General features: G+C 36.9%; 3 protein-coding genes and 1 long non-coding RNA gene across 11 annotated transcripts; 1 reads left to right on the plus strand and 3 right to left on the minus strand.

The window, feature by feature from the left end:
• The first annotated feature begins 16,486 nt into the window (after positions 1 to 16,486).
• On the plus strand, positions 16,487 to 69,029 carry LOC121382613 (DENN domain-containing protein 1A-like). Of its 8 annotated transcripts, XM_041512134.1 has the most exons (25): positions 16,487 to 16,639; positions 27,362 to 27,423; positions 29,044 to 29,087; positions 30,264 to 30,313; positions 32,416 to 32,523; positions 34,770 to 34,929; positions 37,279 to 37,332; positions 38,198 to 38,259; positions 38,572 to 38,670; positions 39,599 to 39,649; positions 40,403 to 40,448; positions 41,026 to 41,127; positions 42,376 to 42,484; positions 43,138 to 43,271; positions 44,147 to 44,278; positions 44,788 to 44,847; positions 45,689 to 45,721; positions 50,347 to 50,400; positions 53,228 to 53,344; positions 55,173 to 55,237; positions 55,777 to 55,960; positions 56,813 to 56,830; positions 62,203 to 63,346; positions 63,828 to 63,861; positions 68,833 to 69,029. In XM_041512134.1, the coding sequence occupies exons 1-23, from the start codon at positions 16,611 to 16,613 to the stop codon at positions 63,337 to 63,339; spliced, it is 2,910 nt and encodes a 969-aa protein (XP_041368068.1). In that variant the 5' UTR covers positions 16,487 to 16,610; the 3' UTR covers positions 63,340 to 63,346; positions 63,828 to 63,861; positions 68,833 to 69,029. The 8 variants fall into 8 exon arrangements, 7 of the variants coding, with proteins under 7 accessions (XP_041368068.1, XP_041368069.1, XP_041368072.1 ...); XR_005959190.1 differs by lacking the exon at positions 63,828 to 63,861 and having other exon boundaries at positions 62,203 to 63,728; XM_041512135.1 differs by lacking the exon at positions 63,828 to 63,861.
• Positions 69,030 to 71,341: 2,312 nt separating this feature from the next.
• LOC121383268 lies at positions 71,342 to 74,739 on the minus strand. The gene is made up of 2 exons (XR_005959275.1): positions 74,319 to 74,739; positions 71,342 to 74,247 (listed from the first exon to the last, which is right to left on the minus strand). It is a non-coding gene; the product is annotated as an uncharacterized LOC121383268 (long non-coding RNA).
• Positions 74,740 to 78,232: 3,493 nt separating this feature from the next.
• Positions 78,233 to 91,277, minus strand: LOC121384450 (histone H3.3-like). Its single transcript, XM_041514850.1, has 4 exons — positions 91,110 to 91,277; positions 83,723 to 83,871; positions 81,093 to 81,170; positions 78,233 to 79,293 (listed from the first exon to the last, which is right to left on the minus strand). Exons 1-4 carry the CDS (start codon positions 91,210 to 91,212, stop codon positions 79,165 to 79,167), a joined length of 459 nt encoding a protein of 152 aa, XP_041370784.1. The 5' UTR covers positions 91,213 to 91,277; the 3' UTR covers positions 78,233 to 79,164.
• A 32,531-nt stretch (positions 91,278 to 123,808) lies between these two features.
• On the minus strand, positions 123,809 to 126,200 carry LOC121382922. The gene is made up of 2 exons (XM_041512601.1): positions 126,109 to 126,200; positions 123,809 to 124,409 (listed from the first exon to the last, which is right to left on the minus strand). The coding sequence occupies exons 1-2, from the start codon at positions 126,198 to 126,200 to the stop codon at positions 123,809 to 123,811; spliced, it is 693 nt and encodes a 230-aa protein (XP_041368535.1).
• Positions 126,201 to 144,179: the final 17,979 nt, after the last annotated feature.

Genomic DNA, 144,179 nt, shown 5'->3' on the forward strand with positions numbered 1-144,179 from the left:
CTTTATTAAATAATACTTGTAAATTTTTAGATAACATTATGAGAACATTTATGCCCCCACGTTAATCTTGTATTATTATATTATATATGTAGAACCGCTGTATTATTATATTGCACATACTGTAACTATGTGCTCATATATCACTTGTTATGTCATCTGAGTGTAAATAAAGATGTGTTCTGTTCTGTTCAGGTTTCATAATTGACTTCGCCTTCATTGTCTAGAACTTTTAAAGGTTTAATGACGAGTGGACCTTTAAAGGGACATTCCTGAGTTTGCTGCACTTTTTAAGATGTTATCGACTAACAATTGTAATTACATATCAAATAATTTTTCTGCTTAAAATATTAGTGGCTGTATATTAAACGTGTTTCTGATCCTTCTACTATTTGTACTAGGTTTAATTTCATTTTATTTCCTAAAATATATTTTATAATTATTTGAAGACAAAAATCCAGTTTGGGCTACTTACAAATATTAAGACGACCAGAAACACATTGAATATACAGACACTGATAGTCTAAACAAGAAAATATGTTTAATATGTAAGTTTAATAGTAGAAATATTTTATTTTTCGGAAACATCTTACAATGCAGCAAACTCAGGAATGTCCCTTTAATTTATAATCTGTAAATACAGGGTTACTTTATTATTTTTGTACATTGTTAAACATTTTTGTTTTGTTTTATTAAATCTCAGTTTGCGATTTCAGATCTTAGAATTTCAGCAAATACGTAATTAATTCACACAACTCCCTAGTTTCTGTTATGCAAGCAAATAGTTTCACAATTTAAATTTTAAATTTCAAAAGTCTTGGTTTGCATAAAACAGTTTGAAACGAGTGATGTTCAGGAATGGCATATAACTTGTCATGTATTTTATAAAATGTTGAAATTGTATATACTAGCATATTATTGTAAATATATTTATAATATACAATATTTGTCCAGTCGTTGTTCCTATGTTGAAACGGATGATCAGACAGAATATGTATGTGTATATGTGTATATATATATATACACATGTGTGTGTGTGTATATATATATATATATATATATATATATATATATATATATATATATATGTGTGTGTGTCAGTGTGTGTGTGTGTGTGTGTGTGTGTGTGTGTGTATTCACACACACACACACACGCACACACGCACACACATATATGTATATATAAATCATTCGACACGGTATAGACTATAATGTTTATGCAAATGAACTTTGCAGTTAAGTCATAAAACATATACCTTTCTCTGCTTGACTGAAGAACTAGGTCAGATAGATAGATAGATAACTATTTTAACGTGCCCATATACCACTAGGGTTTCGAACACGCCCATCCAGAGTCCGACCTCCGATAAGATCGGTGGCCTGACTCGGGACGGGGATGGGGGGGGGGGGGGGGGGGGGGTAGAGTTGAAAATAGGCAGAATTTTGAAAATAGCAATTAGTGAAGAAAAAGAAAAAAAGTTAATAGAATTAAAAATAAATAAATAAAAAGTTACAAGCCAAAAATAAAAAGAATTGACTGCTCGGTCGAATATTTATATAATTTGGAGCATTTTAGGACAGTCTAAAAATAAATAAGAGAAAGAAGAGAGGATCGGACTATTTAATAATATTTGTAAAAAAAAAAAAAATTCGACATAAAATTTTGAACGAAGGTCTAAAAGTTTAAAGTCCGATCTATATGTCCACGTGAGTGGCCTCGTTAAGGCCGTTTTGTTCTTGAGGAGGTTGGCGCCTACGGAGACGAGATGAGCTGCTTGCCGTTGAAGTGTGGCACAAGTTTCCTCCACCTGTGACCTAGTAGGGTTTTTGCTAGCTCGACGTAATGGACGCCGGCGATGATCTTGAGTACTCTGTGGACGGTGTCGTTGTCCATATCCCTGAAAAGGATTCCTTGTCTGTACAGACCCTCCCGGCGCGTCATCACCACTAGGCAGAGCGTCCCATCTCGTAAGTCCGTATCGTGGATGGCCACCTCACTGCCGTCGGGGAAGCGCTTGAAACTTCCCTCGTGTATACCTCCAGGCAGTGAGCCCACGTGTGGTGTATCACCAACCAACTAGGTCAGAAGGTAATCAAATATAAATCATAAGTTACTGATATAAGTTCCTGATGTATGATTTCTCGCAAACAACAGCCCAAATTACCCAGAGGTGTGACTAGACCAAACAAGCATGTAATGTGTTGTAAGGAATGTCGTCTTCATTGTACATGATATGATGGTGTAAATGTGGTCTCCATTGTAAAGGACGTGGTGGTGTAGATTTTTAGTCTTTCAATGAAATGTTTACTCGTATCTAACGATGAAGTGGAGTGTAATAAGTTTGATAACACTCACAACTTTTTAAACACATTTTATTAGGAAGTTTAGACCATAATCATTTCAGTATACATTGTGGTCTGTATTCAAGTCTGGAATGTGTGATGGGCTATAGATATTGCGGGCCAAATTTACGCAGGTGTTTGAGCCTTGTTAATGTATGTATGCATGTGCAAGACTAAAGCAAACTTTGTAAATTTTTCCCGGGGATTTTTTTTTATTCACAAGCCGTTCATAATTATCCACACTTGAAGCGAAGGGAGATGGTTAATGGCCACATACGCTTTTAAAACCGAAAACAATGTCGATTAAAATATCCCTGTTAAAATCATCATATATTTTTATTATCGCTTAAAGGGTAGGGAGGCATAGCAAAAAGGCATACGTTTTATACGATTGTGAAAATGTTGGTATATGTGAACGATCCATAGGCGTCGAAATCGGTTGGTGGTGGTGGTGGTTTTCCAGGATGACACTTCTCTCCACTGCTGAAGATAATACATCACCCTCTTCCGCCGACCCCGTCCGAATACGAAGTAATATATTACATATCTTCCAGATCCATAAGTTGATAATAAATATACAATACAAGTGAACAGGTAGTACACACGAGTGTGTTCGGACCTACGTTTAGTTCAAGAAATATATCACTGAATTCACAGAGGAAAATAATTTTAATATCAATCGATACAGACGCAAGCAGTGATATTTCTGTCTACTTTAATCTATCCTCGAATGTCTAATGTGAGAATAAAACCTCCTTTTTGTATTAACATCAAAGGTGTTTCTTGATAGACGAATGCTGGGTACTGACTCAGGGTTAAAAATTAACATGAAAACCAAGGTCGCCAGCAGGGCCAGTTGAAGAAAAATCTTACTGGCACTTCTTAAAGTCAACTAGCCCTCCAATTATCACATTGCGTTGTAATTTCCCCCAACTCACGACTTACGACGGGTGGGCTCACATTAACAAATAATCGGTCGGAGGAGTCGTCTAAGACGAGAAGCGCTCAGACTAGCAACTAGACAGTCGTAGAAAGTAAAAGTCGTGAGCAGAAAGTTGGACAACTTTGTCATAGCAATTGGTAGTCTGAAACCTAGCATAAAAAGGGAGGCGGTGAGAGGACGTATCAATATATATAACTCGCGGAAAAGGTTCCTGTGCACCAAATGATTGCATATCGAATATAGTTCACATGAAATCTGGTTATAAAAATTTCAGTAACTGAACGTGTAATCACTCCCGTCGATATTCTAGCGGTGTCCTGTCAATTGCACGAACTATTCATACTTTGTGATCACACGTTGCATTACTAGCGTTCTTGGTCACGTGCTCCTGTTTGACGTCATTTTTCTTATCATTGGACTTTAAAACTATTGTATGGATTCTCAGCACTCAGAAAAATATTTTTGTTGGTATCTGATCGTCGTCAGTGTGATGCCACGCCTCCCAGAAAATGGACACCTTCGAACGATGGGTATGATTGAGGTTAGAACGGCACAAACGCTGTTGCTAGTAATTTTGGTATTCATTGGTGTTCATCAGAACACTATGCAATATCTGCGGAGATGTTCTCGACAGTTTAGGGGTAAAAAACTAGGGATCTTCCATGTTTAGGGAGTCGACACGTGACGCCACGTCAGCAAATCGTCAGTATTAAGCGGCTGCACATATGGAATCATTTAGAAATGATACGTTTAACATCCTAATGCATTTCTAAGTTAAGGTCAATCAGTGGAAGAACTGAACGCAACCGATTAGGTGATAACAAAGTACGACCATGACCGTACATCAGTACGTTGTTCTGTTACATCATCACCGACGGCGCACCACGCATTGTGTAGACAGTACTTCAGGTTCAGAAGGCAGGAGAGGATAACCGTACTTTTAACAGATAAATAGTACATCTATGTAAATCACAATATTTTTAAATTTTAAAAATATAAGTCATACTGAACTTTTAATTATGCACAGGAACTTTTTTCCGTGAGTATATATAATTAGTGTTAACGAGAGCTGAGTTCCGACTACACAATTGCAATGCACCCGGGGGAAGATGAACAAAAGAATATCGGCCTCCCCCACCCAAACCCCCAATACTTGCTGCTGGTAATAACTTGGTACTTGGTGATGCCTCGACCAGAAGCGGTCAGGCCCTTTATAAGGGCCCTATGGGCAACCTAGGGAGACACCACAGCATCGTAAAGGTCTAAAATTAACGAGCTACTCTCGATTCACTAATATCAAAACCTATATTAGCTCGGCCATTTACCTTTCGACCGACCGTTCAAAATTGCGCCAAATTCCCTCAATCAAAATTGCGCACCCTTTTCTCTTTGGCATTTAACTGCTCCATTCAAATTCCACAGCACCACCACCACCCCCACCCGCCTGCTACCGATTTGATCGGGCTGCTGGTGCTCCCTTGCACCTGCCAGTGCAGGCGGTCCCTCCTCTCCCCCCCCCCTCCCCCACCTTTCCTGTCTTGTGCCCACGACAGGCGTGCGCTACAACAGCTTGTTCTGAATGTGCACGTAAAACCCTATGACATGACATGATATGAGAGCTGTGATTGAAAAAAATAACACGAAGCAAGTCCTGACTAGCTCTCACGCTAGGTCTTTATTTTTACTTAAATTATAATTGTCAATATATACACATAAGATATTTATAAAGAATCACATTTTAGTTCTTTGAATACCGTAGTCTCCCGCCAATACAACTTGGTATTTGTCTAAGTCATGCATTACGGTCTTTTATTATTTCGGACCCTTGAAACCAGTTCACTGGATCTGGAACCTTTTGTTGTTATGGGGATCTCTGACGATTGCCAATCCCACGTAGAGCCCTTCGTGAAGCGATAGGAAGTCGCCTTCAGGCGCCAGTTACACGCACAACACTTGGAGCGAAACACCTGCAATAGTAACATTGGGTTCTTCTATATTATACGAGAATCACAACTATACGTTTTCATTATGAACAGTTTAAACAACCAGTACGTCACAGAATATAGGCTTTCATATAATTATCTAATACTATAATTACTACTACTACTTCTACTTCTACTTCTACTACTATTTCTACTACTACTACTACTACTACCACTACCACTACCACTACCACTACCACTACTACCACTACTACCACTACTACCACTACTACCACTACCACTACCACTACCACTACTACTACTACCACTACTACCACCTCTACTACTACTACTACTACTACTACTACTACGGCTACTGCTGCTGCTGCTGTTCAGGGTTTTTAAAAGCTGTCGTTCGCGAAATCGCTAAATTCGAATTCATGTTGACTTTGTCCAATATATTTCATTACTACTTTACAAAAACAAAAAGAAACAAAAAAGAAAAAACAGAAGTTAAATCGGAAATCGTATTCCCCCACCACTTTTGTTTTAAAGATTTACCGTCGTTACTATTACTACTACTATTATTACTACTACTAGTACTACTTAGTAACTACTACTACTGCTGCTGCTGCTGCTGCTGATACTACTACTACTACTGCTGCTGCTACTGCTGCTACTACTACTACTACTACTACTACTACTACTACTACTACTACTACTACTACTACTACTACTACTACTACTACGACTATTACGACTACCACTACAACCACCACCACTACCATCAATGACAATACCGAAGCCAGTGTGTTGAAGAAAGATCTGGGATTCCCGCGCCATCTCCTTGCTGGACGAGTGTTCCCTTGTGGGTAGTGAAACGTCACTTCCTCGTATGTTGGATCAGAGTCATTGGGCGAATTCCTGTCTTCGGAGGCTGGCACTTCGTACCCAGCATCATCCAGCTTGCTGTCTGTCTCCACTGTCAGCTGACTCTTCTCGCTGAGAGAATCATCTCCCCTCTTCTTGGTAGATCGCCTCTCCTTGCGAGCCTGCAGAGCCGCGTGAATGGCCTCCACGCCCCCCTGCAGAAGAATCAGATGGCCAAAGTCTGGTTCGTACGAATCGTCGTTCAGCAGGCTGATGTCATTGGTGTCGTCTGCCAGCTGCTTGGACACGGAACTCTTTTGAGAATTGAAGCGAGAGTTGCTGCCCAGAGAGCTGGACGCACCAGTCAAGGACGGGAGGTTATGGTTCATGGTTGACAAGTCGAAAATCCTGCTGCTGGCAGACGTAGTAAAACAATCGGGTTGTTTTTGTCCGAGTACTGCACGTTCTGACTTCCTCGGTATGGGTGGAACCCCCCTGCGTGGGGGTGGGAGACTACGGTTTTCGGGCGGTAACAGAGGTCTGGGAGGGGATGGTTTTGGTAGTGTGTTGAGGTGGTTGACCAGGGTTAAGTTGTGTGGTTTCGATTCTTCAATAGCGTCTAAGAGCAGCCTCTTTGGAAGTGAAGTGCAACATTGTTTAGAGTCTTTGCTTGGAGTCACTTTGACAAATTCCGGTCCAGATGGTTTAATTTCCTCATATATAGAAACAGCAATTTCGTTGTTCTCTCTTAATGAAATTGTCTGTGGTGGTTCTGTAAACAAACAAAAATTCCAAAATGCATTATTATAAACAAACAAAAAAACAAACAACTATTTATTTAAACTATATTTATTAACGTTTGTATTAACGTTGGTGACTGACCAACAGGCGATGCCTATATTAAGGTCTCTCCCTACATTTTACAATTACAGATTTTACATGGCGGACAGAATAATAAGATTGGTTAAAACATCAAGTAGAGAAAACAGCTATCAAACATGTAGCAATCATCAAATAACGTACTGTCAAACCTGTTATAAGGGGCCACCTTTATAACACCTTTTTGTGTATATAAAAGCCACCTTTATGGATATATTTTGGCATACGCCCTAGCTATCTAGACTATATCCAGGCTAGGGATTAGTAAGAGAGAAAAAGAATCGGTACTGGGTTGTGAATCCAGCATCTAATAACTTAAAAATCTGGCATTAAAATAACTAATTTAAACGAAATTATTCAACACACACCTTTTTTGTCCAACGGATTTAGTATTCCACTGTTCAAGTTAGATGTTTCTTTCTTCTCCTTTGGGGGTAATCTGGGCAGTGTCTTAACAGGTAGGTTTGGAATTCGTTCAATGTTCAGATTAGCAAGTCTTTGCGCTGAAAGGTGTAGGGCTCCCCTTTTGGCTGGTAATCTTGGAATGGTCGCGGGAGTGGTTGGCGGCTTGGGCGTTCTGACAGGCTGGTGAACGACTGGATTCGGTGGAAGACCCTTCAGTCGAGTCCGCTCCAGTGACACAGTCTTGAGTTTGTCGTTGTAGTTGTTAGACGACAGCCACGTTGTAGCTGTTTCGCTGATGGAGCGGTTGACACGTCGTGGGTGAGTGCTGACCCATACAGCCAGGCTCGAAGGCGTCGGTGTGTTGATGGTGGCAGAAGATGACGATGATGACGTTGATGCAGTTGATGATGTTGGCGACGTGGGTGTTATTTGTGACGTCAGTGATGATGATGACGATGATGATGATTGTGACGAGTCTTTATTTCTACATCTCCTAGGGGGCGCCACCGGTCTCTTTCCAGAAAGTTTCGATATGCTCGATGACTGAACGGACATAACCATCTAAGTTACAAAAGTTCCGAAATCTGGAAAAAAGCAGTAGAAAAATAATAAAAACGCTATGTTTGACACTTTATTCCAAGACTTTCTGATTAACGTTTCCAACCGTCCTCCCCCCAAAAAAAACACACAAAAAAACAACCAACAAAAAACAAAACAAAAACAAAACAACAACAAAAAAACACAACAAAAACAACAAACAAAAACAAAAACAAAAACAAAAACAAAACCCCACCAAAAAACCCCCACAAACAATGAAACAAACACACACACACACACACAAGACAAACATACAACAAAAAAAAAACTAAACAAAAAACACACCCCAACAGCAACTACAAAACTAGAAGAAAAAACCCATCCAAATCCACCAAACTACTAAACAAAAAACAAATAAACAAAAACTATAAGATAGATTTTTTAAATTTAAAAAAAAGAGTTCTCATAATTAAAAAAACACACAAACACACAAACAAACAAACTAACAAAGAAACAAAAAACAAACAAAATCATTGGTATATTAACACATCATGTATTCGAATTAGACCTGAAAATTTGCAAATAAGTTTATATATAGGTGATTATGTAATCCAGGATGAAGTAATTACCCTAATTAATAATTATGTCAGCACCAATACTTCAGAAGTAAATAACTCGTTTGTCACTGTATCGAGTATGCGCGGTATGAATGTTGATATCATTAGAAGTTGAACGCCGTGCCAGTTAAATTGCTCTCTCTCTCTCTCTCTCTCTCTCTCTCTCTCTCTCTCTCTCTCTCTCTCTCTCTCTCTCTCTCTCTCTCTCTCTCTCTCTCTCTTCACCCCATACAATTCTGTGTAAATAGTCTGAACCACAGCTTTGACCACAATACCACGTCATGTTTTTTTCTAGGAAGGCTGTTGCTGAGTCATGCACGGTTGAATATCTCATGCTGATGTCAGCAAAAATGTGTCATAACTAGATCAGGGAAGAATCAGAGTTGGGGTGGGGGGTGGCAGTGAAAGCTGCGGGAAACGTTATCAACACCCTCATCCACAGTATCAGGAAGTTAACGGGTTACGGGGCGGGATTTAGCTCACTCGGCTGAGTGCTCGCTTGAAGTGCTTGCGTCGCAGGGTCGAACCACCTTGGTGGGTCCATTCAGCTGAATGGGGTTTTCACGTTTCAGCCAGTGCACCATAACTGGACAAAGGCCGTGGCATGTGCTTTCCTGTATGTGGGATAGTGCATATAAAAGATCCCTTGCTGCATTAGGAAAAATGTAGGGGTTTCCTCTGATGACTACAAGTCATAATTACCAAATATTTGACATCCAATAGCCGATGATTAATTAATCTATGTGCTCCAGTGGTGTCGTTAAACAAAACAAACTTCTTCTTAACGGGTTACTGGCAGTCAATCCCACACTGCATCTCTGTGTTGTATACAGGATTATTTACTCCCGTAGTGGTTTAATGTGGTCCCAAATACAAGTGTTCCTTTATTTCGCTCCATAAGTATATCTTCTTTGTACTGCCATTTTGGCTCTCAAGTCTCGCATAATGAGAGTTAACAAAACTACGACTTCAGTCCATCTACATTTAACTAAAGGTTCAGAAATGACCACATTTTCTTTCTTTTTTTTCTTTCTTTTTTTTGGTGGTGGTGATGGTGTGTGGGGGGGGGGGGGGGGGGGGCTACAAACATCATTCTGATACATGTTGGTTATATTTTTTTTTAATGCACAGAATTATATCAAAACGTAATTTAGACTGATGTTTGGTTCCAGGTTTGGTTAAAGTTTCTCTAATTACCGTAAACTCTTGTTCCTGCTCTTTAAAACATAATAATAATAATTTGTTTAAATTTCCTAAACTGTTTAGCAGTTTTATTAATTGATTTATTAATTTACTATTCAAAATGTAACTTGCGAGCCATCGTGGCTTTTGCCATTCTAATTAAAACTAATTTAGTCTTATCCGCGAAACGCAAACTCCCTATAATTAACTCAAACTGTCCCTACATCAACTATCAAGCAACACGTGTTTCTAAACTCATTTACATTTAGTGCTGCGCATCACGTCCTTCCATGATTAGTTACAACACTGCGACTAACTAGCCCCCTACGGCGGATTAACATTTTTATTTGACTTAACTGTTGGGTGTTAAGGATGCACTCGTTGAAATCATTTTGTCAATACGTTCTAACTCGCGCATTGTTTTATTTAGAGTACTGAGTGTGTGTTTAAAATTTAGCAAAAGTTTTTAGAACTGAAATTTTGAACATTTTTATTTACTGAAGCCTATCAAATTGTTTAGTGTTGGTACCGGCAGTTAAAACGGCCTGTCGGTTCGAAAACTTATCTACCTATTTACTTATCATGTGTGCTCTATTTCGTGAGACCGGCCTCGGTGGCACCGTGGTTAGGCCATCGGTCTACAGGCTGGTAGGTACTGGGTTCGGATGCCAGTCGAGGCATGGGATTTTTAATCCAGATACTGACTCCAAACCCTGAGTGAGTGCTCCACAAGCCTCAATGGGTAGGTGTAAACCACTTGCATCGACCAGTGATCCATAACTGGTTCAACAAAGGCAATGGTTTGTGCTATCCTGCCTGTGGGAAGCGCAAATAAAAGATCCCTTGCTGCCTGTCGTAAAAGAGTAGCCTATGTGGCGACAGCGGGTTTCCTCTATAAAAAAAACAGTGTCAGAATGACCATATGTTTGACGTCCAACAGCCGATGATAAGATAAAAAAAATCAATGTGCTCTAGTGGCGTCGTTAAATAAAAGAAACTTTACTATTTCGTGCGTGCATTCGCGACTTCTCGTTTGTAGGTTCCCTTGTGCACGTGTGTATGCATGTTTTATTATTAGAATACATGCACACACAAAACGCCTTAGAATTTAAAAACCAAAAACTCCACAAACAAACACAAGTCTAACATGTTTGTGTCTGTTTACCAAAAACAACATACTAATCGAGAAAAAGTGTTAATGCCATACAGATCTAGTCATATATCGTAATAACGTACTGTATCTTACAAATAGGTAGCGTACAGTATTAATAATAATTTAGTTTAGCTTACAAGTATATAGATCTAGTAATATAACTTAATAATAACTTACTTTGTCTCATAAATAGATCTAGTAATACACCTTAATAAAATATTTATCTTACAAATAGATCTAGTAATATAACCTAATATTAGTTTACATATTCTTATAAAGATACATATCTATATATGTCTTTATAATAACTTACTTTATCGTACAAATACATCTAGTAAACTAACTTAATTGCATCTTAAGTACAACTTACCGTCTTCTGCTATCGAAAGAAAGAATAACTATGTTTTCCCATCTTGTTTACGAGAATCTGAATTTTCACAAATATTGCGTACATGTGAAGTACAGGATGTATGAAACGCTTGACGTTACATCGTCGTTATGGGCTGCTCATTTCACCAAACTGAGATTGAGCCCGGATTGTGTGTGACCCATGCAGTGAGACTGCAGGTGGTAAGATGGTCTGAAATGTCCAGGTAAAACTTCAGCGTTTGCCCACCGTAATTACGTTTCCTCGTACTAACTGGCAATGCAGCAGTTAACATGATTACATTCATGAGTACATTCATTCATTCATTCATTCATACATTCATTCATTCATTTATGTACCCATTCATTCATTGATTTTTCCGTTCGTCCGTTCGTCCATCCGTCCATCAATCAATCAATCGATCAGTCGATCGATCGATCGGTCGGTCCGTCCGTCCGTCTATCCATCCATCCATCTAGTAGTATTACTGATTCATTTGTCCGTTCGTCCGTTCGTTCGTTCGTTGGTTCATCCATCCATAAGTTCAATCATTCCGTGCGTCAGTCCATCCATTAATTCATTCATTCATTCACTCACTCACTAACTCACTCACTCACTCACTCACTCACTCATTCATTTTTTTCTTCTTATATCTAGGGTCAGGCCCGTAGCCAGCATTTCGAGTGGGAGGGTTCGACTAGGTATTTGCCGGGGCCTTTTGAATATGAAGTTGATTGGAAAAAAAAAACGTTGTATGGGGTTCCAGGGGCATGCCTCCCCGGAAATTTTCAAATCTCTAAAAGCCAAAAACGCGTTTTCCTAGCATCTGGAACTTAAAAATTGATATATTAAAACAACTATTTTCGACTATTTTGTAGACTGTATTTCGTTATTATTAAAAAAAATGTCTTCAAAATAATGAAATTCTAGCAAATAACATGAGTTAAAGGTACTGACCTGGGGTGTTGACTAGAGGTATACGTGAAAAGGTACGTGTACCTAGAACTATGATAAATTCCTTTAATAATGAACATATTTATGAAAAATGAAACACATTAGGTTCATAACAATTGTATCACCACCAATCACCATGTTAAGAGTACAGGTGTAGTCCTCAAATGTTTTCAGCATAAGGTATTGCATCCCATTTCATTTTTGTCACTGATGCGTCATATCATCAAAATGACATCTACATGTTGGCCATAAAATATTTTGAAATACTTGGAAATTACATTCAAGAAAGTATACACCATTTTCTAATTGGCCTTAATCCTACGGGACATTTTAAAATTCAATAGCACCAAAAACGAACCCTCGCTCGCTACCGACCCTGGTCCAATCCAAACCTTGTCCTGGACGGAGGAGCCGCCGAATGTCGACATCTGCGCCCATTTCAGGCGTGTGCTACATCAGCTTGTTCTGAATGTGCACGTTAAAACCTGTGACATGACCTGACCTCACAGGATTACTTTCTGTTGTTAACCTTTTATTTCTAACTTTGGTTGATAAATCAATGGAAGATGAACTGCTGTCATTGTCATGTAATAATCGAATGCTACGAGGTCATCAATATAGTAGAAAATACAATTATAAATTGATATATGTAGATTCCTTTTTTTCTTTTGTTTTCTTGCCAGAATAATAATAAATTCTGAATCATGTACACTGCAGCTTTGGTAAGGTGATTGCTAAATGATGAAGATAAGCAAAACCCCCGAACCCGCTAAATACGGGCCTGAGGGTGTGACAGCTCAGAGGTAAATCGTTCGCCTGGTGCGTGGTCGGGTTCATTGGTCTATTTCTTGTTTTTCCCAGTGCACCTCAGCTTGTATAACAAAGGTCGTGGTATGTATTATCCTGTCTGTTGGATGGTATATATAAAAAAAATCCCATGCTGCTAATTTCTGTGTGGTATTTAACCATCTGTCCGACGCCACGTGACACCCAGTAGCCGATGTGTATTTGTGTGCTGGGGTGTCATTCATTTTCTCGTTCCAGCCAGTGCTTCACAACTGGTATAACAAAGGCTTTGGTATGTATTATCCTGTTTATGGGATGGTGCATATATAAGATCCCATGCAGCTAATCGAAAACAGTAACCCATGAATTGGCAAAAGCGGGTTTCCTCTCTCAATATCTGTATGGTCTTTAACCATATGTCCGACGCTATATAAACGTTAATAAAATGTGTTGAGTACGTCGTTAAATAAAACATTAATTTGATCTTTCTTATATGTATTGAAGGTTCAAGCCGGCTGTCCTAGGTACAAACCTCGGTTATCGCGGCTTTTTTAACAGGGCAGACTAATAATTAGGGTCAGGTTACTTGTTGATCGCCATACATACAATGAATAAATTTAAAATCAACATTAAAAAGATGATGTACCATACATACATACATCCAATTACGGTAACAACACGGCCATCATGGCGTCCAACTTCAAACATCCTCAGCTGCTAGATCCGGGGAAATGGGGTGGTGGTAGGGGGTGGGAGTGGTAAATTTGAAGTGGGCGGAATTTCAAATAAAGATTAGTGAGTATAATAACATTCATTCTGCACAGACGAATGAAACTAAACGTTAAAACAGGCTGACAGATCAAGAGCGCAAAGCAAAGTTTCTAGGGGGTTTCGGGGGTATGCTCCAACGTAAACTTTTGGAAACTAGATGTCCTGAAATGCAATTTCCAACATTCTACAAGTAAAATTCATCTCTGCCTTAAGATTTAGGCCTACTACCAATAATATTTTTGGATCAGAAGTATTGGAGGGGCTACAGCCACCAGGCGTGCCTGTCAAAAAAAAAAAAAAAAAAAAAAAAAAAAAAAAAAAAAAAAAAAAAAAAAAAAAAAAAGGTTAGGGTTGAGTTAGCTGGGTTTTTCTCTCTTTTTGTTTTGTCTTTTTGCTTAATTGTTTGTTTGTTTGTTGTTATTGTTATTGTTGTTGTTTTTGCTGATGTCGTTGTTGTTGTTTTTTCAAAGAAGCAAACATGGAGCATTGTTCTACATTATTTTATATTTTATATATTGGTACCTTAAAATCGCATTTAAAGTATGTGCCGTAGAATTATGTATAGGTACTTTTCCCTTCCTAATGTCTGTGGGAATATCCGAGTATGAAGCCGCTGATGTATTTTCGTTTGCTCTATTATTTCGAATTATATGTACTGGGGTGTCTTTAAACTAGTGTTCGGTATTCGATCTGAAAATGGTATTCGAATATTCGATGGAAATGACGAGCGAATATTCGAATATTCGAATACCAACTAAACAACAACAAACTCATCAAACTAACGGGTTTTGTTTTAATAATTTGAATTGTGCCCCCCCCCCCCCAAAAAAAAAAAAAAAAAAAAAAATAATAATAATAATAATAATAAAGAAAAGAAAAAAAAAAAAAAAAAGAGAAAAGAAGAAGCAAGTTAAGACAGAAAATAAATTAAACTCATAATGCAGTAGTAACTGGTAGCTAACTTAGCTATATATTTTACTTTTTCAAAATTATAAATACTGAATTATAAATATCAAAATATTAAAAACATTAAAACAGTATGACCAAAACAAATATGCGCCGGGAACTCATGTAAGAAACCACTAAATCAATTAACATTTGGGTTTTTTGTGGGGGTTTTCGTTGTTTTTTGTTGTTATTTTTGTTGTCTTTCTTTTCTTTTGCTAGAAAATGTAGCATTCTGACAGTGCTCAGCTCTAAATGTTTCGATATTCGATATCAGTTTTCAACTGCCGACTGAACGAATTCGAATGGATTTACTCGGATTTACTCGGACTCATTAAATATGTAACAAGAGGACAGCGCAAATACATAGTTAGCCTACAATATATGACCAGAACAGGCATGGACACAGTATAATATATAGTTAACAGTGAACACCGGATACATAATCACCCGGTTTACAACACAGTATAATATATAGTTAACAGTGAAAACCGGGTACATAATCGCCGGGTTCACAACACAGTATAATCTATAGTTAACAGTGAACACCTAGTACATAATCACCGGGTTCACAACACAGTATAATATATAGTTAACAGTGAACACCGGGTACATAATCGCCGGGTTCACAACACAGTATAATATATAGTTAACAGTGAACACCGGGTACATAATCGCCGGGTTCACAACACAGTATAATATATAGTTAACAGTGAACACCGGGTACATAATCGCCGGGTTCACAACACAGTATAATATATAGTTAACAGTGAACACCGGGTACATAATCACCGGGTTCACAACACAGTATAATATATAGTTAACAGTGAACACCGGGTACATAATCACCGTGTTCACAAGTTCACAAGACTAGATTATTTTTAAATAAATAAAACTTCTTTTTTGTCAATAATGGTGCATTACACAAAAACAGCATACCTTTCATTTTAAACACGTTAGGATTAGTTCTATATTTTTCATCTTCTGTCTTCAGTATTTTGATTGTTTACATTTGAAACCATATACCTGTCTCTAGGCAATTTAGTTATACAGTATTTATTTTTCGTATGGTAATCTCGTCAAATACGTTAGAAATAAAATTTCGTTTTGAATAATGTATAAAATTAGCCCTTAGAAAAGTGTATGATATTCAAAAAACTACTGTTGTATGGACTGATCGCAGAGATGTGTTTGAATTCTTGTTTATAGGATTTGAAACCGACATATTGGTTAGTGTAGATGAACCCCATTCCCGTCTTTTTGAAAGTACATTTTATGAATTTTGGCCCCCATGACGTCACTACTAACAATATACTGACATTCGAGATATGCTTTATATTCTCGATTGAATGCACGATTCAAAGCTTCAAAGAAACAGCATTATTCATCTCATTTAGAGTGATTTTCCCCATCCGACCTAAAAGGTCCAAATATTACAATACGTGAAAATACTTTTCGAATATTTTGAATACCAAATTAGCGGGCGAATATTCGAATATTCGGACCAAACACTAGGCTACTTTAAACATTCATTACTTCATTCGAATTATCTAGCATTTAAAACTCAGCTTTTGACTGTGATCAATATAATGACCTTTCTTTCTTTTTAAATATGAAATATGCTATACATGATACTGTATTTACATTTGGAAAAGAATAATGTTTTTACTGTCTCAATAAGTTGTTTGTATACTGACGTTATGCCAATTATTGATATTGACAGCAATGAAAAATAGTTAGGTATTGTGCAACCTGTGTTATTTATCAGTCCAAGGGACATAATCCATGATGCTGTCATCTGTCACGTGACCTTAATGGTGGACTGGGGAGTTCTTCCATTTACTCATGGAAAAGATTTACGATGACTGAACACTACAAGCAACGGGCTCAAAGATCGGGTTGCATACTGTTTTTCTGCACATAGCTAGACTGGCAACGAATGGTAACAAGCATGGGATCTCGACTGAGGTTAATACTTGTTCTTATTTTTGGCTTAGTATCTGTCAATGTCACCATATCGCAGCGTTTTACTTGGACTTGGTCCTTGTAGGTTTTCAACATTGTTGTCATTCATCAGTTACGAAAGGCGTACTATGTCCTTTTTTAATACCTCCATATGTAACATGCTAAGACCAGCTGGTCAAAAACTAGTCAGCACCCCACCCCCACAGAATTATTTGCACCCATACCCCTGTGTTTCAAATTTTTTTACTCCTTGCTGGAAGGGATTTGAACCCATAACCGATGGCAGCCCAAGACATAAGCAGTAGTCAGCGTAAACAATTGGTAGGTTGTGTAATATTTCTGAGTCATAACCGATTCAATTACTGCTCTAGTTTTAAAATTTCAACAGGCAAAATACATGATGATGTTCATGTATGTTGCAGTCAGAATCGATTTAAACAATCTCTACAGCAATCTCAAAACATGACTTTTGAAATGACATAGATGTCAGAAAAATTATATAAAAAAATGTACAGATGAATGAATTGTACTTAGCACAAAAATTATTTGTTGGTAAATTTCAGTGTATTTGGATGTTTTTTTGGGACCCATTTAATTTCCACGAGATAAAATATTGTGAGAGGCTAAATTAATGCAGTTAATATGGTCAGGGTTTTGTCATCTACATGTATGTTTTCTAACTCTGATTAGCCAGAGTACGCTGCCGTTCGAGAGAAAGACGGACATTTGGACAGTTATGGTAGCGCTTTGCTGCCAGAGTAACTGAGAGTTAACTGTGTAGAGAAAACATGGAATGGCTGTCTACCACCAAGTAGATTCCTGCTCCATTACAACAATAACCCTATGTTTGATGTTAAATACAATAACATTGATAATTTTTGAGTTCGCCAATTACAAATAGTTTACATATTAACCAATAATACACACTACAGGAAGAAACCTGACAGTACCCACTTTTAATAATGTTCCGGTTAAATATGTAGTTGCTAACAGGTTTTTTCCTGTAGACTATTAATTTAGTCAGTGTTCTCGCTGCTCCATTTAAGCGGACGGCCCGCCCTGCTATTGCATTTTGCCGCCCTCCATTATTTTTCTGCGCCCCTCTTTATTTTACAGCACCATACTATATTTTCCAGCACCTATCTCCGCTATTTCCAAATGCACACTTTTTTCCACACATAAAAAAACCACAACGATCAAGTCTGCCCACTGGACATCAAAGGGTTGAGTGCGTCGTTAAATAAAACACTTCTTTCTTGGACATCAAAGGAAACAAGCCGCGTTGTGTACGAAAAAGCAACTGACGAAACATTTATGACGGTTACCTTAACATAATTTCATAGTATTTTTAACAGACTCTATTTTGTCCTATACCTGTATCCATTTGTACGTTTAATACAAACAATAAAAGTTATATTTTATTTGAGCAATGAAAACATTAAAAAAAAATATGGATTCGGCAAACCCCCACTTATTTGGCGCCAAATTTGTCACGTGATCAGAACGGTCACTCTATCTTTTGTTTCCACTAACTGTCGTCTGATATTTTGTCCTCAGTTACAGATATAATTGATTGTAACTGACGATTTTTACTTTCTGTCATTTCTGTCATTCTGTTTATTCAGCAATTCTTATAACATATTGTAAACTTTTCATTTTGGGGGGATATCACCGCTTATAAAATCAACGGAAGTAGTAGTGTTTGGCATTAAAATCATTCATCTTGGGTGCCAAATAATATATACACCGCCACTACAAAAATTAAACTACTTTTTATCAGTTGGCGATAATATTTTATCACAGCGATCGATTCATTCGATGAAGATGGGAATAAAAAAAAAAAAAATCGACATTAGGGGATCACACAAATGTCTTTTTTGTTTTTCGTATATCTTGAAATCTTTATTAAAATAGTAATATTAAAACTTTGATCGGTTCAGCAAAACCGGAACTGCCAGTGAATATCAGACCGATAACATCTTCGGTTCAGTTAAAAGACGAGTCTGCTTGTATTTCGTATAAACTTTTTGTAATCAAAATAAGGAGTATGTCTTTCCACAAAGTCTATCAACGCACAACATGGTAACCACCAAGCTCCCCATTTTTTTTTTTTTTTGCTTTTATTTTTTTTTTGAAGGGTGTGGTGCTGCGCAGCCACCCTCCTTTAATTTTTACCCAGCGAGAACACTGTTTAGTGATTAATATGTCAAATATTTGTTATCAGTGAAACCAAAAATGATCAATATGATGGTATTTAACGTCAAACAGGTTTATTCACATAACTTATTGTTGTATTAGAACGATAATCTTTGACTATCCGGTGGTAGGTAGCCATTCTGTGTTTTCGCTGTTCCTATTATCTCTGATGGCAAAGAGCGATGATAACCGGCCAAATGTCCGTGTAGGCTCTCAACCAGCAAAGTACTCTGGCTAGACTGATAATCGGGTCCATGCCCCACTATTCTTCAAGTGCTAGTCTGAATGTAATTAATTCCCATTTTTATATAAAAATCTATTTTTAAAATGCTGCATAACACTTGACAAATGCCCCTAGCTTTCCCCATAACGTTTCATAATACAAAATAAATACATATTAATTTTACTAAATTTATACAAGTATATGTCAGTATAGTATTACCCTTTTAAATTCTAACTTAGCTCAATAAGAGTGTTTTTTAATGAAACTGAAAATGTCAAAACTTTTAGTAAAACATTAAAATTCCCATCGTCAGAGGCATGGGTGTCGAGTCAAGAGTGCTTCCCCGTATGGTTTTGAAAACTATATGTCCTGACATGCAATTTCTTGCATTCTACAAGTAAAATTCATCTCTGCCTTAATATTTAATACCAATAATATTCTGTTCCGTTATGGCAAAACACCAAGATTTAACTGACTAATCAGTCATTTGCGACTTATTTTGAGGACTGCTTTGGCATTGTGCATCGTTTGTGATAATGCCACTACTTGTGTATTTTAAGCTGTGGTTCCAGTAACTCTGCTGCTTGGGTCTGTTTTCTTTATAAATACTTTAAAATAATATTTGTTTGACAAAATAATGTGAATGTTTATACATGTATATATCTATATTATAATTTCCAATAGTATAAATTTCATTTGCCTAGGTAGTATTACTTCATCAAGAACCACAAAACTGAAAGGAAGTAACCCATATTATCTTTAGTTGTATTCCAGCATGAAAATATCTTCTCCTTCTCCTCCTAGTGGCTTCAATCATTTAGTACCGTGAAGAAGCAAAAAGACATTATTTCATTGACTAATTGACATTCACTGATTCAGCAGATGTATGATAATTACTGGTCAACACAATTTTTCTTGCATAAGGTATTCCAACGGATTCTAGCTAACTTTTGTGTGCTGAATCCAAATCTGTCATTAGTTTTTGCCTATCACATCAGATTTTTAAATTATGTTGCATTAAAGGATTGATAGATGCAGAAATGTTCACAGTAAAAGGTACCTAATTCAAGTACAATATTTAATCATTTATTGCACATCATTTTCTCACATATTCATACACATGAGTTTTGAGACTTTTCACAACATTCAAAATGCAGCAAGTATCCATATCCGGTAATTGAAAGGCACGGGTGTAATCGTATTACAACATAGTAAACTTCCTCTTTGTGGACGTTCTTTTATAAACAGCATCTGGGACATCCCTCATCAAACTCCAGCAGTAATCTGCCATCATATGTGAGTCCCAACGACCTTGATAGCGTTCTTCCATCACTTTAAGGCCTTGATGGAACCGTTTGCCCTGTTCGTCGCTTACATCTCCAAGGTTATCTGGAAACTCGCTCAAGTGACTATGCAGGTAGTGTACCTTGATGCTCATTCTGCACCCCAATGCTTGCAGACTAAGGAGCAGTTCCTCCACAATCTCTTGGTAGTTGTCATCTTTCTTGTTCCCAAGAAAATTCTGCACCACATTAGTGAATGCATTCCACGCTCGAGCTTCGACTGCAGTCATTGTCATAACGAAGTGTGTGTCCTTGAGTAATGTTCTGATGTGAGATCCGTCAAATATGCCTGCTTTTTTCTTTTCGGTGCTAAGACTCGGAAAGGTAGAACATATGTAGCTAAAGCAGTCTCCAGTGTGATCAAGAGCTTTCACAAACTGCTTCATTAGACCGAGCTTAATATGCAGTGGTGGAAGGATGATATTTTTCCGATCAACCAGTGGTTCATTAATGATGTTCTTGTCACCAGGTATCAGACTATTCCTTGCTGGCCATTCCTTTCTCACCCAGTGCTCATCATTAGCCCTACTGTCCAAGTAGCATAGGAAACAAGGATATTTGGTGTATCCTCCTTGTTGCCCCAAAAGGAAGTTAATCATTTTCAAATCCACACAGATCAACCATTCATGATCGTGGTACTTCAATCGATCAAGTACAACTTTGATGTTTGCATACTCTTCCTTCAGGGTCACTGAGTATCCTATAAGGATGGATCCATAGATGTTCCTGTTGTGAAGTAAAACAAATTTCAAACTTCTTTTTGAACTGTCAATAAAGAGTCTCCACTCACGTGAATGATACGCAGGCAATCCCATAGCGAGAAGAAGCCCTTCAACATCATTGCAGTATACAAGCTGACCATCAGAATGGAAGTACTTCCTCATTTCTGCCTCTCTGTTGCGATAAAATGCAAGGTTCGAGAAGGTTTTTCTCTTTCAATCTGGAAGCCAATAACTCAGCAGATTGTTTTGGCAAATTCAAATCTCGGATCAGATCATTCAATTCAGGCTGACTAAACAGAGAAGGTTGATCAAGAGACAAATTCGATGGCTTGTACTCGCATCTGCTTTTCCATCATCATCATCGGATAAAGATGTGGATGAAGTAGGTGCTTCCTCGTCAATCTCTGTGAGCTCGGTAAAAACAGGTACAGGTATTTCGTCACAATGAGGAACTGGCCTTATAGCAGATGGTATGCTAGGGTATTTCATGTATTGCTTGTTTTTCTTATTGAATCCTTTGACATTTACAAGGCAGAAGTAGCAGTCATCTAGATGGTTTTTTGGTTCTCTCCAAACCATCGGCACACCAAATTTGAGCTTAGCATTCTTTCCTTGAGACCATGCTCTCAGAGTTTCGACACAAGTCGTGCATACTTTATGAGGGGCCCAGTTTTTGTCCTGGTCGCCAAGCGGTACTTTAAAGTAGGCACGGTACACTCTCTTGACGAATGTAGTGATGTTACGCCTTTGAGGTGCTAAAGTGAAGCATCCACAGATATAGCAGAAAATATCTGGGTCGTTACAACACTTTCTTCTCTGTGTAGACATAGCTAGCTTCCAGTGTAAGGTACCAGGTACTGGTATAAACAACTACACTGAGTCAGCTGTGCCGCCCAGTGAGAATCGTAGTCCCAGAAAGGTAGTCTTAACAGCTAATTAGGTAATCTTCACATCTGTAAATCATATAATAAAAACAAAAGAAAACAACATTAGAACACTATAACAAATAAGTAAATACTTAAATAAATAAATAATAAAAACAACTTCACCACATGAACAAAGACTTAGAACATTGGTGAACAAAATATAATAAGGCCATAAATGAAGTAGTTTTGGGTAGAATAATCAAGCTTTTGCTGTTTTATCCCCCCAAAACTGCCGGACTGGATGGTCAACTTTCGTAAAACTCCATGAATATAGAGCATACAGATAGCACAAAAACTTGATGTGATAGAGCAAATCTGAGCTCAGATTTGGATTCAGCAGCTCAAAATTAGCCTAAACCAGTTTACAAAGTCCATGCAAGAAAAAACTAAAATATTTTTGTAGATGCATATCCCTTGCTCCAGACACCTAGGTAAAACTGGTGTAACATAAGACCTTGCTATGCACTATTCTGTGGGATGTTGTCTATAAAAGATGCCTTGCTGCTAATTGGAAAGTCCTGTCCTGGGTGGAGGAACTGGCCGAGGCCGGTACTTGTGCCCAGGACAGGCATGCGCTACAACAGCTTGCTCTGAATGTACACGTTAAACCATTTTTCATTCCATTCCAGTTGGATAGAGCTAGTAGCCAGTGTTGTGTGGCGGCAGCGGTTTTCTTCTTTCATCTGTCCATATATCTGATGCCATATAACCATAATTAAGTGACTGACACTTAATTTCTTTACGCATATATATATATACTACCGACAAAAAATAAGGGAACGACTGATGTGAATGTAACTATCGTTGACATGCACTGTTACAATACAGTGGTGTTGCATCTGAACGCTTCATCTGATCAAAATGAAATTTCACATCATGCATGAACAGCATGTGATGCACGTGCACACAGAAGATCACGTATATGTGCTTATCGTGGAACTCGCAATCACCAATGCAAGTGAGGTAATCACATGTGTGAAAATGGTCCCAAGACAATACCTTAATGAAGAGACGAAATGGTGAATTGTCGGTACAATAGAGGGAGGTACGTCAATATGCCAAGTTGCCCGAATGTTTGGTAAATCAAAAAGTGTAATTTCTAGATTGTGGGGTAAGTACCGTCAAACTGGCAGGGTTGCAACGAGACCTGCGTGTGGCAGGCCTAAAAAGACGACACCTCGACAAAATCGCACCATAACATTAATTGCTCTACGCAATAGATTCAAATCAGCTGCTGCTATCAACAGTGAATTCCGTACAATAACAGGAAGGCGAATTTCAACATCGACCGTCAAGAACAGACTCTACAAAGCCCGCCTGAAAGCGAGGCGTCCTCTGAAGGGTGTGACCATAACAGCTCACCATAGGCGGCAACGATTACGGTGGGCTAGGCAACACCATGGACGGACTGTGAGACAATGGCATTACACCATGTTTACAGACGAATCGAGGTTCTGCCTCAGATTCACAGATGGCAGAAAACGTTGTTGACGATGTAGTGGCGAGAGATATGCCCGGGCTACAATTCTAGACCATGATCGGTATGGGGGTGGTAGTGTCATGGCGTGGGGAGGGATCACACATGACAGGCAAACAGATTTGATTATTGTTAATGGAAATTTGACTGGTCAGAGATATCTGGACCAAATTTTGCGTCCTGTCGTTGTTCCAGTGGCGAGAAATATTGGCAGAAATGTTGAATTTCAAGACCACAATGCCAGACCACATCGCGCTCGGATAGTCACCGATTACCTACGACAACAAGGCATATCGACAATCGACTGGCCCGCTAAGTCCCCCGATATGTCCCCTATAGAGGGACCCAGCACCCGCCAATGTGGCCCAGCTTGCGGTAGCCCTTCAGAATGAATGGCGGGCAATACCCAGGGCAACCATACGTACATTAATCAACAGTATGCCATCAAGGTGTCGAGCATGCGTCACCCAAAATGGTGGACACACCAGATATTGATATACACGCCCCAAATTGGTTTTCCAGACGTTAATCAAAATAAAACATTCACTATCATTTCACCCATTCCCTTATTTTTTGTCGGTAGTATATATAAGATAAATTCACCAAAAATTACATTTTCATTGTGTACATTTTCTGTCGTGTCAGGGAAGATCCAGGAAATATAGGGAGAGGGAGGCACATGGATCAACTTGTGAAAAAGGCAACCTAATAAAAATAAAGTATGATTTAAACCCCCCCCCCCCCCAAAAAAAAAAAATAGAAAAAAAATAGAGGTACTTGAATATATTTTGGGGGGAGGGGGGGGGACAGACCCGTTGGTCACCCCCTGGATCTGCTGCATGTACTCGTACATGTATTTACTGCACATGTACAGTGTCACACTTGACTTGGTAAATCCTCTTACTCATTCACACACATACAGAATGTATATATATATATATATACACACAGTGATGTGTTGCTGAAACATCTCCTTAATTCACCTAGCCTATGGTGGTGACCTATTCTTATCACTAATGGCTAGATACACACAGTGATAACCTGGGGCTGTTAACTTCTGTGTCTGTTCCAATTGATCACACCGTTACAATGATGGCTGTAATTGGTATGCTACTCCACATGTCAGCGTGTGATTCATATCACGCCTGGCCCTGGCTGCTGCTGCCGTGTTAGGTACTAAACGTACAGGTCAATTAAGACATGTGTAGCAATGATTGACCTGTCATGTATTCACAGGAATGTTGTGAGATGAACATATAATCTATACTGAGTGACTGTCAAATATTTGGTGATTTTCACATAGCCTTAGAGAGGAAACCCGCTACATGTTTCCATTAGTAACAAGGTATCTTTTAAATGCAACATCCCACAGACAGGATAGCACATACCACAGCCTTTGATATATCAGTTGTGGTGCACTGGCTGGAATGGGCCCACCGATGGGGATTGATCCCAGACCGACTGTACATGTATTTGGTAATTTTGACATAGCCCAGTGGTAAAGCGCTAACTTGATGCATGGTCGGTCTGAGATCGATCCCCGTCGGTGGGCCTATTGGGTTATTTCTCGTTCCATCCAGTGCACCACAACTGGTATATTAAAGGCTGTGGTATGTGCTATCCTGTGTGGGATGGTGCATATAAAATATACTGTGCTACTAATGGAAAAATATAGAAAGTTTCCTCTCTTAAGACTATGTCGAAATTACCGAATGTTTGACATTCAATAGCCAATGATTAATAAATCAATGTGCTCTAGTCGTGTTGTTAAACAAAAAAACCTGTTTTTATTATATTTCTTCCTATCAGTACATTTTCATATATCTGGTCACCCACAGTTCAAGCATACATTCCTGGGCATGTACCTTTAATGAGTTATGTGTCCAGGACACAGGTTAATGAGTTGGCATTTCGACTACTCAAGGACCAGAAATATCATAGCTATCACAGGGTGTTTAAAAATCAATCAGGTTTCTTTTTGACCATCTGGAAGTAAAAGACCACCAAGTGGTCATCTGAAATTTGCAGTGAAAAAGTGACTGATTTTCACAGAAATATGTACCTATCTGTGCTGCAGGGATGTCCTCGGGATCTTCAACACATGTAGGTGCTAATTGAAATTAATTTAAGCGGTCTGACCGTCATAATATTAATTAACAGGAGAGTAATTAACTTACTGATATTACTTTTTATAATTTTAACTTTTAGTCCTGATGTACAGTAAAGTAAATACTTTCATTTCAGTAATTACTATAAAGTAAATAATTTCATTTCAGTAATTACTATAAAGTAAATAATTTCATTTCAGTAATTACTATATAGTAAATACTTTCATTTCAGTAATTACTATAAAGTATATAATTTCATTTCAGTAATAATAATATTCAATAAAGTAAATACTTTCATTTCAGTAATTACTATAAAGTAAATAATTTCATTTCAGTAATTACTATAAAGTAAATAATTTCATTTCAGTAATTACTATAAAGTATATAATTTCATTTCAGTAATTACTATAAAGTGAATAATTTCATTTCAGTAATTACTATAAAGTAAATAATTTCATTTCAGTAATTACTATAAAGTATATAATTTCATTTCAGTAATTACTATAAAGTAAATAATTTCATTTCAGTAATTACTATAAAGTAAATACTTTCATTTCAGTAATTACTATAAAGTGAATAATTTCGTTAATAACTCTGCTGCAAGAGGTGCATAGAGTGATTTTTATAAGAGTAGAACATTAGGTTTAGTTTATGCACATCGTTAGTGTGGAATCTCTTGACTTGTATATAAAGTGCATGCAAGGCTCCACAAAAATGGACTTTATATTTTATAATAATGTTCTTCTTCTGCGTTCAAGCTATAGTTGATCATGCTTTAGATTTGGAGTCCGGTTGTGATGATAAAAAACGCTGTCTCTGTCAAGTCTTCTTTGGAACCCCAAAGCTTGACAGCCAGTGCTTTATCCTGGCTTCATTGTAGAGGGGACAGAATTGCAGGATGTGCTCTGGGGACTGTAGTCCTGTTTGACATGGACATTCATCAGTGTCTGCCAGTTTCAGGTGGATTTTATAATCAGATGACCTAAATAATAAACAGAATTGAAATTTGTGTGTGTAAATATAGTGAAACCTGTCTAAATTGGATCACACTGGGAATGTAATATTTTGTCTGATTTAGACAGGATCTGGTGTTTAAAGGTTTGCATTTTAGAATTTAGAAAATTCGAGACCATGGAACTTGACTGGTTTTGATAAGATTTTGTTGTTGTTCAAGGTTCAGTTTAAACAGGATTCGCTGTATATATAAGAAATGTACATTGTAGACAGGTGTTTGTTGTGTGCAGTGTCCAAATATCAAGTTTATTCTCAAGGCCTAAAACAAATATATGTGTGATTCTGGTTTCATCCAAAAAAGGGTAGGTTGGTAGGAATTTTTTAATATTTTTTTTATTATTATTATTATTTTTTAAATGGAATCAAATCAAGAACTCATAATCTAGTTTGCTGATTGCAAAAAATCAGAAATCATTATTATTATTATTTTTAATGATTTTTTTTTTTTGCTTAAAAAAATTTCAGGGTCGCTACATAAACTTAGGGTAGGTCGGGAAACTGGAAAAGCTGCTATGAAGTTGAATATCAGGAAGCATTTTAATTGGCATGTCCTACTTACTATCTGTCAATTTTGAGCCTTGAGTAAATTAAGCAAGTGATGTAGGAGTCATGCATACACAAACACACACACATTATTTATTTTTTATCATATATGATGTGGATGCACATGTAAATGTATATATCTTTACTCCGTTCTTTTGTGTGTGTGTTTTCAGAGAAAATCCCGACAAGTTGTTTGAAGTATTTGTTGAAGTAGCAAAACCAGAGGGAGACCAAGGTAATAAAGTATACACTGTGTGTTTTGATGTTTTGATGTTTTGATGTTTTGATAGGCCATAAAGTCAAAAGAAATTGAGATAAAGAAATAATTTATTTTGTGATTTATTAACACATTTCATAATGAAATATATATGTACTAATGTTGTGTTTTGGTGAATATCTAACAGGTGATATTTTGTGAATATTACGGCAATTAAAAAACATTTATAATATTTTGTATAATTATACATGTATTGGTACATGTATTAATTAAATATATCATTACCAGCCCTTGATTAAAAAGTTCTCATCAGCTGAATTAAATATATCATTATCAGCCCTTGATTAAAAAGTTCTCATCAGCTGAATTAAATATATCATTACCAGCCCTTGATTAAAAAGTTCTCATCAGCTGAATTAAATATATCATTATCAGCCCTTGATTAAAAAGTTCTCATCAGCTGAATTAAATATATCATTACCAGCCCTGGATTAAAAAGTTCTCATTAGCTGAATTTAACAGTAAACTTATTATCATAACAAAATATCTAAGGGATAAAAATGTATATAGAACAATGTCCAAACACTTCTTTAACATTTGGGCCATAGGCCTTTATACAAAAAGCCAAATGGGTTGGCCACTTATTCAATAAGTACTGCTTGACAAACTGAATTAATTGGAGTGTCACTGGTTTGATGTGTAAGTTTACACCTTGACCTTTACTGGTAAATCATACATTTACTTAAATTATTTATTAAATGACTGGTGAGACACATTTTTCACCTGTGCTCTTGTTAAGAAATTCTTGGCATATAACTAAATATCCATGCAAATGAATAAATGTAAATGTATATACATGTACTATGTACCTGTATCTGTACAATTATCTGTATTGTATGTCTGAAAAAAAACAAATGAAAATATTCAACACACATATTTACACGTGTACATGTACCGTTTTGATGTTTTCATGCTTAGCCCCACTTCACACAAACTTTGTTATACACCTGTTGAACACTAGTGTTGGTGAGAACATCATTCGTTATTTTTGATAACACATGCTAATAACACATATATGTGACATATACATGTGATACCAATTTAAAGATGTATGACTGGCTGCTCCCAGTCCTACGAAAAAGCACAGTCGAAATCAATTACTCTGATGTATAAGTTAATCTGAAACGGATTTATCTCTGAAGCATATATATATGTTAAAATATGTTTTTGTTAGAAAAGATATTTGAATTTTTGTTTTAAATGTTTTTTAAAGATCTGTAAGAAATAAAATGTTTACTACATTCGTGTCCATTAGATACCATTGATTAATTAATCAATGTGATCTAGTGGTGTCATTAAACAAAACAAACTTTTTGTTTTATTTAACAAGTTCATGTTTAAAAACGTATCCAACTCATTTTTGCTCATTAGTTACATTTTTAAACAACTCGTTGTAAGATAATGGTATATAATGGCCACTCATGTAGTCTTCTCTTAATTAATGAAATTAGGATCAATTGCATACATGTGGATCTTCATTTGATATGGTTTTTTAAAATTATTATTATAATTAAACACCAAGTCAGTTTATGGTAGACTTGACATTTAATTCCATACACTTCTTTTGTATTCTTTCAGATCCCTTCATCGTGGAAAAGTTTCCACCAGAATATGACAATGAGGTAGGATATACTTAATAATTATTTTATTTATTTGGCTTTTTTTCGTTTTCACTTTTATTTTTTATTTTATGTATTAGTTTTATTTTGTGGACTTTGTCCGGTTTTTGTAACTTTACATGTAAGTGAGTACTGAAGAATCCTACATGATACCAGTAATGAGATTTTAATTGCACACAATTTTCTCATATTTATATTCATAAATATTAATTACGATTGCTGATGATGATGGAACCGGACGTAGCCCAGTGGTAAAGCGCTCGTCTGATGTGTGGTTGGTCTAGGATCGATCCTTGTCGGTGGGCCCATTGGGCTATTTCTTGTTCCAGCCAGTCCACCATGACTGGTATATCAAAGGCTGTGGTATGTGCTGTCCTGTCTGTGGGATGGTGCATATAGAAGATCCCTTGCTACTTACTAATTGAAAAATGTGGGTTTCATCTCTGTGACTGTCAAAATAACCATATGTTAGACATCCAGTAGCCGATGATTAATAAATAAATGTGCTCTAGTTGTGTCATTAAACAAAACAAACTTTAACTGTAACTTTTGAACAGCTGATGTTAGACTGTTAATGTTATAGTTTCAGTATTTCATATTCACAGTTACATTCAGATTATGTCTGTTCCACGGGTTCAGGCGTTGCACTGGAAACGAAATTTGTTTTAGCTTGTTTTCATACATGTAGGCTATTTGTTTAAAAATTATTAAGTGTGACTAATTTAAACAATATTTTATCAGCCAAATACTAAATGTTGTAGCCATGTTGTATAAAAGTTAACAGTTGACAATTTGCAGGGTGAGCCCTGTTGTTTTACTGAATACCGGTAACTACTTTGCAGCTTTTTAAAAATTTACATTTAAGACAGTGTCTCTGTAACATTAAAATAATTTGAGTGTTATTATTTTGTTTGAAAGACAGTCAGACATTAATGGTCTGTCTGTCTGTCCATCCATGTCTGTCCCAGATGTTACAATGCCATGAGCTGAATTTTTTTGTATAACTTTATCATGTACTGTTACAGATCTAGTTTGACTTCTATAGCAATGTACCCATTTTTGACAGAGTTATGGCCCTTGAATTTAGATCTGAAAATGTGTTGCGCCCAGCAGGGGACATGTATTGCTTTAGCCGAATTCCCAGAATGCTTGTTTTCATTGTGTTCTTTATTATTGCAGGAGGTTTTAAAGACAATCCCCAAGTTTGTGTACCCGTGTCAGATGGAATGGTAAGTACATGAATGATGAAGTACTTTTCCTTTGTTAGTAACAGTGAAGGAAGGAACTATTTTATTTAATAACGCACTCAACACATTTTATTTATGGTTATATGGCGTCAGACAAATGGTTATGGACCACACAGATATTGAGAGAGGAAACCCGCTGTACACACTTCATGGGCTACTCTTTTTGATTAGCAGAAAGGGATATTTTATTTGCACCATCCCACAGACAGGATAGTACATACCACAGCCTTTGTTACACCAGTTGTGGAGCACTTGTTGGAATGAGAAATACCCAAATGGGTCCACCGACGGGGATCGATCCTAAACCAACCATGCATCAAGCGAACGCTTTACCACTGGGCTAGGTCCCGCCCCTAGTAACGGTGAAGTAAGGCCCACAACACACTGGGCTAGGTCCCGCCCCTAGTAACGGTGAAGTAAGGCCCACAGCACACTGGGCTAGGTCCCGCCCCTAGTAACGGTGAAGTAAGGCCCACAGCACACTGGGCTAGGTCCCGCCCCTAGTAACGGTGAAGTAAGGCCCACAACACACTGGGCTAGGTCCCGCCCCTAGTAACGGTGAAGTAAGGCCCACAACACACTGGGCTAGGTCCCGCCCCTAGTAACGGTGAAGTAAGGCCCACAACACACTGGGCTAGGTCCCGCCCCTAGTAACGGTGAAGTAAGGCCCACAACACACTGGGCTAGGTCCCGCCCCTAGTAACGGTGAAGTAAGGCCCACAACACACTGGGCTAGGTCTCGCCCCTAGTAACGGTGAAGTAAGGCCCACAACACACTGGGCTAGGTCCCGCCCCTAGTAACGGTGAAGTAAGGCCCACAACACACTGGGCTAGGTCCCGCCCCTAGTAACGGTGAAGTAAGGCCCACAACACACTGGGCTAGGTCCCGCCCCTAGTAACGGTGAAGTAAGGCCCACAACACACTGGGCTAGGTCTCGCCCCTAGTAACGGTGAAGTAAGGCCCACAACACACTGGGCTAGGTCCCGCCCCTAGTAACGGTGAAGTAAGGCCCACAACACACTGGGCTAGGTCCCGCCCCTAGTAACGGTGAAGTAAGGCCCACAACACACTGGGCTAGGTCCCGCCCCTAGTAACGGTGAAGTAAGGCCCACAACACACTGGAACTGAAACTGGATCTGGGTCTGACGAGTATGGCAAAAACACCATGTCTGGTTATTTTGACGTCATAGTCTGTAACTGTTACATGTTTTCAAAATATATTAACTGCGTTCATATCTTTAGATATATTTTGTTCTACAAACATTGACAATAATTATGAGATTTCTACTTTGATTGATTGATCTTTCCTGTTGATTATTAAGGAAAAACAGCTACGTCTGACAGTGTGAAAACATCTTCTACATGTATATCGTCTGTTGCCAGATCTGTAGTTCATGCCAGCACAGACATGGTGTGTTTTGTCACATTTGATACAGTGCGTTTGATTTTTGACAGGGACCAATTTCAGAACACATTGTAAGTTTACGTCTGCAACTAGCAGTTGTACTGGTTATGCGTTTACATGTGTTTGGCATCTATTTTATGCAGAAAATTACATCATTGTGGAAGATGGTGTATTTTAAGGACAAAAGAAAATGAATATGTGTACATCAAACTATATTAGTTATACTGTTTGCAGTAATGAGAATTGTAGTTTAGTCGTAGATTTACGTTTATGTACAGACTAGACCTAGTTTCGGTGTGTGTTTTGGGCCTAAGGCTGACTAGAGTTCACACCTCTTTATGCACTTGTGATTGCAGGATGGGACACCTTAACCCATGTAATCAAATAACTCTGACATTCTGGTAAAGTGATTGGAGTATCCTAGGATGTTAGACTTGTTAAAAAACATTATAGTTGTTTGTAGTAGTGTCCTCACAATAACAGTGAAATCTTATGGTTTATTTTTTCACAATGTGGAATTGTATGTACAGCTGTTACAATACTAGATGTAATACTATTTTACATACAGGTATCTGTATTAATGGCTTTAGAATGCTTTGAGCAGATGTATATATATTTTATGTGTGTGTTGTTTGAAACATTGTCTCAGCTTTGTTTTTTCTTTTGGTTTTTTTACAGCTCAATTGTTGAACACTTCACCTTCACCATGACTGATTTAGAAAGCATGTTTTCATTCGGCTTCTGTCGTTATGCTTCTGGCACCCAGACCTGTCTTTGTATTATCAGGTATGTCATTATATTTGTGTATAAATCAACTTATTAGACACTACAAGAATCCTTCATATGTGTCCATGTGGGATAGGGCTATTCCACCCGAGGGTACATAATTTGTTGTCAGGGACGAGGCTTTTGGGAAAACGTGAAAAACCTACAATTTTTATTTTTTATCTTACAATAAAATAATCGTAACCATTGAAAAGATCGTACCCAAAAATGGTTTATACTTACAGTATAAACCGAAAATGATAGTATAATTTCATTATGACAGCAGGTATCCTTGTTTTTATGATATATAAAAAGCATTTTTTGCGTTATTTTGCCGTTTATATGACATCACCCAATGTTAATATCAGCTCAAACAACAGAAGTCATATGGAATATGCCTGTCTTTCATGGCTAGGGATGAGAGAAAATCAAATTACAAACATTTAAAGAACAGTGCCCTACTTCTACATTGATTGTAAAGTGGTTTGAAGTGTTTTCACACTATAACGTTTCAGTTTTTATTCATGGGTTAAAGTGTTCTACTGTATACTGTTTCTCTAAACGTTTTACCCACTTTGTCAATTGAAGTGTTTTGGGATTGTTTCTTTTTGTTTGGGGTTTTTTTTTGGGGGGGGGGAGGAAGGGGGGGGTTGTATTACAATGTTCTTTTAGTTTCCTCCCATAGTTTTGAGTTATAATACTTTCAGTTTTCACCTGTATAGTTTGAACTGTTTTACATTGTAATGCTTCATTTTCCTGTCTGTGGTTTGAAGTGTTTTACATTGTAATGCTTCATTTTCCTGTCTGTGGTTTGAAGTGTTTTACATTGTAATGCTTCATTTTCCTGTCTGTGGTTTGAAGTGATTTACATTGTAATGCTTCATATTCCTGTCTGTGGTTTGAAGTGTTTTACATTGTAATGCTTCATTTTCCTGCCAGTGGTTTGAAGTGTTTTGCATTGTAATGTTTCATTTTGAAGTGTTTTACACTAATGTTTCAGTTTTCTGTCGTGGTTTGAAGTGTGGTTTGAAGTGTTTTACGCTGTAATGTTTCAGTTTTCTGCCGTGGTCTGAAGTGTTTTACACTGTAATGTTTCAGTTTCCTGCTGTGGTCTGAAGTGTTTTACACTGTAATGTTTCAGTTTCCTGCCGTGGTCTGAAGTGTTTTACACTGTAATGTTTCAGTTTCCTGCTGTGGTCTGAAGTGTTTTACACTGTAATGTTTCAATTTCTTGCCGTGGTCTGAAGTGTTTTACACTGTAATGTTTCAGTTTCCTGCCGTGGTTTGAAGTGTTTTACATTGTAATGTTTCAGTTTCCTGTCGTGGTTTGAAGTGTGGTTTGAAGTGTTTTACACTAATGTTTCAGTTTTCTGTCGTGGTTTGAAGTGTGGTTTGAAGTGTTTTACGCTGTAATGTTTCAGTTTTCTGCCGTGGTCTGAAGTATTTTACACTGTAATGTTTCAGTTTCCTGCTGTGGTCTGAAGTGTTTTACACTGTAATGTTTCAATTTCTTGCCATGGTCTGAAGTGTTTTACACTGTAATGTTTCAGTTTCCTGCCGTGGTTTGAAGTGTTTTACATTGTAATGTTTCAGTTTCCTGCCGTGGTCTGAAGTGTTTTACACTGTAATGTTTCAGTTTCCTGCCATGGTCAGAAGTGTTTTACACTATAATGTTTCAGTTTCCTGCCGTGGTGTTTTACACTGTAATGTTTCAGTTTCCTGCCGTGGTCTGAAGTGTTTTAGACGGTAATGTTTCAGTTTCCTGCCGTGGTCTGAAGTGTTTTACACTGTAATGTTTCAGTTTCCTGCCATGGTCTGAAGTGTTTTACACTATAATGTTTCAGTTTCCTGCCGTGGTGTTTTACACTGTAATGTTTCAGTTTCCTGCTGTGGTCTGAAGTGTTTTAGACGGTAATGTTTCAGTTTCCTGCCATGGTCTGAAGTGTTTTACACTGTAATGTTTCAGTTTCCTGCCGTGGTTTGAAGTGTTTTACACTGTAATGTTTCAGTTTCCTGTCATGGTCGGAAGTGTTTTACACTGTAATGTTTCAGTTTTCTGCCGTGGTTTGAAGTGTTTTACACTGTAATGTTTCAGTTTTCTGCCGTGGTTTGAAGTGTTTTACATTGTAATGTTTCAGTTTTCTGCCGTGGTTTGAAGTGTTTTACATTGTAATGTTTCAGTTTTCTGCCGTGATTTGAAGTGTTTTACACTGTAATGTTTCAGTTTCCTGCCGTGGTTTGAAGTGTTTTACATTGTAATGTTTCAGTTTTCTGCCGTGGTTTGAAGTGTTTTACAAGCTGCTCAACATGCTGGCGGAGGTGACGAACCGGAGTGAGAACAACAGCGCGATCCCCCTGCTGAAGGCCATGTACCACCAAGACATTCCCATGCCCAATGTACCGGTCACCATCGTTGCACAACAAGACGTAAGATATTTCTGTTTTTATCTAAGATATTTATGTCTGTCTTGCTGAAGGCTATATACCTGTACCAACAGGACATTCCCATGCCCAATGTACCCATCTCCATCGTCGCACAAGATGTAAGATTTTTCTGTTTGTCTGTCTGTCTCTGTCTGTCTGTACCAGTCACCATTGTGGCACAACAATGTAAGATAGTTCTTTCTCTATGTCTGTCTGTCTATCTACCTGTCATTCAATCTGTTATCTGTATCTGTACCAATTACCATCACAATAAGGTGTAAGACATTTATCTCTGTCTGTCTGTCTGTCTGTCTGTCTGTCTGTCTTTATATTTGTACCAATCACCTCTGTGGCACAAAAAGGTGTAAGACATTTGTGTGTGTCTCTGTCTGTCTGTCTGTCTGTCTTTATATCTGTACCAATCACCTCTGTGGCACAAAAAGGTGTAAGACATTTGTGTGTGTGTCTGTCTGTCTGTCTGTCTGTCTGTCTTTATATCTGTACCAATCACCTTTGTGGCACAAAAAGGTGTAAGACATTTGTGTCTGTGTCTGTCTGTCTGTCTGTCTGTCTTTATATCTGTACCAATCACCTTTGTGGCACAAAAAGGTGTAAGACATTTGTGTGTGTGTCTGTCTCTGTCTGTCTGTCTGTCTGTCTTTATATCTGTACCAATCACCTCTGTGGCACAAAAAGGTGTAAGACATTTGTGTCTGTCTCTGTCTGTCTGTCTGTCTGTCTGTCTGTCTTTATATCTGTACTAATCACCTCTGTGGCACAAAAAGGTGTAAGACATTTGTGTCTGTCTCTGTCTGTCTGTCTGTCTTTATATCTGTACCAATCACCTCTGTGGCACAAAAAGGTGTAAGACATTTGTGTGTGTCTCTGTCTGTCTGTCTGTCTGTCTGTCTGTCTGTCTTTATATCTGTACCAATCACCTCTGTGGCACAAAAAGGTGTAAGACATTTGTGTGTGTGTCTGTCTCTGTCTGTCTGTCTGTCTGTCTGTCTTTATATCTGTACCAATCACCTCTGTGACACAAAAAGGTGTAAGACATTTGTGTGTGTGTCTGTCTCTGTCTGTCTGTCTGTCTGTCTGTCTTTATATCTGTACCAATCACCTCTGTGGCACAAAAAGGTGTAAGACATTTGTGTCTGTCTGTCTGTCTGTCTGCCTGTCTTTATATCTGTACCAATCACCTCTGTGGCACAAAAAGGTGTAAGACATTTGTGTCTGTCTCTGTCTGTCTGTCTGTCTGTCTGTCTTTATATCTGTACCAATCACCTCTGTGGCACAAAAAGGTGTAAGACATTTGTGTGTGTCTCTGTCTGTCTGTCTGTCTGTCTGTCTGTCTTTATATCTGTACCAATCACCTCTGTGGCACAAAAAGGTGTAAGACATTTGTGTGTCTGTCCATTGGAAGAATGATAATATGCTTTATTTACAAAGAAAGTGACTGAGCTGTCCTGTGCTGAATAAGCTGATAAACATGTACTTGTGGCATATTAAGTTGATCACAAGGTGAGGTCAAATATGTGAACCGCTGGGGAGGTGAGGTGAGTTGAGGTGAGCCACTGGGGAGAAGAGGTGAGGTGAGGTCAAATGTGTGAACCACTGGGGAGAGGAGGTGAGTTGAGGTGAGCCACTGGGGAGAGGAGGTGAGGTGAGGTCAAATGTGTGAACCGCTGGGGAGGTGAGGTGAGTTGAGGTGAGCCACTGGGGAGAAGAGGTGAGGTGAGGTCAAATGTGTGAACCACTGGGGAGAGGAGGTGAGTTGAAATGTTTGAACCACTGGGGAGGTTAGGTGAGGTTAAATGTATGAACCATTGGAGAGGTGAGGTCAAATGTTTGAACTACTGGTATGTGTGGGTGTGTAGGTGTAAGAAAACTGGTTTCAATCCAATACCCACAAAAGTATAATTAAAAAATGTTTGCATTATTTTCTTTTAAAAAATATGACAATAGACTATTTTGGTGCCTTCTGCTACCTTCACTACTTTCTGTTCATCCAAGTCTCCCCTCCCTATCTCAGTAATCAGCTGTCATCTTTGATGGCACAGTTCTTTTCCAATTTGATGTGCTTTAAAACACATTAAAAAAGAAAACTGAATTATTATTTTTTCTAAATTGGAAAGTAACTTCATTCTGTTACATCTTTCAGTGTCTTTGTAGTAATAAATACATATACAATCTAGTGTATGTTATCATTTCCACTCTTAAAGCTCAACTCAGACAAAGAATACCTTTCAAAAAGTTATTAATTTCACACTCGCACACAAAATAATTTGATATGAGTATTAGCAGTTTACATAGTGGACAGTTCCATTCATTGCCTGTGTTGGTCTGTTTCAGATGTTCAGTTTCACGGCGACCGACCCCAACCAACTTCCTAGTATTCCTAACAGTGTAAGTGTACTAATCTTGTTGAGCCTGTTAACAGTGCGTGACCCAGCTCTACGGCAGTGTCATGTTCACTGGCACAACACCAACTTCCTTGCTTGCAGCTCTCTCATTGTGTCAGTGAAAACACTTGTGCTAAAATATGTCAGTACAGATCAAGCGATGAGCACACACATGCTGGCTATGATATTACTACAGATGCGTATATTATCTAGTCCTAAGTCAGCACAGACATCTCACGGCTAGATCTGGGGGAATGGAAAATTTCACCAAATTATCTATTGGATTTCAAAACTTGCAGGAAGCCAGTTATTTTCCAACTAAATATCAATCATTACATATAATTATTTCACCAATTTAAAAAAAATTAACCAATTGTTTTTAAATTTCACAGCTGGTGAAATTGGCAAGTAGCCAAGTTATTCCTGCATCATAAACAAGACCGAAGTTCATACAAAAATGAGTAGTTCAGTATAATGTTCATATTACTTGTTGCCCAGGATCAACTGTATGCTGCAGTAACACTAAACGTGACAGACATGTGTCAATCAAAATGATCCATCCATCCTTTCGTTCATACATTATTATTTGCATATTGCTAGTTTTGTTTTTCTTTGATTATGTTTGATGCTTATTGCTGTTAAGTATCAATAGTTCATATAGCATAATATACATACAATAGTCACACTGAGTGTGTTTTGTTAATGTTCGCATGTCATTGAAACACACATCTGTTTATTCAGTAATTTTGTTTGTTCATTCATTCATTCATTCATTCATCCATTAATGTTCTAATACATGACTAGATATTACTTTAAACCAAATAAACAGGTGAAGACATTTCAGTTATATTTAACTTTTTGTTTTTCAGAGGAATCTAACAGAGTATTATAATGCTGTTGACATGCACAACATGATGATCGTATTTGCAAGGTACCAAATGTTTTAAATTATATTTTCCATTCATTTAATATTATCGACAATATAACTAATAATATATGTACGTCATAATAATTATGCCACAAATAATTATATGTATCATAACATTGCATCTGAGAGTCGTATTTTATTACCATGTTGTTTTTTAGCGCCTTAGAATAGGTGTAGATTGAGTGTTAGAAACCAAGAATATTTTTATTTAGAGAATAGCAGGTTAATGAAATCGGTTGTCAGTCTCATTTTGTGAATGTTAGAATGGAGAACTCAGAGACTTTTATAATGTATTATGATGTATTTTTGTTTCAGTATGTTAAATGAGCGTCGTGTCGTGTTCACCTCTAAGAAACTCAGCCGGCTGACTGCCTGTATTCATGCTGCAGAGGCGCTGCTCTATCCCATGCATTGGTAAGACAGTCACATGTTAAGCCTTTGAGGGTTATTACTTGTACTACATTGCTGTAACAAGATGATCTAGATTTCAAGGGATGTATTGATGCTGCAGTTAACTGGATGTGGGGAAAGTATCTAGAGGATTTCAAGGGATGTATTGATGCTGCAGTTAACTGGATGTGGGGGAAGTATCTAGAGTATTTTGAGGGATGTATTGATGCTGCAGTTGACTGAATGTGGGGGAAGTATCTAGAGTATTTTGAGGGATGTATTGATGCTGCAGTTGACTGAATGTGGGGGAAGTATCTAGAGTATTTCAAGGGATGTATTGATGCTGCAGTTAACTGGATGTGGCGGAAGTATCTAGAGTATTTCGAGGGATGTATTGATGCTGCAGTTGACTGAATGTGGGGGAAGTATCTAGAGTATTTCGAGGGATGTATTGATGCTGCAGTTAACTGGATGTGGGGGAAGTATGTAGAGTATTTCGAGGGATGTATTGATGCTGCAGTTAACTGGTTGTTGGGGAAGTATCTAGAGTATTTTGAGAGATGTATTGATGCTGCAGTTAACTGGATGTGGGGGAAGTATCTAGAGTACTTACCTGATGCAGTTGGTTGTAGAATCAATCAACTTTGTAGACTGGGGGTTTTTACTTGGAATCTTGGATGATTACATTATTGTGTCTTTTAATGGCTGATGTTAATCATAGACTGATCAGTCTCCTAATCACTCGATAGAGGTTTATTGTCTGTGTCAACGGTTACGGTCACATAAGGTCAGCACATTAGGTCAAATTATTAACGCCACCTGGTTTTAAATAATTACAGTAACTTTAATCATTATTTAACCAACTCTAAATAAACTTATTTAAATCATGATTAATGAGTGGAATTCTTTAAAGTGGTAATAACAATTGTGGTGTATTTTTATTTTATTTTAGGCAGCATCTTCTTATACCTGTTCTACCAGCTAATCTTATTGACTACTTAAGGTAGGTGTCAACACAAATATAGACGTGTGTCAATAGAAATATCAAGTTTGGCTTTGAGATTGTTTTTTAAAGATATTGTCAAGTAATATAACAATCTTAAAAAGTTATGTTCACATTTTGAACATAAATGCTATGTATTACTACTATTAGTAGATATGGCTTAAATATCAATGCTGTGATTTGATAGATAATAGTTTTAATATTAATTGTAATATTTAGTAACTATATATTTAATATTAATGCTAAGATTTAGTAGATGTATTTACATGGGGCTGGACATAGCCCAGTGTTAAAACGCCCGCTTGATACGTGGTCGGTCTGGGATCGATATCTGTCAGTGGACACATTGGGCTATTTCTCATTCCAGTCAGTGCACCACAGCTGTTATATTAAAGGCTATGGCATATGCTATCTTGTCTGTGGGATGGTGCATATAAAAGATCCCTGGCTACTAATGGAAAAATGTGGCGGGTTTCCTCTCTAAGACTATCAAAATTACCAAATGTTTGACATCCAATAGCCGATGATTAATAAATCAATGTGCTCCAGTGGTGTCATTGGGCAAAACAAACTTTTTTTAAGATATACTTACAATATTAATACTGTGATATGGTAGATATGTATTTGTAGTATTAATGTATAATTACATTATGCTTTTGACATATGATTTAGTAGATATATGTTTAATATTAATGCTATGATTAGGTAGATATATATTTAATATTAATGCTTTTCAATTTTGTTTTGTTCTAGTGCTCCAATGCCATATGTTATTGGTGTTCACACATCGTTAATATGTGTAAGTTAATCAATTTGATCAATAATGTTTGTAAGTAGTAAATTTATTTTACTTTAGTTGTTAATAACTTTATGATTAATGTTTATTATTATGTACTTACTGTAACAGTTTTGTCTAGTGGTTCTTTATTATGAAATTATTTTGTTATATAATTATGAATCAATAGATTAAAACAAAATGACGTCATTATTATTCCTGCTATTTTTATACTTATATTTGTTGTTGTTATTATTATTATTAATATTATTATTTATCTATTTATTTATTTATTTTTATTGTTGTTATTATTAACATCTGATATATAATTTTTTTTTTACTTAAACTCAGTTATACTTGCATATATAATAAATTGTTTCAAAGTTTAAAGAAGTAAAACCATCAAAAGAACTGATCACATCTATCAGTCATCTGGTCACTTGATCCCATTGTAACTGATCACATCTATCAGTCATCTGGTCACTTGATCCCATTGTAACTGAACAAGCCAGTCACTAGGAGTCTGTGACATCTAAAAGTGACCTGTTCATGGTATTATATTTGTTTCGTTTTTGTAGTTTGTATCATGTTCCATTTTCAGAAAATCAGGAACATGGAGCTGGGAGATGCTGTGATAGTGGACACCGATAAGAATGTTGTCAAAACCGAGTACGACGACTTAGAAGACTTACCTGAGGAAGTGGTAACTATTTGTTATTATTATTTGTTAATATCCCAAACTACAATGTATGCTCTGTGGTATGACACATCAATGTTATTTACATTTATTACCCATATGGGCAGTGAGATGCGGGTGAATATATTTTCTATCTTTCTCTAGGGAAAGATAGAAGCTATCTTTCCCCACTGACGTCATGACGTTAGTTTGGTGACGTTATTGATTTTCTCGACTGTCAAGTCTCTCATTGGTGAGATTTTACAAACAACAGTGAATGTCTAGATAAATAAATTTAAAATAAAACGAATCAATGTCATACACCAATACTTATTTATTATGTGACCTCTCTTGCTTACGTTTGATTTGTGTGCCTAAAGATAGCTTTTGACGTCATTGCTTTTCTTTCGTGACGTCATCAGTTTCCTCAGACTTTCACGTCTTGTATATTATATAGTTTGTGTCATGTAAGAAGTTTAAAGTTTAAGTTTCTAAACTATTTAGACTATGGATAATAAATACAATAACCCACTCGATACTCGGAATTACGGATTATCGGGACAGATAATCTATAATTCCTCATAACTCATAAGTTATTGTCTATGTCTCTGTGATCTCCAGATTGGTGGTGGAGTGTTTGATTGAGATGTGATGGGTTGTAGGATCGATTGCCTTCTATGGACTTGGGTTGTTTCGCATTCCTTACAGTGCCAACGACTGGTGTATCAAAGGCTGTGTTATGTACTGTCCCATCTATGGGACATTTCTTGCTGTTGCTTTTCAATAGGATTAGGCTGTACAGCATCAGTAGCAGGTTTCTCCAAAGATAGGAGTTTTCTGGAATTCTGCATTTGTATTGATCTGTACTGTAATTCCACGTTTTTCGCTGTTTGTCTAAATAAAATCATATTCTCCATCCAAAACGTACGATATGGTTTCAGCTGATACCTTGCATACATTCTGAATGAGGGATATCATTTTAGACAATTGTCCAATCCTAACCCTACGGCTAACTTTAGTACCTGCCCATCATTATTAAGATTTTGAAATTTTGTTTTCGTAACCCAGTTTCATCTCTTTCCAAATACTGACCTACTCATTCATTGATCCATATCATCTTCCAGTCAGTATTGTGTTGTGCCAATCATCATCGTGTTTAGTACTGGCCTTGTGACGTTTGATGCTAGTGTTATGATGTGTTGTAGTATTCATTTTCATCCTAGTGTGCTTTATGTTGTGTACTAATACGGAAGTGTGTGTTAATGTTTTTTTCAGGTATCCTACTTGAAGAAAAATCTCAAGAATGAAAGATTAAAAGCTTCCATGCAGAACTCGGGGGATGCAATATCTAAGATATTTCTCGAGGCACTCGTTCGGCTGATAGGTAAATATGTGTTACTATTGTGTCTGTGTGTTTGGTTAAAATTGATTTAAAGGTGTTCTAAATAGTTTTCTAAGGGTTTTTTTTCTGGATTTCTTATTTTACTCTCTCTTATTTAAAGTTTTTATTTCAACTTAAAGAATTAAAAGTGGCCCATTCATGAAATTTTTAGCAAATTCCCTGAGTGAAATAACAATTACATGAACTTAAAGATAATTTTATGTTATCACTGGTTTCATAGATTGACTATACTACATACAAAGCTTATTGGTTTTTAACATAAACCTGTTTATTTTAAAAGAGATGTTTTTACTGACATTTGTTTTTGGTTAAAAGGTGTACACTGACATTAACACCCTCATCCTGGCTTATTGTTTCAGATCTAGCTCTGGCACTAGCCAAATTCGCCATCTGCGAATTTTAAAAACAACTGGCAAATTTTATTTTAATTTGGCGAAATAATTTGATGAAATTTTTTATATTTTGTTAGAAAATAACCAGGTTTGTGTAGTTTTTGAAGTTTGATAGATAATTTGGCGAAATGTTCTGTGGCCCCAGAGCTAGCCCTGTGTTTATACAGTGATTAAAATGTTGATAATCGTGAATGATCTAGTTATTTCTTTCTGTTATTACCATCTGTTATGTTTAATTTTCAGGAGGTTACCGAGAAGCTCTCAAGTTCAGTATTGGTGAGCCGATCACGTTCATGCCGGAAGTGTTTGTCACGACGAGACCACCGTCGATGAGACCCTTCCTGGAAAACATGCTCCATCTGCAGATTTTCCAACAGGTCAGATAGTAATGAAGCTCTATTGTGAATTGGATAGTTTAGTGTTGTAGATATTACCTTTATAACAGCGTACCTTTTGCATTTAGATGCATCATTTAAATTTCTGTGTTGAGTTCCCTTTCTCACAAACTATAAGTTTAAGACCATTGAAACTTGGTATGTAGTTTCGTGGTCTGAATTTCATCAATGCATGTTAAACAAATATATATGTTAAATTTGTTTCATAAGAAAAACTGAAACATTCTATTTTAATATGTGTTTGATTACTGCCAGGTGATAAAATCAAATCATGTCAAAAGAGAAATATAATTTTGATCTGGTTGGTGCCAGCCATCATCAAATACTGCATGGTATTCATTATCTTTGAAAGTAAAAGACGTTTTAAGAAAAATAGATAGCTATATCAAATGAGACATGTATAACTGTAAGCATGTAAAATAGACAGAACTTTACGGTGGCCACTGGAAATCACCACCCGCTGCCTACTTCTGAACACTCTATAACTGTAGTCGGAGCATTCTTGACGTGGGCCCCATTACACGAAACAATCTTTTCCTAAAGTGCATATGGTAGTTATGCTCTTAGGGTGATCAGAGCACTACGGTCGCTTCGTAGAACGGGGCCTCGATCAGTCAAATGTCTCAGCAGCAATGGTCTGATGAATAATTTATTGTTTTCACTAGTTCATCAACAGACGACTCAATATCCTGAACTGTTGCCAGGGTTTCACGGACCTGTTTGAGAAAATGGTATAATGAATAGTTTGTTGTTTTCTCTAGTTCATCAATGGACAGCTCGATATCCTGAACTGTGGCCAGGGCTTCACGGACCTGTTTGAGAAAATGGTCTAATGAATAGTTTGTTGTTTTCTCTAGTTCATCAATGGACGGCTCGATATCCTGAACTGTGGCCAGGGCTTCACGGACCTGTTTGAGAAGATGGCAATACTGCACACCGATAAACTGAACACACAGTCGCGTTACAAGGAGTGGCTTGGAAACATGAAGGTAGTGTCTTATATTCTCATCTACAACTATTTTTAATTTCAGATTTAATTTCAGAAGAAATAATATCAATTTTCAAAAGATATAAACCCATACATTGGGCCGCATTTACAAAGCCTGTTTATGTCTTACATGCATGTAACTACATACAGTTACAATGCTTAGACACCTGCATTTAAGAAAAACAGGTGTCGTAAATTCGCCACATTATATTTAATTGTTTTTATTGTTATTTTTGCATTATAATTGTCATATGGAGGCTGATGAGTGGGTCTATTTATAGTTATTGTTTTTGTCATATTTATTTATTTATTTGTTTTAAACTGTTTTAGATATATTTTAAATTTACATTTTAGTGTTTATGATAATAACTATTTAGTAGGATTTTAAGAGTAAATTGTCTGTTAAAACTGACTCTTTTTAACACAGTTTATCTTATTTTAAGTTTTACTAGTGTGTTTAATTAATAATGTGCTGTCATTTCTATGTGCCAATGTTTTTTTCAAATGTAGAAGCAGCAAAAGAAGTTTTCGAAAGGAGGGAAGGTTGTTTGGTCCGACTTCAAAGAAAAGGTAAATATCAGCACTGTACAGTAGTGTTTGTTCTGTCTGTATTGAGCAGTTTATCTTGCAGTGTGTATGAAAGATCTATAAAAATACTTTTCATATATACTAATACTAGTAAAAATTACAATTTACATTCCATTTTGTTGCTGTATTTCTTGTTGAGAATGATTTTTCTAATAAAAAATTCTGTTTATTCAGTAGCCATATAAGTGAATCCCCTCTAAACCGGACATACACAGGACCAATTAAAAAATTGTGTTTTAAGAGGTTCCGGTTTAGAGAGGTTCTATTCTGTACTGATATATAAAAAGGGACCGTGAAAAACATCCGGTTTTGAGGGAATTCCAGTTTACAGAGGGTCTGGTCTTGAGAGGTTTCACTGTATATAATTATCGTAGTTGGAAATATGTATTTTACTTAAGCTATTCTGTAGTAAATGTAGCAGCAATTCCTGAGAAAACTGTTGAGATTATTGTTCACACTGTTCACTGAATAGGTTCCTTGCAGCAGATAATTTTTTATCATTTAAAACATATTCACATTCATTAAATGCAGCAAGAGCAACCCATAATTTAACTAACCAAAAGGTTGAAACTTACATTTCATTTTCTTAATAATGTTACATTACAATGTCGGATAGATAAAATAAGGTAATTTTGGGTGGGTTTTGGGGGGGGGGGGGGGGTTTTAAATCAAATTTGTCTATCATAAGAAATTCCTTTAGAAATAAAAAATGGGTAACATGATTATATTGTAAAATATATCCCTGTACCATACATATAGTAATTTTTGATATCGTTTCTTTAATGAGATCAAATATCCACCAATATAATATCTGTATCTTCAGGCTCCAATCATGATGACCACCGCTGTTCAGTCAGTAAGTGACCTTGACCTAGCATGCCCTTCACTACGTGTACCTGTATGTTGTCTCCGTATCGTTGGCAAGTGGTTGTGAGGAAATAACATGTTGACAGACATTAGGTGCAGACTGCACTGAAGCATGTATAACGTACCCTGTTCAAATTAATACCTTCCATACTGCCCTCATTTGTACCCATTGTAAAGCCTCCCCGTACCAAATCAGTCCCATGTGGTTCCTGCAAATAAAAAGAAAACATTTTCTGTTCATGACAGTATGTGTATGAACAGATTTAAAACTCTTAATGCTAACTAAAAATTATAAAATGGATGATTTGTGAATTTTTATAATAATTCATTTTAAAATAATATTTTCATTGTACAGACTTGACTGGTTTTTCTTCAGGTGTTTTTTTTAGTTACTTCATTATTTTGGTTTTATGTTTGTTTGGTTTTTCCAGTTGTCTTTAATGGGTCCAGTTCGGTATTTAGTTATATCACTCGTGACATATCAGTAATGAGTGTACAACAATCTTTGTTCAAAACACCTCAAGTGTTAAGAAATGATATTAAAAGATGTAGCTATCGAAAATGTTCCAAACATGATATGGTACTTGTGAAATTGATTGTCATTGTTAGGAAATAGTTTGGAGTACATGTATTTAATATTTTTAAAAATAACACTAATTGTATTTAACTTGTCTGCACAATAATAGAGAAAAATGACAGTGCTAGGTGGCAGGGTTTTTTCACAAACTATTATTTTACTAACATATTGTGATCATCCAGAAATGGTATTGTAGAGTACAAATATATGGGACCATTGTATTTGTAGCAGTTATTGTGGGTCACACTAACATATACATGTAGGCATCCCTATAGTCGGCTAATACCAGGCAATTTAATTGTCATTCAACTTTTATTAATTAGGAGTATCTGCACTAATAAGTAGGGTTTCAATCACCTTTATTTTTTAATAATAATTTTCTAATTTGTCTTTTGGTTTCATTGTCTTTCATTTTCACTTATTTGAAATAAAATGGTTGTTGGTGTTGTTTTAATATTCTGTTTGGAAAACTGGAATTTAATTTCACTAAACAGTAATGTGACTATTGTTAAAGGTCACTGAGTTTGTACCTTTTAACTGCCGACACAAAAGTGGGACATTTCTCATAATTGCAAACTATACAAATAATGCAGTTAAAATATACATAAATCATATCCTTTCATTCTTACTGTGATCCATCTGCCATATGATGTATTAGTCTTCATCAAATATTAGTAGGTACCAAATACATCATGCTTAATATTACTAACTAAACTGTAAATGTAAACTTACCATCATTTGTTAAATTGTCTCCAAAGGCTCACATAATGCAGGTTATATTCCCAGAATATGATATTCATGAAACACATTCAGTTGGGTAATAAACTCTAATATATATGTATATATAAACATAAGCTTCTCCAGCTAAACATAAAGATACATTTTTGAAGCTAAACTTAATATTATATACATGTATTAAGCTTCTATTAACATACATATCAAGATAAGCTTTAATATTATATGTTAACATGTAGAAACATAAGCTTCTATTAACATGTAGAAAGATTTAAGTTTCTCAAACTAAACTTAATATTATATATATTAACATGTAGAAAAATAAGTTTCTGAAGCTAAACTTAATATATACATGTATTAACATGTATAATGAAAAGCTTCTCAAACTAAACTTAATATTATATGACTGTCAACATGTATAAAGATAAACTTCTTAAACTTAAGTTAATATTATATGTTAACATGTAGAAAGATAAGCTTCTCAAACTAACCTTAATATTATATGTTAACATGTAGAAAGATAAGCTTCTCAAACTAACCTTAATGTTATATGTTAACATGTAGAAAGATAAGCTTCTCAAACTAACCTTAATATTATATTTTAACATGTAGAAAGATAAGTTTCTCAAACTAAACTTAATTTATATATTAGCATGTATAAAGATAAGCTTCTCTAACTAAACTTAATAATAAATATTATGTATTAACATGTATAAAGGTAAGCTTCTCAAACTAAACTTAATATTGTATGTTAACATGTAGAAAGATAAGCTTCGCAACCTAAACTTAATACTAAATATTATGTACCGGGTATTAATTTGTATAAAGATAAGCTTCTCAAACTAAATGTCAGTGCTTTCACCAGTAGGTGGTATGCAGTGATTATTTTCATACTTCTTGTTCATACTAAGTGTTACAATTATACACCTTCGTTCAAAGATAATGAACGCTTTCACTTGCTGTCATGCTCTTTATGAATGTGGAATATCTGCAGTAACATGCAGAATTCTCTTCCTACAGTATGTGTTCGACTTGCTTTGGATGCCTTTGTTTTTCAGTCCCACAAATGTGGGTGTTATGGGTACATTTATATTACTTCACATGATAAGAAATTTCATTTCTCAAATTTATAGTAAACTAAATAAGTTAGTCTGGTGTTTTCGTGAATGTTTAGTTAACATACATTATGTGTTTTAGTGGAGGTCTATTTCATTTTTGTCAGTTTACTGGTACCCAGTACCTTAATACCTATATTTTGTGTAAAATTGTGGTTTAAAACAGTACATTGCATGTACATAATATTTATATTTGTTTGTCATGTGTTGATGTAAGAACAGTTTTTCATTTAAATTTTTTTATTATTATTACTTCTTTTTTTTTACCATCCATATACGTGTATAGTGGTTTCAGTGTGTCAGGTGGTTTTTCTTCATCATTGTTGTGATTATTCTGTCATTTTGTTGTTTCCATTTCAGTGTTAGATGTTGTCACCCTATCAATGTCATAATTGACAAATCATATTGTCATCTAAAAATATGAACATTATTCCTTTAAAATCCTTACAGTACTTATACTGGTAGATATTTAATTAATCATATTGTCATCTAAAAATATGTACATTATTCCTTTAAAATCCATCCAGTACTTATACTGGTAGATATTTAATTAATCATATTGTCATCTAAAAATATGTACATTATTCCTTTAAAATCCTTACAGTACTTATACTGGTAGATATTAAGTTCTGACAGAAGGAATCTCAACAGTACATTTATTGTACTTGCAAAATATGTACATTATTCCTTTAAAATCCTTACAGTACTTATACTGGTAGATATTAAGTTCTGACAGAAGGAATCTCAACAGTCCATTTATTGTACTTGCAAAATATGTACATTATTCCTTTAAAATCCTTACAGTACTTATACTGGTAGATATTAAGTTCTGACAGAAGGAATCTCAACAGTCCATTTATTGTACTTGCAAAATATGTACATTATTCCTTTAAAATCCTTACAGTACTTATACTGGTAGATATTAAGTTCTGACAGAAGGAATCTCAACAGTACATTTATTGTACTTGCAAAATATGTACATTATTCCTTTAAAATCCTTACAGTACTTATACTGGTAGATATTAAGTTCTGACAGAAGGAATCTCAACAGTACATTTATTGTACTTGCAAAATATGTACATTATTCCTTTAAAATCCTTACAGTACTTATACTGGTAGATATTAAGTTCTGACAGAAGGAATCTCAACAGTACATTTATTGTACTTGCAAAATATGTACATTATTCCTTTAAAATCCTTACAGTACTTATACTGGTAGATATTAAGTTCTGACAGAAGGAATCTCAACAGTACATTTATTGTACTTGCAAAATATGTACATTATTCCTTTAAAATCCTTACAGTACTTATACTGGTAGATATTAAGTTCTGACAGAAGGAATCTCAACAGTACATTTATTGTACTTGCAAAATATGTACATTATTCCTTTAAAATCCTTACAGTACTTATACTGGTAGATATTAAGTTCTGACAGAAGGAATCTCAACAGTACATTTATTGTACTTGCAAAATACAGTAAAGTACTCTTACAACGAACCGGAAGGGACCATGGTAGTTAGTTCGTTATAGCAGTAGTTTGTGGTACACATTGGCATAAGTTGGTTATTAATGTATAATGAAATAAAATGTGACTTTATGATCAGTTCGTTCTATGCAGTAGTTTGTTCTAAGCATGTTCGTTATAAGTGCACTTTACTGTATTCAGTTTTAACAAAAACTACTGGATCCATACAATTTACATTGTTAATTTCTAATATGATTATGGAACGTGGTATAATTATGATAAATATATAGCAAAAATTATGTACGAATAAGTAACTTACATGATTTAGATTTTATTAGTAAACTACTGAATTGTTCGATAAAATCTGATCGTGAAAAAAGAAAATCATTTTGGTTTTGTTCTGTTGATTAAGAATACTTTTGAAATATCTGAATGGCTTTTTTGTACATGGCTTGACTGTCATAGTTTTGTTTGTTTGTTTGTTTATTTCTCATTGCACACAGGCTGTGATAATCTAATGAATCATTGTGATTACTTAGTTTGATAACATGAAGAATGTATAATGTGTATCATAGATACATAATTCTAGAATCAGAACTCTTGAACAAGGCCATGTGTCAAAACAAGTTTGTAGCTCATTTATGACTTTGTTTTGCTATATCAATACTTAAATGTAAATGGATTCAATAATTTAGTTTAAATTGTCTTGCCATTTTTGCAGGTGAAGACTCATGGGAAAAAAGCTGTGACTGGGATTAAAACAAGGTTTCATGAGGTAAAAATCTATTACTTGCTCTGTCATTATATTTATAAATGAAAACAATATCTGATCATTAATAATAACAACAAAATATTGATTTGCCAACATTAGACCAGCAAGTGAGATGTCTAGAGCATCATGTATTATTTAGAAAAATTAAGTTAAACTTTGTTTTGTTTTAACGATACCACTAGAGCGCATTGATTTATTAATCATCGGCTTTTGGATGTCAACATTTGAGAAGAAACCTGCCTACATGTTTCCATTAGTAACAAGGGATCTTTTATATGCACCATCCCACAGACAGAATAGCACATACCATGACGTTTGATATACCAGTACTGGCTGGAACAAGAAATAGTCCAATGGGCCCACCAACAGGGATTGATCCTAGACTGACCATGCATCAGGCGAGTGCTTTACCACTGGGCTACGTCCGACCCTAGAAATGTTACAATTCCTTGAGACAAATAAAATAATCATCATGTTGTTTAAATGCTATTCTTGGAGAGAACAAATGGTGAAATAATCATCATTTTATTTAAATGCTATTCTTGGAGAGAAAAAATTGTGAAACACAAACATAGTGATAATTAATCTTCTCTATATATTTCTGGGATGGCACATAGCCCAATGATAAAACACTCACTTGATGCACGGTCGGTTCAGGATCAATCTCCATCAGTGGGCTCCCTGGGCTATTTCTCGCTCCAACCAGTGCACCAAGACTGATAGAACAAAGGCTGTGGTATATGCTATCCTGTCTGTGGGATGGTGCATATAAAAGAATCCCTTGCTACTTATGGAAACATGTAGCGGGTTTTGTCTCTAAGACTATATGTCAAAATTACCAAATGTTTGACATCCAATAGCTGATGATTAATAAATCAATGTGTTCTAGTGGTGTCATTAAACAAAACAAACAAAAAAACTGTAAATTTCTTGTTTTATACCAGCTTTCAAATTTGTAATATATATATATATATATATATACATGTATGTGATGGTTAAAAACTATAAATTTGTCATATATGTACATGTATGTGATGGCTAAAAACTATAAATTTGTCATATATATATATACATGTATGTGATGGCTAAAAGCTATAAATTTGTCATATATATATACATGTATGTGATGGCTAAAAACTATAAATATGTCATATATATACTTAACCAAAAAAGTTTAGCAAGTTTTTGTAAATGACTGTTGCTTCCATATAAATTAAAATAAAGTGATAAAACTTGGTAATATGTTAGTTGCATATGCCCTGTCGCTTTGGGTAATGAAAAGAACACCATTTGTCATATCACACACCGCTATGTGTACTGCACGTGCAAACGCGGTGCACTCGTGCTGTTGCAGAAGCGTGTGCAATACGGATGTATTGAAATCACAGTTTGATGCACTGAACCAACATTATCCAAAAACAAAAGGAAGAATTTATCCTGTTATAATGGGTCGCCGTCCTGGTTTAACGGAAAATCAACGTCATGAAGCAATGGGACGGCTTAATGCCGGCTAATGCGTACACGACGTCGCTCAGTACTTTCGTGTTCATGACAGTACCATATCACGACACCGACAACACATACAACAAACTGGGCAAGTGCGAGATCGACCACGTTCTGGTAGACCACAATTAACTACTCCAATGGAAGATAGGTATTTAGTGACATCATCTCGACGTCACAGGTTTGAAAGTGCTCCTCGTTTAGCCCGTACTTTGCAGCAAACCACAGGCACTAGAATTCGTGCTCAAACTGTCCGTAACCATCTCCATGCTCCTGGATTACAAGCACATCGCCCTGTTGATGCTGTTCCCCTGATAGCGCGTCACATTCAGGAACGTCTGAGATGGGCCAGAATACACCAACACTGGTGATGCAGACAATGGGATCAGACATTATTCACAGACGAATCCAGGTTTTGTGTTCAGTTTGCGGATGGTAGGCGTTGTGTATGGAGGCGACGGGGAGAACGATATGATGCAGATAACGTTATTCAGCATGACCGATATGGCGGTGGCAGTATCATGGTCTGGGCCGGCATTCATGGTGGAGGTAAAACAGATCTCGTTTTTATTCACGGAAACATGACTGCTCAACATTACTGCGACGAGATCATTACACCAGTGGTCATTCCATTCCTGCAGCAGCATCCTGGCTTTCTGTTTCAACATGACAACGCTACACCACATACCGCTAGGCTAACCACTAATCTTCTTGAGCGGAACCACATCCAAGTGTTGAACTGGCCACCAAAGTCCCCTGACTTGTCCCCAATTGAGAATGCATGGGACCTACTGGGCCATAGGGTATGCGAAAACCATCCTCATATCCTTAATGTCCATGACCTACAAATTGCTCTGAACCGGGAATGGAATGCAATTACTGTTCCTGAGATTAATGGTCTCATTAGAAGCATGAAACGACGATGTACTGCTGTCATCAACGCCGCTGGTGCACACACACATTATTGAGCCTCTCTCAATATTTTGGTAGATGTACCCCTCCGTTTCATCAGTTGACATTAAAGTGATGACGTTGACAACGTGTTACTGCTGACTACATTCAGAAATGCTGTATCAATGAAATAATGTGTACAAATAAATTTAACATTAAATCAGGTTGTCTGTATTTCATATCTTGTACATAATTGCTAAACTTATTTGGCACAGTATATATACATGTATGTGATGGCTAAAAACTATAAATTTGTCATATATATATATATACATGTATGTGATGACTAAAAAACTAAAAATTTGTCATATATATATATACATGTATGTGATGGCTAAAAAACTATAAATTGTATAAATGTTTTCTTTTCTTTTAGATTAACGAATCTGGAAAACATTCTTCCAAGATGCCAACCCCTTCTACTTCCACAAAGACGTTTAATAGACAACAACGGCCGGCTACTATTGTTGGCTCCAAGCTGGAAATGTCTCGTGTGAGTTTGTACTCTTGTTGTCATGTCAGATGCCAAATCTTTCAGTATTAAAATTTATGTAAACAAAATCTAAAATCTTTATCCATCTTAAATGTGGAAGAAATCATTGAATATAAAATTATTTATAAGGAAGGAAGGAAATGTTTTATTTAACGACACACTTAACACATTTTATTTACGGTTATATCACGTCTGACATGGTTAAGGACCACACAGATATTGAGGGAGGAAACCCGCTGTCGGCACTTTATGAGCGACTCTTTTCGATTAGCAGCAAGGGATCTTTTATATGCACCATCTCATAGATAGAATAGCACATGCCACGGCCTTTGATGTACCAGTCATGGTGCAGTGGCTGGAGTGAGAAATAGCCCAATGGGCCCACTGACGTGGATCGATCCAAAACCAACCGCGCATCAAGCAAGCGCTTTACCACTGGGTTATGTCTCACTGACGGGGATCGATCTGAAACCAACCGCGCATCAAGCGAGCGCTTTACCACAGGGTTACGTCTCACCGACGGGGATCGATCTGAAACCAACCGTGCATCAAGCGAGCGCTTTACCACAGGGTTACATCTCACCGACGGGGATCGATCTGAAACCAACCGTGCATCAAGCGAGCGCTTTACCAGAGGGTTATGTCTCACCGACGGGGATCGATCTGAAACCAACCGCGCATCAAGCAAGCGCTTTACCACTGGGTTACGTCTCACCGACGGGGATCGATCTGAAACCAACCTCGCATCAAGCAAGTGCTTTACCACTGGGTTACGTCTCACCGACGGGGATCGATCTGAAACCAACCACGCATCAAGCAAGCGCTTTACCACAGGGTTATGTCTCACAGACGGGGATCGATCTGAAACCAACCGCGCATCAAGCAAGCGCTTTACCACTGGGTTACGTCTCACAGACGGGGATCGATCTGAAACCAACCGCGCATCAAGCAAGCGCTTTACCACAGGGTTACGTCTCACCGACGGGGATCGATCTGAAACCAACCGTGCATCAAGCAAGCGCTTTACCACTGGGTTATGTCTCACTGACGGGGATCGATCTGAAACCAACCGCGCATCAAGCAAGCACTTTACCACTGGGTTACGTCTCACCGACGGGGATCGATCTGAAACCAACCACGCATCAAGCAAGCGCTTTACCACAGGGTTATGTCTCACCGACGGGGATCGATCTGAAACCAACCGTGCATCAAGCAAGCGCTTTACCACAGGGTTATGTCTCACCGACGGGGATCGATCTGAAACCAACCGCGCATCAAGCAAGCGCTTTACCACAGGGTTACGTCTCACCGACGGGGATCGATCTGAAACCAACCGCGCATCAAGCAAGCGCTTTACCACTGGGTTACGTCTCACTGACGGGGATCGATCTGAAACCAACCGCGCATCAAGCAAGTGCTTTACCACAGGGTTACGTCTCACCGACGGGGATCGATCTGAAACCAACCGTGCATCAAGCAAGCGCTTTACCACTGGGTTATGTCTCACTGACGGGGATCGATCTGAAACCAACCACACATCAAACAAGCGCTTTACCACAGGGTTATGTCTCGCCCCTGATTTATAAAGAAACAAAAATATTTTAAATTACATTTCAGTTGCTCACTTAGTTAACAAGGAAACAATATAATGTAAGGAAAGTGATGAATTAGAAGTAAAATATTAGAAGCATAAATTTTGAAAGACCAGGAGCTGCAGTTTTTTAAACAAATTTTAAATGTTGTAGTTTTAGCACCTAATGTGTACTATAAAAAAAATAGCCAGGTATAATAATACTATAATAATAATTATTTGTGTGTGTATTTTCAGCCCCCGAGACCACCCCCACCAGGTGGAAAAGTAGCACGATCTCAAAGCTCGAGAATGATCCCACAGTAAGTTCACGTCGTCTTCAACAATCGAGCTGTCACACACGGAAACCTACAACTTAGCATGACGTCGGAAACCGAGCAGATGTAGCTCACAGTTTGACGTTGTTTACTTTAGTGTTGGGAAAATGACGTCACTGATGCTGTATTTTTAAAAGATATAATTCACATAGTGCACTAATACCTGATATTTGCTCTTTTTTTTCATCTATGTTTTATCCCAAGTTGTAGTTTTTCTCATCTCATTTCACGGCTGAAATCTAGTTGAGTAGAAATATCAAAATTAACTTAATCACTTTTCATTAATGGTTACCTTATGGTTTGATTGGCTACTTTGCTTACAGTTTGGTTTCACTTAGAAACCTGTAGGATGTAGATGAAGTTTATATATATAATTAATTGTATTTTATTTGTTATACATTATTATGTGAACAGTATACATGAACCAAATATAAAACCCCAATAGCCTTTCCCTTGTTACAGATCAACAAAGTACTCCACGATTGTTTCAGAACCAAATTCTAAAAGCCTTTCCCTTGTTACAGATCAACAAAGTACTCTACGATCAACATCACGACTGAAGACTTGAGCCGATTTGAGAGTTTTGACGACAACTGTCTCCCCGACGAGTACCAGCGAGTGAGTGTCAACCTGATGACCGATCCAGACATCCAGTCCGCACTGCATCGGTCGGCCAGCGACAACAACCTCAACCCAAAAACAGTCTGGGTACGTCTGGCTCTCGTGCTTAGTGTCATTCTCGTCATTACTCGGTTGATAGGTCTCAAAACTTGATACGATGTTTGCCTAATTCACAAAGCACTGTTAAGCAACATCGCATTAAGCAACATTGCAAGCCTTTTTCCATTGTACTGCGAGAGGTTTTAGTGAATTAGTCCCCTGGGACCCATTTTATGAAGCAGTGTTAGTGCTAAGATCATCTTAAGTGCTTTATTGGAAATGGTTTAAAATGGAAAACACTTGTTGAACAGAAAACAATTGTTGAATAGAAAACACTTCTTAAACAAAATCATTATGATACATATCTTCAGTATAATAATGAAAATAAAATAATTAATTAAGGTCATGATGAATAAATCCTAGATTTTTAGCCACGTCCACCCACCCCAAAGGCCCACTCTTGTTTTTTTAATAACCAATTTGTGTGGGTTTTTTGCTTAATGTCCAGTATTTTCTGAAAATGTAACATAAAAAATAAAGTTTCACTCCACTGCCACCATTTTGAAAAATAGTTGAATGAAAATCTAGCATTTAATATCTAATGACTTAAAAGTCTGATTATAAAAAGTTTATTTTTTAAAAGATGGGCTTTGGTGTTATTTATGATTTTCACAGGATGCATTTGCAGAGAAATTTGTTTACAATTCCTGCAATTTTAGAAAATGGTAAATGATTTTATTAAAATTGCTAGTTGGTTTAATTAAACCATTACAAGTAGAGATTTGCGAAAATATATTCTCAGAGTTATATTGTGAAATTACACGTTAGTCCCATAAAAGTGAATTATTTGACAACAGTTGTATGGAGTATACTACATGTATTGGTTTTATGCTGTTTCAGTACATCCACAACTCTCAGGTTGGTTATGTAGATAGTAGTCTCTATATTGTTAACTTTTATTATTTTCTTTTTCTTATACAGTGAAACCTGTTTAAACCAGGTCCTGAACAAACTGGAATTCTGTCAAAACTGGCTAACTTTCATGGTCAAGAATTTTCTAAATTTTAAATTTTGACCCTCTAAGCACTGGATGTTGTCTAAATTGAATAAATATTATGTCCCCGGCATGGTCCAGTTTAGACAGGTTTCAATGTGTATACATTTTTGTTATATAATATATACTTCAATTTTCAGTTATTTAACTGTTAACATCTTTGTTAATTTCAAACTACTTTGAATATTTTTAATTGTTTGCATGGTTTTGTTGTCTGCATGGTTTATTCACACATTTCATTACATATCAAAATTGACAACAGTGTTTTTGCTGGGTGAACATTAAAAGAGGGTGGCTGTGCGGCACCACACCCTTCAAAAAAATGAAAAGCAAAAAAAAAAAAAAAAAAGGAGGGGAAAGCTTGGTTACCATATATCATTGTGTGTTGGTCGACTTTGTGGAAAGACATACTTGTTATTTTGCTTCTCAGTATTTGGTACAGTAAAGTTGATATGAAATACAAGCCAACTAATTTTTTTAATTAAACCGGAGATGTTGTCGGTCTGCAATTGAGGACAAAATATCAGACGATAGTTAGTGGAAACAGAATGACCGTTCTGATCATGTGACAAATTTGGTGCCAAATAAGTGTTTTTTCAGTAAGAGATGACTTGATAAAAAATAAAATGTTTTCATTGCTCATATAAAATATAACTTTTATTGTGTGTATCAAACATACAACTGGATACATGTATGGGACAAAATAGAGGCTGTTAAAAATACTGTTAAATTACGTTACGGTAACTGAAGTTTTTCCTCAGTTGCTTTTTCGTACACACAATGCGGCTTGTTTTCTTTGATGTCCAGTGTGCAAACCGGTCGATTTTTTGTGTGTGGAAAAAAGTGTGCATTTGGAAATAGTGGAGATAGGTGCTGTAAAATAAAGAGGGGAACAGAAATATAAAGAAGGGTGTCAAAATGCAATAGCAGCGAGAACACTGGACAGACTTCAGTATTATAATAATAATTTGCTGATTGATAGAATTAATTAAATAAATACAAGAATGTAAAGACATTCAGAACAGCTCTTCCAGTTTTCATTAAATTGGTACTTATGCTGATGTTGTTCGACAAGTAGGAGCATGATTTAACTTGGTCAGTAGAGAGCTCAGCTGAGGGTTGAAACTTCTTGCCTATCCCAACCAGTGACCCATGACTGGTGTCTCAAAGGTTGTGGTGTGTGCTATCCTGTCTGTGGGAATGTGTATATAAAAGATCTCATGCTGCTTTTGGTAAAATATAGCAGGTGACCCATGACTGGTGTCTCAAAGGTTGTGGTGTGTGCTATCCTGTCTGTGGGAATGTGTATATAAAAGATCTCATGCTGCTATTGGTAAAATATAGCAGGTGACCCATGACTGGTGTCTCAAAGGTTGTGGTGTGTGCTATCCTGTCTGTGGGAATGTGTATATAAAAGATCTCATGCTGCTATTGGTAAAATATAGCAGGTTTCCCATGACTGGTGTCTCAAAGGTTGTGGTGTGTGCTATCCTGTCTGTGGGAATGTGTATATAAAAGATCTCATGCTGCTATTGGTAAAATATAGCAGGTTTCCTCTGAAGACTATGTGTCAGAAATACAAAATGTTTGACATCCAACGATTAATAAATCAATGTGCTCTAGTGGTGTCATTAAACAAAACAAATGTTTTAGAAATAGTATATTCCATTTTTTTTCTAAACCACAGCAAACAGCCTTGAGAATTATGTTTAAGCGTATCTATCAATGTCATAACAAACCCATTAGAAATGTTTTTAAAATTTACATTTTTAAAAAGCAATATTTGGGAAATTAAAGATAAAAGGAAATTTAAGAATTCTAGACTTGTACAGTTTTAAAGTTGATACTTAAGACTGATTAAACGTCCAGACTTGGAACTACTTGTATAGTGGATATACGTACATTTGTATAGGTCAGACTTTATTAACCATAAGTTTTAGATTTTGAAGTTTTATGAACATGAGGCCTCGTCCTTAAAACCGAATGGGAATGAAGCACAATGTTAAAGTGATTTACAGGTTTTATGATGCATATCTCAAACATCACAACAAGTGACTGAAGGGACACTTCTAAAAATTAAACTATAAAATGTAATACATTAAATCCTGCAGTAAACGTCTGTACATGACTAGGCTAAACCAGCTAATAACTGTGTACACGTTTAATAGAATTTTAGTTAACTTTTAACACTTCTATAATAATAATACAAGTTACACACCTGTATATACATGTGTGTATATATATCTTTTAAAATCTGTTAACTTTAGCAATTACAAAAAAGAAAGAAACTAAACATGTTGTTTAGCTTAGAGGATTTTTCTATAAATGACTTTGTTTGATTACAGTTCGTTTTTCTTTTGGTTGGTTTCTGTTTTGCCAGTTTGAGGCTTCTTGGGGTTTTTGGTGTGAGCATAGATACATGTACTGTCTGCTATGTTCGTGCTAACTTGCTCTGTGTATGTTGGTAATTAACATCTTGTTGGGATATGTGTGTCTTTCTTTCTTGCAAGATGCATTTTACAGTAATTAATATGGCCTTGTGATTTGCATAATGCTTAATACTTTGGATATCGGTGTATGCATGAATGCATATCGGCAGTGGTCATAGTAAATGAGTGAATTTTAGTATTAATGTACTTGTATTACTTTTGAAGTTTTGATTTTCCTTGTCTTTTGACACATTTTGTAAAAGCAAACAAAACGTGTGCTTGAATATCAATTTCTGGCCATCCACTTTTTCATGTTCCGTCAAAATTGAATTGCATAATTTTTTATAGTCAGCACATTTAGTTCAGTTTTAATATAATAAAGGATAACTGCAAGCGACATGATTCATTTGTTTTCAGCATAATTATTAAACTATGCCTTAATTTTAAAATTATATTTGTACAGTGGTAATTGTGTTACGGAGATTACCTTCCACCGACAGGGTTTGAACCAAAGAACCTCTGAACAAATGTTGAACATTACTGACTCCACTAATAGAAATCACTAGCTGCTTACCATCTCACCAAGCACCACTAATAGAAATCACTAGCTGCTTACCATCTCACCAGGCACCACATATCCTGTCTTCAAGTGAACATGCATCCTATTAGTGGAGCAGCACAATACAAAAAGTAGTGTAAAAATTAAGTTTAATGCCCCCAAAAGTCAAACTAGACATAATAATCTTTCAGAAAATCTATAATATAGCTGTATGACTTTCAGAAAAGCTATAATATAGCTGTATCACTTTCAGAAAAGCTATAATATAGCTGTATGACTTTCAGAAAAGCTATAATATTTCTGTATGACTTTCAGAAAAGCTATAATATAGCTGTATGACTTTCAGAAAAGCTATAATATAGCTGTATCACTTTCAGAAAAGCTATAATATTTCTGTATGACTTTCAGAAAAGCTATAATATAGCTGTATCACTTTCAGAAAAGCTATAATATTTCTGTATCACTTTCAGAAAAGCTATAATATAGCTGTATCACTTTCAGAAAAGCTATAATATAGCTGTATGACTTTCAGAAAAGCTATAATATAGCTGTATGACTTTCAGAAAAGCTATAATATTTCTGTATCACTTTCAGAAAAGCTATAATATAGCTGTATGACTTTCAGAAAAGCTATAATATTTCTGTATCACTTTCAGAAAAGCTATAATATAGCTGTATCACTTTCAGAAAAGCTATAATATAGCTGTATGACTTTCAGAAAAGCTATAATATAGCTGTATCACTTTCAGAAAAGCTATAATATAGCTGTATGACTTTCAGAAAAGCTATAATATTTCTGTATGACTTTCAGAAAAGCTATAATATAGCTGTATGACTTTCAGAAAAGCTATAATATAGCTGTATCACTTTCAGAAAAGCTATAATATTTCTGTATGACTTTCAGAAAAGCTATAATATAGCTGTATCACTTTCAGAAAAGCTATAATATTTCTGTATCACTTTCAGAAAAGCTATAATATAGCTGTATCACTTTCAGAAAAGCTATAATATAGCTGTATGACTTTCAGAAAAGCTATAATATAGCTGTATGACTTTCAGAAAAGCTATAATATTTCTGTATCACTTTCAGAAAAGCTATAATATAGCTGTATGACTTTCAGAAAAGCTATAATATTTCTGTATCACTTTCAGAAAAGCTATAATATAGCTGTATCACTTTCAGAAAAGCTATAATATAGCTGTATGACTTTCAGAAAAGCTATAATATAGCTGTATCACTTTCAGAAAAGCTATAATATTTCTGTATGACTTTCAGAAAAGCTATAATATAGCTGTATCACTTTCAGAAAAGCTATAATATTTCTGTATCACTTTCAGAAAAGCTATAATATAGCTGTATCACTTTCAGAAAAGCTATAATATAGCTGTATGACTTTCAGAAAAGCTATAATATAGCTGTATGACTTTCAGAAAAGCTATAATATTTCTGTATCACTTTCAGAAAAGCTATAATATAGCTGTATGACTTTCAGAAAAGCTATAATATTTCTGTATGACTTTCAGAAAAGCTATAATATAGCTGTATGACTTTCAGAAAAGCTATAATATAGCTGTATGACTTGGGGGGGGGGGGGGGTAGACAGGACGTAGCCTAGTGGTAAAGCACTTGCTTGATGCGCGATCAGTCTAGGATCGATCCCTGTCGGTGGAGGTTATTTCTTGTCCCAGTCAGTGCACCACGACTGGTATCTGAAAGGTTGTGGTATGTGCTATCCTGTCTGTGGGATGGTGCATATAAAAGATCCCTTGCTACTAATGAAAAAATTTAGCGGGTTTCCTCTCTATGACTGTCAAAATTACCATGTGTTTGACATCCAATAGCCGATGATGAATAAATCAATGTGCTCTAGTGGTGTCGTTAAACAAAACAAACTTCTTATGACTTTTGGGGGGCATTAAGCTGAAAAAGGTTGTCCTTGTTTTAAAATCCAAATTCTCCAATGTGCTCTAGTTTTAACTTTTACTGATGGTGTTTTAACAAGAGATCTTCTCTCTAGCCCCAAGACCCAGACCTTAAATAACATGGGGATTTGCATTGAAAAAATTCTTCTCCAGCGAGATAAAAGTCAAATATAAACAAAAAAGGCTTTAATAAATGTTTAATTAAAAACAACATCTTGTGTTCATCATCAGCTAATAGAAATTACGTGTTAAAAGTTAATAGAAATTACATGGTAAAAGTTAATAGAAATTACATGGTAAAAGTTACTTTTCACTTTTTTTGCAGATAGCAGACAGTGATTCATCATCTTCTACTGACCATTCCGGTAATGTGACTCCAGGAGTTTCGAGCACCAGCATACCGTACCTGGGCATCACAGACACTGGCAGTACCGAACACATGACAGAACAGCTCATCAACGTCTCCAAGACCATGGAGGAGTCGGACTTACCACCAGCCATATTACCACGGCAACCACTCCAGAACCTACTAGCCCATGATCTCACAGCGCCGCTCAGACCACCAAAACCAAGAACCAAAGAAAAAGAACTCATCAAGTTCGATTCCACCGAGTCAGAGTCAGACATGTTTGATCCCCTGAAGCAGAAGGTAGTGGATTTACAGCAGAGGCAACCGCAGGCGTCTGGTCTTGAGAGGGGACTGAGTAACAGAGGATCGGTCATCAGCAGGTCTCCGGCTTTTAGGAAGCCCCAAGAAGAGACTCCAAAACGAGCGACGTATCGACCAGATCACGAATCGTCGCCGGAAACCAATTTTGACGAGCAGTCTACATCATCGTTTGACCCGCTGGCGGGCTTCGATAAAAGATTATACCCAGGTTTTCCTCCTGCAGCTCAAGCTACAGATGATAAGATGTTCAAACACGATAATGATTCGTTACTCCACGACTGGACTCTGGGGCACCTGGCAGGATCCAGAACGAGTCCCGTGACAGTTCCTCCACCCAGACCTTCCCCCCCACTCCACTGTGGCAAAATCTCACCCGTACCTTCTGGAACCCTTCCCATGGACCTGGCTACCAGACCAGTGCCAAAACCAAGAAATTCTATTGGGAACAAATTTGAGTCTGTTCCAATGTTCCAAAATCCGAACCAGTCAAATTTCCAAACCCGCGGCGGCCCCTCTCCTCAGTTAGGGACCTCGAGCCAGACTTCTTCTAGTGATCCTTTTGGGGCTCTGCTTCAGCCATCGTTTCACAGTTCTAACATGGGTGGCGGCAGTAAGCTGGCTCCAGAACCCACAGGACAAGTCAGACAGAAAAGTGATCCATTTGAGGACTTGATGGGATTAACACTAAATCCCCCCGTGTCGAAACCTCAGCCATCAGACAGTCATAGGTCTACGTCAGCAAAGTCATCAACGTTTTATGCTCCTAAACCAAAGTGGCAGACTTTTGATTGACCTTTCAGTCAGTTTTTTTTTAAAGCTATTTGTTAAATTTATTTATTGTTGTTACGCTGAGTTGAGGTGTGAATGTGGGCGTGTGTTACAAGTTAATGCTCAAAAACTACATATCCATGATAATTTCTACGTCAGAACTGACAAATGGGTAACAGACGCGGAGGGTAGAGCTTCTGTCAACAAATGTTGGTACCAGTATTTGATTCTACTTTCAAAGTGTATGTTTTGACTACATTTGACCGAGATATAGGTGTCACATTTCTGACTCTATTCTAGTTTCTCTCAGACTTGTTTGTACCAGTATTTGATTCCAGTTCAAGGTGTATGTTTTCACAGCATTTAACCAAGATATCTGTATCACTTTTCTGACTCATTATTCCATTGTGCAGGTGTGTTGATAACAGTTAGGGGTTCACAATTACCAAATTTTTATGCACATACAAATATATTTATTTGTTTTCTCTCTTTTTTTCTTTTTTTGAACTTAGGGAAGATATCTCAATCCTGTTCCTTCCTAAAAGTGTACGTAAATGAAATTTCTCTGGGGAATATTTTATCAACTCTTTTGTTTGTTTTTGACAGCATGTGTCATTAACAACCTCTTTCCTAACATACTACATGCAAACCCATCGTGCATCACAGAGGTTGGTGTAATATGTGCAGGAAATGTTTACATCAATATACACTAATGCTGAATATTGTCTTATTTTGTTAATTGAGAACATACGTGCATCAAAAACACTATATCGTTAGGTTTATGTGTGTTTGTGTTAATCATTGTTATTAAACATCCTGTTATTTTAAAACACTTTGATTTATTTCAGTAGTTGTGTTTAGGCTCATATAGACTGGATGCGTCAGGTGCTGTCCAGCTAACGAAAATTAAAATACATTAGTTTCAGTGAGATTGTCTAGACTAGATGCGTGTGGACAGGTGCAATGAAATAATTGTGTATGGTGTATATGCCCAAAATGCACGCCAGTGACGCAACAGTCGGACCACACGTGCGCACCACATCCAGTCTGTATGAGGTTATAGTGTGCCCATTATAGCAATTCTACAACTATTCCAAAACATTGGATCGAAGTGTTTTAAAATACTATGGCTTTCTTTGAAAACATTTTAAGACATATTATCTAGGTAATATACATCAATGATTTTCTTCATTAATTCATGAAATTTGCTACTAAACATCAAAAGTCTGCACTGAAGTGAACAGTTAGTGCACATTAGGCCATCTGCCATTACGTAGGTTGATGGCCGTCATATGGTATGTTTGCTTGTAAAAACTTTGATAGTTTGAGTGATCTTGCATTCAAAGGAATGATCTTGCATTCACAGAAATGTTCTTGCATTCACAGAAATGTTCTTGCATTCACAGAAATGTTTAAATGTTGGTACTTCCAAGAACCATTAAGCCAAACATATGTAAATTCCCAGTGGGTAAATAGAGATTATTATACAACCACAAGTAGTAGGAGACGACATATTCCACATGCACAGTCTGAACTAGGACTGGAGAAGCAATATCATGTAATGAGGTCACTTCATCATGTTATGACATCGCTTCCAAGAATCACTACAACATCAATACATGTGTGCTTCGTATGGTTTTTATTAACTTGGTTATGTTGAACAATGTGGATAATAAAGAACGTCACCAGTTAGATGTGCTTACTTACACCGATTATGTTGAACCATGTGAATAATACAGAACGTCACCAGTTAGATGTGCTTACTTACACCGGAGGAGTTGATGTGTCTTTTGTTAAAATTAATCTCAACTCTATTCTCAGATAGAATTGTAAGCAGCGTAGTAAAATTACAGTTCTTTGTTCAGTGCTTGTAGAATGTTTACGAGGGAATGTTTTCATTTCTGTGCAAAGTATATATAAGAGATGCTAATGACAACATTGGGTTTCTTCTAAACACTAAACCAAGTGTGATAATCATAATTAAGAACTATCCGACACCTAATGCATGCTAATTACAGAGTATGAAGGTGACATCATGAAGACGTTCTATTCTGTATTCCGTCTGCTATCAGAGTGTGACTCTGTGACTCTGTGATGGGGAACAATAATGTAGATATAGGAAAATATTTTTACAATGAACACTAATACAGCAAAACTCTAAAGAACTATCTATTTGCTGGTCTGTAATGTACAATATGGTGTTTGAAATGGTAACTGCTTAATTCACAATGGATTGTGGCTATTGTAAACTTAATTTTGCGAGATAAATGTATAAAAGCTTATGCTTAAATCTGTTTTACTACTTAAATAGGTAGAGGTGATATCGGAGGGTAAATAATAGCTGTAGGCATGGATCAACATATTATAGATATGTGTGCTTTTCACATAGATGTTTACAGCTTCCAGACATTTAGTTCTCTGTAGTATGTAATTAAAACTGTTGTTTTTTTAATAGTGAATTTGGTGGTTTAAAGTAATTTCATACTTTATAATCATGGGCTCATATTTTCATAGCAATCTTAGCACTACGAAATCGTAAAACCCTCGTAAGCTATGATGTCATATTTTCATAGCAATCTTAGCACTACGAAATCGTAAAACCCTCGTAAGCTATGATGTCATATTTTCATAGCAATCTTAGCACTACGAAATCGTAAAACCCTCGTAAGCTATGATGTCACTATGGCATGTACTGCAGTGATGTCACAACCTATGATGGTGTTATCATTTCGTAGCGCTAAGATAGCTTTGAACATATGTAGCCTGGTCCAAATGCATTTTGAGAATTTACAATATTTGATCTTAACATATGGTACCTGCATTTTTCATTTCATTTCATTTTCAGATGCTGCTTTGCACTAAATCATTCTAGTTATTTTAGAGTTGTTCATGAGGTATGCTTGTGATGTTAAAATTAAATTCACCTTGGGTGGTAGGGGTAGACGTTCAGTTATTACGCATTGAGAAATCGGGCCACTTTTGTATTCCCCCTAGCTCAAAAACATTTCGCAGTGCTAAGACCACCACCACCCTCTATCTCCCCCCTCCTTTCATTGTAGCTGTGATGTAGTTCGACGAACATTGTTGAGTTTTTTGTTCATTTGTTTCTTTGGTAGTACAAGTACACAAAGTAAAATCATCTGTAATAGACAAATTTTCCATGACTGCTTCTATTTAATTTGTGAATAAAAATCAATACATACGTCTTCCTTTCGCCCATAACATTTTGTAATGCTTCCCATTATTCTTTCCCTTCGAACATTATGTAAATGGATTTAAAAAAAAAAAAAAAAACCTACAAAAACCCCCCACAAAAACATTGCAAACTTTCAAATTAGTTTTTGAAAAACACTTAATTTTTTAAACGAGACATACTAATGAAAATTAGTCTTAAAAAAAAATAAAAAAAATTGTATCAGTAATCCTGAAAGGACAGGTTTTGTCGAGATGCATCATTAAAACCATGTGTCGTAGAATATTTTTCCTTTTCAAGTTAACATTTACCTTGAAATATTTTATTGAAATGGACAAATCTGTGGTTGGGTTAGTGTATATGACTGCAGTTGTCAAGCACCTACATCACTTGGTAGGTACACTCTGAATTTGAAGTTTTATGAAAATTATAACTAATAAAACTAGAAAACCTGTTTTTAATAGTGTATATCAAAGGCTGTGGTATGAGCTGTCTTGTTTTGGGAAAATGCATATAAAAGAATCATTGCTGCTAATTGGTAGGTGTAGCCTTTGTGATGGGAACAGGCCTCCTATAAACTTGACAAATTGTTGAAATCGCCATTTGTTGGACATTAAATCGCCATACAGTCATGTATACTGATGGAAAGGAATGTGGGAACACGGAGTTGTAGATGAAATTTATTGTACTAGCGTTATACGTCTGTATTTCATACAATCTGATTAAAATTAGCTCTTCTGGTCTACCAGTAGATCTAACAGCATTGCGTGGACTTACATGTCCAGGTGACATTTTATCTATAAATAACAATTTAAATATCGACCAATTATACTTCGCCTTTTATAGCATTATTCGGGAGCATATAAATTTTAAAAATATCGGGCGAGACGATTTTTAATAGGCGAACTTGTTGGTCTATTTCAACATTAAAAAATAAGGGGAAAGTTGTAGTAATAAACTCTGGATTGTATACTAGTATAAACAGATTTTATGGCTATACCATCATGGTGTTTTTTTCGTCTGGAAAAAAAATTGATATAAAAATTTATACTGAAATTAGTTTCCGATATACTTTATAATTCACCCGAAATCATTTCGTATACCCTCGGTATAATTCCAAATGTTTTTTTTTTTTGTTTTTTTTAAATCACTGGCATGATTTTGCAAGTAAGGTTTTGATTGGTCGAATGAAAGGTCAACTGGACATGAGCTCCAACAGGCTGCTGTTAGATCCACATGTAATAGTGAAGCTAATTTTAATTAGATTGTATTCCATACACTTGTCAATGTGGAATTGAATGTCAGTAGCTGAACCGACTGCCAGTAACACTATCAACTTCTAACACTATCAGTTGACGGTTTTGTCAACCAGTAACACTATCAACTTCTAACACTATTAATTAACGGTGTTGTCTACCAGTAACACTATCGATTGACGGTTTTGTCTACCAGTAACACTATCAACGTCTGACACTATCGATTGACGGTTTTGTCTACCAGTAACACTATCAACCTCTGACACTATCGATTGACGGTTTTGTCGACCAGTAACACTATCAACTTCTGACACTATCGATTGACGGTTTTTTCTACCAGTAACGCTATCAACTTCTGACACTACAGATTGATTGTTTTTGGTTGCCGTCACTGCTGGTATCTGGCGTTTTTATTCGCGTGATCCCATATTTTTTCCTATCAGTATAGATTAAAAATGGGCTGAGGTGTTGTTAAACATATATATACCTATATTCGTAAACTTCTTTTACTTAAAAAATTCACTATGGCCTTCCAGAATGGGCGCCGGATCCAATAAACATCCATTTTAAATATTTGTTAAAAATTACATTTGAAGGTACAAGTTGTTCTGATGTGTGTGTTTTTAAAATGAACAAAGAAAATCGTTATTGTAAATAAGACACTGTGTATAGAATGTACAACGTAGAGAACAAGTGGTGCTTTCATAAGCTGTGATCATTTCATGACGCACGGTCTGTACATTTTGGTTTAGTAGTCTGGTTTAAAACCTCATTGCAGTCTGTACATTTAAAATCTATACAACTCATGAAATAAAAAGTTTGAATTACCTAAAACAAGATTTTGTTTTATATTTTAAAAAGCTGAAAAAACACTATGTTTCTGTTGCCAAATTTGAATTAAACTTTTCTTTGGCAAACAGAATAAGATTATAAAGGTCCATTATCTGATGCCAGTGAACTATTATATTTCAGTAAACGTTTCTTTGGCAAACAATGAGATTATAAAGGTCCATTATCTGATGCCAGTAATCAGATTAGTAATCGTATGTTCCAAATTTTGTTTTTCAGAACAGTTTGTGAAGACTGCGGCCAACTATACTCTGGAAGGTCTGCCGTCCGCAGACGTGATTGTCCATCACGGCAGACGAGGCGGGCACCAGTGTTGTGAACTAGGAGTCATCTCCAAGGACACCGCGTTTCAAGATTCATTGGAAGGAATGATCTAGTTTTTATATATTGTTTAATAAATCGACATTGTAATGCAATGTAGTATTAGTTTGTTGTTAATCCCCCACTGGACACCTAAAACAGCAATCCTAGTATATGGATGCATGCCGTGTATCTCGAATAGGTTACTGTGACCTTGACTGACCCTTGACCTACATCTGGGGGTTTTCAGATGTGTTTAGACAAATTTTAATGACAATTTGACGTAAGTTGTATTGTGTACATGAAAGGTCCACAACGAGTGAAGGTTGATTATTGTATTTATTTCACTCTCGTTAGTTAAGAGATGGGTTTTAGTCTTAGGTGACGTTTTGAAAATTAACTAACGTGAGTGACGTATGTAAGATGGTCAACCTTCACGAATTGAGAAATGTATTTAATAAATGAGGGGATTTGCATTACATTTCTGTTGCCATATCTACTAAATTTTGTTTTTAATTTTTTCAAGCTGAACAGAGAAAAATTAGGAATTACAATTGTGACATCACATTAAAAATACTGCATCACAATTCGTTTTTATCCAATCTAAAGCCTCTGAGATGTTTGTCATCTGGAGTGTGATAACCTAAATGTTTCATTACTGCTGCCAGTGGTATCATATAGTGTCAGTGATGTAACACGAGCAGTTATAGGATAAATGGATTATCCAGGCTGCCTTTAAATATAAATGTACATGTAATTAAATCATAAACCAATTATATATAAGCATTCACAGGTCTCGAACAAAACTTGGGTGTTTTTATTAGGGTTTTTTTAGAAATAAGAACGCATTTGAATAGTTGAAATTTAGTTTATGTGTACAATTTAATTGCATGTAACATCTAACACATGAGCATCTGTCCTTGATTCCAAGTCATAATGAAGGAAGTATCTTTCCTTCATTCACCTTGTAGTTGGCACGTGCAGGTTGAACTCCTTGAGGTGGTCCAGGATATATCCCGGCGAGAAAACCCTCTCATGAATCTGATAAACTGACCTCCAAAAAAACGTTCCTGTCCAACACAAGTCCTTGTTGGCGTCAGAAACCTCATGCAGATACCGTGACAGTGCCATTTTAGCGTATCTTTAAATAATACATAGGAAATGTTTTGTTTTGGGGGTTTTTTTGTGAAAAAAAAAAGCCATTTTGAACACTGCTTCTGAAGAGTGACATTGTTTCAGTTATATCATCAGTATACTACATGTCTGTGTCAAGAGACGGTTCATCTAACACTTGAAATGTATGATTATCATCACTGTCATTTACACTCTGAGATGCGAATGACGTCTTCCTAAATCGCTTTTCTCCTTTCTTCTGTGATGATCTCTGCTGTGGTGGTGTTGGAAATTCCTTGTTGGATGTAGGATTTACATATATAGGTGTTGATATGGAAGATGCTTTCTTAAATGGATTGAGGAAACATTTATTTGTGCAATTTGTAAAGTCTAAGGTACGACGATTACACAGCCTTTTTGTCAGAACTGGATCTTGTAGGTGTAAAGACGGGGAAACAACTTTCCTATTTCGTTATTGGTACGGCTTAACCTAACTGGCCTTTTTTTTGTATCTCCCCATTACTGAAAAACAAAAAAACCACCTTAAGTTGAAAAATATAATCACGATATTTTAGGGGTACAAATTTTTTGAAGTAAACGAAATCTTGGCTTAAACCAGGGGGAGCAGACGAAGATGTGCCTAAACTATAAAAAATGTCTTGGATGAACAATTATAAAATGACTTTCCAAAACATATTTGAATAATTTAGCTCCAAGGGTGTACAAGCTTTCATCACGACACTTTCAAAGTATATAAATATAACTTGTTTCATTAAAATAACATCAAATGTTTTGATCATGTTTGTTTTGACCGAACAAAATCGAGAATTACGTAAACAGATGGATAGAGTATTCATTCTAGAGCCGTATCGCAATATTATTTTAATCAGAAAGGCATTCAGCATGCAGCTGTAAGACAAAATTTACTCACCGTCGTGTAGCGAAGCGAGCTTTATTCGCCATTTTGATAGTGGTATACGAAGTTCAAGCACGTGTCATACGGTTTAGGTTGGACCCCTTGCAGGGGTGGCGCAGACGGTACGGCATGGCAGTACCACTTTTCTGTGTGTGTGTGTGTGTGTGTGAGGTTATATCTGTTATATCTGTGAAAATGTCCTTACAAGTAATTTGAAAGGAGAGTGGCAACCACGAGCCGTACCACTATTTTTTACACCCGTGAGTACCGTAATCTACTCACAAGAAGGCAGGTATGCATTGCACTAATGGAAGGTAGGCCTTATGAACATGCAAGCAGCAATGGATTCCAAGTTATTGTGTGTATATGTGACTATAAATTATTTAATAACATAAAACATTTTCTATTTGATACAAATTTTATTCGTAAACAATTTAAAAGACTTTTTTATAGAGTGTATTTTTAAAAACAAACATTTGCAGTACATTTGTAATATAAAGTAATGAAAAATGCTTGCTGTTACAGTACCAGGGTTCATAAACATCAAACTAAATTACCTTTACAGGCATTTTCCACAACCTTGTTTAAAAAAAAATTTCAAGGATTTTATTTATGCTCATCAACAGCATGCTAATTGTCTCTTTTCTTGTGTTGTTTCAAATGGAAAAGAAATTATTTTCAACAAATTGTAATTTTCTATGACCCAAACAAAAATTCCACGACTTTACAAGCCTAGAAAATTACATAATTTTGCAAAATTTCCAAAACTTGTATGTACCCAGAGTACTAGATAATAAAAGGTAAAAAAACGTTTGACGAAATGAACTAGTCAACCCTACTTAAGCAGCCAACTATCTTAAAAGCACAGTATCACAGATTACAAAGTTGTGTCTAATCCTAAATTATATGTCAAAATGGAGAAAACTTTAAGTGTTTTCTCTTTTAGAAATATTACCTGTCCTCAAAACAAGTGCATCTCCCCCCACGCAAGTGGACTGGTCCGATCATTTTGAGGACAGGTAATATAGGAAAAGAAATTATGTTCACCTTGGTGACTAAATATCGCTGTCAATTTATGGCAAAATAAAAATTCAATATGGGTCTCTTCTGATTTATGACCAATAGCCATTATTAATACATTTGTATTGCTAACAAGAATTCAAAAGTACTGCTAAGGCAATATTGACATGTACCCTACCAGGCCACAACAAATTTTCATATCTCCTAAATTCAGGGGCCATAAATCACCACAAAAGTTAAACTTGATCTGCAACAGTACATGATAAAGCAATATATAATATTTCATCTCGGTATCTTGAGGCACTGCAAAAAACGTTCAAGGACCATAACTCTAAAAAAAAAACCCAGGTAAATTATCATGAAAGTCGAACTTGATCTGTAAGTTACTAACAGTACATGATAAAGATTATACAGAAATTCAGCTAAATATCATAAGACATTGTGAACAAAAAAATAATCTGGAAAACTACATGTATATGTGAGATAGGAGGACAGACAGAAGGACCAAGATTTAACCTAAGTTCCCTCCGGTTGGACCGGTAGGGGACTAACAAGTGGTATGCGACAACTGTAGATGGTTCAGTGAAGTATAGCACTGTACATGTAAATTAAATACATCAATTACAATTTGAAGGTAATATTCTGCTGTGCCATATAGTCGGAGTTGTCCATGCTACTACACCTTTAAGGGGCCATCTCGTCTTCTTATAAATAATCTTGGTATATACTAAACTCCGATGAAATCGTACAACCCAATTTTCAGTTATTGCAATCACGTGTGAGGCTGCTACAGAACACAATAATATTGTATACAATTCTTTTGTTATTTATTGCCTAGAAAAAAATCAGCCAAATATTAGTTTTTCTCATATCCTTTATACATCTACAAATCTGAGCATTGCATTTTCAGTATAGTACAAACCCGTAGCATATGAGGTACAGTCAGAAAGGTTGTAGAACTAAGTTATTTATTCCAAAACACTTATTTTTCTTATTACTCAAAGCAAACTGAAATTGTTTACAAAAGGTTTTTTGGTAGGAGGATACCAAAGTTTGGTACACCATCATATGTTTTGATTTTTTCTTTGAAGTTAGTTCATTCATAATACATGTCAAGTGTTTCAATAACATAACCATTTACATATTGCTTAATGGTATCCTATTCTTCTGAAACTGTGAATCGTACAACATTGGAACAAAGAGCCGCCATCACGTTTATCACCAAGGAAGGTGAAAATGCCACTGAAATTCACCCATGTATGATTTGTGATTATTGTCGGTTCCAGAATTTGAACGTCTTCCTTTGTGGTAACTACCAAGTTGATGAAAGTATGAAGGCTGAAGAGTAGCTTGAAGGATAATTGTGCCAAATGCTTTGAGTGATGTAGAAACATTTGGTTTGTCTTCACTTTCAGTACCTAATTGTACAAACGTTTTCACTGCTGCTCATAACTTAAGGTGTCACATTTTGACACTCTTTGAGACGGCTACTTAACAAGGTTTTCCCGTTTGTACATACATGAATATATCCATGATAAAAGTTGTTTTTAAAATCCAGTTGCCGAAACTAATTTTTAACTTTACTCAAGACAAGAATACATGTATTACTGAATTTGCCTATCAATATAAGGTTCCATCAGAAACACTAACAAGACTGAGAAGAATAGTGAAATAAACCCAGTTTCAGGACCAGGGTAATACTATAAGCCAGCACTCCCATATTGTTGAGGGGTGTTTAACGAGAGCCCTTATTCCTTCCTTCATAACGGTATTATCAGTAAGGCACAATAAATGTATTAAATTCTTCATCTAAAGTCAAACTTGTCCACATTATTTAGAAATACTTCTATGGTCTGTACCAAATTCTCATAAAACATATTTATTTGTGAGTTTACAAATGAGATATGATGTCATAAAATGTAACACGAATACCATATAACCAACTTTGTTCTCAACTAAAAGACATTCCACAAGACCTCATTCCAGATTTCCGAAGATTTGTCTGTGGTCCTAAACGATGGATGAATGACAAATAGTGTATTTTTTAATAATGCAACCATCAACATTCTAACCTACAGCTAATAAACGATGGATGAATGGCAAATAGTGTATTTTTTAATAATGCAACCATCAACATTCTAACCTATGGCCAATAAACGATGGATGAATGGCAAATAGTGTATTTTTTAATAATGCAACCATCAACATTCTAACCTACAGCTAATAAACGATGGATGAATGGCAAATAGTGTATTTTTTAATAATGCAACCATCAACATTCTAACCTACAGCTAATAAACGATGGATGAATGGCAAATAGTGTATTTTTTAATAATGCAACCATCAACATTCTAACCTATGGCCAATAAATTCAGCTCAAATGACCAGTAAAAATGTAGTGTACACAGGGCTTCTAGATTGTTTTAATAAAATCAACATTTACTACCCACCATTAAAAATTCACTAGCCCTACAGTACTTTAAGTTAATACAATTTTATTAAATAATAGTAATAATTGGGTAAGAGGGAGATAGAGCTTAAAAACACTAACATTGGGAGGTTGGGGCAAGGGTAGAATATTCATATTTACAAAATAGACGTAACTGCAACATTTGACAAAAAAAGTTCACTAGCTGTTTGGCATGGGAATAGTTGTTATTTACTAGCCAAACATTGAATATCACCAGCCATAGGAGTGGGGCTACCATAATCTAAAAGCCCTGTCTGGCATGGCAATAGTAGCTATTTACTAGCCAAACATTGAATATCACCAGTCATAGGAGTGGGGCTACCATAATCTAAAAGCCCTGTCTGGCATGGCAATAGTAGCTATTTACTAGCCAAACATTGAATATCACCAGCCATAGGAGTGGGGCTACCATAATCTAAAAGCCCTGTCTGGCATGGCAATAGTAGCTATTTACTAGCCAAACATTGAATATCACCAGCCATAGGAGTGGGGCTACCATAATCTAAAAGCCCTGTCTGGCATGGCAATAGTAGCTATTTACTAGCCAAACATTGAATATCACCAGCCATAGGAGTGGGGATACCATAATCTAAAAGCCCTGTCTGGCATGGCAATAGTAGCTATTTACTAGCCAAACATTGAATATCACCAGCCATAGGAGTGGGGCTACCATAATCTAAAAGCCCTGTCTGGCATGGCAATAGTAGCTATTTACTAGCCAAACATTGAATATCACCAGCCATAGGAGTGGGGCTACCATAATCTAAAAGCCCTGTCTGGCATGGCAATAGTAGCTATTTACTAGCCAAACATTGAATATCACCAGCCATAGGAGTGGGGCTACCATAATCTAAAAGCCCTGTCTGGCATGGCAATAGTAGCTATTTACTAGCCAAACATTGAATATCACCAGCCATAGGAGTGGGGCTACCATAATCTAAAAGCCCTGTCTGGCATGGCAATAGTAGCTATTTACTAGCCAAACATTGAATATCACCAGCCATAGGAGTGGGGCTACCATAATCTAAAAGCCCTGTCTGGCATGGCAATAGTAGCTATTTACTAGCCAAACATTGAATATCACCAGCCATAGGAGTGGGGCTACCATAATCTAAAAGCCCTGTCTGGCATGGCAATAGTAGCTATTTACTAGCCAAACATTGAATATCACCAGCCATAGGAGTGGGGCTACCATAATCTAAAAGCCCTGTCTGGCATGGCAATAGTAGCTATTTACTAGCCAAACATTGAATATCACCAGCCATAGGAGTGGGGCTACCATAATCTAAAAGCCCTGTCTGGCATGGCAATAGTAGCTATTTACTAGCCAAACATTGAATATCACCAGCCATAGGAGTGGGGCTACCATAATCTAAAAGCCCTGTCTGGCATGGCAATAGTAGCTATTTACTAGCCAAACATTGAATATCACCAGCCATAGGAGTGGGGCTACCATAATCTAAAAGCCCTGTCTGGCATGGCAATAGTAGCTATTTACTAGCCAAACATTGAATATCACCAGCCATAGGAGTGGGGCTACCATAATCTAAAAGCCCTGTCTGGCATGGCAATAGTAGCTATTTACTAGCCAAACATTGAATATCACCAGCCATAGGAGTGGGGCTACCATAATCTAAAAGCCCTGTCTGGCATGGCAATAGTAGCTATTTACTAGCCAAACATTGAATATCACCAGCCATAGGAGTGGGGCTACCATAATCTAAAAGCCCTGTCTGGCATGGCAATAGTAGCTATTTACTAGCCAAACATTGAATATCACCACCATAGGAGTGGGGCTACCATAATCTAAAAGCCCTGTCTGGCATGGCAATAGTAGCTATTTACTAGCCAAACATTGAATATCACCAGCCTAGGACCATAATCTAAAAGCCCTGTCTGGCATGGCAATAGTAGCTATTTACTAGCCAAACATTGAATATCACCAGCCATAGGAGTGGGGCTACCATAATCTAAAAGCCCTGTCTGGCATGGCAATAGTAGCTATTTACTAGCCAAACATTGAATATCACCAGCCATAGGAGTGGGGCTACCATAATCTAAAAGCCCTGTCTGGCATGGCAATAGTAGCTATTTACTAGCCAAACATTGAATATCACCAGCCATAGGAGTGGGGCTACCATAATCTAAAAGCCCTGTCTGGCATGGCAATAGTAGCTATTTACTAGCCAAACATTGAATATCACCAGCCATAGGAGTGGGGCTCCATAATCTAAAAGCCCTGTCTGGCATGGCAATAGTAGCTACCATAATCTATTTACTAGCTATTTACTAGCCAAACATTGAATATCACCAGCCATAGGAGTGGGGCTCCATAATCTAAAAGCCCTGTCTGGCATGGCAATAGTAGCTATTTACTAGCCAAACATTGAATATCACCAGCCATAGGAGTGGGGCTCCATAATCTAAAAGGCCTGTCTGGCATGGCAATAGTAGCTATTTACTAGCCAAACATTGAATATCACCAGCCATAGGAGTGGGGCTACCATAATCTAAAAGCCCTGGTACACATCAACACAAAAGTTTTTTTTTTTTTTCATGAATTACATCTCATGACTGATAAAACATACTAATACTATAATAAATTAATTTCTAGACTGTCATAATTTCTTAATTTCATTTTGAGTGCATTTGATTCGTTTTCAGTCATATTGTTTCTAGAAATACCATGTGAGCAAATATACAAAAAATCCTCTAATAACTTTATTATGATCTCAACATTCAAATGAAAGTTACACAAATATCCAAGTTAATAAAAAAACTCAATAAAGTTTTACTATTTAAATTTCAAAATGTTACTCATCATATATCGAGAAATGTTACTCATCATATATCGAGAAATGTTACTCATCATATATCAAGAAATGAAAACCAGGCCTGGTACATTAACATTTTTAGTCTAGACTCAAGACTAACAGAGACTGAGATTTTAACGTCATGGCAGTGTCATTCAAACTGCATGCATTTGATATCATTAGAGATTGGAGTCAAAGCCAATTATGTTGCAGTTTGCCAAATTGTGATGTCATATCGAAACACTGGCTAAAATTAACAAATATTAATATTTTTAAGAATTATGAACTCCAATACCTAGGGTGTTAAAATAAATCCCACGTTCTAGAAAATATTCTACATATTAAAAGGGTGTAAAAATACTAAGTGATAAAAAAGGAAAGAAAGAAAAGTTACACTTTTCGAAATTGAATAGTGGCAAAAGTATGCAATGCAAAACATTTCAACTTTTGCACTAAACTACAGTACTTAATTACGTAACAGTAGTTTATGGATGATAAAAAATTCATTTTCTTGCATAGCTTACTATTAAATAGTGCAGGTACGAAAATTAATGTAAACAAAAATGCTATACCATTAAAAAGCCACTCAACAACTAATGTGGTTACTAGAAATGGTGACCCACTGTCCCACCACTGTCTTCTACCAAGCACACACACGTCATCTTGTAGCATGGAATGCACAGCCGTACTTCTTTAAGATTCCTTTTTATGGCCACCCACTGCAAACCTATGACCTATTCAACATGGGATTGTCTCTCCGAGAAAGTTGACTGTGGTCATGTGAACAAGAGAAAATTTTGAAATGTTGGAGGCAAAAACAAGACTAGAAAAATCAAGTAATTCATGATCCTGGAACATTCAAAATTCACTGTGGCCATTTTGAATTATGAAACTGCATCAAAAACACTTTACACAATGTGTACAATTCCTCCAAAACACTGCACAATCTATGCTATTAGGTTTAAAACATTGTCATTATTGTTAAAGTTTATATTAAAAAATAACATCAAATAAATATATTAATTACAATGCATTGGAAGAGATACCCATGTGATATTTATCATCTCTTCACATTGTGGAATATGCCATTTGAGAGGTCATAACCGCTGATCAGATGATCGACTATGTCACAGTTCAACCCTACGCATAGATGTTCATACAACAAGTGTGCATGGTTCTTTTTATTCATATTTTTTAATCAGAAGTATACTTGCTGTCAATTATTATAATTAATGACACCCCAGCACAAAAAGACACATCAGCTATTGGGTATCAAAACAAAGGTACACAACTGGTCAAAGGTCGTGGTATGTGCTTTCCTGTCTGTGGGAAAGTGCATACAAAAGATAGCTGATGATGAATTAATCAATGTGCTCTAGTTAAACAAAATAAACTTTATAACTTTCAAACAAAGTATTTGAAACACAAATGATAATGTAGCAATTTCATTTGCATGAGATTCATGAGAACCACACTGATGTGACATTTTCTATTGGACCCATTTAAAGATGTGATCCTTAAAAATTTGAAGAGTATATGTATGTACCATCGGTCTACATCAACCATAAAAGTGATTTTTATCTACTTTGGAATAACCACTCTGCATGTAACCTTGCAAAGTACAGATGAATCCTGTTGGCTTGAACTCGGTTGGTGCTTGAGAAAGTGTTTCACCCATCAGGTAGTTCTGTCAACAACGTGAAGTGTAACTCGGGACTTCATTCTCGGTTCGAGCATTGCAGTGTATTCGACCCAACAAGATTCTACTGTATATCAAACAAGCAATGTAATTACATGCATCTCCATTTTCCACAATATGTGGACATAGGTTTTGTAAAAACACTCTTCACTTTAGGACAACTGTTATCTTTGATAAACATATAAATATATTTTTTTAATTTCTCTGTTGTCGGCTGGTCTCACTTTGAGTATTCGCCCCGTAATCTTCTGGCTAACCAGATATCTTTTGGGAAGATGGTGACTCGCTTGGCGTGGATGGCACACACATTGGCATCTTCAAACAGATACACTAGGTAGGCTTCTGCAGCCTGCAAATAAAAGCATACACAAGAATCAGGGTTATTGTGTGTTGTTTTCAATGAAGTTCAGTATAGTTTCATGTTGACAGATCTATTAAAATCCAAGCATGACTTAATTTGTGAAAATGTACATGGTGCTAAAATATCTGATTTTTTGTTTTTTTTTTCAATAATTGGATCTCACAAAAAACAAAACATTATTCTTCTATTTAAACCTATACTTTGTCAATACTATACTCTTCAAAAAAATAACGCAAAAGGGTACAAATGGGTTATAACTCCGATTTTATGTTTCCTACCGGTTCATGCTTTGTGAATATAAGGTCATTGCATGTCCCAAACACATTCCCACGGTTACATTCGATAAAACGCAGCTACTGTACAATAAAGTTCCAAAATGTGAATATTCGCAAAAACGCAGCCACGTGCAAACCATGTCACCACTGCACGTGCGTTGTCTGCACGTGCAACATGAACACCGACAGTATAAAAGTGCAGGGTGTTCGCTTGCCTGGCCTCTGTATCTGGCCGACAGTTGACAATCCAGGACATGCCACGTCTCAGTGAACCGCAGAGAAACAATGCCATCGGCCGACTAGACGCAGGCGAATCCAGAACGGCCGTTGCCAGGGCATTCCATGTGTCCCCAAGCACCATCTCCAGACTGTGGGACCGTTACCAGCAACATGGATCAACACGTGACCTCCCTAGATCCGGTCGACCACGGGTCACTACCCCCGGGCAGGACCGCTACATCCGGGTACGCCACCTTCGGGAACGATTGACTACTGCCACCTCCACAGCCGCAGCAATACCAGGTTTGCGCAGGATATCCGACCAGACCGTACGGAACCGCCTACGTGAGGTAGGAATTCGTGCCAGACGTCCAGTTCGAGGTGTCATCTTAACACCACAACACCGTCGACTCCGACTGCAGTGGTGCCAGATTCATCGACAATGGCCTCAACTGCGATGGAGACAGGTGTGGTTCAGTGACGAGTCCCGATTTCTGCTCCGACGTCATGATGGAAGATGTCGCGTGTATAGGCGTCGTGGTGAACGTTATGCGGCAAACTGCGTGCAGGAAGTGGACAGATTCGGCGGGGGTAGTGTCATGGTGTGGGCAGCCATCTCACACACTGGCAGAACTGACCTGGTCCACGTGCAGGGCAACCTGAATGCACAGGGCTACATTGACCGGATCCTCCGGCCACACATCGTTCCAGTTATGGCCAACGCCAACGCAGTGTTCCAACATGACAACGCCAGGCCTCACACAGCACGTCTCACAACGGCTTTCCTACAGAACAACAACATTAATGTCCTTCCTTGGCCATCGATATCACCGGATTTGAACCCAATTGAGAATCTATGGGACGAGTTGGACCGACGCCTCCGACAGCGACAACCACAGCCCCAGACCCTGCCCGAGCTGGCAGCAGCCTTGCAGGCCGAGTGGGCCACCATCCCCTGGGACGTCATCCGTACTCTGGTTGCTTCAATGGGCAGGCGGTGCCAGGCAGTTGTCAACACACGCGGAGGCCACACCCGGTATTGACTCCAGATGACCTTGACCTTGGTGGTGTGCCCTATCACTTACTCACAATGGACTAGGGTGAATTGTGAACAATCCTGCAACATTTGGTAATTATCGGACTCACCATTCAATAATTAAATCAATTCTCCAAATGTTACGACAATGTGGTTTTGCGTTTCTTCTTTTGAAGAGTATATATACAGTTATATTTTTCAAAGCAGAAGAAAAACTCTAAAAAGCAAGTTACATGTATACAACAATTAAAACAAACCTCTTGCAAGGCCATGATAGCTCTTGCTTGCCATAACATATTGGAGTGTGGACAAACCATGGTGCATACATCCCTAACCTGCAACACAGAAACAAATACACATTAAAATACAAAACATATCTACTATCTACTAAGCTCTAACTCTGTGCCATGTCAATGGTCATTTAAGATTAATTTTATAACAAAATCAGCTATCCTTTATGGTTTAAATGTATTTTACTGCAAACTGTACTTTCTATACCCAACAAATAAATATTAATTTATTTAAAATGTGTTATTTCTACTTTTGCTTTCATTCCAAACTTTATTCGAAAAATTTTACATTGTTATTCATATGTGATGCCATTTTTGATATTTTTAAATATGTACCTTCACAGCTGTAATCAGGGGAAAAAATCACACAAATTACACCAGTCTTCAAGGGAGTTAAATCAATGGTACTTTTTCCTTTTAGCCAAAAAGCATGCAGGATTTTCAATATATTTTTGGTTATTAAAAAGGCCTTTATCGGAAATGAAAACATAATGTCATCTCGTCATATTTAACTACAACTTGGCAAAACATCTTTTTTACTGATTTTTAACTTCACCATATTGACTAAATGGTAAATGTTGAAATTTAATTTTCACAAATCCTTATCAACAGGTACATGTATTCACAGTTTATTAGAAACACTTTTTTTTTTTCTATGTCTCTCATTCAGTGATACTGTATATCCAGTGTCTTATTACGTACATGTGCATGGCTTTAGTAACTGGAACATTACCTAGAATCAACCAATTGGTTGTCTTTAAATTGATGTGTTATCATAAATAACAACTGATATTCTCACCAATGTGTGTGTAAGAAATATATACTGAACAAAAAAAAGAAACTTCCAATTTGTACATATAGTATTTGTTGTGTTAAAGAATTCATTGTGTAATGAAATTATATAGGTAGTATTAGCCTTGAGCTGTATTATCAGGATTCATGAATTTTATCGATTATTTTTGCACTGTTAATCGTCGACAACGTGAAATTCAATTTGCACATGCATGCATGGTTCGACATGTCCCGTGTAGTATTCGGTCAATTTTTTTTACTTGTCTTCCTGACATTGTCATCAAGTGAACAAAAACGCTTCAAAATTTGTAAAAAAATTAAAGTTTTTTTACATTGTAGCATTTTTAGTATGCCAAGAATACCCAATAATTTACGCGAATGGGCGATTGGCATGCTTGATGCTGGCATGTCGACAGAAGACGTTGCAAGGCATGTTGGGAGTTCTAGTCGAGCGATACGAAATCTTCGCGTAAGATTTCGAACAACAGGAAGCACCAACAACTTGCCACCTCACGGACGTCCGCGTGTTACAACACGTGGTCAAGACCGCTATATCATGAACACGCATTTGTGCAATCGATTCTAAACTGCCACTGCTACTGCTGCTAACACACCTGGGCTTCACAATAACCGAATCAGTGGGCAAACTGTTCATAATCGTCTGCAGGAGAACGGTTTACGTGCACGACGTCCTTACGTTGGATACGTTTTAACGCAACGTCATCGTCTAAATCGTCTTAATTGGGCACGTGTACACACTCGTTGGATACGGCGACGCTGGAATACTGTTCTTTTTTCGGATGAATCCCGATTTTCTTTACAACGTGGTGATGGCAGGATGCGCGTCTACCGTTGGAGAAATGAACGCTATGCTGACTGTTGTGTTCTTGAACGAGATCGTTTCGGGGGTGGGGGTTCTGTCATGGTTTGGGCAGCCATTGCCCATGGTTATCGTTCACCACTAATCGTCATTGATGGCAATTTAAATGCTCAACATTATCGCGATGACATTCTCGCTCATCACGTCATTCCTCTGTTCCATAACAATGCCAACATCTCGATTTTTCAGCATGATAATGCCACCTCTCATACAGCTAGAGACACTGTAAATTTTCTTAGGACAAATAACATTGATTTCATTGATGACTGGCCCACTAAAAGTCCTGATCTCAACCCCATCGAGCATGCCTGGGATAGTCTGGACAGACGATTGAGACGTTGTCCCAACCCACCCGCTAACGTCAACGAACTTCGTCAAGCGCTCATTCAGGAATGGAACAATATTCCACAGGCAGAAATCAACACTTTAGTCAATTCTATGCGCCTGCGATGCACTGCAGTGGTCAATTCAAGAGGTGGTCATACCAGTTATTAAGTGGGTGTTTTTATTTTTAACCCCTACCACACTTGGTCAAAATTTCTCCCAGTTTCTGTTAACCTATGGCCATGATTTTTGCACCAAACGATGCATCATGGAACACTCTTTAAATGCATATATAACAATTATTCCCCCGGTTTGTTTTCATCAAGTTATGTTCAAGCAAAGTTAGCAGAAGTTTCTTATTTTGTTCAGTATATATATATATATATATCTATCTATCTATCTATCTATCTATCTATCTATCTATCTATCTATCTATCTATCTATCTATCTATGTATATATATATATAACTTTCTATTATGTGAGTACACTATCAATATATGAAAATAAATGCTGATGTGTGAATAAAACATGCATTTAAAAAACAGTATGTCACAGCCTTAGTAATACTAAATATTGAAGTGTGGACAAACGTATACTCACAACCCGAGCAAATGGTAATTTTCGCAATAACAAATTAGTTGATTTCTGAAACTTCCTGATTTCCATTAAAGCTTTTGTTCCAGGACGAAATTTTCTGCGTTGCCGTGGGCTACAATTTGGTGGCACATCTCTTTTCTTTCTTCTATCCCCTGAAGCATATAGAGCAAGTACATATTACACAGACATTAATTCTATTTTAAAACGAGTGGGGGGTGGATGGGGGGTGGGGGTGTCATAGACTAATTGAGATCTACATGTACCATGGGGTTTGGTGGCACCCTCTTTTGGAAAATATTGAAACTAGATGTGCTGAAATCCAATTTTACTGCATTCTACAAATAAAATTCATTATAACAAATACTGGTACTGGGTAAATGTAAATCTTTTATAATGTAATTTCACAATTTATAATTTTCAAAATACAGGCCTGTGTACACAAAGTTTTATAATCCGCAGGGCTTCTAGATTATGGTCGCCCCACTCCCATGGCTAGTGATATTCATGATGGGCTAGTAAGTAACTACCATTGCCATGCCCGATGGCTAGTGATTGTTTTTTGGTCAAATGTTGCAGTTAAGTCTATTTTGTAAAAATTAATATCCTGCCCCTACCCCGATCCTCCAATATTAGTGTTTTTAAGCTCTTTATCTCCCTCTTTAGGTCACGTGACATATCTGATTATTACTATTATTTAGTAAAATTGTATTAACTTAAAGTAAAGTAGGGCTAGTGAATTTTTAATTATGGTTGTATTGATACAGTGAAAAATGAAAGATAAATTGCAATGGCACCCATTTTCTACATCCAATTCGAACTAAGCAGGGTTGAAAATTAGCCCGTGGCGACCTTTATTGGCTAAGAGCGACTAAGAATTTTACAAAGGTAGTCCGTTGGGTGACCATCGATTTTAGGGTCTGACAAGTATGGCATTAGTTAAAAAAGAAACAGATACTGAATCGAAAATGACAAAACACACTACAGATCTTGCAGCAGAAGACATAGAATATGTTCTATATTCTGACAGCGCCAACATAATGAATAAAGATAAATTTCATATAAAAACATATTAAATCCCTACCGTCTCAAATAACATTTTATTGGGGGTAAAAGTGCAGTGTCAATTAAAACAAAAATTCTTTACAAATTACCATCAAACTGTATAGGTTACCTCTTTGTTTTTGTGATACATATTTTAAAGCAATTCATGGAACATCCAAGGTAATCTGAATGACACAATCATAATACTGTACACGATCAGGGTCGTATCTCTGCACAAAGCAGTCGAATGGTCATTTGGCAAAACAGTGAATGATTCCATGGATCTCTATCTACACTCCCGAGGAAATCATGTGCTGGGGATTTCACCCTTCTTGCATTGCCACAAAGTTTATTCCATCCCTCTTGCATCGCCACAAAGTTCTACCTTTAGTCTGTTTGTACTGCATTATATTTTACCCTGTATTAAAAATGAGATTTAATATGTATAATTTAATGGTACTTTGTAAAGAAACATGTTTATTTATACTGGATTTCTTTTTCAATTGTTTTTTTTTGTAATTGGTATGGGTTTAAAACTTAATAACACAAACACTTTAGATTTGATTTTGGCTGTGCTGTTAAATTTTTAACAGTGTGATAATTGGAGGGCTAGTTGAATTTGAGAAGGCCCAGTAAGATTTTTCTTCAACTAGCCCTGCTGGCGACCATGGTTTTCATGTTAATTTTCAAATCTGACCATGGTCATGTGACACACACCAAATGATTTAATTCAATATTCTCTATTTTAACACAAATTCTATGAGTCCACCTGGACCAGGTATAGACAATTATAAAGAATAAGAAAGAAAAAAAGGACTTGACAATGCCAATGGTTTTATTTTAAGGGTTTGCAACGTTTTCTATTTAAGAGACAGTTTATCCTCGAATAACCATAAACTGGCGCATTAACGGTTACGGGAAATGGTTTCTACGAATGTGTATTGTAATGTTAATGTACGATTGATTTGATGAAATAATGTTTTACCTTATTCAATTTACTATCGAAATTAACCAACAAATGTTCATAACGATGTCAATTTCTATTGTGAAGAGATTAAATGCATGCAGTGGTCTAGGGGTGTTGATTTTCCGCTTATAAAATGTCTTTTCCATTTACTGAACTAAAATTCTGTTTATATATTCAGAAATAGTCAGGTAAAACTTTTGGACTGCTATGCATTTTCAGTGGTACTTAATAAACATTCTTCCTTGATAAAAAGAAGTACATTGATACATTTATTTAATGTAATGGTACAAATACAACAGCTATTCTATATAAAGGGTGAAGCCAAATTTTCATTGGTTCAGTCATATTTCATCAGGATCCAAAGATTATTGCCAAATTCTGGTATTCTGAAAAGACAGACATATAAATATCAATTAAAATCAAAATGGAACCAAACAGATCTCAAACGGAGGTCATTACCAGATACTTTTAATACATTCTCAGCACATTGGACAAAATATAAATAATTAAGAACTTAGAGTTTAGGGAGGGGAATGTCTTAATTTCTTTTTAATTGATTATAAAATATGTATTCAAATTAATTAATAATAACTATAATTCACATGCACGTGTTGAACAAAGGGGGGAGGGGGAGATATCAAAACACATATCACGAATTTAAAAACAGTTACAATAATAACACAGAAAGAATGAATTTTATTTGTGGTCACTTTAATAAAAAAAAATCCATGACCCTGCCAGCAGATGAGTTTATAGGTTCGAGTATGCATAAGAGAACCTTTTAGGAAAACATATAGGCAAATGTATATACTGAATGAATTATTTATAAAAATAAACTTTGATGTATTAATTTGGTCAAATAGTTAATATTAAAATTTTGGTCCATATTTGTTTTGTAACATGCTAATAAAACTGTGATAAAAAAGAAGAGGTATTGTTGCTCATAAATTGCAATTAATAAAAACTAAATCCCAGAGATGATTTTGGTATAATATGCAGTGATGTATTCTACTGCATAGGCCCACCATTTGCAAGTGAAAATAAAAAGGTTGAGTGAAATTTGTAATTAAAATGAGTAGAATTTGTAATGTAAAAAAAAAAATATATATAAAAAAGAGGAAAGAATGTAGATAAAGTTTGGGCCTGTTCCCATTATCCTAAAGGACTGTACTTTATCTACTCTAGTATAGGAGAAGCCACGGTGACGTCACATGTTTTGATCACGTGGTACCGCGTGAGCGCTGGTAGGCAAGAAACCAGTTGACAATACTGGCATTAGTAGTAATGAACAATCGAATGTTTTTCCGTCAATTAAATCAGTGTAGACTAGTTTTGATGAATGGTATTTTGTCATGGTAATTTCATACGTTGTTGTTAGATGCACAAGTCACTGTAGTAAGGATTATGAAATTAGTTACATCAAATACAATGGAAGCGAAACGTTGAACAGTTAAAGCTGACAACAATCAAGTTTGCCCATCCCACAACGGAGATCGTCATTTTATACAAGGTTTGTTGTATGTTATTCATTCGTAATACTAATACACGTCAGTATTTATTGAAATGAAAATTGAAAAGATAATAAAATAAAAAATAATAATAATAAAAGCCCCCACCAAACTGACATGGAAACAAAGATACTCTGTGAACAGTAGGCCTACCCAGTCAATCGACAAACAACGTTTTATGTAACTTTTTGTTTGTATTGACAGATCCATTATAGTGGGTAAAACAAAAATCTGAATATATTTTATATTGTATTATGCCATAAAATATGTAGGTGGCTGGAGTATTTATATTTTTAATTAAATAACAGGGAGCTGTGTGTGTGTGTGTGTGTGTGTGCATGTGTGTGTGCAATCAAGCATATATATATTGTTTCATATGAAAATGGTTCTGAAATATTTCCATTTATTAATTATATTATATGTTAATTATAATGTTTTACTTTTTTTTATTGAAGAAGTGATCCACAGGTGTATTTGTAATGTGTAAGTTGATTTTTTAATAATAAAATAAAAGGTATAAACATTTCAGGGTGGGATATCAGATGTATTAAATCATTTGTTTGGGATTAAAAATAAATAAATACTAATAATAAAACTGGATCTTGATCCACAAGTTGGTGATAGCCACCATATTTTATTAAAAACATAAATTATGTTACATGCATTTATTATATAAGTTATCTGAATTTGTTTGCAGCAAATAAAGAAAGAAAAGGGGAGCTGCTTGCATTTATAAGTATTATTGTCATCAGTGACAGATGTCAATATGTCTTCACAAATACATTTATGTGTATTCAAATATTTCAATAATATTCAATATACACAATATAAAACTTTCATACTTATATATCATAGAAATTTACCAATTTTCTTATTTTTTTCTAGGTATCAGTGATCCCTGTTTATGGACAAAAAGAGAACCGGCAACTCTTGGATGAAAAATGGGCCTTTCACGATGAATTAAGGGCGTTTAAGTTTTAGGGTGAATTAAGGGATGCTAAGGAGAACACTGGTATTAGATTCAGCGATTCTTTTCTACAGTATCTCATGTTTTTGTGCATAAGAAAGATACAAGAACTTTTTTCACCGACTTTCCAAACTACCATATGCAATATTATTGGGGCTATTCAGTATGTGATGATGACATTGATAACACACTGACTTTCCAAACTACCATATGCAATATTATTGGGGCTATTCAGTATGTGATGATGACATTGATAACACACTGACTTTCCAAACTACCATATGCAATATTATTGGGGCTATTCAGTATGTGATGATGACATTGATAACACTTGGATTTAATCTTCTTTTTTTACCACGATCTCTATTTTCTAATAAAAACAGAATTTACAAAATCAATAAAATTATATCGAGAAACAATAAACAACACATATTTATTATTTTCTTTTTCTATTATCATTATAAACCAATGATCAAATGATATTTGCATTGTGTTAATGTGTGTCTTAAATTAAAACATTGTATTGTTACCATTTACAGTAATTTGTTGTTTTAACTGGTTTATTAATCAGGTTGAAAGTGATAGCCTTTGAAACTGTGCCTCTTGTCAAAGGTAACTGACACTGTTTTAGATTTGAAAGGAAGGAATCTTTTATTTAACAATGCACTCAAGTCATTTTAATTACGGATATAGAGTCGGACATGTTTAGGGATCACACAGATAATATTAGGGAGGAAACCTGCTGCTGTCACACAATGGATTACTCTTTCCGATTAACAATAAGGGACCTTTTATATGCATCAGCCCACAGACAGGATAATAAATAGTGTAGCCTTTGTTACACCAGTTGTAGAGCACTGGCTGGAATGAGAAACAGCCCTATAGGACCACCAACAGGAATCAATCCTAGATCGACTGCGTATTAAACTATGTCCTGGCCTGCATGGGATTAGGCGATTAAAATATTAATGGCAATTTTTATGTATATATATATATAAAAAATAATGCTACAAAATGTTCTGAAGATGGAACCACAAAGGTGAGGGACCAAGTAAATTTGAGATGTATCCGGTTTAAAAGGCTAAGTTCTGTACTAATATTTAAAAAGGGACGCTGTAGCTAGAGGGAGCAATGTATGTGTGGTCATGGAACATGTATGGAAACTAAATTTAGGTTCCTCCATTTTAATACAATGTGTTAATATGTATCCGATATCAGCAAGTTTTAAAGCTTTTGTAAAGTTTTCTAATAAGATACTTGCTTAAATTTATTGTTGATGAAAAGCCTTACAAATGAACCAGTAGACAAGTCTGTGTTATATATATATAACTACTGTCTATATATTGTCTACTGGTTGTTCATGTTATTTGTAACAAATGTTTCATATATATATATATATATATATATATATATATATATATGTATATGTATATGTATATGTATATGTGTGTGTGTGTGTGTGTGTATGTGTATCTATATGTACATATATATGTATATGTATATATACATACATATATATATATATATACATGTATATATACATATACCTATATATATATATATATATATATATACATACATATATATATATATATATATATATATATATCATACATACCTACATATACATATATACATGGTGCTTGGGGACCACATGTACCCTAAGCTTTCATTCGGCCCCTTCGGTAGATGCGGTTCAAGAGATACACGCCTGCCCATGAAGCAACCAGGTATATATATATAATACGGTTGATATATATATACTGCGTTGGATATATATATATATATATATAGATTTTATAATATATATATAATATGGGTTATTTAAAATTGTTTAAAGAAATAATTTCCTTTAACAAAGTGTAGGGCCAATTATTTCTTTTAAACAGTTTTAAATAAAAAATATAGGCCTACTCGTTTTATTTTATTATTTTTATTTGTGTGTGCGCGCGCTCGTTTGTAATGCTTTACTTGAAATATGGACCAGACGCTTTAAAAATACATGGAGTAAAAATATTTATTCAGGTGAAAAGAAAAAGAAAAAAAAGGAAGTTTGCTATAGTTTTGAACTCGGTCAATCGTCAAATTTTATGGGTGGAAAGAGTACATGTATCTCCTCCATACAGGAGCTATGTAGAATAGCGTTCCCGTGCTACAAGCGGTAATTTAAGCACATGTTGGCCATTCTTTGCTATTCACGCTACGCTAGTTCGCTTTGTTACTAATGGCCATTATGATAGACTTCTGCCTACCAGATGCGCGCGCATGCTGATACGTGACGTCACTTCCCTAAACACATGGCTTCTCCTATACATAGCTTTAAAAAAGTCATATTTAAGGGGATCTCACTGACCCTCGAAAAGTGTCTTTTGAAGCATGGAACTTGGACAGGACTCTTATTTTTTAGTTTTAACTTAAAATCCTATTATGGGACTCCCCAAATTTCACAAGAAAGCTCAAATGACCCCCAATGGAGAAAGTCCAGTGAGATGCCTGTATTTACCTTTGAGAATTCGGTACTCCCGTCTTCAATCTTTGGTGAAAAGATGATGTGTTCAAGTGTAATTGATTAATTTATATAAAGTGCTTGCATGAACTGTTGCATCGATTTACAGGCGAGCACTTAATCGAACGCATCCTAGGAATTTACCCAACCGAATAAAACTGAGCGATAAAAACAAAATGGGGAAAGAGTTCAACCCGTACCCCTATCAGTCTCTAAGACTAACTTAAAACGAACACTAACCATTGAATTTGAAAGGGGGTACGGGTCGAACTCATGCCAAGAAATATGTTGCTGACTAAACGAATTGTGCAAGAGGAATTAACCGTCACGGAATTTAAAGCATAACGTAATTAGGGACATTGTCAATATTGACATCACGAGAATTCGATTGAAAACAGCACCTGCTTTACTGGATGACCTAGAACTAGTAGAAGTTCTTTTGGATGGAGACCGCTGTTTGCGACTGTGTCCGTCCGTATTTTCAGTCTGATTTGCTCGTGGCATTTCGTTGTTAAGCACTATAACCAACTTTAAATATCGCAAAAAAATTGAATCAAAACGCCGGCAGACATTTTGTTTCTTCCGCTTTGATGCATTTTCCTCCCATTTTGACATATACATGTATATATTTTTTAAACCTGAGTTCAAGGAAGAACAAGTAATTCCTAAACCGGACTTGGATATTAAAAACGAGTTAATCCTATTTTAAAAATGATGTCAATAAATGGTTAAAAATATTGTTGACAGTGTATTGACAGAGGAAAAAAATGAGTACAATATTTTTCACTTTTCTACTCGAAACAACATTTAAAAATAAAACATTATAACTTTCAACGAATGAGACTAACTCAAAAGACTGAGTCCATGTTTTTTCGCCTAAATCTCACCCTGTTTTTGTTAATAACTTTTAAAGGGGCAGTTCCTAGTTGCATAATTATCAAAGATATTTGTATCTTTTTTTCTATGAAATGTAAAGACAGCATCTTTTTTATGCATTTACATGACTACTGCATAAAAGGAAAATGGGGCTGGACGTAGCCCAGCTTGATGCGCGGTCGGTCTAGGATCGATTCCCGTCGGTGGGCCCATTAAGCCATTAGGCTATTTCTTGTTCCATTCAGTGCACTACATCTGGTAGGTCAAAGGCCATGATATGTTCTATCGTCTGTGGAATGGTGCATAAAAAAGATCCCTTACTACTAATAGAAAAATGTTGCGGGTTTTCTTTCTAAGAATTACCAAATGTTTGACATCTGATGATTAATAAATCAATGTTCTCAAGTGGTGTACAAAAACAAAAAAACAAAAAAGGAAGATTCTCCGAGTATAATCTCATTTGAGTCAAAATGGGCCGACTAATAAGGTGTTAATGACGTAGAATGATGTCCGTCCAGGGCCGGATTTAGACCTTGGAGGGCCCGGGGCAGGGGCCCGGGGCACTTCAGGTTCGGGGGCCCCTTATCATAGAAATTAAATTACATGACAAATAAAAAAATTAACTAATTTTATAATTATTAAATTATTTTTTTTATAAAGGAAGTCCTTAGTCTGGGGGGCCCTATGGCGGGGGTGGGGGGGCAATTGCCCCCTTTGCCCCGTTATAAATCCGGCACTATGTCCGTCTAGACTTTGCCATCGGATTTGCTGGAGTCATGATTATTTCTCTCACTGCACTCCTAATAATGTTCATGCTATTACAATGACGTCTTTCCTCTCGGTTGTCTCACTCAACACAGCCCATTTTTGCTTTTTTTCCAAGTCTTGTCTTTTCTGTTCTAGGACGGGACGTAGCCCAGTGGTAAGCTCTCGCTTGATGTGCGGTCGGTTTGAGATCGAGCCCAGTCGGTGGACCCATTTGGGCTATTTCTCGTTCCAGCCAGTGCACCACGACTGGTATATCAAAGGTCGTAGTATGTACTATCCTGTTTGTGCGATGGTCCATATAAAATATCCCTTGCTACTCTTGGAAACATGTAGTGGGTTTCCTCTCTAACACTATATGTAAAAATTACCAAATGTTTCCAATAGCCGATGATTAATAAACCAATGTGCTCTAGTGGTGTCGTTAAACAAAACACGTTTTTTTTTCTACTTTTCTAAATCCATTTTTGTCTTACAAAATCAAGAAAACTTTTTTCAGCTTTTAACATTTTTATTACTCTGCTAAAGCTTACCATAACTGAAGAAAACGCGACATACACGTTCCCCTTTTAGTTTATTTATTACTATTTCTTCTTCTCTCTTTTCCCTTCGTTTTTTCGTTTTTTAATATTTTTTCTTGTTTACTGCTTTCATATCATATTTTTTATTTCTCTCTCCCTGTCTTTTCTCAAACTGTTTTCAACTTTTCTCATCTACTGCATCATTTAAATCTGTCTCTTTGATTTTTGGGACAATCGATCATTTTCCAGTTTCTATGTAGGACGTTTAGCTGAGCTGGTTTTAGTCCCCCTGATAGCACAGTTGCGTCAATTCTAAAATGGCTCGGGGGCATGATCTCATGGACCATTTTCAAAATTTATGTTCTGAAAAAAGTTAGTTTTTTTAACGACACCACAAGAACACATTGCTTTATTAATCATCGACTATTGTATGTCAAATGCAAGGAATCTTTTATATGCACTACCCCACAAACATGATAGCACATATCACGGCCTTTGATATACCAGTCGTAGTACAATGGCCTCACCGATGGGGATCGATCCCAAACCGATCGCGCATCAAGCAAGCTACTTAACACTGGGCTATGCCCACCCGTTATGTTTTGAAATGCATTTTCCTGCATTCTAGAAGTAAAATTCATCATGGTAAATGCTAGTAAATGCCATATTAAGATTTTTTATTCATTTAATTATTTTACTCTTTATTTAGGGGAAATTAGGCCTATATAAAATATAAGGCACATACTTTGACCAATATACTTTTAAAATATTTCAGTTCTAGATCCAGAAAGGCACAAATGCCACCATTTTTGTATATCTAGTGGCGGATCTAAGGGAGGGCCCCAAGGCCGGACCCTCCCCCTAAATTTGGCTCTTTTATTTTTTCCATTTTATGTTTTAACGTTTTTACGTTGGAGAACCCGAAGAATCCTTTCTGGAACGTTTGTGTCCTTTAGCCACATGCCATCTTAAATGTGGAAGAAATCATTGAATATAAAATTATTTATAAGGAAGGAAGGAAATGTTTTATTTAACGACACACTTAACACATTTTATTTACGGTTATATGCGTCAGACATATGGTTAAGGACCACACATATATTGAGAGAGGAAACCCGCTGTCGCCACTTCATGGGCTACTCTTTTCGATTAACAGAAAAGTATGTTTTATATGCACCATCCCACAGACAGGATAGCACATACCACGGCCTTTGATGTACCAGTCGTGGTGCACTGGATGGAGCGAGAAATAGCCCAATAGGCCCACTGACAGACAACAAGCGAGCGCTTTACCACCCCGTGAACAGAATAAGGATTTGACTTATAAGGTCCACGTCGTGTTCATCAGGACTTAGACACTACAAATGGCCCACATATATTACCTTTAATATCTATTTAATCTCTTGTTTTTTCTATGTACACATGGAAACAACCCCCAAATCCAACATATTTCCATCATCTAAACAAGAGAAACAATTACCAGTAACATTTCCCCGCACAATCGACTATCGAGTTTTATAATCGATAATCAGATCTGTAAAGCCCAACCGATCACTTTTCGATAATAATCGATCACTGAGACATCACTCAGCTACGTAGTTCATAACTTCATCCCTTCTCTAAATAACCAAAATTAAATAATGTAACAATGCGGCGGGGGGGGGGGGGGGGGGGGGGCTGAACTGAAATGAAAATTTTAAAAAGAGGACTTAGCTCTGAAAGTTTGACATGAACCAGTAATTACGATTATATATTTGATTTTATATAGATTAATTTGTTTCTGTGTTTCTTGGGTTATTTGTTTGTTTGTTTGTTTTTTGTTGCTGGATTTTTCATCTGACGCGCGCACCTCTACACCCTCCCCCTTCTCGCAGACTCTCCAGAGTTATGTCCACCATTGGCTATATAGTTACGTCTCAGCAGGGGTGTGACTCGGCACTGGCCGGTAACCAAACTGACTCGAGCGCACACACAATGACACTGGAAAAATATGTTTTGTTTCAACGTGCTGACCTATGCAAATTTATTCTGGTCTGTCCGAAGATGTAAATGTTTGCCTTTGTTTACCGTCTGTGTGTTACATGAGGCAGTCTGTGTTTCTTTCTCACTCGAGTGATATAGTTACACCGAACAATCAACCTTTCCCGTGCGTGTGTGCTCTGGCATTGGAATTAAATACATTTTAATATGCCATTCCACAGCACGGGACTGTTTGCTTTTAAATAGCTTGATGCAATTTCTCATGGTCTTCTATTTACAATGTCACGATCCAATAGTCTGTCATACGTACGTACGTACATACATACATACATACATACATACATACATACATACATACATACATATATATATATATATATATATATATATATATATATATATATATATATATATATACATACATACATACATACACGCATTATTTTCAGGATTTCTCATACATCATTTAGATAAAATTTCGTTTCGTTTCTTTTCTTGATCTTCATCATCATCATCGTCATCAAAATCATCATTATTATCATCTTCATCATCATTATACATCATATTCTTCTTCTATCTTCTTTTTGTTTGTTTTGTGTTTTTAATGACAATTATCTGTTTGAATTTGGTTATTTAATACCTATTTAAAGATGGTAATGCCGATAACTGACACTAAAAATCATTGATTATAATATTCGCTAGCAATCACTGGTCATATTTGTTTTGATAGTATTAAATAATATTTGTTTAGCAGTGGCAGATCCAGAAAATCCACTTGGTTAAATGGCATGTGGCCGATGACCACCAACGTTCCCGTAGGGATTCCTTGGATTCTCCAAAGTCAAAAATGAAAACATAAAATAAAAATATAACTGTTGGAAAATTTAGGGTAGGGGGCGGACCCCTGCCTCCCCCTTAAACCCGCCACTGTTTAGGCATAACAGTAACGAATGGCTGTAACTGATAAAGTCGATTTCTGGTGATAAAATTGGTTCACGGTCATAGTCAGTTGACAGCTGATATAGTCAATGATAAAGTCGATTGTCAGTAATACAATCCATTGACAAGGAGCGTTTTGAAATGAGACATATATATATATATATATATATATATATATATATATATATATATATATATATATATATATATATATATATACACACACATACACATACATACACACATACATACATACATACATACATACATACATACATGCGTATCGTGGTTAGTCTTACAATTTGCGGGCGATTCGGTGCCACAGGTTCGAGTCCCAGCAACGGCATGGGACAATTTGTGAGGCCAGAAAGGATTTATTTATCCCCCGCCCAGTGCGTTAATATCTATGTATGTAACAGTCAACCTCGACATACATACAATATATAGATATTCATACATCAATACATACTAGCCAGTGCCAGGTCTGCCCACTGTTTCATGCATGTAAGCGTGATCGACCGCGTAGATTGTAGGCCCCATGCATATGGTTGAGTTAAAGAACTTCCTTTTTAATGGAAGCTTCGATAGCTCAGAGCGTATCGTGGTTAGTCTTACAATTTGCGGACGATTAGGTGCCACAGGTTCGAGTCCCAGCAACGGCATGGGACAATTTGTGAGGCTAGAAAGGATTTAATTATCCCCTGCGCCAGTGCGTTAATATCTATGTATGTAACAGTCAACCTCGACATACATACAATATATAGATATTCATACATCAATACATACATACATACATGTGTCTGACACCCGATAGCCGATCTTCCTTTGTGTTCGGTCGTCGTTAAACATTCATTCGTTCATTCATTCTTTCTTTCTTTCATTCGTTCGGTCATACGTTCGTACGTTCGTTCGTTCCTCTGTTCGTTTGTTTGTTCATTCATTTACCGTTGACAGTAAATAACCAATGAGATTTTTTGTGCTGGGGTATCATTAAACATTCATTCACTTATTCACTAGCTATTTGATCGATCGGTCTTTCACTCATTTAGTTTCTTTCTTTCTTCTTCTTCGTCTTTTTTTTTATTATTATTATTTTTGTTTTAAATACTGACGCCAAAGCAAATGTGTCTAAAATGATGAACTCTGCGTTTTGCGACATTTGTTGCATCTGTTTAATGGCTGGTGGTTACACAGCACCTGAAAAAACATTAAGATAACAAGTGTTTTACCGGGGTTACGCTAGCGCATGACCCACTACCAGTCCTCAGCAGGCGGAACAGAAATCACAGGGGTGAAATAACTCGATTGGCAAACACTTTTCACTTGTTCCACTAAATATTCCCACATTTGGCTGAAAATTACTTCCAGTAACATGAACCTTAAAAAGCAAAATTTCAAAAGAAGAAGAAAAAGTAGTTTATGTCAGGAAATGGTCAATTAAAAAAACACATACCCAAAGTATTTCTTTACTTGTAATAATATATAGCCATTATAGGCCTATATGGAATTGTGGTTACACATCCATGACTGTTGTTTTAGAGATATAGTTTTTTAAGTTATATTGCTTGATGGGGTTTTATTTGTTGTTGTTCACAATTTATTCCACAGCACATACCACGAACATATTATATGTATGTGATACCACTTTCATTTCTAGTATGGTATTTAAATTCAACTGGTTTAGCATAAAATAAATTAGTGCAATAATACGATAAATTATAAACATATTTCATAACTATTTATATGTATGTATGTATGTATGTATGTATGTATGTATATATATATATATATATATATATATATATATATATATATATATATATATATATATATATATATATATATATATATATATATATATATGTTGGGTGTGTGTATGTGTGTGTATTGGGGGGGGGGGGTAATACATAACTTTGTTGTGCAATTAGATAACTAATTGTAATTAAAAATTAAAAAACGTTGTTGTTTGTAATTTTTTCTTGTTTGTTGTCTTTTTTGTTGTCGTTTTCAATGAATGTTTTAGATTAATTTAAAAAAAAAATTAAACACCAAACATATATACGAACTATAGATTATGTAAGGAGTTGCTGTTTCTTTCTGTAGGCATAAGATATATGTTTTTTTTCTCTATTTATTCTTTTTTAAAAATATATTTATTATTATTATTATTATTGATTGTTTTTACATTATTTTATTAAAGCAAAAAGAGAGGTTCCAGCTAAATAATAATAAAAAAATAAATCCTGAAATTATTCTGTTTTTGGCGTGGCTCGACAAGTCTGGGAAACAAGTCGTAAAACTCGACCCCTGACCTCGTTTCAAAAGTCAAGGTTCTGTGTGGGCTAGGTTTTTGTAATTTAATATGAAACTTAAATCGCATTCCTTGCTTATAAATTAAACTCTGGCGCTCTCAGGGTTTGGAACTTTCCCACCATATTTATTTCTGAACGGAACAATGCGAGTAATTGTGTTTATAATAAATTAAAACAATACAAGAATGTAGCGTATATGGCTTGAAATTTCAAATGGAGTACATGCACCCAGTTTAGTTTTCAGACATAAATAAGCCTACGATACCGCAAGTGAAAATGCTCTACTAGTATAATATCCAATTTTCCCATAAAGAAATAGACCGTATAATATAAATCATAAACCAACAGGGACGTAATGATGGCAGTGAATAGCAGGGATATCGGAGGCGGGTTGGGGTGGGGTGGTGGTTACCCGGTAGATGGAAAATGGCTAGGACCATTACCAAGCTCTGTTTTTATAGTAAACTTTCCCAGAATGCAGCTTAGAGCATCTACAATTAAAACTATTTCACAAGAGGATGCCCCCAAACCATCTTATTTAGTCTACATCTTCAGTTGTCAGGTGCGAACGAATCTCCTTTCAACGATTTTTCTTCAGTTTTGCCATTTTTGATTTTAAGACATTATTATTAGCAATAATATTCCTAGTAACGTTATAAGTTCAGTAGATTTTTTTAGCTGCCGCGGAACAGGGAGCCGTGGAACATGTCCCCATTTCCACTGTTCCCGTCACTGTGCTCACAAGGCTAGACATGGGACTCCAGGGATCTCTGGGAATCCCAAGCACAAAATATAGTCTCTGTCGTCTGAGCTAAAGGCAACTTACTTGTATCCCTCAATTGCAGCATGAGCTGTATGCAGTAGCAAGCATCAGTCAATTTGAAAATACCTGATAGCATACAACCTGGGATATTTTAAAAAATATTTGTTATTTAGACACTTTCCTTGAAGTATATTTGTGTATACTGTTTTCCTTCATTCTTTGACTAAGAAAGTAATTAACACCTAAAATTAAACATTATCTCGGGGACCTCTCTAACATGTTCAAATACATATATTTTGATCTACCCAGACCATCGAACTGAAAGTAACCCACCGTCCGCATCTTTCAAACACATCCCTAGACTCGGTTCGCGTCTCTGTGCCGGTTCCTGCTGATTTACGTAGGCGTACGAGCTTCATGGGTACAGGCTGATTTTTTCTCCAATGAAATAAAAATGCCCGAATCTGGATAACAACATTTATTTATATTAGCATTACTGTCAAACAGTTATATTATATATGGTTACGCATTTTTACATGGATTACAACTAATATTGTGGTTATAATAATGGAAATACATGGCGAAAACGTTTCAGGCCAGCTAATTTGGCATCTCTATCGTTTTTGCCCGAATTTGAGAATTTTCACCCTGCCCCAATCTCGTACGCTTATGCTGATATGGGACGTAACACTACCACATCGATTTCTATCTCTCTAATCACAGACCTCGACCAAGAGCTCAGACATGCAGGGCTCGAATCTTGACTGGATATAAGCAGGAAACACATTTTAAAAACAGAAATTTTTTCATCAAATATACAAATAAATATTTAAATATGGAGCTATATTACAATACATACAATATTATAAAAAGACCAAAGTTTTGACTTTCTAATAGTTTCCTTTCACAGCGCTTCTAGTAGTGATGTCCCCTGCGTGTGCTGTAACCTCACCGTGGTGCAGGGGTGTAACATTCTCTTTGAGAATGGCCAATACAGCACAAAATTGAAGTTTTGAGTAAAATTCAGTATCCGTAAAATTCTGTGATATTTGTGTTTTTGCACAGTTCTTTACACTGTTTTTGTTTAAGTCTTGAATTTTTATATTGATGTTGATCATCACTTTATTTATTTGCATTACCACAGTTTGACACCCAATAGCCGATGTATTGTTCGTGCTGGGGTGTCGTTAAACATTCATTCATTCATTCATTCATTCATTCTAGTAGTGATGTCGACTCAAATGAAACAAGAACATCATAAGGGAACGAGACAGCGGGCGTATCTAGTGCTGGAACAAAACGTCACATTTCGGTCAAATCTGAGTCCTTTTTATTATGTATTTCCATCATTTTACCCTAAAAATTAGCTGTAATTGTGTTAAAATGCGTAGTGGTTCGTTTGCAACCCTATATAGCTGTAATTGTGTTAAAATGCGTAGTGGTTCGTTTGCAACCCTATATAGCTGTAATTGTGTTAAAATGCGTAGTGGTTCGTTTGCAACCCTATATAGCTGTAATTGTGTTAAAATGCGTAGTGGTTCGTTTGCAACCCTATATAGCTGTAATTGTGTTAAAATGCGTAGTGGTTCGTTTGCAACCCTATATAGCTGTAATCGTGTTAAAATGCGTAGTGGTTCGTTTGCAACCCTATATAGCTGTAATCGTGTTAAAATGCGTAGTGGTTCGTTTGCAACCCTATATAGCTGTAATCGTGTTAAAATGCGTAGTGGTTCGTTTGCAACCCTATATAGCTGTTCGGTAGTAAAGCTAATAGGAATAAATGTTTTTAATCATATTCGGGCATTTTCGTTTATTTCGGGCAAAAACCAGCCTACCCCTACAAAAAATAGGAGCTCGTACGCCTATAAAGGACATGCACTTTTTCTTGATAATATAAACCACCCCACTGGAGTTAAAACAGTGTCGTACTTCCAGTTGGACTGACTACTCACTGCAATGTAATCCTGCAGATGAGAGAAGAAAAACTTATTTACTTACATGTAATGAAGTTTAACCATATGAAACCGTCGATAGAGTTAGTTTTCCTGCGACGTATACACTGTTCGTCTTATGATGAGTCACATTTTATATATGACAATTATGTTATGTCCTTCTAACGATGTCGGACATATGCACTCTAACGATGTGGGGTGTTTGCTATGTCCATCTAACAATGTAGGGAGTTTGCTATGTCCATCTAACGATATATGGCGTACGCTATGTCTATCTAACGATGTAGGGCGAATGTGTTGTCCATCCAACGATGTAGGGCGTACGCATTGTCCATCTAACGATGTAGGGCGAATGTGTTGTCCATCTAACGATGTGGGCGTATGCTATGTCCATCTAACAATGTAGGGCGTTTGCTATGTCCTAATAATGTTGGACATATGCACTCTGTCTAACGATGTGGGGCGTTTGTTATGTTTATCTGACGATGTAGGGCGTTTGCTATGTCCATCTAACGATGTAGGGCGAATGTATTGTCCATCTAACGAGGCAGGGCGTAATCATGGTACGTATTACGATGCGGGACGTATGCACTGTCATTAAACGTAGTGTCCATCCAACAATGTAGGACGTATGCACTGCCAATCTACGTTTGTGGCTAGACATGAAAACCACAACTGTTTATCAGTGATGTAAATGTGACAAGCTTTGTGAATCATTTATACTGACGCCTTTACCCAGGTCGTATACCACAAGCCTTTATGTGATGAAGTGCTTTACGCCATAAATCCATTAACTTCCGGTAATCATTGTGTCCGTGTCCAGATCGGTAGTTTCTATCAAAAGAAACCATTTAAACCCGGAGAATGACTGCTAATAATGGGTGACATAGAGTCCGCGTTGGCATTGATTATGCCCAGGTCACAGGTCACTACTTCACAATATACGCACATTAATTTGGTCTGTTGGTTTTAGGTACAGTATAAATATGAGGAGACCTAGGTGATCACCTTGTTGCACACCTCTTGTTACAATTGTTTTGCACTTTGCATACATGTTCATGTATATATAGTTCTCTCGGTTTTAAATGTATAATTTTGTTGCAATAACAATCATGCGAAATATTAATAGTATTAAATTCAAATTACACATAATTATAATCTTAAAACTGTTGAAAATTGACATCCGAAACATTGCTATATATGTTCGGGTTTTTTTCAGATGCTACGTATTTACGTTTGAGGTTATTTAACGATAAACATTTCATGAGGAAACATGACCCCCACCCGCCTTAAATAGGGTGCATCAACTCCCTCAATCATTTTTCCCACGGGCCTGATTCATGTACATGAGTTTTATAATGTTGACTGTTTTACTACTTAAAATTGTATTATTTGTTATAATTTGCGAATTAAATTATAATTATATTTATGTTATTTGATGCCTCGGATATATTAGTTGATCATAAAACCATTTTACATATTACGCAATAAATTATATGATAAATATTGATATTATTATGTTTATACATGTAGGCCCAATTTGTACTGAACTGGACCATGCATTTCATTAAAACGTGGAGAGAAGGAGCTTTGTTCTAACCCCACCAACTATCTACTATGGTGATCACAATATGCGCTGTCCCTCTCCCTCCAGTTTGAAGGCGAATAAATACCCCCACCCCACCCTGGTGCTGAAATTAATAAAACTATGTGATTACATTAAACAAGGTTTAACAAGAATGTGATCTAGAAAGGAACATGAGTATATGTATTTACTATATTATTTATTTATTAGATTTTGTTCTTCAAATGTTATCTGTATATGTTTGTAACATGCTCACTTTGTAAATATTATATTATTATATTACCTCATGTACCATGTATATGATCTGAGTGAATAAAGAATTGAATCTTCCGACACCTGTGAGATTACCATACAATTTAGAACACAACCGTCGGAAGAATAAACGGTTGTGGTATGTGCTATTCTGTCTGTGGGATAATGCATATAAAAGATCCTTTGCTACTAATGGAATGAACGGTCCGATATATTTTAATAGCTTGTAACTAACTGCAAGTGTTGTAGTTGGAAGAATATTATAAATAACCTAAACATTCCCACAGAAGGACGGACGGAGTTTCACAAATTTAAAATAAGTGATTTTTTTTTTTTTTTTTTTTTTTTTAAAGGAAAGGAAAATGATACCTACAAAGATAAAAGTGAGTAAAACAAATCATGCTATCATGGCATGCTAGTATGGCTATTGAGACACTATCGTCTAGAAGAGAAAACAATATTGCCCAGTTTATCGCCAAGAATCGTCGAGTTATCGCCACGTATCACCTGTTGACACTGACGTCATAAAAGCGGCGATAAGACCCCGCCCTGCTAGAGCTACTTGAGCCTGGAGCCAACCCGCAGACCTGAATGGCAGAGGCCAACAAGTGGTGATGCTTGATTAAAACCACTTCCAAGAATGTGAGAACTTTTCGCGCTCACACTGCAACAGGCGGTTGCACCGCAGTAACTGACAAGCCAACACTCGGGTAAAGTTTTGCTGCATAATTTATAGGTTCCCTTATCCCATATCAATTTCCATTGGCGATAATGCTATAATTTTTAAAATAAGTGTGGTATCCACAGTGTCAACCCACCCACAGAGTACACAGAACACAATGTTGTTGTTTGTTTGTTTTTGTTTTTGTTTTTATTTTTAATGTACCCAGAAGACAGAATGGCAGTATCAGGGTTGGGGTGCCTTGAGCTCATTGTCTCACAATATATTTTTAATTACATATGGTATACATATTTTTAATACATTACATATAAATGGCAAAATATATACACACTTACAGATCTGTATTTATTACAGACACATGAATAGACATAATCAACACACCTTATGTATATACATGTATACACATAAACAGAATACAGGACGGTTGTTGTTGTTTGTTTTTTGTTTTTGTTTTTTTGTCGATGTTTGTTTGCTGTTATTTTTGTTGTTGTTGTTGTTGACTGTTTTTTATTATCTGGGGCCAAAAAGGGCAAATAACGAAAATGAAAATATGTTATGTATAAAATTAACATTGGGAAAAAAGATGTGAAAAAGGAGTAAAAAGTGCGAAGAAGGTAATTTAGAATAAATATATCTCAATATTTGATAAATTTAATCAGCTTTTACGCTGCTTGAAATAAATTGTGCCACTGCTTCCATTGTTTCTTGAAATCTTTGTAATTACCATTTTTAAATAAGATACATTTTTCAGTTTCCAACTTTTCTTTAATAATAGTTTTTAAGTTGGACAAGTTTATATGATATAGACAGTTTTATATACATACATATAAATGGCAAAATATATACACACGAATAGATAAAATCCATGTATATTGTTGTTGTTGATATTTTGTTTGTTTGTTTTTTTTATTATTTTTTTTTAATTATTATTTTCTGGGTCCAAGAAGGAAAAAAAGAAGAAAAAGGAGATGTTATTTACGGAATTAGTATTGATACAAGAAAGTATTATAAAAAGATGTGTGAAGGAGTATAAAGTGCGAAGAAGGTATTTTAGAAATAGATATATCTCAATATTTGATAGATTTAATAAATTTTTATGATGTTTGAAATAAATTATACCACTGCTCCCATACTGTCTTGAAGTCTTCATAATTACCATTTTTATATAAGATACATTTTTCAGTTTCCAACTTTTCTTTAATTATAGTTTTTAAGGCAGAGAAGTTTAATTTTTGTTTTTGTATTTTCATGGAATAAATATAATATTTTATGTTAATAATTAACCAGTTTATTGCATATGTATTTGTTTTTTTAAGCAGACCCAAAATGGCAATATGTTTATCTATAATTATGCACTCTTCTATAGTATTGAATATCCAGTTTGTAATATCTTTCCAAAATTCTTTAACATAGCAACACTCATAAAATAAATGTTCAATTTTCTCTGGCATACGATTACAAAAAGTACATTTATTTGAATTAATATAATGTATTATATATAGAAATGTGTTAGTAGCGAGAAATCTGTGTAGAATTTTATATTGAAACCAACGTAAAGTTGTATCTCTAACGCATTTAAATGGTATATTGTAAAATATATTCCATTCTGCTGGTAAATAACAAAAACCTTTATTTTTATATTTTAATTGAGACTTTGGAATGGTTTTTGTGTAGCATAACAATTTATATATTTCTCTACATCCCGTTTTGTCTTTAAGAAGTTGTTTTAGCTTGTGGGGGTAGACTGGTTTTTCGTTTGTAATTGACTCGTTTATTTCATCATTATGTTTTCCATATATTCCTTTGAAACATTTAACTGCATTAATTAAAGAAGCATACTCTAGAAAATTAGTTTTTATATTAAATTTTGCAATAAAATCGCATAGATTTAGAAATCCTCCATCAGTATTAACTAAATCACTAATGAAACAAACTCCATTTTCTGCATATTATTTTTAAAAAATAGGCTTCTTATTTATTAATATTTTACTGTTAAACCAAATATTTATACCAGCTATATCGTTTTCATTTTCTATTGGTTGTTTACACTGGATGTTTCGCCAGCTATCTAAAACATCTTCCCAAAAAGGGTTAGTCAGATTTTTTATTTTTAAATTAATAAAATGTTCACCATATCTAATTAGTTCTTTGGTCGATATACCTGTAACTGACGAGAAGAGACATGCCAGTTTTGTGTTGTTTAAAAATAACCTTCTTATTCACGTTGACTTTAATGATGTTATATTTGGCCTCGGTGGCGTCGTGGCAGGCCATCGGTCTACAGGCTGGTAGGTACTGGGTTCGGATCCCAGTCGAGGCATGGGATTTTTAATCCAGATACCGACTCCAAACCCTGAGCGAGTGCTCCGCAAGGCTCAATGGGTAGGTGTAAACCACTTACACGGACCAGTGATCCATAACTGGTTCAACAAAGGCCATGGTTTGTGCTATCCTGCCTGTGGGAAGCGCAAATAAAAGATCCCTTGCTGCCAATCGGAAGAGTAGCCCATGTAGTGGCGACAGCGGGTTTCCTCTCAAAATCTGTGTGGTCCGTAACCATATGTCTGACGCCATATAACCGTAAATAAAATGTGTTGAGTGCGTCGTTAAATAAAACACTTCTTTCTTTTAATGATGTTATAAACGTAGATAATTTAATCATTTTTAACCCCCCGTTTTTATGGTCTCTTTTAATTTTGTCAGGTTTATTTTGCCAAATGAATTTGAAAAATCGCTTATTTAACTTGTCAACTAACTGTTCTGACGGGGATGGTAGCGAAATTAACAAATTTGTTATTTTTGGTAATATTAGTGATTTTAACACTGTGAGTCTGCCTAATGGTGTAAGTTTACGGGCACTCCAAGCTTTTAATACAATTTCCATTTCTTCTATTTTTGGCTCGAAATTATCTTTAATAATATCTTGTAAATTTAAAAAGAAATTAATACCTAATAAAGTAAATTTAATTGAACACCATGCTAACTTCCATCTAGAATGATGAAACACTTCTTTTGAATATCTTTTCCTGCCTATCCATATTATCTTTGACTTTGAATAATTTAGCTTCAGACCAGATATTTTTGCAAAGAAATCCAGTGTAAGTGTATTATACAGGGAATTTGGGGATCCATCCAAGATAAAGGTAGTGTCGTCGGCATATTGAGAAATCAGGAATTCTTCTCTATCAATATGTATACCTTTGATTTCTTTATTATTACGTATTAAAATTGCAAGTATTTCCGCACATATTACAAATATGTAAGGAGATAATGGGTCACCTTGCCTACAACCTCTATTTAATTTAAAACCTTCTGATAAGTGTCCATTTTGTATTACTGCTGAGACAGAATTTTTATAAAATGTTTTTATCCAGTTTTTAATAGAAGTCTTAAAATTAAAAATATCTAAAGCTTCTTGAATGAAAGACCATGATAGAGAATCAAAAGCTTTTTCAAAGTCTACTAATAGTAGCTGACCTGGTATATTTTGTGTTAGTAGTTAGTAGTAGAACTAATTTTAATCGGATTGCTAACAACACTGCGTAGTCTTCAATGTCCAGGTAACATTTCGTCAGTAAATAATAATTTAAATATTGACCAATCACACTTCGCCTTTTATAACGTTATTTGGGAGCATACAAATTCTAAAAATATCGGGCGAGTCTATTTTAGTGGCCGCAGTACAGCGAACCATACCAATACGTACAGGATAGGTTATCGGTCTTCAATTTTACATTAAAAATTATTTATTTATTTATAAAGAAAACTAACTAAATCAGTCTTCAGTTTTACATTACAAATTATTTATTTTATAAAATAAAACATGTCTTAAGGCATTCGTAATTCACACGAAACATGTCGTATACCCTCAGGATAATTCGCAATGTTTTCAAATCACTGGCATGATTCTGCAAGTAAGGTTTTGATTGGTGGACATGAGCTCCAACTGGCTGGTGTTAGATCCACATGTAATAGTGGAGCTAATTTTAATTAGAGTGCTTACATTTAATCTACAAGTAAGAAAACAAGTTTTGTATGACATTTAAAAAATTCAAAGAATATTTTACTAATTAAAATGTTTTCGAAAGTTTACAATTTTAAACATCATATCTTATAGTCTATTTGTTTCAGTCTCCAGTGTACACTGCATAACAAATGTACATTAAATGAAAGTATATTAATTTATTGGGTATGAATAATAGTATTTACAAAGAACATTACTGTAAAAACATATGACAATATTGGTGAAATAACAGTGTTGTCAAAGTGAAGAGAATCTCTTTTGACTCTGAGAAATGTTACGGTCACTACATTGCTCAGTCACGGCGCGAAACTAACAAAATAATGCATGCAGTCTATACTTTGTTGTAAACATCTCTGAGTCTATTGAACTGATTGGGTTTTTTCTCGTTCCAACCAGTGCACCACAGCTGGTCAAAGGCCGTGGTATGTGCTTTCCTGTCTGTCGGAATGTGCATATAAAAGATCCCTTGCTGCTAATGGAAAAATGTAGCGGGTTTCCTCTGATGACTACAAGTCAGAATTACCAAATGTTTGACATCCAATAGCCGATGATTAATTAATCGATATGCTCTAGTGGTGTCGTTAAATAAAACAAACTTCTTGTTGTAAACATAACTTTACTTCGTTTTATTGTTCCAGTTCTGTGTGTTTGGATGCATGTTTGCGTGTTAAATATTTCAAGTCCAGCATCTCACAATCTAAACTCCATCACTGGCCGAGGTATGTGCTGTCCTGTTTGTGGAAATGTGCATATAAAAGATGTAACGGCTTACCGCTAAGACTATAAATGAGAATGTAGCCTATGATTAATAAATCAATGTGCGCTAGTATTGTCTTAAACATAACACACTTTATAACTCTCACAATCTAAAATAACAGAAGTCGTTTCATATTGTACACACGTGTAATTACTTTTACTTATTGTGTCCCCATGATACACAAAATCTGAAGAGGTTAACTATTAAACTATAAGATGAGAATACAAATTTAAATAGAATCGACCCCCCCCCCCCCCCCCCCCCACCACCCATTAATTGCTAGCTTACTAAAACAGATTTTTAATAGATGTACCATGATAGGATCCAGTTCTGAATCTAGTAACAGGGGCGGATCCAGGTAATGTTTTAGAAGGGGGAACTAACGGGGAAAGGGCACACTACGCATGAACCAACTCGTCAAAAGGGCATCCCGCATCCCAATGGAACAAAAATAAAAGAGGGGGGAAAATGTGCACTTACATTGATCCGATCGCTCGCCTGATGTGCGGTCGGTATGGGATCAATGCCCGTCGGTGGGTCCATTGGACTATTTCTCATTAAGTAATAAAACATCATTCCAAGATATTATATTATTCGACATGTCTCTTTCCTTCATTATGACACCAGTATAAAATATGTTTACATAGGACTATACAATAAACAAAGGCAAATGCAAACTTTCTAATTATAAATACCTTTGTTTGTTTAAATTATGTGATTTATTTTTGTTTTGTTTTTATTATTTTATTTTTTTTATTTTTTTTAATTTTTATTTGATTATTGTTCGAAATAATTGGCTTAGATTTTTGTTTTTTGATAGGTCACCCGATGAGAAGATAGTCGTTTTCTTTTAAAGAATAAATGACCCAGTCTGTCTTTCTACTAGAAAATGAAATTATTGCGTTGTAATATTTATAGGCATGTAGCAACTACTGTAGCTGAAGGTATAACCTTATTTTGTAAAACAAAATTCGATATTTTTGGCGAATAGGGCAATTATGAACATTAATAAAACCCTTGAAATAAATATTTTTACTAGCTAATATAAAAACAGTCATTACTCTATTAAACCTACACTTGGACTGTTTTGTGCAGTGATACGAACTTAGACGGGATTTAGCTCAGTCGGTTGAGTGCTCGCTTGAGGTGCGTCGCAGGATCGAATGGTGGATCCATTAAGCTGATTTTATCTCGTTCCAACCAGTGCACCACAACTGGACAAAGGCCGTGGTATGTGCTTTCCTGTTTGTGGGAAAGTGCTTATAAAAGATCCCTTGCTTCATTAGGAAAAATGTAGCGGGTTTCCTCTTATGACTACGAGAATGACCAAATGTTTGACATCCAATAGCCGATGATTAATTAATCAATGTGCCCCAGTGGTGTCGTTAAACAAAACAAACTTTGATACGAACTTGAATATGCTGGTGGTATTTTAGTTAGATATAGATAGATCAAAGAGCCCACTTTCGTTTCTTTTTTCTTTCTTTTTTATTTGTTTTGTTTTGTTTTGTTTGTTTGTTTTTGTTGTTGAGATACTGCACATGCCTTTTTCACATGTCCTTCTTCAAAGGTGTGTCAAGAACGACATCTCTGTAATTTATGTCAGCTGCTAAAAAAGAAAAAAAGAAAAAGAAAGAAGCTACAGCCATCGTACAGCATGGCGTGTTTGTCCCAGGTTGATCTTGTCTCGTTGACATGTGTGACACCTCGATTCTCAGTTTGACAGATTTGTCTCGATACGCTCAAGTGTGATATGATCGAGACTCCCAGATAATTCTCGCTCGTTCGACACAGGTGATGCAACCTTAACTGTCGAGACTCTGATAACTCTCGCTCGTTCGACATAGGTTTATCGTGTTGACGCAAACTTTGACTTGTAGATAAGGTATTCTTTCAAACATGTGTTTAGTTTTGTCTGTTTGATTTTAGACCCGAATATTTGAAATAGCTTCCCACAAAATTAACCACCCCAGTAACTAGTACTAGTGGTGTTTGTTTGAATTTTAAGTTATTATTATTGTGCACATTGGCAGTCACACCCCACCCTGCCGCCCCTGACTAGGGAAATATAGCATTTTTCATTGTCTCAACTTACTATTCTTAATATTCAAATATTGAAAATACTGATCGCTTCACTTCTGTCCTTGATCGCTACACAAAATTTACATTGTTAAATAGTTCAACATAAATATAAATATTTTAACTCAGCAAAATTAGTCATATATATATATAAAGTATATATAAAGTAAGAACCTTTTGTATTTTTACGGGGGAAAAAGAAGAGCATAATACTTAATTTTGTGAAACTACAATCGTAAGCCTATTGAATAGTTTCTAGAAAGTTCTATAATGATCGATAGCCAAATCGGTCAAATTGGTTATAAAACAAAAAGTGTATCAGATGTCGGAAGCGGTATGAAGAGATGGTAACTCTGCCCCCATCTCGGAACATTATGCATGGTCTTTCCAAGATGAAACGCTAATTAAAATATAACTGTCACCCCACCCCCTTCACCCTCACACCCATCCCTGTTGCTGGCATTTTCTGACAGCTGTGCGTATTCGTATAGACCTAATAATAGAGAATTCAGACGCAAACAATTATTTCAAATATTAATATTGAAAATATTTTCGATAAAAAATTACAAAGCATCTGAATTATTTTTTTAATATTTCAAAACAAAGCTTTTAAATATTCGCACGTGTGGCCCCACGATAATAAATTTTGTTTATTATTTTCTGATTGTTTTACGATTTGAATTTTTAAATTTGAATTTAAATATTAATTTCATTGACATAATCACATGGTTGGCGTTTGTTTCAGTTTTAACGTTTTCATACCGCCACTTTGATCGATCAAATATTTATTCACATTTCTCTATGTTTACAATTATAACTCGCGGTCATTTTTGCCATGGGAAATGATGAAGCGGCGAGTTTTGGCGTCCTATAAAATGCTATCTTCAAACAGCGCGATAAAACCAACATCTTCGCATAAGAAGTTCACACGAGAACAAGGAAGCTTGGTGTGGCTTTCAAAAACGGGTCACCAAAAATGAATCAGAAAACACTGTTAGTGTTACTTGTTTAGCTGTTGGCTAAAATGAATCAGAAAACACTGTTAGTGTTACTTGTTTAGCTGTTGGCTAAAATGAATCAGAAAACACTGTTAGTGTTACTTGTTTAGCTGTTGGCTAAAATGAATCAGAAAACACTGTTAGTGTTACTTGTTTAGCTGTTGGCTAAAATGAATCAGAAAACACTGTTAGTGTTACTTGTTTAGCTGTTGGCTAAAATGTGGGCTTATATTTTCAAATTGTGAAAACATAACGAAATATACATGAAATATTGAAAAACAAAATAATATCAAAGTTAGTGATAATGGTCGTCGTTCATTAAGAGAAATGTTTGGTGATGTCCTATATGACAAAACATGACGAAATCATATAAATTTACAATCGACTGTCTAATCCTGCTTGAGGCATGTGCTATCATGTCTGTGGTATGATGCATGTAAAAGATACTTTGCTACTAATGGAAAAATGTAGCGGGTTTCCTCTCTGAGACTATATGTACAAAAATTACAAAATGGTTGACATCCAATAACTGATGATTGATACATCAATGTCCTCTAGTGGTGTCGTTAAACAAATACACCCTAACTTTTTTTTTAATCCTGCTTGTGATGCTTATTTCACAGAAAACAATTATTTCCTAGACTAGTGAAGTATTGTAACAGGGCTTCTAGATTAGGGTAACCCCACTCCCGTGGCTAGTCATATTCAGTTATAGTAAATATTTACTAGCCCAACGGCTAGTGGGAAAAAACCACCTTGTCAAATGCTGCATTTACTTATTTTGTAAATATGAATATCCTGCCCCATCTTTCCACCCCAATCTAAGGATTTTTAAGCTCAATCTTCCTCTTTAGGTGACATATCTGATTATTACTATTAGTAAACTTGTATTTATTTAAAGTAGGGCTAGTGATTTTTTTTTTTTTTTAATCACTGATCCCATGGCTAGTGGATTTTAATAAAATTCTAGAAGCCCTGATAGTAACAATACTGTAAGTGTATAAGACGGTTAACTTGAACTGTGTGTGGGTCACGTGGGTGGGCGTAATGGGATAGAGAGGGTGGGTAAAGTTAAAGTTAAGTTTGTTTAACGACACCACTAGAGTACATTGATTTAATCATCGGCTATTGGATGTCAAACATTTGGTTAATCTTACATATAGTCTTAGAGAGGAAACTCGCAACATTTTCCCCCATTAGCTGCAAGGTATCTTTTATATGCACGATCCAACAGACAGGATAGCACATACCACTGCCTTTGATATACCAGTCGTGGTGCACTGATTGGAACGATAAATAGCCCAGTGGGCCCACCGACGAAAATCGATCCCAGATCGACCGTGCATCAAGCGAGTGCTTTAGCACTGTGCTACGTCCCGTCCCAGAGAGGGTGGTTATGGCAGAACAACTGCCCTGTACCTCGAGCATCAAGCGAGTCCTTTACCACTGTGCTACGTCCCGTCCCAGAGAGGGTGGTTATGGCAGAACAACTGCCCTGTACCTCGAGCATCAAGCGAGTGCTTTACCACTGTGCTACGTCCCGTCCCAGAGAGGGTGGTTATGGCAGAACAACTGCCCTGTACCTCGAGCATCAAGCGAGTGCTTTAGCACTGTGCTACGTCCCGTCCCAGAGAGGGTGGTTATGGCAGAACAACTGCCCTGTACCTCGAGCATCAAGCGAGTCCTTTACCACTGTGCTACGTCCCGTCCCAGAGAGGGTGGTTATGGCAGAACAACTGCCCTGTACCTCGAGCATCAAGCGAGTGCTTTACCACTGTGCTACGTCCCGTCCCAGAGAGGGTGGTTATGGCAGAACAACTGCCCTGTACCTCGAGCATCAAGCGAGTGCTTTACCACTGTGCTACGTCCCGTCCCAGAGAGGGTGGTTATGGCAGAACAACTCCCCTGTACCTCGAGCATCAAGCGAGTGCTTTAGCACTGTGCTACGTCCCGTCCCAGAGAGGGTGGTTATGGCAGAACAACTGCCCTGTACCTCGGGCCTATTGGGCCAGGCAATTCTGAGGGGCCAGTCAGACCTGTAGCTTAATTCTGCACTCATACTTTTAAAGCTAAAATATCGATGTTTTAAAAAGTTTTTTTATTATTATTTCACCATTTATATTCACATTCCACATTAATTTTCTAAGCTAATCTTTGTCATATAGATCACTGAAGTTAAGCTTTGTTTTGTTTAACGACACCACTAGAGCATATTGAATAATTAATCATCGGCTATTGGATGTCAAACATTTGGTCATTCTAAAACGTAATCTTCAAAGAAAACCCGCTACTTATTATAAACGTCACCACACTAGTTTCCATGGTGATATTTTAATAAACTGACCGCCGGGATGCGCTATCACACTTTCACACGGGAACCATATTGGAAGTGTGTCTTCCAATCCGTCCATCATCGGCGACATCATTATGGCGAGACACTCGAGACAAACTGCCAAATGTTACTGTCATCCAGCCGATTGATTTTCTCTATTTATTTATTGTCCTTCAAACCCATCACATATTACACCCACACTGAACGTATGATATTAATTCAAGTGAAACGAATCAAAAGGTGTTGTATTAAAAGCTAACATCTTCATGGATTTTCAAGATTTGTTCATTTTATAATCGAGTTTTACGTATTTCATATGCTGATGATGATTTATTTATCATAATAAATAGTGAAAAGTGAACTATATACTATGAAAATCCAGCCTTAGAGACGTCGATAAGTTTTGTAATTTTGTTCTTGTTACAAACGCCAATACATAAGACAAATAAAGTATACAATCAAACAAATAATAACTAAGAAAATTAATAAATAAGAAACAAACAACAATTATACATATTATTATGATGGTAAATATTAAACTTATGTTTTGTAGATACTGCTGTTTATTTCTGTATGAGGTATATCAGTACAAGAATCAAACAAACTGCTAAAAGGCACTTTGAAAAGGTTGCTCTTGGATCCTGGTGTAAAATTGTTTATAGTATAGTTTTGTAATTATTGCTAGACAATCCGGAGCATTTTAGTATCTACATATTTAATAATATGTCTTAAAAAACACACCTATTATTATATATTCTTTTTTTTTTTAAATTATTATTATTTATTTATTTATTTATTGGACCTTTTTCGCAGGGCGAGAAGCAAACCATAGAAACAAAAAGAAACAAATGCAACTATATGTGTAATGTTTTCCTTTCTGTGTAACCAGACCTACACTATCTTAGATACAATGTATTATTGGATCGTTTGATTGGTTATTATTATTTTTTTTTTTAAAGCAAGATTAAGTCATAACTGAGAAACCATTATGTTTGTGATCAGATCTGAATATACATTGTAGCTAACAATATATATGTCTTAATATATTGGCCTTGTTAGTGTGCCATTGTCGTATTTTGTGATTATTGTCGGGTGCGTGTACCTGTCGTATATTATGTGAAATGTATTCCTCGTCATGTACGTATTGTTCTGCGCATGTACATGTGTTATAAATGCAAATAATATTTTACATGTCTGTGAGAATGACCTGCTTAACACTTCAAATAGTATATGCATAGAGGAAATACACCTACTTACACACAGTTCTAAAGTAGTAAGTAACTAAGTAATTTGTTTAACGTGCTCATATACCACTGGGGTTTCGAACACGCTCATCCCAAGTCCGACCTCCGATAAGATCGGGGGCCTGACTCGGGACAAGAATTAGTTACTTGACTTGATTTAAGCCACCCACCCACCCCCCACCCCCCACCCCCCAAAAAAAAATAAAAAAAATAAAAAAATAATACCGACTCCAAACCCTGAGTGAGTGCTCCGCAAGGCTCAATGGGTAGGTGTAAACCACTTGCACCGACCAGTGATCCATAACTGGTTCAACAAAGGCCATGGTTTGTGCTATCCTGCCTGTGGGGAGCGCAAATAAAAGATCCCTTGCTGCCAATCGGAAGAGTAGCCCATGTAGTGGCGACAGCGGGTTTCCTCTCAAAATCTGTGTGGTCCTTAACCATATGTCTGACGCCATATAACCGTAAATAAAATGTGTTGAGTGCGTCGTTAAATAAAACACTTCTTTCTTTCTTCTTCTTCTTCTTCTTCTTCTTCTGAGAGAGAGAGAGAGAGAGAGAGAGAGAGAGAGAGAGAGAGAGAGAGAGAGAGAGAGAGAGAGAGAGAGAGAGAGAGAGAGAGAGGAGGACAGTCTTGGAGAATTGACTGTCTCTACGGACGGACGGACGGACGGACGGACGTCACATAGACACACAGACAGGGACAGACACAGAAGGGTAGGAACGTCCTGAGTTTTGTTGCGAAACCGACAACAACCTGTTGCGCGGGGCAGTTCACCACATGGCGAACTAATCTTCGTGTGAAGCGATGCCAAAGGTCAGACGGTTCTTGAGAAAAACTCTCCTGCCAGTCGCGATTTTGATGGAATCTTGCTTTAGTCTAGATTACTGGGAACAAAGCACTAATACATAACAGTTTAGTCCCATTTAATGTTGTCGTCTGGCAGTGTACACAGGCGACGGCGGCGGTTCCACTGTGTATTGTTCAACACGAGACATTTGATAAGAAAAAGTCTTGTTTAATCAGTTCTCATCATACGACATGGATGTCGGAAGATGAAAGCAACTAGGGGAGGTGCGTGTGTGTGTGCGTGTGTGTGTGTGTGCGTGTGTGTGTGCGTGTGTGTGTGCGTGTGTGTGTGTATGTGTGTGTGCGTGTGCGTGTGCGTGTGTATGTGCGTGTGCGTGTGCGTGCGTGCGTGCGTGCGTGTGCGTGTGCGTGCGCGTGCGCGTGCGTGCGTGCGTGCGTGTGTGTGTGTGTGTGTGTCGGGTGGTGGGAGGTATTAAATAACAATAATCAAGTTCGATCGCATTTGATAACATTGTGATGCAATCAGAGTCACATTCTTGTTCATTCTTCTGCATATAACTAGTATTATTTGTAGTAGAAACAAAACAAAATACTAGTGTTCATTTTTTTTAATCCATATTTTGTTCGCCCTTTATCTGAGGTGGACGAGTAGGGAGTCACCATATATTCTGATCTAGCTCAGGGCGGTTTGGGTTTTTTTGTGGGTTTTTTGTTTTGTTTTGGGGGCGGGGAGGGGGGGGGGGGGTGGGCGTGTGGGAGCGGACGGTGACACTCGGCTTTCAGCTTCCGACGCTAATGCTGTCATCACCAATAAAATATTACCAAAACAATAACGAAAAAGCACCAAACAAAACAAAGCAAAACCAAAATAGCAACAACAACAACAACAACAATAAAAAAGCACACAAAAACAACAAACAAATAAAAGCAACAACAAAACCCACCAAAATAAAACAAAAATAAAACAAAAACAAAAAATAAATTATGTGGAAAGGGATGAAGGAATGGTCCTGCAGATGGACGGGTGGAGGAATGAGGGAGAGATGACGTACTGGGGAGTTATTGGGGGTGGGTGGGGTGGGGGTGGGGGACGACGGGTGAGTAGATTTGCATTAAAAATAATCCCAGACTTAATGAGGAAAGAGAACATTCTATGGAACAGACACAACAGAGAGAGAACTGAGTGTAAATAATGTTTACCCATCGTTGTCAACAACAACAACAACAACAACAACAATAACAACAACAACGACGGCATCACAAAACGCATACTACATTTTTGTTTCAACGTACGTCAAACGTTCTCGGTTATGTGGCAATTTAATTTCCTATCACTCGGGCATAAGCTGTTTTTCTTTCTTCTTATGTTTTTTTTCACACGAGAAAATGTTTTTGTCAACTATGTCTGACCGGAATAGATGGATTTCAACCTTATCGAGAACAAGTGATCTATCCATACACGGTCACCCTCGCGACATGTAGCGGTGTCCAGGCAACCTTGACCAATCGCTGCCATCCTGTCACTCTACACTCCAGCCAGATGGCGCGCAGGCTTGTCAGAAAGTTTAAATATTGTACAGGGTAATGTTATAGCTATTTTAAACATGTTGACTTTTATGGAAATAACAGAAGTTGTAAGCAAAGGAGTGAATTTTTTTTTTTATTAATGTATTTTTAAAATTGTTTTTAATACAATACCGTTTAGTATTTTAATTCTTGCGTTTATTAAAATAAATAAATACACAAATGAAAATTAATTGATTGATTATGGTGAAAAAATCTTTATTTTGTTTTACAATTAAATTTCAAAATAGACACAACCATTCACTTTTGCAAACATTTCAATGTAATTACTATGTTAAAAATAATGAAAACTTTTTAATATTTAGAGAAATAAATCAGTTATTACTTGGTAACTGACGTGCAAAAATCAATATAGATGTTACCTACCCTTAAACCAAGACAGCCTCAATTTGTTTTTAAATAAATGACCGATTTCCTCATTCATGTTGGTATTTAGTAACGAAAATAACGGTTATCAATATGGCCCGAGACGTAGACACCGAATAAAATAGTCGTACATTAAATTCTACTTTGCGGTACTTGAAAATAATTACTAGTTACAACGTCTGCCTTTTAACCAGGTTGAGAAATTGTGGATAATATATTTTAATAACGAACCGATTGATACATATTGGAATGGACTCAGGTTTTCCAACTTTCCAAGCCTTTTCAATGACAATGACAACAACAATGGTAACTTCAAAACATCACTTGCAGTTATCAAAATAAATAAATAAATAAATAAATAAATAAATAAATAAATAAATAAAATAAATAAAATAGTAATAATGATGTGATGCTGATGACGACGGCGACGACGACGACGACGACGACGATGATGATGATGTTGATGTTGTTACTGATGATTATGTTGATGATGCTGATTGTAAATTATTTTTTAATGGAGATCTTTTCTCTAAACCGAGTACAGGAAATAGTGGTGGTGTACTTTTAGTGGGGGAAAAACAATATAAAATACATCTATATTTTAATTTTTAAAAATAATTTACTAATTTGTGGAATGGTGGTGTTTGGGTGGGTTTTTTTTGTTATTTTTTCTTTTCTTTTTTTTCCACTTCATTTTCGTACTTATATCCAATTAAGGTGCAAACGCGCTATTCTCGGCACATACGTCAGCTATCTGAGTTGCCTATTCAGGTCAAAGGTTAGGATAGTCGTTACGTAGAAAGAAGGAAGGAAATGTTTTATTTAACAATGCACTAAACACATTTTATTTACGGTTATATGGCGTCGGACATATGGTTAAGGACCACACAAATATTGAGAGCGGAAACCCGCTGTCGCCACTCCATGGGCTACTCTTTTTTATTAGCAGCAAGGGATCTTTTATATGCACCATCCCATAGACAGGATAGCACATACCACGGCATTTGATGTACCAGTCGTGGCGCATTGGCTGGAGCGAGAAATACTACTTAGAAAGAAGTCAGTGTAATGGATTTACATCTGTCCATTGAGCCGTATCATACTCCAAGATAACAGGAACATTGCAATGTGTATGGTATTGGTAGTGAATGGCAAAGCAGAAACAACGATGTGATACGCCACTGCGAGTGAATGGTTATTCCAGGATGTTGAAGTATGCCCCAGTCAAACACACAGAGGCAACATGGATGCAGGTGTAAAATTAATGCATTAATAATAACCACGTTTAAAAAAGTACCAAAAAAACCCCCAGGATGCATGTTCTGCATCATTCAATCAAATGTTCAATAACAATTCGGTATATGTTATATTGTTAGTGTTAGCCTGTGCAAAAATTCTCAGACGCCGTTAACGTTACCCGGTGATTTTCCAGATGGTATGGTATTCCATGGGGTAAAGATCTGGGCTCACGGTAGTGTGTATTAATAGTTTTCTGCTTCATGTAAATTTCATTCTGTACTTATCCATATTTTAAAATATATTCCCTTCTGTTTTGAATACTATATAATTAGAAGTAAGTAGTATATCTGATTTGTCATTTACATTCTGCTGATGGTAGTTACTGAGTGTCTATCGTCCGTATATTTCATGGGTAAACGTTAAAGATTATACCAGTACATAACGTTTTATGAGGCTAGCTTCTTACTGTTTTGTGAATTTAAGCAGTTATACTACGTAAAAGGTTTTGTTTAACGACACCATTGGAGCACATTGATTTATTAATCATCGGCTGTTGGATTTTGATTCTAAGAGAGAAAACTCGCTACTTTTTCCATTAGTAGCAAGGGATATTTTGTATGCACCATCCCACAAACAGGATAGCACATACCACTGCCTTTAATATACCAGTTATGGTGCACTGGCTGGAACGAAAAATGTATACCATATAACTGCTGGATCATAGGTTGTCACGTTACTGTAGAAACATGCAATTATAACATCATATAATTTTGATTTCAATTTCGATTTCAGTTTTAGTTTTAATTTTAATTTTTAATTTTAACTGAGGGGAAGGGATACGATAATTTGACATAATAATTAGGCAACCGACAGGGCAATCGGAATACTAGTACATAAAGATGATGACGGACTGCCAACGATTAATTCACGTGTGAATATTTTCCGTTGCTAGTTTACCCCTCGACAATGAACGCGACGGTTTGTTTGTGTCGTGTCAATACAATTACCTTCCTTTGTGTAACCACCAGCTTCGTACTGTTTATCTATTCATTACCACGGCAGTGCTAACTTTGCGCTTTGAAAATCGTGTTTAGCAAAACATCAAACACGGTCGATTTGTGGCCAAGAGGTATTTCAGACAGGTCACTACATACTATGTATCGCATAGTTGTGAGTTAAGTGTACGGTAGTAATACTTTATCGTATATCTATGAGTTAAGTGTAGTAATACTTTATCGTATATCTGTGAGTTAAGTGTAGTAATACTTTATCGTATATCTATGAGTTATAGTGTCATAATACTTTATCGTATATCTGTGAGTTAAGTGTAGTAATACTTTATCGTATAGTTATCAGTTATAGTGACATAATACATTATCGTATATCTATGAGTTACAGTGTAGTAATACTTTATCGTATATCAGTGAGTTAAGTGTAGTAATACCGTATTGTATAGTTATCAGTTATAGTGTCATAATACTTTATTATCGTATAGTTATCAATTATAGTGACATAATACTTTATCGTATATCTATGAGTTACAGTGTAGTAATACTTTATCGTATAGTTATCAGTTATAGTGACATAATACTTTATTATCGTATAGTTATCAGTTATAGTGTCATAATACTTTATTATCGTATAGTTATCAATTATAGTGTCATAATACTTTATCGTATATCTGTGAGTTAAGTGTAGTAATACTTTATCGTATAGTTATCAGTTATAGTGTCATAATACTTTATCGTATATCTATGAGTTACACTGTAGTAATACTTTATCGTATACTTATCAGTTATAGTGTTATAATACTTTATTATCGTATAGTTATCAGCTATAGTGGCATAATGCTTTATCGTATATCTGTGAGTTAAGTGTAGTAATACTGTATCGTATAGTTATCAGTTATAGGGTCATAATACTTTATTATCGTATAGTTATCAATTATAGTGACATAATACTTTATCGTATATCTATGAGTGAAGTGTAGTAATGCTTTATCGTATAGTTGTCAGTTGTATTGTCATAATACTTTATCGTATATCTATGAGTTACAGTGTAGTAATACTTTATCGTATAGTTATCAGTTATCTAGTGTAGTAATAATACTTTATCGTATAGTTATCTAGTTATCTAGTGTAGTAATAATACTTTATCGTATAGTTATCAGTTATCTAGTGTAGTAATAATACTTTATCGTATAGTTATCAGTTATCTAGTGTAGTAATAATACTTTATTGCGTGGTTGTGTGTTACAGGGCAGGACGTAGCCCAGTGGTAAAGCTATCGCCTGATTAGCGGTCGGTCTAGGATCGTTCCTCGTCAGTGGGCCAATTGGGCTATTTCTAACCAGTACACCAGGACTGGTATATCAAAGGTCCTGGAATGTGCTGTCCTGTCTGTGGGATGGTGTATATAAAAGATTCTTTAATATTAACGGAAAAATGTAGTGAATTTCCTCTTATAATTACATGTCAGAATTGCCAAATGTTTGACATCCAGTAGCCGATGATTAATAAATCAATATGCTCTAGTGGTGTCGTTAGACAAAACAAACTTTAACTTTTAGTTATGAGTTATAATGTATTTATCGTATAGTTATGAGTTATAATGTATTTATCGTATAGTTATGAGTTATAATGTATTTATCGTATAGTTATGAGTTATAATGTATTTATCGTATAGTTATGAGCTATAATGTATTTATCGTACAGTTATGAGTTAAGCATCGCACTACCGTATTAGTTATGAGTTATCGTATAGTTATACCATATTGCATAGTTATACCAAGTATAAAATAATAGCATTATAACACCTTACCGTATAGTTACTAGTAATGCCTCAACGCAAACGCTTTAAAAATGTTGACGGAGTGAAAACAGCTGCGGCTCTGATTGGTAGTAATATGTGACATTGATTATTTGTGCAAATACTGTTATACATTTCCAAAAATAAATACACTTTTATTTGTTATACTGTTGTTATTCAGTATACACTAGAGGTTGAAACCAGTACAGGGTACCCTCAAAACGGAATTGTTGTTTTCTGCAAAAATGAGAATTGCTAATAAACATATTCATCAAATTTGTAAAATGGTGTGTGTGTATATATATAAATATTAATATATAAACTCATTTTCTTGCAGGTAGATTAAATGTGAGCTGCCACACTTTTTTATTGGTGTTCTGTCAATACGCTGCTTATATCAGTTTAGTTAGTAAACGTTAACATTATCAGCAATAGGAATTGATTTGGTACAATGGAACCAGAACACTGCCATCAGTTGGTTGGTTTTAGGTTCCTCTTCTATCTTTTTCGGAGCACCGCAGAAACTGCGTCGACAAATATTAGTTTGTTGTATAGAACTATTTACTAACTAGACGAACTTAGAATTATATTCAAGTCATAGCCCCATGAGGAATATTTGGTAAGTACTAATACATTAATAACAGTAACACATTTCTAAAACTGTAATACTGGTACAAGAAGAAGAAGAAGAAGAAGAAGAAGAAGAAGAAGTAGAAGAAGAAGAACAAGAAGAGCAAGAACAAGAACAAGAAGTAGTAGAAGAACAAGAACAAGAAAAAGAACAAGAACAAGAAGAAGAACAAGAAGAACAAGAAGTAGTAAAAGAACAAGAAGAAGACGACGAATATGATATGTTTTATTTATCCAACACATTTTAATTACGGTTATATGGCGTCGAACATATGACTAAGAATCACACAGATAATTAGAGGTGAAACCTGCTGACACCACACAATGGGCTACTCTTGTCAAGTAACAGCAAGGGATATTTTATATGCAGCATCCCACAGACAGGATTAGACATACCACGGCTTTTATTAAACCAGTTTTAGAGTACTGGTTGAAAAGAGATATAGCTCAATGGGCCAACTGACTGGGTACTGGCACAAAGTTAGCATTATTTACAGTTTTTGTTAGTCCTTCATGGAGCTGGCCAATTCGACGGTTGCGTTGTAATGTCCCTAACTAGACGGGGGCGGGACGTAGCCCAGTGGTAAAGCGATCGCTTGATGCGTGCTCCATTTGGGATCGATCCCCGTCGGGGGGGGGGGGGGGGTCATTGGCCTATTTCTCGTTCCAGCCAGTGCACCACAACATGTATATCAAAGGCCGTGGTATGTACTATCCTGTCTGTGGGATGATGCATATAAAAGATCATTTGCTACTAATGAAAAAATGTAGCGGGTTTCCTCTCTATGACTGTCAAAAATAACCATATGTTTGACATCTAATAGCCGATGATTAATAAATCAGTGTGCTCTAATGGTGTCGCTAAACAAACAAAAAATCCTAACTCCGGACTTACGACGACAGCGCTCAGATTAACAACTAATACGACGATAATCGAGTTGTAAAAGCGCTCAGACTAGCAAGTGGACAGTCGTAGAAATCGTGAGAACAGAAAGTTGGCAAACATTGTCGTGGCAGTTGGTAGTCTGATACTAGCTTTATTCAATATGACGTTGAGTAATTTGTGTACGCTTCGATATAACCGTGCCCCACGGCTGGGTGTACAACTTACGGCGGTGTATTCAGATTACAGTAACCAGCCTGTCAGTACTCGCTGTGAGCGCCACGAACTGACGAAATGTGTAATTATTGACACAACCCCTGACCCACTGGCTCATCGCTAACAAGGACAGAGTTACGTAAATCCCAAGTCTTGTGATCTGAGGGGTCAGCTGGGTACCTTAGGTCAGCTGATCATAAAACCGTGACTATAAGCAGTAGGGGTTGTCTCAAAGTGTTTTAGAAAACAGTCTATGCACTTCTTGGTATCGCTAGATGTGTACACGTTGGTTCATTCCTTTAGGTGAGGAACGGGATCTGGCTCCGTCGGTAGAGTGTTCGCCTATTCTCTGATACAGCTTTTCCCCGGCCGAACCAGTGCCCCAAAGGCTGTGGTATGTGCTATCCTATATACGGAAAGATGCAAAATGTAGCGGGTTTCCTTGACGATGTCATGTCAAAATTGGCAAATGTTTGACATCCAATTACCGACGATTAATACATCAACGTGTCAGGTATTTTAACTTCTCCTTTGATGGTCTGGCCTGTGTCAGGTATTTTAACTTCTCCTTTGATGGTCTGGCCTGAGTCAGGTATTTTAACTTCTCCTTTGATGGTCTGGCCTGAGTCAAGTATTTTAACATCTCCTTTGATGGTCTGGCCTGTGTCAGGTATTTTAACTTCTCCTTTGATGGTCTGGCCTGAGTCAGGTATTTTAACATCTCCTTTGATGGTCTGGCCTGTGTCAGGTATTTTAACTTCTCCTTTGATGGTCTGGCCTGTGTCAGGTATTTTAACTTCTCCTTTGATGGTCTGGCCTGAGTCAGGTATTTTAACTTCTCCTTTGATGGTCTGGCCTGAGTCAGGTATTCTAACTTCTCCTTTGATGGTCTGGCCTGTGTCAGGTATTCTAACTTCTCCTTTGATGGTCTGGCCTGTGTCAGGTATTTTAACTTCTCCTTTGATGGTCTGGCCCGTGTGAGGTATTTTAACTTCTCCTTTGATGGTCTGGCCCGTGTCAGGTATTTTAACTTCTCCTTTGATGGTCTGGCCTGAGTTAGGTATTTTAACTTCTCCTTTGATGGTCTGGCCTGAGTTTGTTGCCTTTGTAAAATGTTTCCAAATAATAAATAGTTTGTTTCACACAAAAGTTACACATTGAACACAGTTTATTATTTATAATATCAGAGTCTGTATATCCAATGTGTTTCTGGTCGTCAGGTAATATTTGTAGTAGCTGGTTAAACATCTTTCTTTCTATCTATCTATTTGCCTGTCTATCTGTCCGTCCGTCCGTCCGCCCGCCCGCCCGCTCTCCCTCGCTAGCGATTGATCGATCGATCTACCTCCCTTCCTTCCTCTATCGATCGATCCATCCATCCATCCATCTATCTATCTATCTATCTATCTATCTATCTATCTATCTATCTATCTATCTATCCATCTATAAAAGCATTCCATCTGTCTGTCTGTCTGTCTGTCTGTCTGTCTGTCTATGTATTCATCTATAAAAGGATTTCTTGGCTTGACCTTTAAAGTAGGGATACCAGGGCCACAACTCTGGCACTACTCTAGATATCTCTCTATTAATCCAAATCTACTACTGGATGACATTAAATACCAGGGCCACAACTCTGGCACTACTCTAGATATCTATCTATTCATCCAAATCTACTACTGAATGACATTAAATACCAGGGCCACAACTCTGGCACTACTCTAGATATCTCTCTATTCATCCAAATCTACTACTGGATGACATTAAATACCAGGGCCACAACTCTGGCACTACTCTAGATATCTATCTATTCATCCAAATCTACTACTGGATGACATTAAATACCAGGGCCACAACTCTGGCACTACTCTAGATATCTATCTATTCATCCAAATCTACTACTGGATGACATTAAATACCAGGGCCACAACTCTGGCACTACTCTAGATATCTATCTATTCATCCAAATCTACTACTGGATGACATTAAATATGTTTTTCAGTAGCACCTCAGCACATTGTTCATTTAATCAGTGTCAAATATATGTTAAGTTCTGTGACACGTCCTTTGGTGAGATAGAGAGAGAGAAAAAAATCCAGTCTTATAGATTATTTCCTTATAATAAAGATATCTGAAAACAATGGCTAAAGACAAAAAGAGCATCTGAATAATAACGTTTTCAAAGGCCAGAAAAAAAAGGCACCTGAATATATTTAGGGTGGGAGGGCGCGGGTCCCCTGGTCCATCGGGATCCGCCTCTGTTATATCTTGCTTTAACTAGTCCACCTCGGCTATTTGTGAACAAGCTGTTGAGCTTACTGCTCTGTTGTCATCAAAGTACATGTACTCAACAAAATTAATTAAGAAGCCAGTTGATGTTTTTGGTAATTCTCTGCTAGTGTCATATCATGTCGGCAACTTTTGATCACAGATAACTTCTAAACATTGTTTTAGCTGGACGGATATTGAACACTCAATGATATACACGAAAGTTACAGTTAAAGTGTGTTTTGTTTAACTGCACCACTAGAGCACATTGATTTATTAAGCATCGGCTATTGGATGTCAAATATTTGGTAATTCTGACATATAGTTTTAGAAAGGAAGCATTACATTTTTCTATTAGTAGCAAGGGATCGTTTAAATAGTTTAAACTACGTCGGCAGGAACAACTATTTCCAAGCGCCTTTTTTTTTTACTACAGTACAATAAGTCAGGTGTTGCTTAATTTCGAGGTGTATACTTAACCTGCGGACGTGTCGCTAAACATTCCTTTCCTTTTTCTAACAACAGTTTTTGAGATGCCCCCGAAGATGAGCACAATCGAAGTATCCCACGGACACCAGGTATTTTTTATTGAGCAGACGACAATGGGCTGCTGGGGGCAAGATCGTCATGGTTGACAGGGGAGGTTGATCTTCACATAGAGAAACAGAATACAGCGTGCAAATTGTAGTAGATACGTCATGGGATCGTCACCTAAAGGAGCGCCATTACCGAAGAATAAGGGTGAAAAGAGGTCGTGCCAAATGAACAGGTCCCAAAAGAACGGAAGCAAAGGTGTTTTGTTCCTAGTTTCATTTCAGTTTATTTGGGGTTTATATTCAATCGACACATAGGCGACGGCTGTTTTTAGTATAGGCTGTCTTTTCCGGAAAGTTAAAGTTAAAGTTTATTTTGTTTAACGACATCACTGGAGCACATTGATTTATAAATCATCTGCTATTGGATGTTTAGCCCGAGTACCTTGCTGTTCGAGAGCTGGACAGACATTTGGACGGTTATAATCGCTCTCACAGCCAGAGATAACTCTATAGCGAAAACACGGAATTGCTGCCTACCACCGGGTAGGCACAGATTTTAGCTCTAATAAAATAATATCCTTATTTTTGACTCCAAATACAATTACATTGAAAACATTTCTGATTAAGAGAGCGACCACAACCATCCAAATGTCCGTCTAGCTCTCGAACGGCAGAGTACTAGGACTATTGGATGAAAAGCATAATTTTAGTAATTCTAACATAGTCTTAGAGTGAGGGAAAGAGAGAGACCCTAAAAGGTAGACTTTGAAAGATAGAGAGATGAAGGGGAGAGGCAGAGAGAAAAAGACTGACAGAGTGAGGGAAAGAGAGAGACCCTGAAAGACAGACAGACGGTGAAAGAGCGGAGAGAGAAGAGGTAGACTTTGAAAGATAGAGAGATGAAGGAGAGACGCAGAGAGAAAAAGACTAACAGAGTGAGGGAAAAGAGAGAGAGAGAGAGACCCTGAAAGACAGACAGACGGTGAAAGAGCGGAGAGAGAAGAGGTAGACTTTGAAAGATAGATAGATGAAGGGGAGAGGCAGAGAGAAAAAGACTGACAGAGTGAAGGAAAGAGAGAGACCCTGAAAGACAGACAGAGATAGAGACGTGGGGGGTGGGGTGGTGGGGCGAAGTTATGAAACTTGAAAAAAAGAATTTTGTCGTCTGATTTATGTCCATTATTATATTTTAGAACCATCAACCTATCCACCAAACCCAGCCCCGCCCTGCCTGCTTTACTGCCGTGATGAAACATGGATACGGAATGTTTTCTTGTTTTCCTTTTCTCGATAAGATCGAGATAGCCGTACAACAGGTCCTTGGCGTCTTAAGTTTTCTTCTTGATGGCGGTACGAATTGAAACATGTATGGATTTCCAATTTATACTGTTTACTTATATACCAGAAAACAAACACAGATATTCTACACACAAATACAGCATGTCGTCTGTCGTTTACTGCGAAAACAACATGTATATGAAGTTAAGTATATTATATCAGGTGGCCATGTGAAACTGACTATTCCGAGTGGCCAGTTCCCATGGTATGACTTGTAGGTTGCAACGTACCAAAAAACAAAAGGTGCACTGACAGCGGCTCTAAATGGCAGTAAGATGTAACCCCCCCCCCCCCCCTATTTTCTTGCAGGTAGATTAAATTAGAGGTGCCACACTTTTTATTGGTTCACTGCCCTGGAGTGTTAATACGCTGCTTATATGAGGTTTATTAGTAAACGTTAACATTATCGGCAAAAGAAATGTGTTTGGTGCACTGGAACCTATAAAGATTTGTAATAACACGCTAAGGCGGGGTGCAGCTCAGTGGTAGAACGCTTGCTTATGGTGCGATGGGTCCTGGAATCGAGGGTGAACCGAGTGAAAGACATTTTATATTTGGAACACTGTACTCAGTATTTGTAACACTGTTAGCATAGGGAAAATCCCGAATCCATCGAGGGCGGTCGATCCCACGACCTATCGTACCTCAAGCGAGCGATCTACCACTGAGCTACATCCTTCCCATCTTCCATTACATTAATACTATCTTTGCAAAATCGAGACTCTGTGTATGACAACAAGTGCATGGCAATGCATACCAAGTCCTTTAACACACCACTCACAATGTGCGAGTTGGAACGGAAAAATAACACAGTGGGTTCAGTAGAGGGCGGAGGATGTGGGTTACTCCTTTGAGTGTATTTATAAGCACTGAAAAGGTTAAAGTTCATTGATTAATGTATCATTGGCTATTGGATGTCAAACATAAATTTGGTAATTTTATAGTCTTTAGAGGTAACCCGCTACATTTTTCCATTAACTGTAAGGAATTTTTTATATGCACAAACAGGACAGCACATACCACCACCTTTGATATTTTCTAGTCATGGGGCACTGGTTGGGACGGGAGAAAACCCCAACCCTAGTGGGTCCACCGAAGTGATTCTATCCTACAACGCAATCACCTAAGGCGAGAGCTCTATCGACTCGTTCATTTATAGTTCTTTTCGTTCTTATATCCGATTAAGGTTCAAGCACGGTACCCTGGACACACACCTGAGCTATCCAGGACAGACATGTTAGTGGTTAGATGTTAGAGGTTAGCGTGACAGAGAGTCTTTGTAATTATGTTACATCTACCTACCCATTGAAGAAGAAGTTTGCTTTGTTTAACGACACCACTAGAGCACATTGATTAATTAATCATCGGCTATTGGATGTCAAACATTTGGTAATTCTGACTCGTCAACAGAGGAAACCCGCAACATTTTCCTAATGCAGAAAGGGATCTTTTATATGCACTTTCCCAGAGACAGAAAAGCACATACCATGGCCTTTGACCAGTTGTGGTGCATTGGTTGGAACGAGAAAAAAACCCAATCAGTTGAACGGATTCACTAAGGTTGTTCGATCCTGCGACGCAAGCACCCCAAGCGAGCGCTCAACCGACTGAAATAAATTCCGTCCCATTGAGTCGTTAAATTCGCTCGTGGTGGGGCGGGTTCCGGGAGGCGAACCCAGTACCTACTAGCCGATACCGACTGAGCTAAATGCCGGCGTTATAAGCACTGGGCCATATCTCGTTGACCGGGTGAGGCAGTGACGATAAAACTGATTATAACCATAGACCGCCAAGCGTCCAAAAAGTGTTCCCGTTACTTTTACATTTCCTATGAGAATGAGCCAGTGATTTAAAAACACAGGAAGAGCCGAGAGGCACGTTTGACAGGACACGGCCGTGACGGACAGGGTCAGTGTCCAGCCGACACTTGAAAGGCCGGACACTCGCCTGCGAGTGTGTGTGTGTCTCGGTCTCGCAGATTGACCAGCTTCCCTAGGGAAAGTGACACACCTGTTCAACTGACTCTATACCTACACTAGGGCGGAACGCTGCCTAGTGGTTTAAAGCGCTCGCCTGATGCGCGGTCAGTCTAGGATCGATTCCCGTCGGTGGGCCCATTGGGCTATTTCTCATCCCAGCCAATACATGATGACTGGCATATCAAAGGCTGTGGCATGTGCCCTCTTGTGTGGGATGATGCATATAAAAGATCCCTTGCTACTAAATTGGAAAATGTAGCGGGTTTTCTCTCTAAAGCTTACCAAATGTTTGACAACCAATAGCCGATGATTAATAAATCAGTGTGCTCTAGTGGTGTCGTGAAACAAAACAAACTTTAATATACAGTGACAGTCTTGTTTACTAGTCATGGATTGAAATATGCGTGTTGGTGTGTTGTTAACAAACATTAGTGTTTCCTTTATATCTCTTATCACCGTGGTGCTAGAGTACCGAAGATCACACCAACCCGTCCACTACATTATACAGGATATTGGCCACTGCAACAGTAAAACGTATGGGCACTTTCTCTGTACCAAACATAGTCATTCACACGTACACTCCTACAGACTGTAATACACATTAAATACACAAATGATGCAAGGCTTTAGCACCAAACCAACCCGTTCACTACAGGACATTGTATTTTCCATAGAACCACTAGAACAGTAAAACGTATGGGACTTTCTCTGTAACAAATATAGTCATTCACACGCACACACCTACAGCCTGTAATAAACACTGAATACACGAGTGTTGTATAAGGCCTTAGCACCACTATTTGATAGAATTCCTCGGAATGTGGGTCAGTGATTATGCGCGACATTCAGTATGGTGATTAGCACACAAGTCTGGTGCGACGGTCGATGGTAAATCTGCGTCGGGAATGCAGCCACACTTCTATCTTCAGGAACCGATTCTTGGCACGTCGCGACTCCACAGCCAGACAAAGAGATTCGCCATACGCAAATACGTCGTTTTTTTTTGTTTTTTTTACGAGCTGCCTATATTCATACCCTTAACAAGTTTTATGTCTAATGTCGCAATTGCCTTTATAAAACTTCATTAAAAAAAACAACCAAATTCTTATTTTTTTACTAGGTGCCGTTATTCATAGAATACCCCGTGACAAGGTTTAAATTATACTCTGCATTTTGAATTCAGTGGCAGAAAGAAAGTAATATGTGTTTGCTCAGTACATTGATGAATATCGCACATTAGACAGCTATGACGCGAGATCTTAGCAAAAGATATGCGTCAGTGGTTTTGTCGTTAGGCAAACGGTCGAAGATAGAATCGAGACTGATTCTATTTACGAAAATACAAGACTACTTCCTTGTTATAACATTAAAGAGTGTTTTATTTTGTTATGTTGTCTTTTTAAAAAGTTTTTAAGCTATAAATAATATCATATTAAAAATGTAGCACAGTGTTGAAATACGAACACTATTAAAGCTAGTGGGCCGATTTACAAAGCCTGTTTTTTCTTAACGCATATAAGTGACGTAAATTCGGTACATTGTTTATTGTCATAAAGTGATTAAGTAATCGGATTTTGGGGCTACCTTCTGAAGCAGCCCCAACAGATATGTGTTATTTGGTTTCTCATCGTTTATTGGGCTACATTCTGAAGCAGCCCCAGCATATATGTGTTATTTGGTTTCTCATTGTTTATTGGTTTCTCATATATGTGTTATTTGGTTTCTCATTGTTTATTGGGCTACCTTCTGAAGCAGCCCCAGCATATACGTGTTATTTGGTTTCTCATCGTTTATTGGGCTACCTTCTGAAGCAGCCCCAACAGATACGTGTTATTTGGTTGCTCATCGTTTATTGGGCTACCTTCTGAAGCAGCCACAACATATACGTGTTATTTGGTTTCTCATTGTTTATTGGGCTACCTTCTGAAGCAGCCACAACATATACGTGTTATTTGGTTGATCATCGCTTATTGGGTTACCTTCTGAAGCAGCCACAACAGATTCGTATTATTTGGTTTCTCATCGTTTATTGGGCTACGTTCTGAAGCAGCCACGACAGATACGTGTTATTTGGTTTCTCATCGTTTATTGGGCTACCTTCTGAAGCAGCCCCAACAGATACGTGTTATTTGGTTTCTCATCGTTTACTGGGCTACCTTCTGAAGCAGCCCCAATATATACGTGTTATTCGGTGGGTCATCGCTTATTTGGGCTACCTTCTGAAGCAGCCACAACAGATACGTGTTATTTGGTTGCTCTTCGTTTACTGGGCTACCTTCTGAAGCAGCCCCAATATATACGTGTTATTCGGTGGGTGATCGCTTATTGGGCTACCTTCTGAAGCAGCACAACAGATACGTGTTATTTGGTTGCTGATCGCTTATTGGGCTACCTTCTGAAGCAGTCCCAACAGATTCGTGTTATTTGGTTGCTCTTCGATTATTGGGCTACCTTCTGAAGCAGCCCCAACAGATACGTGTTATTTGGTTGCTCTTCGATTATTGGGCTACCTTCTGAAGCAGCCCCAACAAATACGTGTTATTTTGGTTGCTCTTCGTTTATTGGGCAATCTTCTGAAGCAGCTCCAACATATACGTGTTATTTGGTCATCAGTCACGGTAGGGCCCCTACTAGCTGTTGATTATTCAAGGTTAGTTATTGCATCGTTAGCAGGAGCGTGTACTAACCGAGTTTCTCTGCACGACTGAACGACCTGAAAGCTGTGATGCCCGAAACTGTCACTCGCCCTACAGTCCGCTAGACACGCTCATCTTCACATGTATCACTGCCTGGCCACTTCCAACCACGTCCATAAAGACATCTTCACAGTGACAGCTGACTTCCAATCACGTCCGTAAAGATATCTGCACAGTGATCACTGCCTGGCCACTTCCAACCACGTCCGTAAAGATATCCTCACAGTGATCACTGCCTGGTCACTTCCAACCACGTCCATAAAGATATCTTCACAGTGATCACTGACTGGCCACTTCCAACCACGTCCGTAAAGATATCTTCACAGTGATCACTGCCTGGCCACTTCCAACCACGTCCGTAAAGATATCTTCACAGTGATCACTGCCTGGCCACTTCCAACCACGTCCATAAAGATATCTTCACAGTGATCACTGCCTAGCCACTTCCAACCACGTCCGTAAAGATATCTTCACAGTGACCACTGTCTGGTCACTTCCAACCACGTCCATAAAGATATCTTCACAGTGATTACTGACTTCCAACCACGTTCGTAAAGATATCTTCACAGTGATGGTGATGGTGATGTTATATGGTGGTGACGGTGATTGCGATGGTGATGCTATATGGTGGTGGCGGTGATTGCGATGGTAATGGTGATGTTATATGGTGGTTGCGGTTATTGCGATGGTGATGCTATATGGTGGTGGCGGTGATTGCGATGGTGACAGTCCTAATGATACTGTTGCTTCTGCTTCTCCTGTTGATGCTGCTGATTCTGATGATGTTAATGATAGTGACGGTGCTTTTGCTGGTGATGATGGTATGTGACGATGATGATAGTGATAATAAACATGATACTGAAGATAATGACGGTAGTCGTAATGATGATAATGTTATTTGTGGTGGTGATATGCGATGATGATGATGATGATACTGATGATGATGATGGATGATGATGACGGTAACTGTGACACTGGGTATATTCTGGACGATGAACCCAGAAGCACGGACTAATTGTAAGACTAATTTAACGATAAATAACTATGTTCCGTGAAAGCATTATACGGATGAAGTTAAACAACCAGGATACATTTTGTAATTACAATTACACCCCAAAGATCGTCAACTGGGCGCGGATCTGTCCTGTATTCATTGTGGTGTTTTGTCATATTCCGCTCAAACGGAATACATCGTCATGTTTTTATATGTTTTATTTTACAAACGTTCCTATTTACTCATAAACTCAGTTAATGTTTACAGAGTGAGGGTAATGCAGATATGCTGTTCATAAACCATGGTCTGGCGTTTTATTCAAATCTCTTTACTCTATGTCCTCGTTGTTAATGATTTTACTATTCATACACTGGTATGCCCACTATGTTAATAGAAGGAAAAAACCCCGAACGTTCGGCGTTACCCATAATATATGAAAGCTCGTACAATGAAAATACGAACACGGCGATGCGTGGCTAGAAAGGCTTCATTGAGGCTCTTTGTGACTGGACAAAGATCTCGATGAAATAATGTTTTCAAAATAAAAAATCACTACACTTAAGAGCACTCGATTGTCATAGGCTGTGTGCACGTGTCCCATGAAAAACACGCACCGATATTAAAAGAGGAACAACATATCTTTACATGATACCAATGAGACCGACTTCTTCTATTTCTTATATTAGTATCTCTCTCTCTCTCTCTCTCTCTCTCTCTCTCTCTCTCTCTCTCTCTCTCTCTCTCTCTCTCTCTATATATATATATATATATATATATATCGCTCTCCTTTATCTCTCTCTCTCTCTCTCTCTCTCTCTCTCTCTCTCTCTCTCTCTCTCTCTCTCTCTCTCTCTCTCTCTCTCTCTCTCTCTCTCTCTCTCTCTCTCTATCTCTCTCTCGTTTCGTCCCTATCTCTACCTGTGTCTTTCTGTACAACTGTACAACTGCCGTATTTCTCCGCCTGTCTCTCTATGTGTCGCTGTCTCTGCCAGAGAGAGAGAGAGAGAGAGAGAGAGAGAGAGAGAGAGAGAGAGAGAGAGAGAGAGAGAGAGAGAGAGAGAGAGAGAGAGACACACACACACACACACACACACAGACACACACGTGCACTCTTAAATACACACACGTGTATATAATATATATAAAAAAAACCACACTATAGATATTACAAATATTAAACCTCGCACGAATTAAACAAGTTCCATACATACTTGACACATATTGGTGTACCGGTTGAATGTTAACTGGAACTTATTATCTGTAAACACTCGCTGACTGACAGCTTTTTTCACAAGTTACGTACACGTCACACATAGTTTGAGACGGGAAAAGAAATCTTTTGACAAAACACCTCCTCTTGGCCGACTACACCCCGAATACCTGACATTCAGGTTTAGCTCTTTGCTGTACATAGTACAGTGATCGCGGGAAACGTCCCCTTCGCCGAGTGCAAGACCCACTGTTATCAAGTGCCTATTATTGCGTTAATACAGCTTGTTTCTTTGTAACGCCAGCGCTACGCCAGCGCTGAGGGCTCTCTCTCTCTCTCTCTCTCTCTCTCTCTCTCTCTCTCTCTCTCTCTCTCTCCCTCCCTCTCTCCTCTCTCTCTCTCTCTCTCTCTCTCTCTCTCTCTCTCTCTCTCTCTCTCTCTCTCTCTCTCTCTCTCTCTCTCTCTCTCTCTCTCTCTCTGTGTGTACTGTACAGGGAAGTAAGTAAAATAAGTATGCAAACGGACTCTTTATGGTATAATGTTTATAGATATACGTATGTTCTTTAGGAACAACGTCTGTTTGTGTTTGTGTGTTGTAAAGTAGTATTGTATATATGTTGTTCTATATAGTGTATGTATGTATTGATGTATGAATATCTATATAGTGTATGTATGTATTGATGTATGGATATCTATATAGTGTATGTATGCATTGATGTATGGATATCTATATAGTGTATGTATGCATTGATGTATGAATATCTATATAGTGTATGTATGCATTGATGTATGAATATCTATATAATGTATGTATGCATTGATGTATGAATATCTATATAGTGTATGTATGCATTGATGTATGATATCTATATAGTGTATGTATGCATTGATGTATGAATATATATATAGTGTATGTATGTATTGATGTATGAATATCTATATAGTGTATGTATGCATTGATGTATGAATATATATATAGTGTATGTATGCATTGGTGTATGAATATCTATATAGTGTATGTATGCATTGATGTATGAATATCTATATAGTGTATGTATGTATTGATGTATGAATATCTATATAATGTATGTATGCATTGATGTATGAATATCTATATAATGTATGTATGCATTGATGTATGATATCTATATAGTGTATGTATGCATTGATGTATGAATATCTATATAGTGTATGTATGCATTGATGTATGGATATATATATATATAGTGTATGTATGCATTGATGTATGAATATCTATATAGTGTATGTATGCATTGATGTATGAATATCTATATAGTGTATGTATGCATTGATGTATGAATATCTATATAATGTATGTATGCATTGATGTATGAATATCTATATAGTGTATGTATGCATTGATGTATGATATCTATATAGTGTATGTATGCATTGATGTATGAATATCTATATAGTGTATGTATGCATTGATGTATGAATATCTATATAGTGTGTATGTATGTATGTATGTATGTATGCAGTTACTTTTTTCCAGTTGGGGGTGGGGGGAAGTGGGGGGGGGGCGGAACGTAGCCCATGGTAAAGCGCTCACTTGATGCGCGGTCAGTTTGGGATTGATTCCCATCTGTGGGCCCATTGGGCTATTTCTCGTTCGAGCCAGTGCACCACGACTGGTATATCAAAGACTGTGGTATGTGCTATCCTGTCTATGGGATGGTGCATATAGACGATCCCTTGCTACTAATGGAAAAAATATACAGCTGGTTTCCTCTGTAAGACTATATGTAAAACATTACCAAATGTTTGACATCCAATAGCCGATAATTAATAAATATGTTCTAGTGGTGTCGTTAAACAAATGTTTAACTTATCAGTGTTGGTGTGATCCCTTAGGTCTTTCCATCAGTGTATTATATATTGTTATGACACATACTTGTATATTACACAGTTGGGAGCAACAAAAGGAATTGTTATAGAACTTGGTTCTGTTTTAAACTAATGACACGTTAAAAATCTGTATAATAACAACAGTCGACTGCGGTGTCACCATGCCAGGATTAAACGTGTCCCCTCTCCAATCTGTCCCCGTGAACAAGCCGCAGAAACTGTTGAACACATCCTGCAATACTGCCAATAACACAGCCAACTCAGAGATGCTCACTTGCCAACACCGAAAAACACAGAAGAAAAACTTTATGGAGACCAGGAATCCCTCCGTGTCACTGTGAGATTCATCCTGACAGCAAACATCTCCCTGTGATATCATTACAAGAAGGAATGAAAAGAAGAAGAAGACAACAGGACACTAAAAGGAGAAACGATTTTGAGACATTTTTAGGAACATTTTGAATAATTTGGTTTTGTTATGGATTTTTAACGACAAATCGTCATTATAGTGACAGACGCTAGTTTTTAAACATTGAAATAAGACATTGCTTATATTTTATCGTTTAGATTAGGCCTATCCATTTCCACACGTGACCGGCCTCGGTGGCGTCGTGGTAGGCCATCGGTCTACAGGCTGGTAGGTACTGGGTTCGGATCCCAGTCGAGGCATGGGATTTTTAATCCAGATACCGACTCCAAACCATGAGTGAGTGCTCCGCAAGGCTCAATGGGTAGGTGTAAACCACTTGCACCGACCAGTGATCCATAACTGGTTCAACAAAGGCCATGGTTTGTGCTATCCTGCCTGTGGGAAGCGCAAATAAAAGATCCCTTGCTGCTAATCAGAAGAGTAGCCTATGTAGTGGCGACAGCGGGTTTCCTCTCAAAATCTGTGTGGTCCATAACCATATGTCTGACGCCATATAACCGTAAATAAAATGTGTTGAGTGCGTCGTTAAATAAAACATTTCTTTCTTTCTTTTCCATTTGCACACGTCCGACGTGTTTTTGGTCACCTTGGTGTTTCTAATACCACGAAATTCATTTTTTTCATGTTTTTAAAAACACACAGATGTCTGAGAAGTAACGATTATGGAGACGAGAGCCAACAAACGTTTCGCTAACGTTGGCGAACTATTGATTGGTTCCCAGCGTGGTCATTTGGTTTACCGTGAAGCGCATAAACCAATCTAGATGACGTTTTTCTGATCGGTTTGGCTGAACTCAGCCTTGGCCATCTTTTACCTTTCACCTTTTCAACGTTACAGACATATTTAACTCTATCGAAACTTTACCCAAATATGTTACAGGTTTATAGATTAACCATTTTTGTAAGGGTGGGGTGGGGTGGGGTGGGGTGGGGTGGTGGGGGTTGCAGGCTGGCTTTTGCCAGAATTAAACGAATATATTATTCATATTAGCATTACTGCCAAACAGCTATATAAGGTTGTAAATGAATCACTACACATTTTTACATAGATTACAACTAATTTTGAGAGTAGAATGATGGAAATACATGGTAAAAAGGTCTCAGGTTAGAATATATTTTCCCAATTATCTGTATATTTTTTGCCGGAATTTGAGATTTTTCTCCAACACTAGGAGGGAGTTACCCCCTTCCCCTGTCCCCTGTCTCGTACGCTTATGAGATTAACCAAACGTAGTGTCCATTTTCACGGATTACAACTAGGGTCTGCGACTTTAAAAACATCAACAGGGTTAAATGTATCGATAGTATCCGAGTTCTGTGGATTGAACATGATCTACCATAAAGCAGGCAACCTGCCCTGTAGGTACAATGAACACCATTGTTGCGCCCATCTCGGACCATAGTTTGGCTAGCAGATACATACATGTGTGTGTGACCTTTCCGTTCCCCTCTGACATATAGCATGAGAGATGTCACCGGCCATTATGATATTATTGACGGTCCATTAACTTACTTCGCCATGTGATTCACGCGTAGTTACAAATATACAGGTCACATTAATGCGAGGTACGCCCATTCACTTTTATATACATATACAATACTACACTCGTCGTCTCATATCATGTGTACGAAACGAGCTCACAGTCCCGGTGTCTGGCCAAATGAAAGGGAGGTCAGCTACAAGAAAGGTTGGCGAGTTTTGTAAAAAAAAATACAATAATAATAATATCCAATGAAAGCAAATATGAAATTGTATTTATTATCAACCTTCAAAGATTGTAATATTGGTCCGAAAATCCGTACATTACAACATTTTGAGTAGGTGTAATCATTTTGGACGGGACGAGGGCGGGACGTAACCCGCGGTCGATTTAGGATCGACCCCCGTCGGTGGGCCTATTGAGTTATTTCTCTGGGATTTTACGTCACAATTACCAAATGTTTGACATCCAATAGCCGATGATTAATAAATCAATGTGCTCTAGTGGTGTCGTTAAACAAAACAAAACTTGTTTTGGACGGAATGATATTAGAAGCCTCTGATCCATATCCCAGCGTCGCCGCTTTGCAGTATTATAATACTAATGTAAAAGTGGCAATACAAATATCAACTAATGGGCCTAATAATAGTATTTAATTTGTCAGCGTATAATCAAAACACTAATAAAGGTGTAAATTACTCATTTAGTCGGGCGGGACGTAGCGTATAATCAAAACACTAACAAAGGTGTAAATTACTCATTTAGTCGGGCGGGACGTAGCGTATAATCAAAACACTAACAAAGGTGTAAATTACTCCTTTAGTCGGGCGGGACGTAGCGTATAATCAAAACACTAAGAAAGGTGTAAATTACTCATTTAGTCGGGCGGGACGTAGCGTATAATCAAAACACTAAGAAAGGTGTAAATTACTCATTTAGTCGGGCGGGACGTAGCGTATAATCAAAACACTAACAAAGGTGTAAATTACTCATTTAGTCGGGCGGGACGTAGCGTATAATCAAAACACTAACAAAGGTGTAAATTACTCATTTAGTCGGGCGGGACGTAGCGTATAATCAAAACACTAACAAAGGTGTAAATTACTCATTTAGTCGGGCGGGACGTAGCGTATAATCAAAACACTAACAAAGGTGTAAATTACTCATTTAGTCGGGCGGGACGTAGCGTATAATCAAAACACTAACAAAGGTGTAAATTACTCATTTAGTCGGGCGGGACGTAGCGTATAATCAAAACACTAACAAGGTGTAAATTACTCATTTAGTCGAGCGGGGCGTAGCGTATAATCAAAACACTAACAAAGGTGTAAATTACTCATTTAGTCGGGCGGGACGTAGCGTATAATCAAAACACTAACAAAGGTGTAAATTACTCATTTAGTCGAGCGGGGCGTAGCGTATAATCAAAACACTAACAAAGGTGTAAATTACTCATTTAGTCGGGCGGGACGTAGCGTATAATCAAAACACTAACAAAGGTGTAAATTACGCATTTAGTCGGGCGGGACGTAGCGTATAATCAAAACACTAAGAAACGTGTAAATTACTCATTTAGTCGGGCGGGACGTAGCGTATAATCAAAACACTAACAAAGGTGTAAATTACTCATTTAGTCGGGCGGGACGTAGCCTGGTGGTAAAGCGCTTGCCTTGATGCGCGGTCGATGAGCCCATTGAGTTATTTCTCGTTCCAGCCAGTGCACCACGACTGGTATATCAAAGGCCGTGGTATGTGTTATCCTGTCTGTGGGATGGTGCATATAAAAGGTCCCTTGCTACTATTGGGAAACCTAGGGAGACACCACAGCATCGTAAAGGTCTCAAATTAACGAGCTACTCTCGATTCACTAATATCAAAACCTATATTAGCTCGGCCATTTACCTTTAGATCGACCGTTCAAAATTGCGCCAAATTCCCTCAATCAAAATTGCGCACCCTTTTCTCTTTGGCATTTAACTGCTCCATTCAAATTCCATAGCACCACCACCACCCCCACCCGCTGATCGGGCTGCTGGTGCTCCCTTGCACCTGCCAGTGCAGGCGGTCCCTCCTCTCCCCTCCCCTCCCCGAACAGCTTGTTCTGAATGTGCACGTAAAACCCTATGACATGACATGACATATTGGGAAAATGTAGCGGATTTCCTCTCTAAGATTATATACCGGCCTCGGTGGCGTCGTGGCAGGCCATCGGTCTACAGGCTGGTAGGTACTGGGTTCGGATCCCAGTCGAGGCATGGGATTTTTAATCCAGATACTGACTCCAAACCCTGAGTGAGTGCTCCGCAAGGCTCAATGGGTAGGTGTAAACCACTTGCACCGACCAGTGATCCATAACTGGTTCAACAAAGGCCATGGTTTGTGCTATCCTGCCTGTGGGAAGCGCAAATAAAAGATCCCTTGCTGCCTGTCGTAAAAGAGTAGCCTATGTGGCGACAGCGGGTTTCCTCTGAAAACAGTGTCAGAATGACCATATGTTTGACGTCCAATAGCCGATGATAAGATAAAAATCAATGTGCTCTAGCGGCGTCGTTAAATAAAACAAACTTTACTTTACTCTAAGATTATATGTCAGAATTAGCAAATGTTTAACATTCAATAACCGATAATTAAAAATCAATGTGCTCTAGTGGTATCGTTAAACAAAACGTTTTTTCTTTTTTCTTTTTACTAATTAGTCAATGTGTTTTTTCGTATCTGAATACAGTATTGGAACCTGCATATAGTGTGATATAACCTTTAAAAGAACGATAGGTTCCAAGAGCAGTTTGACAGCATTCAGTCTCGGTCTCCGGGCGCACTCGGGGTTTTCTGTACCCTGATTAGACTTGACTGTTACCCACTGACGTCACGGTTCATGCTCGATTTGCTGGACTGCTGGAAAGCGACGAAGGATTAACCTATATTATTCATAAACGCGCATGACGATTTGAAGATAGGAAAACATGCCGATATGCTAAGTGGCGTTCTATCAGATGACTTGTTTTGACGTGCCACGAATTTTTTTAAAACCCGTCTATCACATTTATGGTGGTCTGGCTTCACAAAGCCCATTAAAGGTTCAATGAGTTTATTGCAACTGATTCTAAACTTGTCTCAAATAACCATTCTTACCCCCCCCCTCTCTCTCTCTCTCTCTCTCTCTCTCTCTCTCTCTCTCTGTCTCTGTCTCTCTCTCTCTCTCTCTCTCTCTCTCTCTCTCTCTCTCCTCTCTCTCTCTCTCTCTCTCTCTCTCTCTCTCTCTCTCTCTCTCTCTCTCTCTCTCTCTCTCTCTCTCTCTCTCTCTCTCTCTCTCTCTCTCTCTCTCTCTCTCTCTCTCTCTATGTAGTATGTTCGTTTACCGTATATTTAGTCATAGTGGGTAACTGGTTGGAACAGGAAGACGAAGATGCCCAGTTCAAACACATTTGGCTCCGCCATTGGCGTAGCTAGGATTTCATACTGAAAGACACTCATATTGGGGGGTGGAGGTTGTGTCCAACACTTGTCTTTGAGTCTGTTAATTCCCGCTTTTACAGATGTTATGAGACGACAGGGAAATATAAAATACGGTGGGGGTGTATGACTGGGGGAGGATCATGGCCCAATGCCCCCTGGCTATGACTGAGCTCTGCAGATGAACACTTTCTCTACCTAAGGGCTGATTCAGAATTGATAACAGGCGGATCCATAATTATTATTCATGCCTGGTGGGTCTGTTGTAAGTTTTTCTCTATAAGTACTTGGTTTAAATTGGGGCAGGATCTAGCTCAGTTGGTAGAGCGCTCGTCAGAAGTGCTTGGGTCGATGGATCGAACCCCTTCAGTAGACTCATTCTCTGGTTGTGTTTTTTCCCCGTCCCAACCAGTGGCCAACAACGGGTATACCAATAGTTGTGGTTTGTACTTTTATGTCTGTGGGAAAGTTCACATAAAAGACCGTTGGCTAATAATGGAACAATGTAGCGGGTTTCGTCTAAAGACCACGTGTCAGAATAACCGAATGTTTGACATCCAATAGTTAATAAATCAATAGCTCTAGTGATGTCGTTAAACTAAACAATTTCTTTAATTTATAATTTAAATAGAAGTTATTTTGTGTATGGTGGATATACAGAATAACTACCTCCCATGTGTTCAATCACCGGTATTCTGGGACAGTCCTCAGTGTGTGTGTGTGTGGGGGGGGGGGGGGAGGGGGCACCTAACTTGATCAAAGTGCGTTAATCATAAACTACGGCTTCACAGGAGATGATTTAACCCAGGTAAAAAACATCTCGTGTGGACAGGCCTATATTGATATAATAATAAATATCAATGTAATAATGTTTCTATTAAGTAAACCCGTGTCTAGTTTTATTGATGTCATATTTTACCGTCAGTATTAAACTATTAAAGACATCAGAACATGTCTAAGTGCGCTTTCGGGTCTTTGCTTACCTATTTTAAATGTATGCATGCGAACATGAATGTAGTGTACAAGATAACGCTATCAAGACGGTTCCCACTGTGCCAGCTGGAAGAGTTATTTATAAATAAACTGATATTAAAGGTCGTGTATCAGACGTTTGAAGAGTTGGTTGTGTTTTGTCTTGTTTTAAATTATATATCTGAGTATACAGCACACACACACACACGCATACACATACACATACACAACACCACACACACAGACGCATACACAGACGCACACACACATACATACAAACAAAAACACGAACACACACACACAACACACACACACACATACACACACACACACACGTTACCTTTAAACGCAAGTCAGTTTGTACTCCCGTTAAATATTTTATATAAAATATGCGTCCTTTTAAGACAGATGTCTTTAACAAAAGTCAATTTGTAGACCTACATTTAAACCTTTAACATTTAATGTGCGTTTTTTATATATATAAATCACGAGGCCTTACAACACAGGTGGTTGCTTAAGAGAGGGGACGGCTAGAGCTTGGCGCTGATCTAGGGGTTTGTGAAAGAGGGGGCGCCGCACATGGTAAGGCATGATAAGAGGTGTATGAACAAGCTTTTACTAGTATTATTTAATTTGTTTGACGTCGGCGAAAAAAAAGGGGTGCGCGCCCCTCGGTACCCCCTTCCTGAATCCGCGCCTGAGAGCAGGTTTGACTATAGATGTACAGTTTGAAAGAGAGTCGACCAATTACTGATATACCTTTCAAACGGAGTGTGAAAATATAGTGCATGGCTAGACATGTCCACGCCTGGAGCAAAGTGAAAACAATAGCACCACCACTGGCAAGTCTTTTTAGAATTTAGTCTCTAAACAAAATACAACACACAGAAACCTCCCCCATAAACCTCCCCTATAAACCGTTCCTTTTTTTCTCGTGCTTTTTTGTGTGTTTTTTGTTGTTGTTTTTTTTTGTTGTTTTTTTGGGGGGGTTGGTTTTTTCTTTGGCGCCAGTCCATGAATACATTACTTACACATAACCATACGCATAAACATTTAGGCCTACATAACATTTTTTTAATACGTACACCAGAAGCCTAGAGATGTGAACCCGTAAATGATTCAAGGCGTCAGATTCGCCTTTAATCTGGGGTCCAGGGACTGCAGGTGTCTGGCCAGGTCCAAACCCCACCCTCCTCCGTCGTAAAACGATGTTTACTGTTTATTAGATATATGTTAAGGCCACTGTCAGCAACAGGTTTCACAAATGACATTTCTGACATTTTCCTGATAAACATTTCTTAGATGCTTTGACACGAGTTTAAATCACAATGCAATGAAAACAATGGTCGGACAAAATGAACGTTATGTGTATTAATGGCATTAGACTAGAACGTTCACACTGCACTACGATGTCGACATTTCAACAAAACTATTTGTTTAATTAAATACAAAATAATAATAAATTATGTGTGGAAATCATGTTTAAGGACATAAGATTTGACACCTTAAACGTGAAAACGTGGGTTTGAAGAAAGAAAGAAAAGAAAGAAAGAAAGAAAGAAGAAAACCACCAAAAATTAAGTCTCACTGCAGAAAGGTGGGAGTTGACAGGCCCGACATCTAAACAATATATGTTTACACATAAACATC

Source organism: Gigantopelta aegis, chromosome 10, assembly GCF_016097555.1.
Source record: "Gigantopelta aegis isolate Gae_Host chromosome 10, Gae_host_genome, whole genome shotgun sequence".
Classification (NCBI taxonomy): Eukaryota; Metazoa; Mollusca; class Gastropoda; order Neomphalida; family Peltospiridae; genus Gigantopelta; species Gigantopelta aegis.

What these genes read in the sequence shown, in the direction of transcription:
- LOC121384450 (XM_041514850.1), bottom strand. Translation starts at nt 91,212, where the DNA reads ATGCCACGAGCAAATCAGACTGAAAATACGGACGGACACAGTCGCAAA. An exon ending in AATTACCATTTGCTCGGGTT is followed by an intron (nt 81,171 to 83,722) that starts GTGAGTATACGT and finishes TCTGTGTTGCAG; the next exon opens with GTTAGGGATGTATGCACCAT. An exon ending in CTATCATGGCCTTGCAAGAG is followed by an intron (nt 79,294 to 81,092) that starts GTTTGTTTTAAT and finishes TTTTATTTGCAG; the next exon opens with GCTGCAGAAGCCTACCTAGT.
- LOC121382613 (XM_041512134.1), top strand. Translation starts at nt 16,611, where the DNA reads ATGGTAACAAGCATGGGATCTCGACTGAG. An exon ending in AGCATGGGATCTCGACTGAG is followed by an intron (nt 16,640 to 27,361) that starts GTTAATACTTGT and finishes GTGTGTTTTCAG; the next exon opens with AGAAAATCCCGACAAGTTGT. An exon ending in AAGACTTACCTGAGGAAGTG is followed by an intron (nt 41,128 to 42,375) that starts GTAACTATTTGT and finishes TGTTTTTTTCAG; the next exon opens with GTATCCTACTTGAAGAAAAA.
- LOC121382922 (XM_041512601.1), bottom strand. Translation starts at nt 126,200, where the DNA reads ATGACGATCTTGCCCCCAGCAGCCCATTGTCGTCTGCTCAATAAAAAA. An exon ending in GATTGTGCTCATCTTCGGGG is followed by an intron (nt 124,410 to 126,108) that starts GCATCTCAAAAA and finishes CATTTTACAAAG; the next exon opens with GCAACAAACTCAGGCCAGAC.